General features: G+C 44.4%; 1 protein-coding gene across 8 annotated transcripts; it reads right to left on the bottom strand.

Annotated features, from left to right (window-relative positions):
* Positions 1-34,040: 34,040 nt before the first annotated feature.
* On the bottom strand, positions 34,041-140,613 carry TRIM44 (tripartite motif containing 44). 8 transcript variants are annotated; one of them, XM_048852372.2, is made up of 7 exons: positions 139,832-140,607; positions 127,921-127,998; positions 101,705-101,944; positions 96,654-96,673; positions 78,316-78,386; positions 45,716-45,839; positions 34,041-42,056 (listed from the first exon to the last, which is right to left on the bottom strand). In XM_048852372.2, the coding sequence occupies exons 1-7, from the start codon at positions 140,198-140,200 to the stop codon at positions 41,999-42,001; spliced, it is 960 nt and encodes a 319-aa protein (XP_048708329.2). In that variant the 5' UTR covers positions 140,201-140,607; the 3' UTR covers positions 34,041-41,998. The 8 variants fall into 8 exon arrangements, 5 of the variants coding, with proteins under 5 accessions (XP_048708329.2, XP_048708333.2, XP_074985619.1 ...); XM_075129517.1 differs by lacking the exon at positions 34,041-42,056 and adding an exon at positions 42,072-44,530 and having other exon boundaries at positions 139,832-140,609; XR_007357028.2 differs by lacking the exon at positions 78,316-78,386 and having other exon boundaries at positions 45,716-45,804; positions 139,832-140,606.
* Positions 140,614-144,179: the final 3,566 nt, after the last annotated feature.

Raw genomic sequence — 144,179 nt, 5'->3', positions numbered from 1 at the left:
ATCTTTTCAGCAGAGATAAAAAAAAAATACCCTCTTATCTTTTACTTTGCTCATTGAACCAGAAAACAGGGGAGTAGGATTTGGTCTTATACTGGTTGGATAAATATGGAGCTGCAGAAATTCTTGCAGTGAAGTGTTTTTCCAACCACCCCTTCCAAGATTGCAGTATGGACTTGCACCAATTGACACTGACCCTCTGCTGCTGTTCTCAGAGAATCAGCAACTTCATGGGTGTTCCTGGAACAGAGAACCATGGCTGCAGAAATAAGAAAGCAAGGCCACCAACGAGGATTCCCATGGCAAATACTGCTGCAAGACCCCAACAGGTCATTAGAAAGGTCTGCCAGATTTGAATCCATCCTATGTTGTACATGAGTTTCTGGTACATGGTTACCCATCCGATGTTAAGTGGTCTCCTATGGGAAATTAGTTAATGGTTCCTAGTAGGTCAGGTATCAAATCACAAAATACCACCACCAAAGTAAGCACCCACCTCCAAAATAAGCACCTATGCTGCTGGATGTTGCCAGTTTGACAGTCCTGGAGACTGAAATCTTGTGTTCGTCACTAGGCCAGACTCAGAGAGAAACAGTGCACACTTCCCCACACCCTTCAGGCCTGATCCAAAACCTATTGAAGTCAGTTAAAAAAACCCCTCCTGTCCTGTTCAGTGGGCTTTGGATCAGGCCCATAAGGGCACTGCCAGTGGGTCTGAGCCTTGCTGTTGCCATTGTCTGTGTTCGACTTTAGAGACTGCACACAATGGGTACATCTGGTGCCTCTCACCAGCACCACAGCCACTTAATATATACATCCAGAGAAATAAGAGAGTCTGCCAGGTTGATTTGGGACACACCAATCATCTGGCCTGCTACCTCAGAGAGCACTTTATATCCAACACTGGTGCCGAAACAAAGAGAACAGCTATTCACTGGAACTGCTCAACAAAGAGTTTCTTTTTGGAAAATGTCTGTTTCTTCTCCTTGTCCCACCCGCTTTCCCCCTCTTTTTTAAAAAAATTACATATAAAAAATGCACATGACTTCTTACTTAAGGCTTGGTGTGGGGAGGGGTTAGATTATAACATGGCATTTATTTAGGTTGCAAAATAATGGTATTTTATTACATGCCTCTGTGGCTCCTTATTGCACGAACGACAATTGTGGAACATCAGCATGTTCAAATTATAACACACCAGAGGGCATAATGCAGGGGCTCACTAATAATCCTGAAATAACAAACCAACATTGCCAGTCCAAAGCTCATGAGCATCCCTGCAACAAACAGACCTGAGTGTGTACACAGCTGAGTATTCATTCAAGCTGAGCTAAAAAGATTCCCCCCATCCCCTGCCCCAAAACAGATCCCTGAAAATTTGAAGATTTCCAGCCAACTCCAGCACTCAAGAACAACCCTGTCAAAACTAGCCAATGAGAAATATCAGGCTACGCAATAGTCTTCCTAGGGAAGTTGTGAAACCTCCTATTGCTTGGGGTGGGTTAAAACTAGACTGGGCAACGCATTAGGTAGTGTCCTGTATGAAACAATCTTGCATCTGCAGGGAGATGGACTGGATGATTTGATAAGTCTGTTCCATCTCTGCTGTCTATGATTCAGCATATATGGCCAAACTGTCAACCAACAATAAATCAGTATATGCAGCCCACCACTCATGAACATCTCTGTAATAACCAACACTGTGTAGGTTCCATTCAGGAGAAAGCACTTGGGGGAAGGGTACAAATCCTAATTAACCCCTCAGGAACTGAGGAATTGAATTCCAGATTGAGTGTTAAAAACCTTGACAATGGCTCCTTTGAAGTCAGATGATGTGTGTTATCTTCATGGGACAAAATCCACGCCTGTCCAGAGTGCCAGTACAAGGCCCACGCAATACCCAAGTCTCACTTGAGCCCTATTTTGAGGGTGGTGCCCAACGTATGGCCTGCAGACCGTACATGGCCCACCAGAGCATTTCATAAGGCCTGCAGCCTGCTTCAACACAATATGCTAACGGCCGATTCGTTAGCGTTTTGTCGTCATGTTTACATCATTTTAGTTTACACAACTGTGTAAATAGACAATACTTACACAGAAACAACCTATCTAAATACATACAAAACAAGCTGAACTTAAAATATAAATCAATACAGGTGACTTAAAATCCTATTAAAATCTGTAGAACCTGTTTTCACTCACTCACTGTTGCTTTTTTATAGGCATGAATTCCGGAGTCGTGTGTGTTGCAACTTTCCAACACAGGATGCAGAAGTGGGAGTGAGGCATGACATGTTGATGTTCTTATATCCTTTCAGCAACAGATTCCTACAACTGACGTTGTTTGAATCTTCTCATTTAAACAATGTGGGCAAATGGGCCAATTCAGAGACTGTGCAACCAGGTGCGTGCTGCCCTTCAGCAATATACAGGCTCCTGGAAACCATAATTAAGACTGGAAGAAAAGTAATGGCTCTTCCTCCACAGCCCGAGTACAGGACTCCTGTGCTAGGGAATTGAGCACCGAGTGGAAGGAACAACTTGTGCTGGGAATACAGAAACAGGACAAATTCCTCTTCTTGTTGAGCTGTCTCCTAACAGGAAGTAAGTTGTGGCTGTGAGCAGACACAAGGAATTCCATAATGGCAGGAGGTTGGTCTCAAAGTTTTGAGCATAAAATGGGCTTTCTTCCAAGTCAGAGAGTCAGATTTCTGCAAAAATGCGAATTTTTGGAGAGACTGAATTTTGAACCATATATTGGTTTAAAATGTAACAGCACTGCTCTGCATTTCCATCACATCTTCCATCGAGAGATCTCAGTTAGGGCCTAAATGGGGGTTCACTGGTGCATAGGCTTTGTGCTGACTCTCTGTACACAAGAGAATTCCACTGCGAGGCTACAACTTACCTCTCCACCATCAGGCACCTCAGTTTCCTGGCTGCTCTTTGGTAGTTTGGTGATTTGGCCCTCTGGCCACACAGGACGTCCTCCCTTTCTAGGGTAAGGAAAGTCCAAACATAAATCAAATCAAAATGAGCCCTTGCAACCTCTGTGGGCCAAGCCCTCTGCCTAGGGCCTGTGGAACTGGAAAGTCCTTCCCTCTAGCTTTCAGGGAGTTCATTCACTCATTATATCGGAGTCAATCCATCCTTGGTCTACAGCTTCCCTCCAAGTCCTTCCTCTCAGTCACTGGACTTTCCCGCTGCTTCTAGGTGGCACTGTAGGAAGTCTGGATCGTCCTCCTCCTCTAGTCTTTAACCTGGGACTGGATACTATGGAAAAGCTGTCTTCCCTCCACTACAAACTGCCCTGTATCATCATTCCTAGGGCCACCTCCTACAGCTGCATATCTCTTTCCAGGCCTTTATCAGCCACACCCACACAGGTTTCATTCCCATCTCCCTCTCTGCAGGAAATCCCCCTAGTCTCAGCCCCAACTGGCTGGCCCAGAGACAGAGCTGCCAACAAGCTACTGTTTTCCCCCAGGTCTTCTCCCAGACCTCAGGCAGCTACTGTCCTCCCTAGCATTCTCTTGCTCTCTCTCCACTAAGGAACAGGACTTCCCTTTTATCCTGTTTTTCCCTTCCCAGCAAGCCTTGCTCCTGGTCCATAGTCACATGATCCCTGAACTACAAGTCCCATCATCTGATAGGAGAATCAGAAACCAGTGGGGTCTGCATTGGAACATCTTTAAAAGCCCAGATTACCCTGCAACATTTAACCTGTGTGTGCAGAATATCGTGCATTTAAGGAGAGCAGAATACCAGGCCTCAGAGCCGTTGTGGGGAGCCAAATGGAGCCATTTGCCCTTCATCTGTAGAGTAATCAGGTCACCCTCCACTGAAATGCAATCATCTTGGGAGTGGGAAGTGGCAGCTGTTTAACTGTGCACCGATATTATTGCAGTAGCTTAGGGAAGCAAATAAGGAAAAACCTATCCAACTTTAACTGCATCAGGAATGTGAGGACTGGAATGTTGCAACCTTCCCCACTCCCCAGATCATACATGCTTCAGTCATGACATGCGAGTCCTCCACTCATCCTGCAAAAAGTGGAGTCATATTGAACTACTTTCCAAATGGATCAGGACATCCTCCAGGCTACCAGTCTGAGAACCCCCCCTATCCTTGCCCCTCGTGTAGATTTGCTCTGGTACATCTATGCTTGGTTCAGATGTTTGTAAGTGAAATTGCATTTCATATTTCTGAGAAAAATCAAGGTCTGGAGGAAGGAGGACCTGCATGTACTGTTTTGAGGGCCTACTAAAAGCAAAACATCAAAACCTCTTCAGGAGATGTTAATGCAGTGTCACCATCCTTATTTTGCCCCCGTCTCCTCTCCAAAGCTGAATCAGCCCCTTCAACTCTTCCTCCCCATACCTAGTCTTCCAGCTAGCACAGTCTTCAGTCTTCCAGCTAGCCAGTCTGCTGCTCTCTTGCTCTTCGCCAGGATGGCCCAGATACCGGAAGATAATTTTACACCCAGTAACTAAGACCCAATTCTTACCAGCAGCCATACAACAACAAACCCATGTGTAGAGCCCGGCACTCACAAAGCGACTCTTGCATAAGTTGTCCCTCCCTCAATCAGTTAGTCCCTGGGTCCAGTGGTCCCTCCGCTAGGCTGGGGAAGGGGCCTTTAGCAGTGGGCGGGTTTGCGCCCGTCCACCTCCCGGGTTTTCCGATATGACAAAGCAACTCTACAATCACAAACCAATGTGGAGCTGCACTCACAAAGCAGCCCTACAATAACAAATCAGCTTGTGTAGCCTAATATTCACCAGCAACCCTACAATAACAGACCAGTCCATGGTGGTCTGACTTCACAAAGCAGCCTTACAATAACTAGGGTGACCATATTTCCCTATGCTGAATACAAGACACCTGGTAAAATTACTCATATCCAAGCGAGTTCAATGGCAATCAATCAGACCTATGCAGTACAAACATTCAAATTTATTATCAAGTTGACTGAGCCCCTGTTAAAAGAAATACTGAGTAGTTGGATTCTTTTTATTTACCTTCTTATCTATAAGGCTTTACAGTTCACATGGGGAGGGGTGACACCCCTTCCCCCCCATACACACACACACACTCCCATACACCTGTCTCACACAGGGTGTTGATTGACTGACCCAACCCTTCCTGCCCTGCTGGGTCCCTGGGATGGACCGCCTCTCTTGGTACCATGTCTTCCCGAGGCAACAGGTCTGTGTAATAAGCCATGTCTTCCCAAGGCAACAGGTGTGGGGGCATGCAGGGTCACATGCCCCTCCAGATTTCTGACAGGGTTCACACCAGAATGTGGCCAGCAGCAGCCTTTCCTCACTGTGTGGGAGCGAAGGGCCTGGAGCTGCTTTCAGCCACAGGGAGAAGGATGCAGGGAAGGGTTGTCTTGCCAGTGTCTTTCCAGAGCTCATCTCTTCTCCCCTCCCTCCCCCGTGTGGCTGGAAGCCATTAGTCCCTTCCTGCCCTCACAGTGTTGAAAGGCAGCTAACACCTCCAGGCTGCTGCTGGAAACTGACATAAACCAGCTGTCTCCAGCTATGGTGCGTGCAGGAAGGGGTTAAGCCCTAAGGTTGCATTGTGCATCAAGTCCCAGGGAACCTGACTCCAGGGCCAGAGAGGCCACTCATCAGGAGAGGGAGCCTAGGGGACGGAGAAGCCTTTACATGCTTCCTGGGAGCAGGACCCAGAGTGGCGGGGGTGGGGGGGCAGAGGTGGCAGTGAGGAGGGTGCTAAGCATCTGCTCTGGAGGCTGATGTGGAGCCTGTAGGTTCAGGGTGTGAACAGGCTGGAAATCGCTTCCCCCGCTCCATGCCATTCCAGAGCTTAGCTGAGGGATGGAGAGGCTTCCCTGTGCCAGCTCTGTGCAGGGCTTTGGCACATGCAAGGCTTGGCTCCTCCTGGCCAGCACCCCGAGCCAGAGGGTCTTGGTTTTCCTGGGGCGCTGGCCCAGCCAGAGGCAGTGGGGGAAGGAAGGAGCCGATCAGCCAGGCTATTGGTGAGCTGAGCGCTCCGACCAGGGGATGGTTCTCCACAGAGCCCTGGGAACGGGATGCACCCCGCCGTGGGGGGATATGGAAGAGCAGTTGGGCTGGGGAGGGGTGAAGGGGCAAAGCAGGGAGAGGACAGTGAGACGGGGACCACATAAAGGGCGGATGGGTGGGCAGCAGAGGTGACACGTAACCGGCCGCCGCCTGGCGCCTGCCCACACTCACCAGCCACCGCAGCTTGCAACGTGCAGCCAGTGCCAGTCGAAAAGGGACAGAGGGTGGGGCCCTGCTGGCCGAGAGCCAGCACACAGCGGGGGCTGCACTAATAGACCAGCGGGGGAGTGGCCGGCCCCGCACACTGCATCTTCGCCCTACCACCAGCCTTGCATACACACACCATTGTCGGCCACTGGACCCTCCCCCTTCACCGCTGGTGGACAGGTGGCTGGTGAGCAGGGATCCAGCCATCAGCAAGACCCCTAAGTCCTGATGGGTGGGAATAGAAAATACGGGACAATTTGCCCATTTTTAAGAAAAAGTCTGGACACCTGCAGGTGGGCTTAAATACCGGACTGTCCCTTTAAAAACGGGACAGCTGGTCACCCTAGCAATAACAAACCAAGCTTGAGAAGTATTTTTCCGACCTACACAATCCCTGCCTACACTATGTGTTAGCACTGCACACTTTACTCTCCTAAGCCAGTGGTTCGCAAACTTATTTGATCACCCCCCCACACCTCCCCTTGCATCTGTAGTCATTTACGCGACCCTCTCCCCACTCCCACCACACAAGGACCTCTACGGCCACCCTCACTTCTGCGCTGCTGCTGCCGGAGGTACTGCCTTCGGAGCAGGGCACCCAGCCAGCAGCCACCCCTCTCCAAAAGCTTCTCATCCCCCTCCCCTCCGAATACATTCCACGCACCCATCAGGGGGCGCACGCCCTTTGAGAACCTCGGTCCTAAGGAAGCAGCAACTTATTCTTTTGAATGGTTTCAGAGTAACAGCCGTGTTAGTCCTTGTGCTGGAAATGGCCCACCTTGATTATCATGCACATTGTAGGGAGAGTGTTCACTTTGGATGAGCTATTACCAGCAGGAGAGTGAGTTTGTGTGTGTGTTTTTTGGAGGGGGGTGAGGGGATGAGAGAACCTGGATTTGTGCAGGAAATGGCCCACCTTGATTATCATGCACATTGTGTAGAGAGTTGTCACTTTGGATGGGCTATTACCAGCAGGAGAGTGAGTTTGTGTGTGGGGGGGTGGAGGGTGAGAAAACCTGGATTTGTGCTGGAAATGGCCCAACTTGATGATCACTTTAGATAAGCTATTACCAGCAGGACAGTGGGGTGGGAGGAGGTATTGTTTCATGATTTCTGTGTGTATATAAAGTCTACTGCAGTTTCCACGGTATGCATCCGATGAAGTGAGCTGTAGCTCATGAAAGCTCATGCTCAAATAAATTGGTTAGTCTCTAAGGTGCCACAAGTCCTCCTTTTCTTTATTCTTTTGAATGTGTCTCCTCTATAAACAGGTGCTCCATCCAGGAAGAAATAGATAAGAAGTGCTGTTTCTGCCTGGCTCATCAGAAACAGTTAATTAACTTTATATAAATAGCCTTTTCCTTTCCAATCTCCTGTACAGAGCAGAAGGCAGGCCTGCCATCTGTACTAAGGCATATCACACAAACACACACCTCACTGATTGTGACAGTCTGATCCAGGGCTAAAAGCTCAGTTTAGTGATTAATCAGAGCAGTGATGGACCTTTTCTGCAGTACCAGGTGGTTCTGTGGTAATGTTCTCCCTTGCATCAGAGTCAGTGACAAATTCAAGATGTTTTTTGTATTATCAATATTTATAAGTAGGGTAAGTGAGCTGATCTGTCAGGTGATTACAGCAGTCATACAATTACAACATCCTCCCTTCAAGGGAATGCCTTTCCTTTGTGGGAGGATATGCTGGTAAAATAAGAACTTATCTATCTATGGCACTTATATGGCCCACATCATGATAGCATCTGGACACATCACAACCTTTAATGTGGTTAACCTTACAACACCCCTGTAAGATAAGGTACAAATGGAGAACTGAAGTACAAGGAGATACGTGATTTGCTCAGGGTCATACAGGAAGTACGTGGCAGAATGAGGAATTGAACCTTGATCACCAGAGTGCCAGGCTAGTGGCTAACTACTGGGCCAGCCTTCCTCTGCCTATGGGAAAGTCATAAACAGGCAATAGATATCAGGGCAGCTATAGCAGGTTTTCCTTGATGAAGAATCTCCCCCTCCTAAGACAGGCTGATCACTCATTGTTTGAGGAGCTGAGAGCACTCTACATTTTGTAACATTTCCCAATAGCATCATAATTGACAGAGGTTGCAAATTAACTCCACGAAGATAGGATTGTTACCCTTAGTGTGCTGGCTACATTCCAAATGGAGAATTACATTCCATCTACTCCATATTCTTTCTGCAATTGCAATTACAGAAGCACTTTTTTCCGATTCTCTGCTAAGCTATTGTGTGGTGTTGCTGTATGCTGTTGAAAAGCTGCTGTGTTCTACTCTAGAGGTTGGATGCCTTTTGGGCGTGGATGAAGTTATCTTTGAATATTCCTTACCTACCTCAAAGAGAGAGGCTTGGTCAAGGCTCAGTCTAGCAGACAAAGCCATAACATGATCCAATGGCTAGGTATTGAAGTTTGACAAATTCAGATTGGAAATAAGTTGTCACCGTGAAAAAATGTACAATAATTAACCCTTGGAACAACTCACCAAGGGTTGTGGTGGAGACTCCATCACTAGCAATTTTAAAATCAAGACTGGATGTTTTTCTAAAAGCTCTGCTCTAGGAATTATTTCAGGGAAATTCTATGGCCTGTGTCATACAGGCGGTCAGACTAGTTGATCACAGTGGTTCCTTCTGGCCTTGGAATCTATGAATCTTTATAAAGTGCCATGAGATCATCATCTCTTCAGGGAAGGAATTTAAGTGCAAATATCAGATAGATCTAGAGAAAGCATTAGCCTGGATGGCTGACTGGAAAACTCCAGTATTCTAAGGTGCTATTACTTTCACATCTCTATTATATTTCTTTCCTATTTGTGTTCCTTCTCTGATCGAAGGCCTCCCCCATGCTAAGCAACTGTCTTGGTCACATTCTGCCATTTGTTTCCCATAGATGAAGCCCAATTTTGGGGTGGAAAAAGGCATTTGGGAATAGGATATGAAATCCAGAGCCTAAGGCAAATCAGCATTGGGCTAGACTGTAAGATCTATCTAAATTGTACCTTTGTTCTTAGTCTCATCTCCTTGAATGGTCCCACATTGAAGGGACTTTTCCTCTAGTGGGACTCCCATCAGTGCTGCTTCCTGTTGAACAGCAGGGTAATTGCTGAACTATGTGAGACTCACACACAAAAGTCATGCCTTGCATTCAAATTCTGGCCTCCAGCCATCCTCTTCTCATATCTGTTGTCTACGTACTCTGTGCCTCTCTCAAATCAACAGTAATGGGATTAATTGAGGGCACGTCTATACTATAAACTTACATCAATATAACTACATCGCTCAGGAGTGTGAAAAACTGCTGAGCGATGTAGTTATACCTACTTAACCTCCTGTGTAGACAGCACTATGTTGATGGGAGGACTTCTCCCACCGACATAGCTCCCACCTCTCATTGAGGTGGATCAACTACGCTGATGGGAGAAGCTCTCTCACTGGCATAGTAGTGTCTTCACTGAAGCGCTACAGTGGCCCAGCTGCAGCATTTTAAGTATAAGTGAGACAGGGTATGTTAGACCAGTTTGGGAGGTGACAACACTTTCTAATGGCAGTAAAATCTCAGCAACTGAATACTTAGCAGGCAAAGCCAGGTAGCTGCTCCAATCAGTGCATACACATTAAAAATCCTGTACCTGCAACCTCAGCTTCTTTATTCTTCTCTGTATCTAAGCCAAAATGGGAACTTTGCAAATTCTTAAGACCACAGATTTAACTAACTTACTTTGGCCTAAGTGATATGTTATGGGAGATTAATCTAACAGCTGATCATCTTTCAATGGTAAATGCTTCCTGAGGGATCTTTCTGATCAGCCAAAACCTTGCTCTTCTTATTAATGTGAGTCATCTCAAAGGCCCAGAGATCTGGTTATGTTCCCTTCCCCAGGAGGAATGAGCAGAAATTTATGACCTCACCATTCAGGAGAAGCAGAGGTGCTAAACTAAAATAAACACCTACGGCAAGATTATGGTCTTGGTGATACTGGTGTAAAGACAGAGTGACTGACAATGTCAACAAGGAGTCTGATGGCACCTTAAAGACTAACAGATTTATCTGGGCAGAAGCTTTCATGGGTAAAAAACCACTTCATCAGATGCACAATTCTGACAATGTCAGAATCACTGAGATCAGCATCCAGCCCAAAGATGTCAGAGCAAAGAAGATGATGGATGGGCTTCCTGGTTGGTTAACTAGCTTGCACGGGAGCTCCCTCTACGTGGTTTGAGCAGGTGAACCGCTTTATAAAGGCCCTGCAGAATTCAGCTTTGCCTTTGTTTAAAACTGAATTTGGGTCTTGATTTTCAGAAGGCGCTGAGCATCCACAACTCCATTTGCAATCAACGGGAGCTGTGAACGTTGAACACATCTGGAAATCAGGCCCTGAAGTCCTCTGTTCACTCACAGAACACAGACAATAACAATGCAAGCTTCCACCATATGGCTTCATCCTTATTCCTGAGCAATCACAACTAGGGATGAGAGAGGAGTTCAGCGTGCATGCCTTTTCAGCCAGGTTATTATTATCCTTGACCGCTACTGCCACTGCCAATTATGATGGGAACAAAAGCATGTTGATACTTGAACAGTAGGCATCAGGACTGAGAACTACCCACTCATTCCACATAACCAGCTGTCATCCAATAGTAATGATAGATCACCACTGAGCTGTGTCATCTCTGAGCTAATGATCTAAAGGAGAAAGTTTTCAGCCTCTTCCTGAACCCCCTTAGGCAGCCAGTTCCTGGCCCTGTCTTTTACTTGTTATGGTCGGTAACAGAAAGGCTTTTTGTAATATGCACATCTTTCCCATTCTCTGTGCTTGAAGGTCCCATTTATCACAGTAAAACATTTCTGAGCCTGGAACGGTGGCATTTCTCACATCAGCTATTTATGTACTTTGACTGTAAATGGCTCAAACCAGACATAAGATATTTCATGGCAAGATTTTGTGAAATGGTGTGAAAACCAGCTACTCTGAGTCTGCCTTGTTTACTTATTGCTCCTTTTTCTTTAAGTGCTTGCCAGGTTGCCTTCACTGCAGCTATTTTCTTCTCTTGTTCATTATTTTTAAACTGTAGGTTTGAACCTTTGCACGGAGCTTCCTCCCCAAATGACAGTCAAGAGGGAATTGGCTCTGTCTCAGTCTCAACACGTGTGCTGGTAATAAATGAAGGGTCACTCGACTCCCTCTGATACCTTAAAGCCTGAACCTCAATGTTCCAGCAGAGTATGCCATGGAGCAGCAATCAACAGGTGCCGACTTCATCCCCTTGCCGGACCTGTGGGAACAATAGATGCGAAGTGCTTGGGAATCCTTTTAACAAATTGTAGGGTTTTATTATGTGCTTGGCAGATTGCCTCTGACTCCCTGTCTGAGGAAAAACAGTACTGCTGTGAAAGCAAAAGGAAAGGCTAATAACTTCCATGGGAAGAGAGGGACGTATACCTTCATGTCACTGTGGGAGGTACTCAGATACCATGGTGATGGCTGCCATACACAGACCTAGCTAACTGCAGCTGGTTCAGTAACAGCAGAAGAAAGCTCTATTTTAGTCACTGAATGAAATGCCAGGGATGCTGCTCTCCAGGAAAGCAATCTCGTTTGTATAGAACCCAAGGAATTCAATCACTCTCTAATCAAATCTTTTGCATCTGCCCAAGACACAGTTGTCACTGTATGGCCGAAGTTCTTTTGTTCCCTTTTGCCTGCCCAAACTTTGGAGGTTTTTAAAGGCATGTTGCCAAGTTGAAAATTGAATGTATTGCTCATAACTTATATTATTTACAGTGAAAGAGCAAAGGGCCAGAGCATCCCCTCCACAGGGGGATCCCCCACCTGCACGGAAACACCACCTCCATTGCACTGTACACCCCCCCTCCTCTAGCACCCCACTGATCCCCCTCTGCTGAGGCTTTGTGTAGAAGTTCTGAGTGCAGGTCTGAGAGGTGGCTGGGCAGGGGACCAGACTCACTGTGGCACCATCTCTTCCCCAGCCTCAGCATTTACACATGGAGATCCATTTGAGAGTTAATGCAAGCTAAAACTGGAGTGACTGCCTTTGGATCTCCTCAGTGGCTACTGCTCAGTAACGGCAGGGAGCTCAGCCAGTGGAGACATGTTCCTATGGGAGCCATTCTGCCACGGAGGGAGGGAGAGGATGCCAGCAGAGGAGAGAGGGATTGGAACCACAAGTCAGCCCCTATTAATTATTAGTAGTTTTACAGTAGTGTCTAGGAGCACCAGTTCTGGACCAGGACCCCATTGTGTTAGGCACTGTAAAAACACAGAACAAAAAGACGGTCTTTGCACTAGTGCTTAATTTGTAATGAAAGAGGTACTGGGGCTCAAGCAATTTTTTTTACATTCATAACTGATGCAGCAAGCCCAGAGGTGCTGGGGCTATAAACTGCCAAGCCTAGAGGTGCCAGAGCTCAGCCCTGGCAAACCCTGGCAAAAATTAAGCACTGCCCAGCATCAAAGATCTCCCTCAATGAGTCTGGGAGGAGAGCCCTTCCCCATGCTTTAATCTGTGATTTAGGAGACCTCGCTTCTCCAAACCCTGCTGAGCCCTGCCCCTCAAAAGGAGATGATTTACAAGAAACTTCTCAGTGTAAGCCTGCTTGCCCCACTAGCCCCCTCCAGTGGTTTTCTCCTTTGAGGGAGTGATCTGGCCCCAAACTGCCCCACTAAAACTAAACTTAAAGCTACATTGCTGAGAGTCAGAGGTGCAGGGGAGGAATGATTGTAGGACTTAAATGACCGATCGGAATGGTGCTATATAAATACATAATAACAAATAATAGTTACTAGTAATGGCATTCTATGTGCAAGAACAGCTGATCTCATTGTACAACTTAAAGGTCAGATGATCCTTGACTTCACTGGCTGTTGAAGGCACCTGGCACCTTCCAGAATCGACCCTAAGATTTGAACTTCCTGCTGTTCTTTGTACAAGCTCTCCACAGATAAAATCCCCCTCAACTGAGCACTGAGCTTTAGGGAATTCATTATGTGACTAGGAACATTGTGGTCCTCGAAACTGACAGGCAGCATTCCTGTTGAAAGCTCTCAGTGTCTCAAGAGCAGGTTGATCCGGTGCCCAGCTTGCCGGAAATGCTGCTCCTCTCCATAACGCTCGATAAGGAACTCAGATGCATACCATTTATCAGTAGCACTTTGGCTAAGAGGATTGCTTGCCCCAGCTTGTCAAGATCGCTCACAATTTTACTCTGGGCTCTAATGAAGACACAATGCTGGTGGTCCTCAGAAACGTCCCTGTCAAATACTCTCTGCTATATTCTCACTCTGGGGAGGAAGCCGAGCCAGTTGGGAATGTGTTGACACCAGGGAATTTCCTTATCTCATGACTCTCATGGATCTGGCTGGTACTAGGCACTAGGGTCAAGGCTTAATGTACAAGCATTGTACATCTCTTTCAGCAGAGAAAGCAGTTGCTACAGAACAGCTTGTGAGTACTGAATAGGAACAAGCACATCTTCTATAATTTACTTGACAGCCCTGCTGTGCTGCTTTCCTTTCTCTGCCGAAGTTTTCATTAAATAGATAATATAGATAGAAATAAAGTCAAGTCCTAGTTACTCACAGGAGAAACACTGAGAAGTGTATTTCCCTAGAACATGTTTGGATAGATAGAGTCTAAATGGTACGGAGGAGCCAAGATTCAGTCCAAATCAGGTTTTGAAATGGATGGATGAACAGAGACACACACAAAGTGAGTCAACAGCCTTACTCAGATAGTGTTGATTTTTCCAGTGCTTCACCTTGGTGCTGCCGCTTTGCTACTGAAATGCCTGTGTTTTGGGTGAGATGTAAAACGAAGGGCCAGACTGCTTAAAAATTCCCACAGAACTTTTCACAAGAAGCCTTTGCATGTTGGTTTCCAGGTCAGAAAGTCTCCTCCCTTATGTTCTCCCCATGGTTTCTGCTGGAAAGGGTAGTCTTCACTTCCTGTCCTGAGCTGTCATGTAACGTTGCTGAGCTCTGTTAAAAGGTTGACGAGTTTCACCCCAGCAGCATGCACAGTAATTGCAATTGTATATACAAATGTGGTAATTGCACAGGCAAATAACTAAATAAAATCAGTTGCTTTTATAGTCGAGGTATTACCAGCACATACTTTGTTTAAAAATCAGCCCCACCATTTCTAAAGGGACTGGAGATGTACACAGATGAAAAGCACTACATAAATACAAGATCATTATTACTGGCATAACAGCTTTGTCTGATCCAGTTGTAATTAACCATCTGAAGAGTCATGATGTGCCTCTGTGAATTCTGTCAAGTCATGAAGCTTAAGCGGTGGTCAGACCTGTACACACAAATGTGCATTTGGTATTGAAAACTTATTTTCAGGTTATTAGTGGTGCTGATGTCTACTAAACAAACAGGACAGCTTGGCTTGCATTTTTAACTCCCCAATAGACACTTAATGTCTTAGAAATAGACCCATAGACTTTAAGGTCAGAAGGGACCATCGTGATCATCTAGTCTGACCTCCTGCACATTGCGGGCCACAGAGCCTCACCCATCCACTCATGTAATAGACTCCTAAGCAGTAGCTGAGTTACTGAAGTCCTCAAATCATGATTTAAAGACTTCAAATTACAGAGAATTCACCATTTGCACTAGTTTAAACCTGCATGTGACCCATGTCCCATGCTGGAGAGGAAGGTGAAACCCCACCCCAGGGTCTCTGCCAGTCTGACCCAGAGGAAAAGTCCTTCCCGACCCCAAATACGGCAATCAGTTAGACCCCGAGCACGTGGGCAAGACCCACTAGCTTGACACCTAGTTCTCTCCTCCACAGACTATAGATTTTATGTTACCAACAGGTCAGTCTTCCCTTCCTTTCTCTCCTCTACATCAGATCACTGGACCATTTTCACTAGTATTCCCACTGGTCTTTCATTAGTCTCCCTTTAGGTATACAGAATTTGCCATAACAGACCCCATCAATGGTCCATAGAGCATAAGAGACCTGCTATTGTTACCAACTAGTAGAGGAATCCTTCTTTAGCTCAAGTGATTGAGGTCTGAAGGTTAGGACCTCAAGGGACAATGTTCTAGTTTCAGCTTCCCATAAGTGACTTATACAGTAACTGTGTCTGATGGACTTGTTACAATATCTGGCTACTTCCCATAAGAGTCCTGGACCATTCTGTATAGAAGGGAGAATGTTCCTGCAGAGATCAGCTGATTGCCTGTTGCCCCACCCATACTATGTGAAACATGTTTGTGACTCCCTTTACATTTTTTTTCTTAGCTCTGACAATAGAATAAGCTTTGTGTTGGGAAACAGAGTTATAAACCTGGTGGATACCAAAGCCAAACTAGCAGACTGACAGCACTGGAGAGCTCAGTTTATCTGCTGATGAGGTACCAGTCAAACTGTCTTGCAGATTGCCAGTATGACCCCTCAGTCCTTGGCCTCTCTGCTACAACTGGTAGCATGGGAGCTAGTTAAGAACAGCTGTAGTAGTGGGATTTTTGTTATGTGGATCCCAGGCCATCAGAAGCTAGACTGAGACATCAGCTCACTTCACACTGGTGGCCGTGTGGTGGCCCTTAGTGTAACAGCTTTCCCTCACTCACGACCTGGGATGGATCAGAACCACGATCTAGTAGCATACGATGCTGTTTCTATTCTATGGTCCCATGAACCATCCACTCCCTTGTCTCTTATTCTTTTACCCTGGTTTACTATCTGCTGTGGGATGAGGCATCAGTTCGAGCTTATGAACATGACTTCTGGTGTCCTGGGAACCATCTCCTAGGTAAATAGTGAAAATATCTCAGCCTCCCTTGCCAAAGTAATAACAGCCGTGCACCTCAGCTAGAAATACTGGCAGGTATGGTGTTAACATATCTGCAGAGCAGCAAAGTCAAAGTCCCTCTCTTCCCGCAGAAGCTCAGAGGAATATCCTGTGCAGTCTGACTTGCCTTTATTAAGTTCTCCCTGTTGCTTTGCACTGCACAGCTCATAAGACAGTTGACCATGCAAGACAGACTAGTAATAAATATGTTGGGTTGAGCAACTAGGACACAGAAATTGGAAGGAGAAGGGGAATTGTGTGGCACTAAGACTGCTGATGGGCTTTCACTATGTTGTTTTTCATAGTGACAGCAGGAGCCTGTACACTGTACAGGTAGCACAACGGAGGATATGTAGCATCTAAGATGGCTTGGCTCTGAATTTCCCCTGGAATTTTAAAGTGACTGATGTAAACACACAGACCCACATTGTGTATGTAGATTATATATATAAAATAAACACAGACATGCAGAGTACAGCCTTAATTATCTGAATGTTACAGGAAACATTTCTGACAGGTTTCAGAGTAGCAGCCGTGTTAATCTGTATCCGCAAAAAGAAAAGGAGGACTTGTGGCACCTTAGAGACTAACCAATTTATTTGAGCATTAGCTATCGTGAGCTACAGCTCACTTCGTCGGAGGCATGCCTCTGATGAAGTGAGCTGTAGCTCACGAAAGCTAATGCTCAAATAAATTGGTTAGTCTCTAAGGTGCTACAAGTCCTCCTTTTCTTTTTGCGGAAACATTAAGCACAGATAATTAAAGGAATTTTCAATATCATTAACAGACATCATGGTAACATGCTCCTGTTTAGGATAACAAGAATTTGGGAATAATTGAGGCCATACTGCATATGTATGATATATATATGCCCTCATAAAACTTCTAAATTTGGAGTTAAGGTTGCTAGGTTGCATATTCCTGCCAGTGCAAACCATAAAAAGCAACAGAATAAGCATCTGAGTCATTCAACACCCCATCTCCACTACACATTTTATTGGGCCTTCTCAACCTCAGCTATTTCCCTTTCACTGTGCTTAGCCCACCCAAGTCCACCTTGAACCTGAGCAACCAACATGCAGCCTTAACTCTGGCCAAATTTACTGGTTTACCATATTTAGGTATTTTGAAGATTAACATATGGCTTTTATCAGAGGGGTAGCTGTGTTAGTCTGTATCCACAAAAACAACAAGGAGTCCAGTGGCACGTTAAAGACTAACAGATTTATTTGGGCATAAGGTGCCATTGGACTCCTCGTTGTTCATATGGCTTTTGTAAGTTACATTGTATGTAGCTCTGTTCCTGATTTTGCATGTAAGAAAGTGATAGCATCAGATTCCAAATGCTGGTTGTGGGATCTGTTTTTCCTGCAGCATTTAGGAAATGTTATGTGAATGGATTATCTTTATTGCTAGCTATTGCTCAAATTTAGGTATTAGTCATGATCTAAAGAATCAGGTTTAATGTAAACAGTAGGAAGTAAAAAAACAAAATGGCTATAAACTAGACCGAAATAAAAGTACATCCACACAGCTTGGGTTACAGCTTTGTCTCCCCTGTTTACCAGGGCCCACACACTGACTGGAACTATGTACAGAGCAGAGAACCATCTAGTGGCTGAAAGATATACTGCAAGTAAGTGTATCATCACAGTATTCATTTTTATGTAAAATGACACCTAGCTCTTACCTAGTGCTTGTCATCAGAAGATCGCAAAACACTTCACAAAAGAGGTCAGCATCATTATCACATAGAAATCACAGAACTGAAATAAGCATGTGGTTAGCACATTGGGCTATTATGTTGATGGTGAAGATATGTGGGTTTAACTCTAGAAGCCTGTGAGTGGATTAAAGTCCTTTTGATGCCAGTGGGAGTTGTGGGCACACGCTACCTTAGTTTTGTAAAACCAAGCCTTATTTTTTAAAACCAGCAGTGTTACATACTCCTTTCACACCATCTCTCCATTTCTGGGGCAGTGAACTCTTCACCTGGAGAGGCTATTTGGAGCCAGTCTTTTTCATCTCCATGCGGAGGTGTTGTGTGCGTTTTCCCTGCCATGCTGCAGCTGTTACTGATGTCAGAAAAGATTAAAGTTTGATGAGCTGCAGTACTCCATCCCCACCTTGGTGCCCGAGCACAAGGGCACAGAGCAGCACAGAAGCAGGAGTGGCACAGGATGGCAGAGCAGAGCATGGAAAAAAAAACAGTGGAAGAGGATTGTTCTTTCTTCGAATGCGCTGGAGTTAATATATACAAACTGCAGCTTTTAGTAAATAGACCGGTTTATTAGAGTTTGTAAAGCACACAATAACAAATGAACAAACAAACAAACAAAAAAAGCAAGCAAGCCAGCCACTAAAATGCAGCCACATTGTCCAGTATTTGTTCTTGTGATCTGTGCTCACTAGACCGACTGCTTAGAGGCAGACATCGGAGAATGCAAAGGTCACATGCAGTAATAGCAGAGGCACATATATGGCTCAAGGACACAACCCAATGGGAAGCAGAAATGGCTGTGGATACCAGGCCATGGATCGAAAGGGAGCACGGGGAGAAGCTGGCATATGTGTGAGAGAGGGTGAGATGTGTGTGCAGTGGGGGAAGTTAAGCTACACGGAGGGGGAGAGAAAGAAGTCTTGTTGACATACACAGAAAGACTTGGACTTGGGACATAAAATGTCGGAAAAAATATCTGTTTGAGTTCACAGTGACAACCAATCTAATTTTATATGCCCTGTCCCTGTTCTCATCTGTTCACAGGGCTGCACTTTATCAGTAGCAGTGGAGTGGATCTAATACAATTACATAGTGATCCTGACAGAAATAAAGGGGAGCTCCAGCAGTTCTGAGCTTAACCAGGTTAGCAACTGTAGTGCAAGGTGAGTTCCACAACTTTTTTTTTTTTTTTTTAAACCCCAGGCAGCAAGATAAGGTCTTCTCCAGGTTTCCAATGCTGTCACAAAGCATGAGGGCAAAAAGGCTTGGGCCACAGTGCCTCTTCAATTGCATTTAATCACAATTAATTCCCAAACCCTGGAAACAACAGGAGATGGAATTGTATTTACAACTAGCTTGAGAAAGAGAAAGCTAGACAGAGAGTGTGGTGAGAGAGAGGTTTATGGCCTGATTTTCAGAGGTATTGAGCACCTGCAGCTCCCACTAAAGCCAGGGGAATTTATAGGCACACACTCGCTCTGGAAATCAGCCCACATTAGTTGGGCTGCTGTGCACATGAGGAGGAAGCAGCAGAAACACACTTTTGCGGGATAAAATTTCTTCCCTCTCCTATTTACTGTGCGGCAGTTTCATGTCGTGTCTCCCCCCATATACTATCTCCTCCCTCAAGACCTTGCAGTTCCCAAACAGGGAGGGATGGGCCATCTCACTCTGGATCCTGCAGGGGTCGCGGGTGGCTCATCTTGACCTCCTGTCCCTTGGAGGCTGAGTGTAGCGACTGTGCAGCAATAGCAAGTACAGAAATATTGCTTCCCAGTTCCCACTACTTTAGGTGGAGGAGGCAGAGTAAAATTCACGAGGGACACTCCAAGCCTCCAACCATGGGAATCGCTCTCTACTTCACCTTCATCCAGCAACCCCAATAGGGACATACTTATGAGCCACCCCCACTCAACAGGTGCCACAATGGCTTCTCGACTTGGGGCTATGCTTCGCAATACCATGCCCCTCCTGTTCAGAGCTCTGAAGCTGTGAGACCCACTGGGTGATATCGCTGAAAACACTGAGACGAACACTCCCCTCAGATGCACTGGTGCAGCTCCATTGGCCTTAACAGGGCTGTGCTTGGATTACCCAGGGGACAATTTGGCCCAATATTGTCAACCAATTAAAAATGTTGTTAGAAAAATACAGGAACACAAACCTTGACCTCTCAAAAGAGGTGATGCCATTTGTAGCATTGCCAATGCTTGCAATTTTATTGTGAGTCTCTTGATATGATACTGTTTTTCCTTAAAGCTCCAGCTGCTGGAGGCATATGATGAGGTGAGAATATCAGCTTTCATTTACAAAACAAGTTTCTAACCCTAACAGTTGCGGAGAAAAGCTTCAAATTGTGACTCAAGCATTCCTTTAAGACTCAGGAAGAGTCACATTCTGGGGCTCATGACCTAGCACGTGGCCACTGTGGGGTCTGGGTTCCCAACACTGCAGGGGAAGTGTTAAAAACACAAAAGATAGAAATAAGCAGAAAAAGACCCTCTTTCCATGAAACTTAAGAGAAAATAGTCCTGGCAACTCCTGCTCGCTTACTCCTATGCCTGAATCCCATTTCTTTTGCAAACCCTTAGTAGTAAGTTCTTCATTTGAACTCCTGTCTCAAGTATCACATTGTCAGAGTTAAACTGTAATAGCTATTTTGAAAAGGGTCTAATAATGTAGGGTGCCTCCGTTTTTGAGGGTTCATCTTCAGACACTTTAAAAAGGGCTTGCTTTTCAAAAAGTGCTCAATGTCTGCAACTCTCATTGACTTCAACCGGAGCTCTGGATGTTCAGTCGTTCTGGAAATCAGGCCCAAGGGGTCTCCAGTTGGGCATCCAGAGACCCAGATGAGTAGCCACTTTTGAAAATTTTGGCCTAAGCTCCTTGGAGCAGGGACTTAAGGCTTGGTTCCTCTCACACTCGCACCAGTGTAAATCACGTGTAGCTACATTGCTGTCACTGATGTTACTTACACCTGTTTTAAAATTGTGAGAGGAGAGTCTTAGGTGTTTCCAAAGACATCATGTCTACCTATGGCTAGGATGCTCCCAAGCTGAAAAATCTGATCTGAATCTTAACTATCCCACAATTCAGAGGTGTTGGATTCAGCTCATGAAAAAGATGGGGGAGGGAACCCAATTGTGCAAATCTGGATCCAGATTCCAATTCTGAATCCATCCACCTTCTTGGGTTGTTTGGATCCCAGGTTTCGGTTCCGGCACATTTTGGGTAACTGCACGGTGCTCTGTATGCCTCAGTTTCCACCACTGAAATGATCTGAAATCTTTATTTAGTAACAAAACTTCTCTGAGAGACCTAAACAATTTGCTGGTGTTGGTGACTTGCCGCAAATATTTCGTCCTGATCTGTGTGTTTGGGAAGAAGCAGTCCATGGGAAATATACAGATGCTGGAAAGCTGCTGACCTGAAGTGGCTCTCTGAATGAAGATATCTTCTGGGTAACGTGAAGGCTTGACTTGTAGTATACTTGATATACTTCAGTGCTGACAAGTGTAGAAAACAAAGTCTTGATTTACTTTTTCTCCAGAAGAATGAGAGAGCTGTTACTGTTGGCATCCCCATTATGAAAAGGGATGCAAATTTACAATGAGAACAGCTCTGAACAACAGGCAACTGCTGTCCACAAAAGAGTTGAACATTTTTCTTGTAAGTTGTTTTGTCTGATAAATGCAGTAGTCAGACACCTGCTGGATTCGTTTAGAATCACACCTGGAGCTGAAATAAACTAGCACATTTAATTCTCTGGAAATTCTTTTCTCTGCACACACCAATCAGCCTCTTCAGTTTAGGAGCTTCAGTTTGGTCTCTACAGCCATCCAACACCATCTTCCTAGAATGGCCACAGTAACGCTATAATTCTGGTCAGGAATAACCCTCAATACTTGTCATCTTTTATCCCTGCTCGCTTCCCATCCCCTTTTTAAAGTAGGAGAGAAATTAATGAGGGCACGAAAAAAACTCATGCATTCCATTACCTCACTTTAATGGGCTGGACCCCTCATTAGATGCTGTGGATCACAGCCAGACAGACTGTGACCCTCATTATGTTTCAAAGTTACTCTGCAGCTTAATGAACGCTGGTTGGTGGCTTGCTGGTCACTTAACCCCTCCCTGCCATTTGGATTCACACCTCATTAGCTGCAGAATGTTTATTCCTCAGGGGTTCCTTCTTCTTCCTTGTATGACCCCAGCCTTCTACTCTTTTTTTTTTTTTTTTAATTCTGCTGCTCTGGTGGCCCTGGGAAAATTGAAATGATAGTGACCTGGAATGCTGGCAAAAGCAGTAAATCACTATCGGGGATGGGACGCCCCTGTCTGTGATGACTAAAGACTACACCTCTGGAAGGAAAAGTAGACAGATTGTATCAGAGACAGCATTAACTGGCAGACAGGCACCCTCCTCCTGCCTCCACACCCACAGTGACCTTCCCTCATGCCACAGCACTTCCACAGCTTTGGGGTGGGCTGAAGAATCCCTGTGATTGTTGCCGGAAGAGCAGAGCCTTGCCTAGAGACACAAACAATGTTGACTCGCTTGTTGTCCTGTACAGTCCAGCCTCAAAATTCATTGATTTGTTCCCTTGATTTCAGCTCACTAGAAAGCCTGCTCTAAGTGCAGGGAAGGGCTTCACAGCTGAGTTCTTCAATACTCATCCAGCCAAAGAATGGTCAAGACCAAAACACTCTCACACACCAGCAGGTAATCACTTCCTGTACCCCAAGACCAATCTGCTGGAGTCCCGTTCTTCTTGGCCCTTGTGGCAAGAGTTTTGTGGGTCCAGGGTATCAGTTACATGTTGTGCCTTCTCCCTGGAGCACCTTTTTCTCAGTCATACAAATGAGACGTATGTATATGGGCTTGTGGAGAGGATGCATATGAAGGGAAGGATGGTCTTGTGAGGATGGCTTTGGCTTGTGCCTCAGGAGATCACTCCTCCATTCTGCCAGCATCTTGCCATATAGCCTTGGGCCAGTCACTTAATTGCTCCATGCCTCAGCTTCTGCACTTGTAACTGGAGACAATAATTCTTCCTTTTGTCTCTCTTGTCTATTTAGAATCAAGTACTTTGTAACAGAGGCCATCTGTTATGCATACGTACAGTGCCTAACACAACAGGGCCCCGATCCCAGCTGGGGCCTCTTAGCACTGTGTAATATAAATAATAAATGCATTGTATCCCTTCACACTACAATCAAACATTACCACCAGACCAACTACATACCCAGTCACCTCGACAGGTACAACCAGAACATAGGCTGTCACTTTGAGGGATACCATTAAGAACACTGACATGCCTGTGTGCTTTATGGTTAAAATGGAGGCCTCTCTTCCATCTGGTGGCTGGCAGGGGCAGTCCCCTCCATGGCAGAAACCCTGTCACAGACTCATCTGATCCTGGCAGCACTACCCACGTCTCACTTCAGTGGCAAGTCACTTTAGAACTGTATTAAATTAAAGTTGCCTCAATGAGATGGCAACAAAAGCGGGGAGGCGGGCCCTGCTTTGCCACTCTAACAAACAGAACCATGTCTCATTGTTCAGCATGCGTTCGACTCACTGAGCATGGAACTTCTATCCTCCTCCCTCGCTGCGTCAGGAGTTCAATGTGGGGCCACGACAGAGCACAGATGGTGCCAGCTGCCGAGACAAACAGCAGCTATTGTGAAGCGTACTTGCATATGTTGAATGCTAATGTTGGTTTTTATAATGAGGGGAAAAGGAAACAGGTAGCTTTGTGTTGCTGTCAGGGGCAGCAGACTGGCTTTGTGAGCTGTTCTGGGCATGTGCAAGTTCTAGTTTAAAGGTCAAAACGGTAGCTGGCTTGTCAAATACAGAGGACTGATATTGCGATAAATGAATAGATGAAGTTCCTTTAACTGTGTGATTAACCTAAGCATTAAGAATTTTTAGTGAATCCAGCACCATATGCTGAAACTGTAATAATTCTGAAATCTAACATATTTTCCACCATTGTTAGTCTGCATTTCACTGACACTGGAGAGTGAAACTAGACTGGCCAGTATCATATTCTGGTTGTCCTGGGGGTAAATACCACGGGCTAGTAGCACAAGGGGGACTTAGGTGGTGCAGTGCCTCACTTTTCGGTGTCCTGCTGCCTAGTGGAATTCACAACCCTGAGTTAGGCTCCCAGGCTCCCTGTACAATGATGGGGAGAATTAGGCACCTCAAGAAGGGATTCACAGAAGCTTTCAGGCTGAGTAGGACACCGCTTAAACCAGCCTGTAGGAAATGCCAAGAAGAACTTAGGTGCCTCCGTCTGGGGTGGAGGGAGGCACCTATCTTCATCTGGGATTCACAGCCATGAACCTTCTCCTGGAGTTAGATGCCCAGCCCAGATCAGCGCTCTCTCAAGAAAAGCCAAGGAGGCCATGGTGGTGGCCTGATGTGGAGATGGGTCTTGAACTGTGGTGTCCCACATCTCAGGGGAGAGCCTTAACTCCTGAGCTCTATCTTTCAATCTCTCCTGTTGAAGCTGTTCCAATTTGTATACATACTTAAATATTCACTAGGCCAGAGGGTGAGGATGACTCTATAGTCTAGCGGTTAGGGCACGCACCTAAAGGGGCAGTTAGGCACCTCCAACTCCCCTTGTGAATCTAGCCCCTACTGTAGCATAAGCTATCCCACCTCTCTCCTGTCAGAGCAGGATTGTTCCCCAGTGCAGTCTAGATTTACATAACTTCAGTAGGGGACACTGGCCATTTCCCTTTAAAGGGTGTACTGCAGCTTAATAGGTTTCATTGCTACCAAGTTTCCTTTGATATTCACTCTCTGCATCCGATGAAGTGAGCTGTAGCTCACGAAAGCTTATGCTCAAATAAATTTGTTAGTCACTAAGGTGCCACAAGTACTCCTGTTCTTTTTGCGAATACAGACTAACACGGCTGCTACTCTGAAACCTGTTTTCCTTTGTTCACCTTCAACCTGTTTTTCTTACTCATAACTCTTGTGACACAAGGAAAGAGAACCACTTCAAGGGAGAAAAAAGCTGCACACCAAACCCTGGTTGGGGATATCCCTCAATAGGAAGGAATTCATTATTTATTTTCTTTTTCATTGGATTTACTCCCAAGGGACCTGCTTTCTCTTTTTCTCAGATACACTGTGAGTGGTTTTTCTGTAATAAGCCTGGGGGAAAAAAAGCTCTTATTTATTTATTTCCTTCTGGGAACACCTCAGCTGTTATTGCCTGACAATGCGGTTTTGTAGCAGGGAAAGAATATTCTGAGTGGAAGAGCCTGAGCATCTATTCATGGTATTCACCCCCTTATCCCGCAGAAGTTTTACAAATCGAGAGGAAGCAAAGACAAAAAGTGGCTCCTCTGCAGCATCTTCATGAACATTTATACACATGCCTATTTTTGCCTGCAGTTCCAAGGTCTTACAATGTACAAGATCTAAAAACTACGCCCAAGAGCCATATTACACTGCTGTTCATTTTAAAGCTTCTTTTTGCTCAGCTGAGTGATTAGATTGAGCAACCGTGGTCAGAGCTGGGCCTGAACCACCAAGTTTGGACCTGAATTTCTCTAAAGTTTGAGGATGTTAATATCTAAGGTTTTCCAAACTAGAAAAATGGATCAGCACTGAAGTATACATCAAGAGCCAAAGCGTGTGCAGAATGGGAGGGCCAGGTTCAGGTCCTCCTTTCGTTCAATCTTAAAAGGTAAAGAGTCTTACTACTCAGATTTGCTTCTTTCACACTCCTGGAGGTCTGGACGTTTCAGCAGCAAGAGACAACTTTAAGTGATAAGCTTTCACCACACAGTTCAATGTGGTGATTATTAAATAGCAGAGTGGGATCCATCCTCATAAATCACTGTAACCTAATCTGGAGTCTAGCAGGCCAGATTACTGCTTCTCTTTCAACTTGTTTTTGTTACCATTTTATCCTGTTGCTGGTGCTTGCCATTCAGATGAGGTCAAACGAAGTATTTTCTGGTCTGAGTGCCCCCAGTGCCCATTGGAATTGATGGAAGTTGAAGTTGAGCACCTTGCATGAGGCATTGAGCACCTAGCAGGATCAGACCCTTGCTCAGTTCAGATCTTGCAGGCGTGATGCCTGGGTTGGATACCAGATCTCCTTGGGCACTAAGGAATCCTGGCCTCCAGCCCCTGGAGCGGTTATAAACTGTGCTGTAAACCTCGAGGGCTGCCTCCTCATAAACAAGCTCACTGTCTTTACAGCTCCATTGCTGTTTATGAAGATAGCAAGTCACGGCTGTGCAACCTGCTAGGGGGGGAAAAAAATCACTTGGTCTCAACTTTCCAAAAGCAGAACCAACTATTAAATATTGACTTAACCTGTCCTTTTGGATCAGTGGAAATAAATATTAAACACTCTCTTAGGCTTGCAGGAAAAGTGAGACACAGTGAATGAATTCCACTAGGAGAAGCACAGACTGCAAATCCTGGCTTTCACTTTGAATTACAGATGTGACATAGGCTGCCACTTCATTTTAAAAAGCACCAGGAATTTATAGACTTCCTTTGGACACAATTTGAATGTGCCTTGGAAGCCAGATATTGGAGAGGAAGCCAGGGCAGTGAGTCACTTTCCATCCCTCCTTTCTTCAACTGTTTATGCCATTACTGGGCCCTATTATGATTTAATCCTGCCCGCTGTGAGAGAGGTTATGTTCAATAAAAAGATTGTGAACAAAAATAAATTGTATTCACTGACAGAAACTCCTACCCTAAAACTCATAAGGTGCTACAATGAAAGAGAGAAGTTAAAAAAAAAGTGAGCATGGAATGGAGAGCAAATCAAATAGCTTATCTGCTAGATAAGTGGGGGTCCAGTTAATCATCAAAGGGAGTGTGTCAAAGGGATACAGCCCCCTTACCTAGTTACTCATCAAGGTGAAAGAAGATGGGAGAGAAGGCTTTTCTTTCAACTGCATTTAAACACTGACTTGTGGGCTGAGTCCTGACATACTCATCACAGGCATGGGCATCAATCCATGTTCTGTGAGTTCGTGTAAGTGAAGCTCTTGGAGCAGGAGTGGGCCAGGTCTCACTGTTCCCCTTACCTTCCTTTCCCATGGGACAGCTAGAGCTGCTGAGGGAAAGCATTGTTTGTGGGAAGGGTTGTTTGTCAGGGGTTGGGTTATAGTTCTCTGTAACTGTGTGTCTGGGAACACCAGTGCTAATACACTTACCTGCTATGATTGGGGGTCTCAATGGAGAGGGCTTCTCTCTCTTGCTTCAGTAGCTTTGAAGCTCTTCTATTTACTTCTTGACTGTAAGGGAAATACTTCTTGGGATCATGCTGAGGTTGTCCTCTTATGTAAGAAAGCATCCAGTGGGAGCCTGGAGTTTATTTTTTGGAAATGACTCCGAAACTGAAAGCCTTTGGAAGCAAAGAACTTGATGTCTCAAGGAGCAGAGGGATCTGAAATATGCTGTCACTGTTTCTTTAAGGAAGCTTTGCTTGATGGGACAGCTGGCTTAGCTGTATAAAGCCTGAATTAGCAGCTCAAACTCAGTTAATGGGGGGGGGAGGGTTACACAGCAATGCCAGAATTACACTAAAGTGCTTGTGAGATGTTCTGTTTTTCCTTCTCCAAGAATAAAATTCTTGTTTTCAGTCATCAGGGTTATTGGGACTTATGCTGCACTTAATCTGGCCCTGCCACAGGGAATGGAAGGGAACCATAAAATGATTACAGCAGAAGCTCTTGACAGCTTTGGCTGTGTTGTCTTCAAGAGCTGATGCCCCAACTTGTCGAAGGCCTTGCAAGGCAGATGTTGCACAGTGATGAATTTGTGGCTCTCTAGGATTCCTTCTTCTCTGGCTGCCTAAGGGGCAGAAGCTCGTTTTCTCTTCCATCTTGGCTGCAAACAGAAATGGAGGAATGAACAACCCTCTTATTTTCTCTGTTGTTTCCCTTTTATCTGTGCTTTGTTTGAATTGCTTGCTGCTGGCAAAGCAAGAAGAGCTTGATCAGGTATGAGGAAGGCCACATGCAGGGTACCCAAGAGGTGCAGGAGGCTTGAGCCCCAGCAGCTGGTTTCTGTAACCTGTGGAACCTGTTGACGTGGGCTGTATGTGAGATGAGGAACTCAGGAAGTTTTAGAGAAGAGTTCTATGTTTCAGAACAGTATTTGTAGTTACCCTGGCTATTATAAAATTATACGGTTAATTAATTCTCATGCTTCAAGGCATAAGATGAGCGCAAGCTGGAGTCAGGAAGAATGTCCCTTTGTGGCATAGCATTGTGCCATTGGATCCTTTAGAAGGATTTTATGAGTTCTCTGAAGAAACCTCCAGTACTGGCCTCTATTGGAGACAGAATGTCAGATTAGGTGATGTATTGGCTGATTCAGGATAGAAGTTTCTATAGTGAAATAAGCTTTGCAAGGGGGAATAAATGTTGCTCAGATCCACAAAGTCCCAGTTTTAGGCACCAGTAAGATCCATAAAACCCCTGCTCTACTGCCTCCCAATTCTATAGGTACCTAGACTCACTTGGGGCCTAATTTTTTTTGTAACAGTTCCCTACGTGGCTAAGTTTCTGCCTCTGAGCATGTGCACTGCTGCCCAAAGCAGGGGTCCAGTTGCCTATCTTGTGCTTAGACCCCAGCACCATTGTCAAACTAGGTGAAGACAGGTATTGTCCCACCTATCTGACTTGTGGGGCACAATATGGTAGGTGTGAGCATGCCTACCTCCACACAAAATGGCTGGGGGGAAAGGAAAAAGGTGGTCTCCTTTATAATCATTAGCCCAGTGCTTAGGTGCTAACCAAGGATATGGAAGATGCTGGGTTAGTTCCCCCCTTGGCCTGAGGAAAAGGTGGAGGACGGCTTTGAACATGGGTAGGCCCGAACCACTGGACGATAGCATCAGTCTCACTCTTTCTGTGGCTACATGTATATTTATTTATACAAAGTGGCATGGCTTCAACCCGAGAAACTGAGAGAGCCCCACCCTCAGACTATTTCACAGCCTAGTGGGCAGGAGACTTACCTGAAAGGTGGAAGTGCCTGGATCAAATCCCTTCTCATCAGGCAGAGTGGGGGAATTAAGCTGGGGTCTCCCACATCCTGAGTGAGTATTTTACCCACTGGGCTTACGGTTCTGAGGCTTGCCTACTCAGCTGTTATGTGTGGAATTAGGTTTACGCTGCTGCTGTTATAGCATGAAATGGCTTATGGGCCTGACTCCAGAATAGAGATCGCACCTGTGGAGAGGTGCAGAGGTAAGTGCCTCCCTCCCTGAGAGAGGTGGGGGCTTAGGGCACATCCCTCTCGTTGGTATTTGCTCTTAGGTAGTTTCCTGCCTACCATGCTGGTTTTTGTGGATCTCATTCTCACGCACCTGTTTCTCCCCATGCATTGTGTAGGGAGTCTAGGCACTAACCTAGGGTTTGTGGAGTTTCCTGGATGTTGCAGCTGCTAAGCCCCAATTTGGACTGTTGTGTCTTGCTGCTTGCTTGCTTCAAAGGCAGGGTTCTCAAACTTCCTTGCACCATGATCCCCTTCTGACAACAAAAATTACTACACAACCCCACAGGGGGCACTAAAGCCTGAGCCCGCCCAAACCCCACTGCCCTGGAGGCAGGGGCCAAAGCCAAAGGGCTTCAGCCCCAAGCGTGGGGCCTATAACCTGAGTCCCATCATCCAGGGCTGAAGCCCTCAGGCTATGGCTTTGGCCCCGGGCAGTGAGGGTCAGGCTTTGGCTTTGGCCCCAGCAAGTCTAAAGCTAGCTCTGGTGACCCCATTAAAATGGGGTCTCGACCCACAGTTTGAGAACTGCTGTGTTAAAATAACGGCAGAATGGTGGCTGCATGGTAACAGGGATATGCATCTTGGGTCTCTGCTGTGCAGATTTCTGTGATTATTTACACCTGTGTAAAGTGCATATGAAATGCTACTACATCCAAATGATATACCTTCTATTCAGGTGTAAGGGACTACACAAGGTGCAAGGTGGTTAAGAATCAGGTCCATCGAGCCCCCTCCTTTTTAGGGCAATGCTTTAAATCCATCTTAGGTCAGTGGTGACCATCTGACAGCATTCAGTCTCCTACATAATCCAATGCCTAGTTTTTTATACCAACTCTCATCACCATGGCACATGGAGCATGGACCCATATCCACTTCCTAGGAGAACAGTGTCCACTGGCAATGGTTGGTGCCCTTGTTGCGGCAGAAGACTGCACAGGTCTTGGAGAGTAAACTACACTCAATCCCCCTACATATAGTCCCTGCAGGTCAGTTGAGGGAGGACTGCATGGAGGATTTACATCGCTGTTCCTCCTGCTGTCCTATGGCTATACAGGCGTCTTTGGTCAATTTGGCATTTTTCCACATCTTTCTTACCCAGTCAACTCACCTGCATCTCCTGCCACGCAAAAATATTTCACAACGCTTCAGTCCCCTCCAAATATCACTATACGACCTGCTGCAAGAGTGCAGACAGGGAACAGCCAGAAATCACAGCATAAGAGGGAAGGAACCAAACAGCTGTCTATGGGGGAACTACGTCTCTGATTTTGGCACAAAGGACATGGAGAGGGAATATTTTATAATGTCAATCCTATTGTAATGCTTTCCTATTGCTGGTAAATTGGATACTGAATGAGCACCACTGCGTTCAAATGATTTCTCCAGTCCAGTTCCAAGACTATCTGAGGGCTGGAGAGATGTCAAGTGATCAGCGCCCCTTTAGACTGGTATAATTAAATCAGTCTTCCAGAAGCTGGCTGCTGTAACGGTTTCTAAGCCCACCAGAAACCTCTGAATTTCTTTGCATCAATTTGTTTTGCTTAAAGATTTCATTATCTAGGCCTTTGCAAGAGAAGAGGGTGAATATTGTCAGCTGCGTTTCCCGCCACTCATCCAATCTTCAGATTCAGATGTCTTAAAGAGTTTTGATGTGGCCCTAGGGAAACTGTCTGTTGCTAGTGTTGTCATAAACCAAATCAGCAGATGGGAACATGAATAAAGAGGCTTGAGTGTTGCAGAACTAAAAATGTCCTGTGCTTTATGGGGAAAGCCTAAGAATACTGGGCCAAATTCTCACCTCATTTACACTAGTGTAAATTCTATCAACTTCAGTGGGGTTACTCTGGCTTTACATTGGTATAAATGAGATCAGGAACGAGCTCTTTGCTGTATAAATGAGTTTATAAATCTGATCTATAACTTGCTTATTACTTTTCATCCCAGTAAAATCGAATTTTAAGAAGTTCAGCCTGCAAAGCATCAGGCTGAGACCGTTACACTCTCTGCAGACAGAAATAGAACTACTATGGATGCATACGACGATACTTAGACTGCAATAAACAAGGCAAGCGGGGCTGGCTGCCACAGGAGCAGTAGCATTTTCGTCATATTGAAAGCTTGCTAATGACTCAATCAACTTCAAGTAGCATTTCATCCCTTTTTCTTATTCCAGTAACTAAGACTGACCACTTCATTGCTTCACTGTCACCATTTACCTCTGCTGCCTTCCAAAAGTCTCAACCTAGTCTCCTCAGGCTGCAGACTTACTTTTTCCTCTTTAGTTGGACTGGTCTAGGCAAACAAAGAAACATCTGCAACTTTAAACCATTAAGAAATAATGCTCATGGAGAACAGAACTTGGATCAAGACACACAGCCCAGAAAGTGCAAAAAAAGCAATATTTCCAGTTCATTAAGAATTATGTATATTACAAAGCTCATCCTAAGCTAAAACGGAGTCTGCATGATTTCCCTTGTAATAATGCTGGTGTCAATAATAGCTGATGGGATTTAATTTGTCCTTTACATTAAAATAATGTATGCATTCTCCTGAAAACAAAAATCAAACCAATGTGATACAGTCTGGTTTTCCAGTTTGGAAACGCAAATCCTTCCCCCTTTTAACAAGCTTTGTAACTGAAATATAATACTACAGATATTGTTGTTTTTAAAGAGGGTTGTTTTAAATATTTAAAGTCTAACAAGGTCTAAAGTCTAACAGCCCAACCTAAGACACAGAAGGGATGTAGAGCCAGATTTCCAAAGGTATTTAAGCCCTGGTCTAAACTAGGAGTTGAGGTTGAATTTAGCAGCATTAAATCGATTTAACCCTGCACCCCTCCACATGATGAAGCCCTTTTTTTCGACTTAAAGGGCTCTTAAAATCAATTTCCTTATTCCACCCCCGACAAGGGGATTAGCGCTGAAATTGGCCTTGCTGGGTCGAATTTGGGGTACTGTGGATGCAATTAGACGGTATTGGCCTCCAGGAGCTATCCCAGAGTGCTCCGTTGTGACCGCTCTAGACAGCACTCTCAGCTCAGATGCACTGGCTAGGTAGACAGGAAAAGGTCCGCAAACTTTTGAATTTCAATTTCCTGTTTGGCCAGAGTGGCAAGCTGCAGGTAACAATGCAGAGCTCATCAGCAGAGGTGACCATGATGGAGTCCCAGAATTGCAAAAGAGCTCCAGCATGGACCGAATGAGAGGTACGGGATCTGATCGCTGTATGGGGAGAGGAATCCGTGCTATCAGAACTATGTTCCAGTTTTCGAAATGCCAAAACCTTTGTCAAAATCTCCCAGGGCATGAAGGACAGAGGCCATAACAGGGATCCGAAGCAGTGTCGCGTGAAACTTAAGGAGCTGAGGCAAGCCTACCAGAAAACCAGAGAGGCAAACGGCCGCTCCGGGTCAGAGCCCCAAACATGCCGCTTCTATGATGAGCTGCATGCCATTTTAGGGGGTTCAGCCACCACTACCCCAGCCATGTTGTTTGACTCCTTCAATGGAGATGGAGGCAACACGGAAGCAGGTTTTGGGGACGAGGAAGATGATGATGATGAGGTTGTAGATAGCTCACAGCAAGCAAGCGGAGAAACCAGTTTTCCCGACAGCCAGGAACTGTTTCTCACCCTGGACTTGGAGCCAGTACCCCCCGAACCCACCCAAGGCTGCCTCCCAGACCGGCCAGGTGAAGAAGGGACCTCTCGTGAGCGTACCTTTTAAAATACTATACATGGTTTAAAAGCAAGCATGTGAAAGGATTAATTTGCCCTGGCATTCACGGCTCTACTGGATGTACTCCCAAAGCCTTTGCAAAAGGTTTCTGGGGAGGGCAACCTTATTCCATCCACCATGGCAGGACACTTTACCACTCCAGTCCAGTAGCACGTACTTGGGAATCATTGTAGAACAAAGCATTGCAGTGTATGTTTGCTGGCATTCAAACATCATCCTTTCTTTATCTCTCTGTGTTATCCTCAGGAGAGTGATATCATTCATGGTCACCTGGTTGAAATAGGGTGTTTTTCTTAAGGGGACACTCAGAGGTGCCCGTTCCTGCTGGGCTGTTTGCCTGTGGCTGAACAGAAATGGTCCCCGCCATTAGCCACGGGGGGTGGAGAGGGGGAAGGCACGGAGGGTGGAGGGGCTATCCACATGGTGGGGGGAGGCAAAATGCGATCTTGGAACGAAAGCACATGTGCTATGTATGTAATGTTAACAGCGAGGTTTATCATGAAAGAGTGTACCCATTGTTCCATAAAATGTGTCTTTTTAAATACCACTGTCCCTTTTTTTTTTCTCCACCAGCTGCATGTGTTTCAAGGATCACAGGATCTTCTCCTTCCCAGAGGCTAGCAAAGATTAGAAGGTGGAAAAAACGCACTCGCGATGAAATGTTCTCTGAGCTCATTTTGTCCTCCCACACTGAGAGCACAGATGAATGTGTGGAGGCAGACAATGTCAGAGTGCAGGAAAGCACAAAATGACCGGGAGGAGAGGTGGTGGGCTGAAGAGAGGGCTGAAGCTGAAAGGTGGCGGCAGCGTGATGAGAGGAGGCAGGATTCAATGCTGAGGCTGCTGGAGGATCAAACTAATATGCTCCAGTGTATGGTTGAGCTGCAGGAAAGGCAGCTGGAGCACAGACCGCCGCTACAGCCCCTGTGTAACCAACTGTCCTCCTCCCCAAGTTCCAAAGCCTCCTCACCCCGACGCCCAAGAACGCGGTGGGGGGGCCTCCGTCCACCCTGCCACTCCACCCCAGAGGATTGCCCAAGCAACAGAAGGCTCGCATTCAATAAATTTTAAAGTTTTAAACTTTTGAAGTGCTGTGCGGCCTTGTCCTTCCCTCCTCCACCACCCCTCCTGGGCTACCTTGGTAGTTATCCCCCTATTTGTGCGATGAATTAATAAAGAATGCATGAATGTGAAGCAACAATGACTTTATTGCCTCTGCAAGCAGTGATCGAAGGGAGGAGGGGAGGGTGGTTAGCTTACAGGAAAGTAGAGTGAACCAAGGGGCGGAGGGTTTCATCAAGGAGAAACAAACAGAACTTTCACACCCTAGCCTGGTCAGTCATGAAACTGGTTTTCAAAGCTTCTCTGATGCGTACCACGCCCTCCTGTGCTCTTCTAACCGCCCTGGTGTCTGGCTGTGCGTAACCAGCAGCCAGGCGATTTGCCTCAACCTCCCACCCCGCCATAAACGTCTCCCCCTTACTCTCACAGATATTGTGGAGCACACAGCAAGCAGTAATAACAGTGGGAATATTGGTTTCGCTGAGGTCTGACCGAGTCAGTAAACTGCGCCAGCACACTTTTAAACATCCAAATGCACATTCTACCACCATTCTGCTCTTGCTCAGCCTGTAGTTGAACAGCTCCTGACTACTGTCCAGGCTGCCTGTGTACGGCTTCATGAGCCATGGCATTAAGGGGTAGGCTGGGTTCCCAAGAATAACTATAGGCATTTCAACATCCCCAATGGTTATTTTCTGGTCTGGGAAGAAAGTTCCTTCCTGCAGTTTTTGAAACAGACCAGAGTTCCTGAAGATGCGAGCGTCATGTACCTTTCCCGGCCATCCCACGTTGATGTTGGTGAAACGTCCCTTGTGATCCACCAGTGCTTGCAGCACTATTGAAAAGTACCCCTTGCGGTTTATGTACTCGCTGGCTTGGTGCTCCGGTGCCAAGACAGGGATATGGGTTCCGTCTATGGCCCCACCACAGTTAGGGAATCCCATTGCAGCAAAGCCATCCACTATGACCTGCACATTTCCCAGGGTCACTACCCTTGATATCAGCAGATCTTTGATTGCGTTGGCTACTTGCATCACAGCAGCCCCCACAGTAGATTTGCCCGTTCCAAACTGATTCCCGACTGACCGGTAGCTGTTTGGCGTTGCAAGCTTCCACAGGGCTATTGCCACTTGCTTCTCAACTGTGAGGGCTGCTCTCATCTTGGTATTCATGCACTTCAGGGCAGGGGAAAGCAAGTCACAAAGTTCCATGAAAGTGCCCTTACGCATGTGAAAGTTTCGCAGCCACTGGGAATCGTCCCAGACCTGCAATACTGTGCGGTCCCACCAGTCTGTGCCTATTTCTCAGGCCCAGAATCAGCGTTCCACCACATGAGCCTGCCCCATTAGCACCATGATGCCCACGTTACCAGGGCCCGTGCTTTGAGAGAAGTCTGTGTTCATGTCCTCATCACTCTCGTCACTGTGCTGATGTTGCCTACTCGCCTGGTATCGCTTTGCCAGATTCTGGTGCTGCATATACTGCTGGATAATGCGTGTGGTGTTTAATGTGCTCCTAATTGCCAAAGTGATCTGAGCAGGCTCCATGCTTGCCGTGGTATGGCGTCTGCACAGAAAAAAAGCATGGAACGATTGTCTGCCATTGCCCTGACGGAGGGAGGGGCGACTGACGACATGGCTTACAGGATTGGCTTACAGGGAATTAAAATCAACAAAGGGGTGGCTTTGCGAGAAACTGAATGGCCCCCTCAAGGACAGAACTCAAAATCTCAAGGATAGAATTCAAAACTGGGTTTAGCAGGCCGTTGATTTCACAGAGGGAGGGAGGGAGGAGAAAATGAATACAAAACAAATCTGGTCTATTTCTTCTTTTGAGCCACTCCATCTATCTTTATACATCTTGCTGGCAGCAGACTGTGCAGTACGACCGCTAGCCGTCATCATCTCCTGGGTGCTCGGCAGAAGACGGTGCAGTATGACTACTGGCCATCATCTTCTGCTGGCTGCTGATTAAGACAGTGCACTGCCGGTAGGACTCAATCGCCATGAGCCGAAACAAGGGAAATGACCTGGCTGAGTCACTCCCATGTTTGCCTAGGTGCCCGGTTAAAAGAGCACCCAGGACTACGTCAATGATGACTACCAGTCATACTGCACTGTCTGCTGTCAATAAACTGCTGCTGTGTAGCAATGCAGTACCACGTCTGCCAGCACCCAGGAGACATACAGTGACGGTTAGCTGAGCGGGATCCATGCTTGCTGTGGTATGGCGTCTGCACAGGTAACTCAAGAAAAAAGGCGCAAAACGATTATCTGCCCTTGCTTTCACGGAGGGAGGGAGGGAAGGAACGGGGGCCTGACGATATGTAACCAGAACCACCCGCGACAATGTTTTAGCCCCATCAGGCACTGGGATTTCTACCCAGAATTCAAATGGGCGGCGGAGACTGCAGGAACTGTTCGATAGCTACCCACAGTACAACGCTCCGGAAGTTGATGGTTGCCTCGGTACTGTGGATACACTCCGCCGACTACATGCACTTAGAGCATTTGTGTGGGGACACACACAATCAACTATATAAGAACGCTTTCTAGAAAACAGACTTCTATAAATTTGACCTAATTTTGTAGTGTAGACATACCCTAAGACACAGATCCTGAAGGGTATTTAGGTTCCTAATGCCTACTGAAACCAACAGGAGTTAGGTGCCCAAGTGCCTAAAGATGCAGATAGGTCCCTTTCGACCCTGTGTGTGGATGTAATTCTCTTTTCCCCCCCCAATGAACACTGTATATGTGAGTTGCATAGGGGCCAGATTTTTAAAGGCATTTAGGTACATAAAGGCGCACTTCGGTGCCTAGTGGGAATTTCAAAAGCACCTAGGTACTTAATTCCCATTGAGGCACCTATCTGCCCTCACCAAAGTTCAAAGTCCTGAAGTCCTCACCCACAAATGTAGTCTTGCTTCAGGCAAGTCCCCTTTGATAATGTTTGCCTGAAAAAGGACTGAGAAAAGCAAGGCCGGACTTCACGATTTGAGCCCAGTCCTGCAAATGGATCAAGTAGTGTGGATCCCTGCTTGTGCATGTAAATCAACTGGCATCAAAAGGGGTCAGCATGGGAACTGAGGTCCACCTGTACAGAACTGATTGTAGGACAGGGACCATAGTTATGACTCTTTGCATTCAGCAGATTATTTTCTCAATAACTAAAGAGAGAACATTTTAGTTATACTTTGTTGCCAAATATACATATGGTTCCAGTCCAATTAACCTGGGACTATATTAAAATAACAGCCACTGGGCATAATTTAGGATTTTAAAACAATAATATTATGAAAAAATTAGCTTCACTCTGTGGAGCCTGTGGCATGTATGATTTTCGTCTAAAGAGACTGAAGAAAGGAAAAGACTTAGGTAGCAAAAAGCAAACCAAATATTTACATACAGTAGTTATCCCTCTTGAAAGGACTTGAACAGAATTTAGTTAATCCTCACCACACCCTTGTATCATTAACCCCATTTTACAGATTTGGAAACTGAGGCACAGAGTGTTACATGCTGTGCCTAAGGCCAAAGTTGGAATTAGAACTCAAATTCCTGACTTCCAGGTGCATACTCAAAGCATGCCTCCTCCTCAAAAGTAAATGCATGGAAACCGATTTGACTGATCAAAGATCTGGAAAGGGAAAAAAAAATAGCCATGCCATTTTTCATGGAGAAACTGCAAACTGTATTAATTTTCAATAAGCCCAGAGGCAGTCATATGTAATAGCTTTCCCTTGTGGCTTGTGTGATGAACATTTGGCAACTGAACAAGAGCAGTTATTAATCAGTGGTAGTTTCTACATAAAGCACTTAAATACATGATTAGCTTCAATGGGACTTAAGCCTGTGCTTAACCTCAAGTACATGCTGAAGAGCTTTGCAGAATCAGGGCCTAAATAAAGATAGATTGTGGAATCTGGACTGTAGTAGAGAAGGCTCTACCCAGGGAATCCTCTTCTCTTTTAGCTAACCATCAGAGTGGCACAGCGAGACATGAAGAGAGGTCCTAATGTTTGTGATTTCTGCTGATTCAGAAGCATGTTTTCTTCCCACTCCATTCCTGCAGTGCCACATTGCATCAGAATTTCTGGGCCTCCCAGTGCAAAAGGCTCTCAACTAATGAGCCAATCTCTCAACTACAAGTAATTTGTGACACTTGCAATTAGGCCCAGATTGAGCGCCCTGCTTCTCATGTTCACCCAGAGGTAAGTAATGATGACACCACATTGAGCGCTCTTTAGTTATGACAGGGCTTGATTTGTGGCTTTTATGGAGATTAATTGGCATTCCCATCATCCTCCTTCATGGGACCCAAAGCTAAATGAGGAAGACAAATTTGCCCAAGAGCTGTGCAACACAGGAGTTGAAATCTCCATTATAATACAATGTTTCTGTTGCAGGAACTGCAGCAAAGGGAATTTTATATAAGTAGCCTTACTGATAGGAGTGTCTTTCAGCTTTATGCATTTCAGCAAAAATAGGAGCCAGGCTTTCCTTGGTTGGAGAAAAATACCTGCAACTATATTTAAGGCTTCAATGGTACAAGAGTATGGAGAAGACTTATGTCTATGTAAAAATATACAGCACCATCTGGAGGGTCAAGAGTGCTTCATAGTAACAGCAGCTGAGTTTCCAGTATGTCCATGAGTTTCATATTTTTAATCCTTTGGCCTAGATGCTGTGTGTTTTTTCTAAACACTACATCAAACATTAACTACTACCCATTCAGGGCAGGATACAGCAAGATTCCTATTAACGCGAACAGCAGGAAAGAGAATCACACAAGAAGGATCTTGTTGGGTAGTAGTTAGAAAATGAGACGGAATCAGGAGCTTTGGGTTTTATTCCCTGCTTTGTCACTGAGGGACCTTGGCCAAGTCACTTAGCTGTTTAATGCTTCAGTTTCCTGACCTGTCAAATACGGATAAGAATCATTTATCTCACAGGGAGGTTATGAGGATTAATTAATGTCCACAAAGTACTTTGATTTGTCCATCTTTGCAACCCAGTGGCAAAGGCATTCGTTTAAAACACAGGGAGTTTAGGGAGCAAAGCAGTGGGAATTAAATGTCATTTCAGCTATTTCCTCCCAGTGTAGTTGTATCAATGCCCTGATACTTACAGGATATCTCTTCTGCTGCTGCTATTACCCACTTGGGTGCACCATCATTTTAATGAGCCATGCTAAATAGGAACTTTTGCTTCTGTTTGGATAGCAACCAGTCACCCTTATTCAGCTCCTGATTCATTACAGAAGCTGTTACCTGCTCCCCTGATAAAGGCTTACTTGGTATTTCTGTGAGTACTGCAGCACGTGTCAAATCAAAACATAATTCAATCCAATCTGAATAATACATCTGCCCTTACACAGTATGGTTTAAGAATAATATGGGAACAATGTAATTCTTATGCTGAAGGACTAACATGGCACTGTGTAGTTTATGGAAAGCTGCTGGAGCAATCATGGGAAATATCACAGGATTTAAATTGATCAAATGTATAAAACAGAAATCACGGGTCATTCTGTACAAGCCATTGCTCTGTATTTAATGCTCTCCCTGCTTCAAGTTTTTACCAGGTGTCCTAGACAGCATGAGACTGCAAAAGAGACCAGAAACCTTTCCAAAAATATACTGCAGTACCTCTTTCTGTCTGGATTATTGAGTTTCGTATAACAGGTTTCTGAATGATGGTCTTTATTTTTATGCAAATTGTGATTTTTTTTTTTTAATTTTAGGAAGTAAAAATGTTTCACTCAGTGACTAAAATATCGGTTTCCCTTGAAATCTATCTAAATGGTGTAGCCTGCAAAACCCTGTGCTGCTGAGGAGAAAAAAACAACCTCCCACCGGGAGCTGTTTAAAAAAAAAAATTAAATAAAAACAATCCTGTGCAACTTCTGAGATTTGTGACAATCCTGTTTAGTGGGTGGAGCCTGTTGTTTAGAGATTCAGGGCCACATTTGCTTCCCTTATTCACATGCCTGGTTCCACTGATGTTGCTATTTGTGTACCTATGAGTAACCCAAGGTGTTTCCCAAACCTTGATATTCAATTTCAAGCTATTCTAGAAACTGATACATTATACGGCACCTTAGGAAGTCACTAAATTCCATCTATACCATTGAACTCACGGAGCCCAATTCACCACTACTGTAAGCAGGATTACTCCACTGGCTTCAGTGGAATTGGATGGGCTTACATCAGAGTGAACTTGGCCCAGTTCTTCAATAATAATTAATGAAATTAATGGAAAAAATGGAAAAAAATAGAAAAATGAAAGCAGAAGTTTTTTTGGTTTGTTTGTTTTTAAGTCAAAACTAAACAAACTGAGTGGCATAAACTAAATGTATGATAGCGCAAGAGGTACCTGGAGAATATATGTGCACGTTTGAGACGGCCAGGGTAACATGTGCATGCACACTCTGACATCCCACATCCCTGACAGTAAATTCATTAGACCACTTGTACCCCAGCAATATGGCTGTAATATATACAAAGATCTGAAGCATGGCCAGGAAATAAGATTTTCCCCAAATCTTCTCTACAGTAGCAAGGTAATCAACTAATCAATTTAACACTGGCCAAGAGTCATCTGGAGTGAGGAATGGGAGAACATGGAGGAGGAGGAGGAGGAAGTCAAGGGACCGCTCACTGCTTAAAAGTACCTCGATGAATCAGGGACGTGAATGAGGCATGGTTAGTAGGTATTCTTATCTTTCACAGGAGTGAGCTCACAGCTCCTCAGAAGGATCTCTTCACTCTTCTCACGAGCCTCCCCATACTGGATGACAGTTTCATTGTTCCCAAAGGATGTAGCTCCCTTATAACTTTTAGCTCAATGGTTAGAGCACTCACCTGGGATGTGGGGGAGACAGGTTCAATTTCTTCCTTGGCCTGTGGGGGTGAAAAGATTTGAACATGGACAACCACTTCTCGGGAGAGTGCTCTAACCACTGAGCTATGGAATAGTCTAATGGGGAGGGAAGGGGCTCTTGTAATCTCTCCTGTTGAACCTGTTCCACTTTGTATAAGTTAAAAGTTCACTGGAGCAGGGGGACTAGATTCTGGGTCTCCCATCTCCCTGCTGGATACCGTATCCACCAGGCGACTGTTCCCCCCAAACCCCTGGCCTAATGCTTAAGTATTTAGGCACCTAAGTCCCTTTGTAGATCTGGGCCAATGACCTGTAGTATGTGATGGCAGGATGAGCCTCTAAGCTGCATAGACCTCTATCTATGTCTCCTGAAGCCCTTTCATTAAGCAGGGCTGGAATTCATTGACATTACAGACAGATGGAGCAAAGAGGGTAGAAAGGGTGGAAGGGAATGACAATATATCAAGTGCTCAGGGGCTGTGATTTGCTACAAGTGGGAAACCTGAAGATGAGCGCTTTATGGGAGTTCCCTGTGGCAGCCCTTGGTCCTGGAAAATGAAAGCCAATGCCATGCTCCAGGTGGAGAGACTGAGATAGAGAGATGAAGAGACTTGCTGGAAGCCCAACGGGAAGCCAGTGTCAGAGCTGGGATCCCTGACTCTCTAGCCTGTGCTCAGACAGCCTCACTCATGAGGCATAAATATCATTCATGATACACATTCTCCCCCCCTACAAAGGCTCTGAAATCTTAGGACTGTGCTCAGTTATTATACAGGGTTTCATGCAGCATTTTTCAGAACACACTAAATTAAACTGTTAACATACCACTCCAATCCTTCTTCTTGAAAGACCATTTCCACCTCATATCATTTATTAATCTTAGCTGCACTGAATTATTAAACTGAAGTCCTCAATAACCCCCATCAGTAAAAACTCCAGTGTGGCTTTTAGACTCATATTTCTACTTTCTACTGTACTGCATTCTTCATTTTAATTACTGGTTCCCCAGTGTCATATCTTTGCAGGATATTTGTCCTCCTAAGAAAAGGCGGCTCGGGAAATATGTCGCTAGGCGTGACAGTAAGTGTGTTCCCAAAGGACAGGTGCGTGGAAGGATCATATTTTTATCTAGGAGAACCAAAGACACAGCAAAGTAAAGGGAGGAAACGGTTGCTGCTGCTTCTGCTGCAGTTGTGTGACTTAAGACCCTCTTCTTGCATGCTCAGCATCACATGGAGTCTGTGTGGAGAGGATCCTTCTGTGAAGCAAAAGCAGATTTTCCTGTTAGTAAGGGAACAGCAGGGAAATGGCAGGTGATCTACAGGTGGAAAATGTATGGCTCATGATGATGAATAGGTCTCCCCAGCTCGAATGTAAGAGCCTACATGAATTAAACACAATCAAACCCTGAACATTTTCTCCTTCTGTCATTTAGAGCAGTGGTGCTCAACCTTTCCAGATGACTATACACCTTTCAGGTGTCTGATTTGGCCAACTTCTCACCATTGGCATGTCTCAACGGGATTCTGGACGACCAGGTCATGGAGGAGAGAATATCACGTATTCAATCCTTGGGCACTCTATGGAGATTGCCAACAAGGGGGGCAGTTAGGTTATAGTGGGGCCAAGTTTGTGACGTGGACACCTGTCCATAGGAGAACTTGGATTGAGATTCTCCAACTCACTGCACATAGACCAATGAACAGTCATTAGCTGGTAACAAATTTTAGTATCTAGGACTTAGGCTACATTGCAAGTGAAGAGCTTACAAAGTCTCTATATCCCATGACCTGTCCACTTACCATAAGTCACATTTAGAACACATTCTCCTATCTCTTCCTCCCTCAGAGATCATCAGCCCACACAATCATCAGCTCTTTGAATCCACCTCCATCGGTTTGGATCAAGAGTCACACTTTCTGTCTAGTTTCTTTCTTACTTGTGCTCTTTCTATTTCATTACTAGTAAAATCGCTGGGACCACTAATGACAAATACAGATGCAGTGAAGATTCTAGGGGCCAGATTACATTTTCTGTACGTGATAAGTAAAGTATTACACGACTGCTCTTCTACCCCGCCTAAACTTTTTAATAAGAGGAGACAAATACCAGCTCAGCTGCATGCAACTGACACTGGACAGAGTTTAAAACGTTAACTCATAATGTATATGGCTGTACCAGTGGTTCCACCAAAAATAGATTTCCGGGACCTTTAACTTCAAAAGGATGCTCTTGAAACAACTGACATCCCAAAGGGCTTGTTCATCTAGTTTAAGATAATCTAGTGCTAGCTGGAAATGCAAGAGTGACAGCTTCGGAGACGGAGTTGATCTATCCATCCATCCATCCACAAAGCAGATACGGCACAGGCGGGGGGAGGGAAGGGGGGTGGCTTTTCCACACCTTGAGCGACTTAAGTTATACCGGAGTAAGCGCTACTGTGTACAAGCTCTATTAATGTGCCTCAGTCCTGACTGAGCCACCTCAAGGGATGAGAAGGAAGTTCAGTGTCTTGCTTATTCAACACATAGCTTCTCTGTTACGATTGTAGACAAACCTACCAATGGAGACAGTTTTTTATTATGTGGACACCTGCTCTCTAGGAGCTGGGCTGAGGCTGAAACATTTTTTCCATTAGCCACATAGTAGTCACTGGATGATAACCACTATTAGTCTTTATTGATCTGGGCTGAATTTGAACCAGGGACCTTGAAGTAAATCCCATTATCAACCCCCTGAGCCATCAGTCCCTTTATGGAGGGCACTAGGTAGTCTGACTAGTTTACTTTGCTCATTCCCCTGTTTGACATTAACATCTGAAGACAGGGACTGTGGCTCTCTATAGAGCCACATAATCCTATTTCCCCCTTCCCCTGACTGTCTATCATAGTATTCCCAGCCCATCACAAGCCAAAAGAGCTTGGGACCTGATCGCTGATCTTCCCCACGGGGGGATGGGCAGAAAATTGGAGATTTTGTCCCGCTCAGACTTTGAGCTCATTGCGTGCAGTAACACCGTGAAAAACTAAATGAAACTAAATGACTCCACTGCTCTCAATCTTTTTTACTGGTTTAAAGGAAGATGCATCCAGTCCACTAAGAAGCAAGGGGCCTACAAGATACATAGATTTTAACACTGGATTTCCCCTTGAGTCCCTTGGGTAATAATGTTTCTGGGGAGCAATTTGTGCAGCCTTAAATTTTCTTCTCAACTTGAAACGGTGCAATAAGAATCCAAATGTTACATACATATGAACAAGAATGATACCTGCAATGACACCTGCTACGGTGAGTTACAAGGGCAATCAATCCTCATGCTTCAGAGCACAAATTAGTGGTCAGGAAAAAATTGCCCTTCCCCACAACCCTTGGAATGTTACCGCAGAATGAGGTAAATTTCCTTTTTATTAGTAATAGGTGGTATCCCTCATTAGCTTTGATAACATTTATTCATATGCTATGAGTAATTATGATTATTTTCCATTATTAATAGCCACTGTTGAACAAGGGGAGCGGAGAAGTTATGTCATTTTCTGAAGCATCTGGAACTACCTGCTGTCGGGAGAGGGGACTAGGTGGATATTTGGTCTGATCTAGTGAGTCATTTCTTTTCTTTCCTTTCCTTAGTTCACATGCCATCACTCTTGTAGTCCACATCTTTCAAACTACACTGATGGGAGCAGAGTTCCTCTGGAGCTCCCACAAGTGGCGCTCTGCTCTTCAGATGGGTTCCTGTTGAACAAAACATGAGATTCCTTTTGCATCTGAGCAGGTGGAGTGTGTTGCAGCAGCCCAGACCCTACCTGAGCACAAGGACGGTATTTTCATTTCACTTAAATTAATTGTTAGTGGTTTTGCCCCTGCACAGAAAGGAGCTTAGTGAGAAAGTCAAAACAAATCTCAGCCAAATGGGAGGGTGGGGAAACTAGCCCCATAAATTAAGGCAAGCAAGTGTATTCTAGGAACAAGAAAGATCTCATGAAGACAGGGCAAGCCATGTCATGCATAGAAAGCAAATCGTCAGTGTCGGTCCCCCTTCGTGCCATTCCAAGCAAACCTCTATGTGAAGTATTTGTGAGCAAGCTGGAAACAGTGAGACCCTGGAAAAATAATTACGAAATAAACTCTACTCTTTGGTGGTATCTGTCCCAAAGGGAACAAAGTGTCTTTTGTGAAAGACTCCCACCAGAAGCCTTGCAGAGTTTGAACTGCATCTCTGGACTCCACTGGTATGAAACCTAAAGCAAGATCTTATTGTTCCCCTTTGCTTTTACTACTGAACATGGGGCTGAAAATCCAAATAGATTAAAGAAAATATGACTAATCAACCACATCTGGGCTGCCCTTTTCCCAGCACATGAATCAACTTTACTATGACTTAAGAAAAATCTATTAGCATTACCAAGAGATGGAATATAAAATGGGGGCAAGGTGAGTAAACATGGTGAACAGATGATCCCCAGACTAGCATCGGACCAATGACATGTTTGCCATATTGGGCTCGAGACTTTTTTCACCCAGCACATACTGGCTAAAGCTGAGATTTTCAAAGGGCTCCTAGGGAAATTAGGCCACCCAAATCCCATTGAAATTCAATGGGATTTGAGTGCCTAGATAACATAGCACCTTAGACGGAGATTTTCAAAGACCTTACCTTCTTCTGAAGAAGGCAACATGGGACAGTCACACTGCTTAATGTATCCCTAGAAGGTGCTCAGATACATGGTGAGGGGTGCAATGTAAAAACCAAAATAAATTAGCTTGTCCTTCTATTCATAGCAGGCGGACCTTATCCCTGCTCAGTCAGTTCCCTGACATCACTTGGGTGTGGGAGGTCACTGGAGGAGCATGCTCCTTCCTACCTTTACCTGTGTTGTAAATTTAAGAGGTAGCAGTTGATGAGGAAATGAAAAATACCTGTAATGTCTCCACTGCAGCCAAACCCGTCTTGTCTCAGCAGGGCCCGTTAGCCGACGATGGGTCCTTGTCATCATATCGCCCGTTTCCTTGGGAAGAAGAGGCAGGAGGGAAAGGATCAGCTCTGTAATCAAACAAAACAGAGATGGGAAAAGAGCTGAGAGCCCACGCAAACAATACACCAATGAATGATTCCCCCTGTGTGACAGATGACCTGCAAAGAAGCCTTCCTCTGGACACAGGGCTGCACCTTGTAACAGGTGTACAAGCTATACACCTGCAAGCTGCATCCACAGGGCTTGATTCTCCTCACACTTACCCCAGTGTAAAATCAGGAGTAACATCACTGAAATCAAAGAAAAGGCTGGTGTAACATCGGTGCAATATTAGATTCAAGGCTCATTGTCTTGCATACTCTTGGGAATACAGGTTAGCCAGGTGGTAGCACTAGGTTACCAAATGCCACAGAACCACCATTTAAAAAAATCATAGGAGAAAATTATATAGAGCATGGAATGACAAATCAGGGCTCAATTTCTGTTCAATTAAAAACAAAAAGGGAGAGGGGGTGCATCCCTATTTTGCTTGCAACAATGCAGCTGGGTTTCTTGAAAAGCTTGGCTGTAGTGCAAAGTCACATAGTCCTGAGGGCCAGGCAGGTGTTTTGATTTATATAGTCTGGCACCCTCTTTTATTAGAAAGTGGGTGGAATTTATAAGATACACTTTCAACCATTCTTCTTAAATACACACTTCCCGAACCACCTCTCCCTGTTAAGTAACTGTTTCCCTCCCAACTCTCACCCCCCTTCTCAGGGCAGGGATATTGAAAAGCAACTCTCTCCAAAGCAGTTTCCCTCCATGAGAATCTTTAATAAAAATGCAGCAGATTGTAAATCATTGAGATAGAGGGCCTGGGCAACAGGAAATTGAGAGAGAGAAAAATACAAAAATCTAAACGTGCTGCCAAGACAGCAATCTCTGAAGGAAAATGGTGCTAACATTATTTCCCCCAGTAGTTGAAAGTCACTCGGCAAACTTGAGTTAAGTTCACACCTCATTGAGTGGGCAATGAAATTCTCTAACAGCGCCCCTTACCCCACAAAATCAGCTTAAATATTAGAAGGCCCGCAATTAAAGTCAGAGAGCTGGCAGCTGCCCTCCAATGATTAATGGGTTCACACGTCTCCTGATGCTCTGGCTCGGCTGTGCACCATGCAATATTGGAGAATTTCACAACCTCACCACCCCCTTTGCTTTCACAGATGCTCAGCCTGGCTTTCCAGTCACTTCTCACTAATGCTGGTAAAATGAAAGCTCAGTTTGTCTGTCTAGGGTCTCTATGCACTGATAACAATCTCTCTCACAGGTAAATGTCCTTAGGAATTGTACTTTGAGTGGTGCACCATAAATGTCTATTACTCTTCTAAACTAATATAAAAACCAAACACAGTAATGAGCAGATTAGACGGAGCTGCCTGCTGACACAAATAGGCAGGAAGAATAGTATCGGCACAGTGGGGATGAGGGAAATCTTATTTCACTATGAAATCAGCAACACACGACCCAGAAACTAGCATGCACACACCAACCAAGAATTCTGGCTAAATCTATCTATTAATCTCTGTGTACGGCTGCACTAATCTGTCTTCTGCATAAGACATCTGCTCTTGTGGCAATGTGTTGAACTCTGCATCCAGCTGTGAGCAGCCTTCAAGACACATGTATATCTCCCCACTTAGGAAACTCAGGGCTGGTCTATACTAGAAACTTGCAACGGCATAGCTATGTCTCTCAGGCATGTGAAAAAGCTACACCCGAGAGATAATAGCTACACTGACATAATCCACAGCATAAACAGCATTAGGTTGCTGGAAGAATTCTTCCATTGACCTAGCTACCACCTCTTGGGAAGGTGGATTACCTATGCCAAAGAGAGAAGTCCTCTTGTTGGCACAGGTCATGTCTACACTGAAGTGCTACAGTAGCACAGCTTTCAGAATAGCAGCCGTGTTAGTCTGTATTCGCAAAAAAAAAAAGGAGGACTTGTGGCACCTTAGAGACTAACAAACTAGCACAGCTGTAATTTTTAATTGTAGACATGCCCTCAGGAAAAGGAAAATAGGAACTAGTAGAGGCACGGCAGGCAACAGCAGGGGACATATCTCCAGCTAATCAGGGAGGACAGCACTCGCTTACACCCTTCCCCTTCCATTACATGAGTACTGGCTGCAAAGGGAGGCAATGAGGAATCTTAAAACCAATTCCTAATCCATGCTGAAGAATTCATTTGTTTCTTTTGGTCCTTCTTTTTGTGCTACTGAAAGGTGCTAGACAGACAGCCCTGAAGACTGAAGCTTTATTTATTCACAGAGCAGGTGGAAGCATAGGAAACAGCAGTGTAAACTTCCCCCCACAATGGGCCCGGCCAGCACGCCTCAACCCTGAGCAGCAGGGAACGTTGCTAGGGAATGAGTAGAGTGAATGTCAGTGTCCATGGTCTACCTGGTCCTTGGTCTCTGCTGATATGGCCAGCAAAGATCAACTAGTGCCATATGTAGTAATGGCTTGTGATGTGGTTACTTGTCCGTTGGGACTTGGACTGAGACTGCAGAAAATCATTTCACACAGGTTCAGCAAATAAGCCGTCAGATGATCACAACTTTCAGTCATTACCAACCCAGACGAGAAACTGAAATTCTTCAGAGCACACCCCAGAGCACAACACACTAATCAGGGGTTCTGCAAAAAACATTTCCCCAGGGAGAGCAGTTCACCCATTCTGCCTCTGGGGTATCCTTGCTGTCAAGTTGTCCTCAGCACACACAAAAGCTCATCTGATTGGCTCATGTGCCAAAGTCTTGAAAGAGCATTCTTCTTTGTGAGGGGACAAAAGAATGGAGTCCTATTGGCTCATCTTGATTTGCTGAAATCTGTGCTAATAATTAGATATTGACTGCAAGTGAACGTGTATCTGTAAAAGAAGAGAAGCCTGGAAGATAATGATAATACCATTGCAATTCTGTTGGGCCTTTCATCAGAGGATCTCAACAGACATTAACAAAACCTCACAACAGCCCTATGAGAAAGGCAAGTATCACCATGCTCATTTCAGATAGGAGAAATGAAGCAATGTGAGATTAACAGATTTACCAAAGGTCACAGAACAGGTCAGGGGCAGAGTTTGGAATGGAATCCAGCAAGCTAGACTCCCAATCCCTTGTTCTGGCCATTAGTCCACACTCTCTCATTAAGCTAAAAATTAGCAATTGCTTAAAACCAAGAGACTTCTCAGACCACTCTAAGTGAGCATATGCTATACTGCACTAGCATTGTGTGTAAGCAATTGAAGGTCATGCAGGAATCTACACAGTGCATATAAAACCTCTACTGTGTAAGTGTGTGTACACAGCTGTGTGCAAATTGGTTTATCTGTTTCCGTGCAACAGGTCATTGCCTCCAACAAAGTGCTCGTTGTACCCTATCATGTTTATGAACTGTACACGTTTGTGTATATATATAGGATGGCAATTGCTTGTCCACACATCAGCAGTCTGTACTGCTGCAGAAGCAGGTGTATATAGTGCAGAATAAATCCCTGATTAGAAAACTCACTTTCAGAGTCACACTGTATTTTAAGCAAGTGTTACACGGGTGAGGCCCTTCCCTGATTCTGAGATGATGCTCTTGTTTAGGTTACATTTTTTTGTTTGTTTTAATACTGAGCTTAATATTGTTGGTCATATTTTTAAATGGTTGGCGTAGTTCTCCTGAGCAGCCTGGCCAGAAATGCAGGTGCTTTACTCATAAAAATACTGCATGCTTCACTGTGCAAACAAGCAGCACCAAGGTAACCAACTAAAGAGGGGTGACAGGCTGTCTTCAGTAAATACTTGAGGCTTATCCTGAGAAGTTATGCTAAGCAGTAGCAGAATGGCTCTCTAAAACAGTGGGAATCTCAGGAAGTCATTTCCATTTTGTGAGGCACCCTGAAAGTGTCCCCAGTGTATTCATCTTCCACACAGACTATTTTGCAGCCTATCCATCATTTAAAGGAGATGGGGCGGCGGGATGGTGGGGGAGAACAATCTCCCAGTTTATGCAAGACATCAATAGAGTGATGGCCTCCAGAGAGGCACAGCTGCAGACAACTGCTGGGACAAATGGAGAGGTGGGGAAAAGAACAGTCTGCAACCAAAGGGTGGGACAGTTTCTGAAAAGAGTTGGATGGGCCGGGGAAGGGAAAAAAGGGGCAACCTCAGCAATTAATGGAACTTTTCTTTCAAGGGTTTGCAGGTTGGAAGGAGGAGGGTCCTGGAGTACACGATGCCCTCAGTTAAAGGTGGTTGGGGAAAATCCCCGCACTTTCTTAGTGTCCTGTGAAGTCTGAACGGATGGCCCAACCCCCAAAAGGAGGTGATGGAAGACAGCTCATAACCAGTGATCTCATAAAACTGGCCCCATTAAAGTGTCATATTCAATCATGTGCCCCCCCCCAAAATCTACCTGACCTGTTCTATCTGCCTCTGATTAGACCTGGCTGACATTTAGTTAATCTCTTTAATTCCATCAGATCTGTCCCTCTCCTGGGGTGGGTGTTCTTGCAGCTGGAGAGAATAGGAGTAACCTCTTCTCCCTAGCTGGCAGGGCGCTCAGTCCCCAGAGGAAGGGAATGCGCCTCATACTACACCACAGTGATCCCTTCTAGCCAATTTGGAGACAAGCTTCAAACATGGATAATAGAAATGGGGGAGATCTACTTGCTGAAACTAATTCAACCCATTGCCTGTGGAGGATTGCTCTATATTTTTCTTTTCTACTTTTAGGAAGGAGCCAGATCATCCCTATTTTAGGATGGTGTTTGGCATGATATTAAGCTGGGAGGGGAAGTTAGTAAATAGAAGGGGGCAGTATGAACATTTGGAGAGCAGAGGACCTTTTCTTGGGGAGGGGGAAAACAAACCAACAGGCTGGCCAGCCCTATAGAAAAAACAAGTTATCCCACGAAGGTTCAGTCGGCCCAGGTTTCGGTTTGTGTTTTAAATAATCAGGAACACTTTCAGTGCAATCCTGCTGGAGGCAGCAAAAACACAGATGTTTCAGAAGTAGACAGAGAATGTTTCATACAATGGATCCACACTCCAGGGCTCTCAAAAACATTTTACACCATTATACACAACCGGGAGAGCACTCGGAATGATAACACGTGCCAGTCATGAGTATATCACCGGGAAGAACATCTTAGGGGACAAGCCAAGAAAGATCAGGCTCCTCAGCTTGCAGAATGGTCTCCCCCTTTGCCAGAGAGTTTCACACTTGTTTGGCAAAATTAAAATTCCAGGATCAGCGAAGACAACATCATCAGGCACTTAATCTCTTCTGTACTCTTTGTTAATAGAATGGTCACTAAATGTCAGTGGAAAAAAAAAATTCCACATCACTAGTTTCTTCTCACTGGGAAGGCAAGTGTTGTATTAAGTCTCAGGCATTATATATTTTCGTTATGCAAATATATATAATATCTACACACATTTCCTGGAAGCAAATGGTCACCTAGAATGAAAGTCAAAAGCAGAAATGGGAATTTTCAGTGCTTTCCCCACCTATTTGTATTTATTAGTGTACACTTCTGGGCCCCAAACAGAGATCAGGGCCCCACTGTGCTAGAGAATGCCACTGCCCTGAAGAGCTTACAATTTAAACAGACAAAGAGAAGAAGTGAGCGTGGGGAAGGGGAAACAGAGGGAAAGTAAATTGCCTGAGATCACTGGCAGATCTGGGAACAGAATCCAGGTCGTCTAACTCCCAATCCACTGCTCTAGCCACTGGAATACACTGCCTCTCCTAATTCTTTGCCTTTTTATTTCTAGATATTTTGAACTACAAATTCTCATAAGCGATCTCACAGGCCGGAGAGTTTTCCCCATTGGAGGGAAAGACTCTGAGTGGCTGGCAGTAAGGTGCCAGGTTTTGTTTTCTTAAAATTCATTTGCCCCTAACAGGCAGAGTTACACAGCCCAGACAGGAGATAGGATAAGTTTCTACTCAAACTCACTGGTTATCTGGCCAAACCTGCATTTTATTTTATGTTTTCCCTTTCGATGCAGAAAGATGCCAGCTCAATATAAAAGCACACATATACACAACACTGCAGCAAGAGACTAAGATAAAACAGAAAAATTACACTCCAGTCTCTTGGAGTATTAGTTATAACATCACTATTTATTATTAAGGTGCTGGTGGAGTAGGACACACACGTGTAACTATTCTCACCAGACTGTCTGCTCAAATAAGACCTTGAAGTGTCAGACGAGAAAAGTCTGTTCTTGGCTGATAAATAGATCTCATCTCTTTTCTCCCTGCTCTTCCCCTCCAGCCCTTTAAAGCATAGGACCAAACACAAACTCCTTTCACACTTTTGATTCATTCCTGAGAATGCAGATTAGAAGAAGCAGGAAGCAAGGGAGACCTTGGAATACTTTTCACTGCCTGAGGTTTTCCCTTGGAGATCAAGAGAGCAGACATGCAAGATCCTCTGACACAGATGGATGGCTGAGATCTATCTTTCTAAAAGCTGCAGTAACACAACCCTATATGAAGAAAAGGAGTACTTGTGGCACCTTAGAGACTAACCAATTTATTTGAGCATAAGCTTTCGTGAGCTACAGCTCACTTATAAAAAGCCTCACCAATTTGCATAGGTGACTACAGACCCAAACCCTTGGATCTGAGAACAATGAAAAAGCATTCAGTTTTCTTACAAGAAGACTTTTAATAGAAATAGAAGTAAATAGAAGTAAAGAAATCACCTCTGTAAAATCAGGATGGTAGATACCTTACAGGGTAATTAGATTCAAAACATAGAGAACCCCTCTGGGCAAAACCTTAAGTTACAAAAAAGATACACAGACAGAAATAGTTATTCTATTCAGCACAATTCTTTTCTCAGCCATTTAAAGAAATCATAATCTAACACGTACCTAGCTAGATTACTTACAAAAAGTTCTAAGACTCCATTCCTGGTCTATCCCCGGCAAAGCAGCATAAAGTGAGCTGTAGCTCACAAAAGCTTATGCTCAAATAAATTGGTTAGTCTCTAAGGTGCCACAAGTACTCCTTTTCTTTTTGCAAATACAGACTAACACGGCTGTTACTCTACAACCCTACATGACATGCAAGTGCCATTTCACCATCCCCCACAGTAAGACATCCTCCACAACAACAGCGCAGCACGCTGTTGGGCTGAGACCTCTCAGTGAATTCAGGGATCATGAAAAGTGCTGAGATCAACCACCTTCGGGAGTGAAGTCCTCGATTCATTCACTGAACAGGTACAGCAGCAGTGCAAGCTACCCCCCAGCAGTGCCTGTGCTCTCCCACTAGCATGTCCTCGGTCTTATTTTAAGCGGGAACCCCTCTACGGCCCACAGGACAAGTCAGTCTGCATTCTGTCTTTTGCCTCTCTGCTAAGACTGAGAGTGTGCGGGCTAGTTGTGATGCAGATGAGCTTCCTACTAAGAACAAAAGAAAGACCACTGACTCATTTCACATAGATCACCAGAAAGATGGTCAACACTGATCCTACATCTCCCTTTGATAAAGGGGGATACAGGCTGCAAGATAAACTCCTTATTTTGACTTGCCACTGCTTTTTGCAACCAACCCTCTTGTTCCCCACCATGTTGGTCCCTTTAGTTGATAAAGTCCAATGCAGCTTGAATCCTGGAGAGATCTTCTCTTTCCCTTGCTTGGTCTATACTAGACTAATGTTTTTTTAAATATCCCACTGCTGCAGTGGTGCGAGCTCTAGTGTAGACAAGGCCTTGAGAGTTGCCAACATTGTCTAGACCTGCTTGGAGCAAGACTGGACATTTAAAAGTAGCAGCAGCTGGTCTACACTAGTACTCTTACTGTTGACACCACCTATGTAGCTGCACCAGAGGGAAATTTTAGGTCTAAAAAGCCAGTGTAGACAGCATCTCTGCATGATAACACTATATTTGAGATCAGATGGGACCCCTGCGCTAACAGTTCATAAATCTGTACATCCAGGGAACAGGTATTCTCAGTAGGATCTAAACACTGGCTTGTGCTTCTGCTCCTGGTCCAAAGCAGCCAAAGTCTACTGACAATCTCCTCTCTTAGGATACTGGGAAAAATAAATGGTTTTTGTTTGTTTTATAATTAAGGAGATTTTATAAATTAATGAAGCAGAAAATGGTTTCCCAGTTCCAAGAGCATGTTACCTATCTGCAGACATCACTATGTTTTTAAAGGAAGCAAGTTATTGTTAACGATATTTCACAGCACCAAAACAGCTACATAAAAAGTAAATTATGCATGAACTCTAATAGATTTATGTGGGAGATTTCAGCCTCATGCATGTCTTGGAATTTTCTGATGGAATTTACAGGCCTCCTTCCAATGGATGCTGTGCTCAGAATGTACCCAAGTGGCGTTTTTAACATAACAAGGCATTGCTGGGTTACCTAGTACCTTTAATAGTTCTTAATAACCAAGACCTAAATCTTTAAGCTTGTGTTACCTAAAACTACTGTCCTACTCTTTCCAGTGCCAAAGGCTGAAGAGAAAGAGAAGAGAAAGACTGCAAGACCTCTATGCCCTGGTCTACACTAGGAGTTGAGGTCAAATTTAGCAGCGTTAAATCGATTTAACCCTGCAACCGTCCACACGACGAAGCCCCCTTTTTTTTTTTTTTTTTTTTTTTTTTGACTTAAAGGGCTCTTAAAATTGATTTCCCTACTCCACCCCCGACAAGGGGATTAGTGCTGAAATCAGCCTTGTTGGGTCGAATTTGAGGTACTGTGGATGCAATTAGACGGTATTGGCCTCCGGGAGCTATCCCAGAGTGCTCCATTGTGACTGATCTGGACAGCGCTCTCAACGCAGATGCACTGGCCAGGTAGACAGGAAAAGGCCCGCGAACTTTTGAATTTCAATTTCCGGTTTGGCCAGCGTGGCAAGCTGCAGGTGAGTGCAGAGCTCATCAGCAGAGGCGACCATGATGGAGTCCCAGAATTGCAAAAGAGCTCCAGCATGGACCGAACAGGAGGCACGGGATCTGATTGCTGTATGGGGAGAGAAATCCTTGCTATCAGAACTCCGTTCCAGTTTTCGAAATGCCAAAACCTTTGTCAAAATCTCCCAGGGCATGAAGGACAGAGGCCATAACAGGGACCCGAAGCAGTGCCGTGTGAAACTTAAGAAGCTGAGGCAAGCCTACCAGAAAACCAGAGAGGCAAACGGCCACTCCGGGTCAGAGCCCCAAACATGCCGCTTCTATGATGAGCTGCATGCCATTTTAGGGGATTCAGCCACCACTACCCCAGCCATATTGTTTGACTCCTTCAATGGAGATGGAGGCAACACAGAAGCAGGTTTTGGGGATGAGGAAGATGATGATGATGAGGTTGTAGATAGCTCACAGCAAGCAAGCAGAGAAACAGGTTTTCCCGACATCCAGGAACTGTTTCTCACCCTGGACTTGGAGCCAGTACCCCCCGAACCCATCCAAGGCTGCCTCCCGGACCCACCAGGCAGAGAAGGGACCTCTGGTGAGTGTACCTTCTAAAATAGTATACATGGTTTAGAAGCAAGCATGTTTAATGATTAATTTGCCCTGGCATTTGCGGCTCTCCTGGATGTATTCCCAAAGCCTTTGCAAAAGGTTTCTGGGGAGGGCAGCCTTATTCTGTCCACCATGGTAGGACACTTTACCACTCCAGGCCAGTAGCACGTACTCGGGAATCATTGTAGAACAAAGCACTACAGTGTATATTTGCTGGCATTCAAACAACATCCGTTCTTTATCTCTCTGTGTCATCCTCAGGAGAGTGATATCATTTATGGTCACCTGGTTGAAATAGGGTGCTTTTCTTAAGGGGACATTCAGAGGTACCCGTTCCTGCTGGGCTGTTTGCCTGTGGCTGAACAGAAATGTTCCCCGCTGTTAGCCATGGGGAGGAGGGAGGAGTGAGGGGCTAGCCATGTGGTGGGGGGAGGCAAAATGCAACCTTGGAACGAAAACACATGTGCTATGTATGTAATGTTAACAGCAAGGTTTACCATGAAAGAGTGTACCCATTGTTCTATAAAATGTGTCTTTTTAAATATCACTGTCCCTTTTTTTTCCTCCACCAGCTGCATGTGTTTCAAGGATCACAGGATCTTCTCCTTCCCAGAGGCTAGTGAAGATTCGAAGGCAAAAAAACGCACTCGTGATTAAATGTTCTCTGAGCTCATGCTGTCCTCCCACACAGACAAATGTGTGAACGCAGACAATGTCAGAGTGCAGGAAAGCACAAAATGACCGGGAGGAGAGGTGGCAGGCTGAAGAGAGTAGGTGGCGGGCTGAAGAGGGGCTGAAGCTGAAAGGTGGAGGCAGCGTGATGAGAGGAGGCAGGATACAATGCTGAGGCTGCTGGAGGATCAAACTAATATGCTCCAGTGTATGGTTGAGCTGCAGGAAAGGCAGCTGGAGCACAGACCGCTGCTACAGCCCCTGTGTAACCAACCGCCCTCCTCCCCAAGTTCCATAGCCTCCTCACCCAGACGCCCAAGAACGTGGTGGGGGGGCCTCTGGCCACCCAGCCACTCCACCCCAGAGGATTGCCCAAGTAACAGAAGGCTGGCATTCAATAAGTTTTAAAGTTGTAAACTTTTGAAGTGCTGTGTGGCCTTGTCCTTCCCTCCTCCACCACCCCTCCTGGTGCTTCTCTCCTCCACCACCCCTCCCGGGCTATCTTGGCAGTTATCCCCCTATTTGTGTGATGAATTAATAAAGAATGCATGAATGTGAAGCAACAATGACTTTATTGCCTCTGCAAGCAGTGATCGAAGGGAAGAGGGGAGGGTGGTTAGCTTTCAGGGAAGTAGAGTGAGCCAAGGGGCGGTGATGTTGGTGAAATGTCCCTTGTGATCCACCAGTGCTTGCAGCACTATTGAAAAGTACCCCTTGCGGTTTATGTACTCGCTGGCTTGGTGCTCCGGTGTCAAGATAGGGATATGGGTTCCGTCTATGGCCCACCACAGTTAAAGAATCCCATTGCAGCAAAGCCACCCACTATGACCTGCACATTTCCCAGGATCATTACCCTTGATATCAGCAGATCTTTGATTGCGTGGGCTACTTGCATCAGAGCAGCCCCCACAGTAGATTTGCCCACTCCAAATTGATTCCCGACTGACCGGTACTATCTGGCATTGCAAGCTTCCACAGGGCTATTGCCACTCGCTTCTCAACTCTGAGGGCTGCTCTCATCTTGATATTCATGCACTTCAGGGCAGGGGAAAGCAAGTCACAAAGTTCCATGAAAGTGCCCTTACGCATGCGAAAGTTTCGCAGCCACTGGGAATCGTCCCAGACCTGCAACACTATGCGGTCTCACCAGTCTGTGCTTGTTTCCCGAGCCCAGAATCGGCGTTCCACCACATGAGCCTGCCCCATTAGCACCATGATGCCCACGTTGCCAGGGCCTGTGCTTTGAGAGAAGTCTGTGTCCATGTCCTCATCACTCTCGTCACCGCGCTGATGTCGCCTACTCGCCCGGTTTCACTTTGCCAGGTTCTGGTGCTGCATATACTGCTGGATAATGCGCGTGGTGTTTAATGTGCTCCTAATTGCCGAAGTGATCTGAGCGGGCTCCATGCTTGCCGTGGTATGGCATCTGCACAGAAAAAAGGCGCGGAACGATTGTCTGCCGTTGCTCTGATGGAGGGAGGGGCGACTGACAACATGGCTTACAGGGTTGGCTTACAGGGAATTAAAATCAACAAAGGGGGTGGCTTTACATCAAGGAGAAACAAAAACAACAACTGTCACACAGAATGGCCCCCTCAAGGATTGAACTCAAAACCTGGGTTTAGGAGGCCAATGCTCAACCCACTGAGCTATCCCTCCCTCTGGTATTTCAGGTAGGACTTCACGGAGGGGGGAGCAAATGAATACAAAACAAATTTGGTCTATTTCTTGTTTTGATCCACTCCATCTATCTTTTACATCTTTGGCTGGCAGCAGATGGTGCAGAAGGACTGCAAGCCATCCACATGTCCTGGCTGCTCAGCAGAAGACGGTGCAACAGGACTGCTAGCCATCCTCATCTCCTGCCTGTCCGGCAGAAGATGGTGCAATAGGACTGCTAGCCATCCACATCTCCTGCCTGCTCACCATAAGATGGTATAATAGGACTGCCTGCAGGACTAAAGAGACTGACCTGGTCGAGTCACTCCTAATTTAGTCCCTGCACCCATGGAGCACCTCGGACATGATGAGGATGGTTTTCAGGCCTATTGTACCGTCTGCTGCCACAAGGCAATGGGTTGCTGCTGCTGTGTAGCAATGCAGTACCGCGTCTGCCAGCACCCAGGAGACATACAGTGACAGTGAGCTGAGTGGGCTCCATGCTTGCTGTCGTATGGCATCTGCACAGGTAACTCAGGAAAAAAGGCGTGAAACGATTGTCTGCCATTGCTTTCACAGGGGGAGGGAGGGAGGGCCTGATGACATGTACCCAGAACCATCCGCGACAATGCTTTTTGCCCCATCAGGCATTGGGATCTCAACCCAGAATTCCAATGGGCAGCGGAGACTGCGGGAACTGTGGGATAGCTACCCACAGTGCAACACTGCGGAAGTCGACGCTAGCCTCGGTACTGTGGAAGCACTCCGCCGAGTTAATGCGCTTAGAGCATTTTGTGTGGGGACACACAATCGTTTTTATATAGTCGATTTCTGAAAAAACAACTACTATAAATTCAACCTAATTTCGTAGTGTAGACATACCCTATGGACACTCATGCTTTCTTTCCTCTTTCTCCTCAGACACAATGATCCAAGCCTCAGAAATTAATTTTGCCTTCACTGGTATGATATTTCTTGTGTTGATGATGTCAGTCATCTATCTATTAAGAACATTAAAAGAAAATAATGCAGTAGACTGGTTATTAAGCAATCTTAGGCATGATAGCTCTGAGAACTAGATCGGGGACACGGTAAGAATGCTGTTCTATTATGTAGTATAGATAGGACTCCGCTTTTAAACCTTCTATTTGAACTCCGCAAACGCCATGGTCATCTCAGTGTGGGGACAGTTAACATTCTGATAGCAATACAGAGCATTGCTGTTGTAATGGGGTCTCCTCACACTGCTAAAGGTGTAGTGCAGACATTGCTAGAGCAACAAAATGGTCTCGGATGAAATCCCAGCTTTACTGAAGTCAACAGGAGTTTTGCCATTTACTTCAGTAGAGCCAAGATTTCACCCCAACTATTATGCCAAGGGAAACTATTTCTTGGGTTGAGGATGGGACAGCATAGAATAAAGCTGTGGCTGAACAAGTCTGCTAACCACTGTCCAGTTATTGCCATTCACTGCTCTGGGCTTGCAGAGAAAAAAGAGCTTTTTAAAATTTCATCTGCTTTCCTCACTGTACTCCCAGATTTTCCTTTGTTTTTATCATTGAAAGAAACAATATAGAGCTGGCTTTTCTGGTTAGAGGGGTACTAGAATCCTTTTCCTGCCAATAGGCATCAAGTACAGTTTTCAAAAGCATCCAAATACCAATGTAACAAATGGCTCCTTCCCCCTCTCCTACTTGTATATTTCAACATATTCCCTTAGGGATCTGGGAATCTTCACATCACAGCGTAGATTACAGATCTTAAGGAAAATAATGTGTCATCCACACCAAGTACACTCTTTCAATACTTACACAACTCTCTTACAAGAAATGTTGGCATTTCACAACCAGGGAAAGCATGCATTCATCACTCAGGACTATGTACTTGTCAGGCTACAACGCAGTGGCATTTTTAGCTACCAATGTGTGAAGAAAAGCATCTGCAAAGTTTAATTGTAAAATGTGCATTTTCCCCGCCTCTCAAGCGTCAAACTCAAAACTGTCAAATGGATTTGTAAGGAAGCTTTTCCCAAACCAAACTGACTTCTAAACTGAGCTGAAGCATGACAAGTTTTACCTCAAACTGAAGATGGGGAGGAGTGTCCAAGAGACTGAAAATAGGGATCAAGGATGGAAAGGCCACCACCACCTAAACTTCATTGTTGTTATCTAGGAGAACCAAACATTTAAGCTAGATTAATGTTCACAGTTCCACTAGCTGCACCCTCTCTCCACATATATCTCCAGCACCGATGCCTGCCTCTCAGGACAGTGTATCATTTCACTGTACTGTAGATGTCAAACTAGTTTGAATTCAACCTTGCTCCCTAACAAAATTGACCTGCAAGAGCCAGCTGACAGGCAGTTATTTCATTGCCTCATGAAAGATGGCCCTATTCTGTGCCATTCATGTCCAATTTCTCACAAAAAGTAAAATGTGCTTCTCTAAATTCTGTGTTCAACATTTTGAAATGCTGTATCAGGGAGAACAAAGCCTGGAGGAAGAAAGAATGATTATCGGAAAGAATGCTGATATCTCTATACATGTCCAGCAATTTAAGGGAAGGATACAAGACTTAGCCAATTAGCCAGATACTGGAATTTATGTGGTTTTTGGGAACCTGGTGATTCCCAGCATATAAATGCGACTGAACTGTGTTTCTGAACCTTGCTTCAACATATAGATTTCCACAGTGGTAGAGGTTAGAGTGTAAGACCTTAGCCTCACAGTGTTAGCCAGAGCCAGGTCAAACACCATTCTTCCCAGAAAGGGGCAAAAGTTGAAGGAATAATTCATAATGGATAATCACAAAGTCCTCATTTTCTGCTCTTAAAACTAAAGGGGTTTTTCTTGAATTTGTTGTTGAATCCTGTTTGCCAAATAATTTGCGAAAATATTATCCGTTCCTCAGGAAAGTTCCCATGCCATATAATAAGAAGAGAGGAGTAGACAGGATGACTCCCATCTCCCAATTAACACAGGGGATCGTGAGCCTTTGACTCACCCTCAGTTATCTCCTTCCCCCATAAAATCCAAACTCTGGATAGCTGTGAAACCTCATGATGTGAGCCACGTTAAAAAGACAATATACCACAGAAAGAGGGGTGAGGGAGTGAAGACAAGATTAGCAATTATTACACAAAGCTAGGTGAACTCCTCAAAGATTGCCATCCATCCTAAGCTAGAGAAGCACCTGACTGTCCCTGCACAAATGTCTCCTCAGGACCTCCAACAGATCCACTTATTCAGAAGGGCTGAGATCTTCCACTTGTCAGATGTTCTTTTGTTCATGGCTTATCAAAAGATACTTCCAATATGAAGGTTGTAAGAAATCCAATACAGTTACCATCTCAGGTTAGAATATACTTGCACATTCATTTCACTGGGGAAATAGGGCAAATGCTTTGCTTACTCTAAACCTCACCCCACCTCAGGATCCCAGAGTGCAGTATAAAAAGTGGATCAAATTGCTCTCTCAGATACACCAATAAAATGAGCTCCTGACCTATACTGGTATAACTGAGTACAATTAGGGACTGCTTCATCCAGTCCTGATCTGCAGTCACCTCTGGAAAGAAATATAGCAGCTATTAAACTAGAGACAAAGGTAGATTCCCCCTCTTATCTTTAGGCCTTCTAACCTATTTCAGTTTTCACACTACTGAACCACTTTCAGGAGGTTGATTTGTCTTGCAGACCCCAGCTTTTACCTCACTTAAAAACCACTTGCTTACAAAATCTGACATAATGCAAAAGTGGCACAGCACATTATTACTGAAAAATCACAGAAGAAGTAAAGCTGAACATACGTCAGTCTGACCTGCACTAATTACTCAGTTCTCTCCACCTCGCCAAGTACGCACTCAGTGGCTATTTTCCCAGTACTGCACATGCTCACATAAACCCAAGGAGTGCCTCAAAGGTATGTAGCATATTTTGGCTATGTCTTGCTCATTAAATCATTAAGTGTGTGTGAGACTGCATGTATGCCCATGACATCGGGGCTAGGATAAAGAACAACCTCCAGCCCTCTTCCTAATCTCCCAGTAAGTAAAAGAGAATTCACACTGGCACTGCAGCCCCAAGACCCCCATTTCAAGGCATATCTGCAGCACAGGCGGACCTTTGCTGGAATCAGCTCCCCCTACAGAAAGCCCTGGTCCAGAGGGTGTTCTCTGGCAGGCCCATGCTTTGGCAATTTTGCACCCTGCAAGGGGCCATAGGGGTCATTGCTACAGTGCCACGAGTTAGGACAGCTCTCACAGCTGCACTACTCCGCGCTATACCAGCCCCTTCACCCTAGAATAGAAGAGGTGCTAGCTGCTTCTTCTCTGCCCTTACACAGGGATGAATCGGGCTCATTATCTTGCACTTCTACAAAAGCAAAGGGTTCTTTTTGCAGGTCACAATGAGAGGCAAACCACAAGGTCACTTCTGGCAACAAGCAAGGGTGACAAATTGAACTCACACTAGGGAATCTCTTTCTAGTTTCAGGCAGCCATTAAAACACACTTAAGAAAATCATGAAGGTGGGCTGGGGGAAGGATCTAGACACAAATGAAAGACAGTCCTCCACTCTCCCTTTTAATAAAAGAGAGCCTTCTTCCTTCACTCTTCACTAATGAGAGCAATGCTACTTTCAAGAGAGAAAAAAAGACAGGTCATTGAGCCATCTGGAAGGATTTCAGAACTTGAGTACTTTACATCTGGGACCATAAATAAAAATGGATTTTCCATTTCTGGATCATGCAATCAAACTACATGAACAGCTACCGTTGCATGCAAAAACGGAACAATGAATCGGATTTAATAGCCAAACTATTTACTTCACATTTTTAATAATGATTGGTCAAGACTGAATTGTGGGTGCAAACATTAGGAGTTAGGTGACTAAATACCAGTGTGTGCCTGCAAGTCATGGAGGAAAAACAACTTTCTACCCCATCAGTGAACTGAAAATGCAATAAAAATAGGGCCACAATCAATTGCGGGCACACAACTGACCCAGAGTAGCTCAGGCCCACTTCCTGTAACTCAAGTGTCAATACATGGAATTTCTAGTGCAGTTGTCAGCATGGCATACTATAGCAGAGAGCCATTTAGCACAGTTAGTAGGATTCAGCTATACCACTCGAGAGAAAAATACCCACTCCAGAGACAGAGACAGCAACAGTCAAGTTTCTCACCTGGTTGCTTAGAAACATGAGCCTGCTGTTATACTGGCTAAACCCTAATGTTTACTCAAGCAAAAAATTCCTATTGACTTCAATGGGATTTTTTCCCCAACTACGTACTAAGTAAGGACTTCAGGAATTGCTCTTCAGTTATTCTGCACTTAGATCTCAGCTCTAATTCCCCAAAGCCTTTTGTAATTAATACTGTTCTGTTATCTAAGGCCACGTCTACAGTACAGAGCTTACAGCGGCAGAGAGCTGCTCTGCTGTAAGATCTCAGATGTAGCCGCTCTATGCTGATGGGAGAGCGCTCTCTCATCGACGTAATTAAGCCACCCCCAACGATCGGCGGGAGCTATGTTGGCGGCTACATCAGCGTTTCTGTCGGCGTAGCTTATGTTGCTCAAGGGGTGTTTCTTTCACACCCCGGAGAGATGTAAGTTATACCGAAAAAAGTGCTAGTGTAGACCTAGCCTAAGGCTGCAATTTTTAAAACCGCCTGGGGATTCGAACATTCATTTCCCACTATTTCCATAGGAATTAGGTATCCAAATCCCTTAGACCTAAACATCTTTTCCCACATCCTCTTAACCACAAAATAGCTAGCCTTTCTTAATATACCTAGCTACTGAATGAGGCTCTGGATCACTGGTACTTTTAATTGGAGAAGTGGGGATCCTCCATAGATTGCTTCCTTCCCACCTCTGTTCCAAAGCAGAGACACTGTAAAGATTCAAAACCTTACTTCTGCACAAGTGGGAACAAACTTTTGCTCTTGAAACCCGAAAACAGCCCCAGCCCTAGTCTTGTGTAACAAGCACACTAACTGACCAGAGAAGATGTCCATTAAGACAATGTGCCAGTTAATAGAATATTTTAAATTAAAAAGGCAAGGGAGGTTAGGTGGTGGAGATGGAAAATACAGCTTGAAATTAAAAGGGACTAACAGATATAAAAATAAAAATATGAGGACTTTAAGATTATGCAAAGCTCAGATCACATCTCTAGCCACATCTCTGCGTGTTTTGGAGTGGGGGAACACTTCTTTAAAAGTCACGTGACATCTTTAATAGGCTATTCACATCTTTATCATTTGTTTCTAGTCTTGGTGGTTGTCTCTTTCGAGTGATTTCACAGAGCTGCCAGATCTCACTCCAACTTGCTGACGCATCTATCAAACCTAGGCCTGTCTCTGGGAATGAAGCAGTATGCCCCCAGTTCTCTAGCAGTCAGATCTCTTTATGCTGGCTCAGCTGATTTGAACAAAGCCAGAGCGGCAAGGGAAGCAGAGAAATTACACAGTAGGTAGAACAGGACTGTGCTCTGAATGCAGGGTTTTGGTTCTTGTTTTCTGCACTCCCATAAAAAGCATTACTGATTATGGTTGGCCATACCACATATCATATACTGCTTCAATCGATCATTGGACAGCCCCTGGATCAAACAGCTTTGACTCTATGAAGATTTGGACAACAGGGTGGCATGTAAACAGTTCCTGACAGAATTACCATTACTCTATATTTAGTAACACTGCCTATCTCAGGCATTTCTAATCACTGTAGTGTAGCAGTTCTCCAGCATTCACACAGTGCAGACTACATCTTACTAGAGAAATTAAGTCAGGAACACATCCCCTGCATTTTATGAACTCCTGGGCTGCTTCTCATTGACAACTATAATTGCTGAAGATTCTACAGCGATTTCTTATATTAAAACATTCTAGGGAAACATTTAATGTATATTTAACCTCTTTTAATGCAGTTTAGCACCTGGAAACAAGGAGGGGCCAGAACCATGTAACCAGCCAGCTTTCCGCAGGCCTGCAAAGCACAGGTGAAGAACATCTTCCATTGCATCTAGGCATCACTGGTAATGCCAATAATAACCACTGCAGGCTCATGTGCCCATGTTCCCTTTTACTATTAGGATTGAGTGAAACTCAGAGGTTTCCATTCGTGACAACCTTCTTTCCCATTCCAAAAAGGAAAAGGAGTACTTGTGGCACTTTAGAGACTAAGGTGCCACAAGTACTCCTTTTCTTTTTGCGAATACAGACTAACATGGCTGTTACTCTGTTTCCCATTCCAATTTACTTTGGGTTTGCATCCCCCTGAGTGTTGCTTTGAGTTGAATCTTCAGATAGTTCCAAAAATTCAGGGCAAAACTCCTTATATGTTGTCTGGTTTGGGGCTGAAATCAACTTCTTTAATAAAATCAACAAGTTTCACACTGCCACTATAAATTGGCACAGATTCTCCTGAAACTCAGCCTACACTGGTTTGACGGGCTGCTGATCACCTGTGAACCCACCACTGAACCAGGTCTGAATTTCAGAACAGGCAGGAAATCAAAAGTCTCATGCCACGACATGAATGGAGTTGGAGGTGTGTGGCACTTTGCAGAATCAGGCCCCTGATTTCAAATCAGTGGGGTATGAGGACCTAGCACCTTGCGGGATCATGTCCGAGAATCCTACCACTTTACAGAACAGATATTGGTTGGGGGTTTTGAGTTTCATGTGGAAAAAAGACTAACCCTTTCCCCTCATTTCTAATAAACTACAGATAAATGTGCCTGGAAATCATGGTCCTCACACTTAGCTACAGCTGGAGCTGTGTGGAAGTCAGCAGAGATTAATTTGGTCAGAAGCATTAAAGCAACACACACATACTTCTGATGAAGTGGGCCTAGCTACTGAATGCTTCCACTCATTGCTACAGCCATGAAACAGCAGGTGTTAGTTGTTAAAAGTCTCCAGCTGAAAAACAACCAAGAACAATGGCTCTAAGAGGAGCCCTTTCCCTTCATTTAAGATTTAACCAATGCTCTGCCTACTGTTCACAATTCAGAGTTCTCTCTCGTATGTTCACACAAACACACAAGTCAGATTTTCCCTTGTGTATAAGAGGGTCCAAAGATTACACTACATTAAAGTGAGTAGAACTCATGGGACATGGGCCTTTATTAGATTAAATGCTCTGGATTATGCATTGCAAGACGTGAGAGTGTTCCAAGGATAGCTGAGAGGACCCAATTCAGTATTTTCTACTCTTGGGTTTTGGGCCCAACCCTCCGCTCTACAGCCTTCCTGGCCCTCTATCTCCCAAGCATCTCCAAAAATTGAACCAACTGCTTCTAGATTTAAATGTTCTGTTCTATCTCCTGATTTAATGCTTAGGACACTAGTTAGAGCCCAACAGTGGGATCAGGTGAAGTACCAGACATTTTGTTTGTGCTTGTATCCCATATATATTTAACTTATGACGTTGGGGACAATAACTTCTTAACGGATGCAACCGCAAGAAATACATCGCTCCAGAATGCAATACAAGCGTATCATGCCTGGAAGTCATGCCCAATTGGTGGGGATGTGGGGAAGCTGTATCTAGGATTCCTGTTTTCAGGTCTGCATATGGAGCTATACAATGAGAGACTAGAGGAGAGAGAGAGAAGGGCTAGATGGACTGAGCACAGGGCTGAGGGCCAGGAGCTTCCAAATTCTAATCCCAGCTATTACTGACTCAGTCTATCACTCAGTCTCTCTGTGCTTCGGTTTCTCTACCTTTAAAATGGGGATAATATCAAACTCTCAGTTGGAGGTATAGGTAATCCAGAGGTCCAATCCTGTGCAGAACATTTCCTGGCTGGTTTCTAGTGCTGTCGACTCCTGCTGAAATCACTGGGACTTCCCAGCTGATGCTTAACACTCAGAAGATTGGGCTTAAAAGGGTCAAGAAATATTTAGTGCTTCTACACATGCACCCAGCCCTACAAGCTTTTGTTCTTTAATGGGACTCATCCAGTGCAGCTCAGCTCCCACATTAAGAATGTTACAAAGAGCCCAAATGCCTCATCTCAGCATTCTGTGTCCTTTGTTCTTGGGCCTACATGAGTGCTTAGCTTCGCTGGTCCCCTGTTCTGCTCTCCTCTGTTTCCCTTCCTCCACACACTACATTTCATACCAGCATTTATAGGTCTATACTTTTTGAACTCCAAAACATCTGCCACCAAATTATTTCTCTCTCTTGGTTCATTGAGCAGAGATTCTGCATCACTGAACTAGAGAGTTTATCCACTGACAACAGGCTTGTCATCTCAGTGCCAGCCTCTCTCAGCTAAAGCCTGCACATGTGAGGGGAAAGACACACAGCATTCAGCAAAGGAGCCAGGAATGCTTCTTATGATAAATTAAGAGGATTTCCCTCCTCTTCACCTGAACTGAAAAACTTAAGACAGATATTTGATATAGTACATGGCCCATTAAACTGAGCCAACTGCTAAATCACAGCGGAACACCTATAGCACGAACACTGATGTGCAAGTTGCATATGCAACAAATTGGATAGGGTATACGCTGTCACAAGGAATAATCAATCAATCAATCAAGAATGTCTGGTCACTCATTTTGAGCCAGGTGGAAGCTTTCTGACTAAGCGGTATACAAACCTGACATCCAAACACACTTAACCCTTGCTCTCTTGGTAGAGTAATGGACATGCAGGTAATGCTTTTAAGTGTCCATTTACCAACATAAATTACAGCTAAACAATCCAAAGTGCCGGTGACATCCACATAAATGCAAAATAAATTAATTATGATGAGCGCTATTACAATGAACAGCAAATGCATTCAAAATGGCAGGACATTTAAAAAGCAATGTGTTGCTGGATTTCATATCAATAAAAGTGATAGAGGACATGGGTGTAACACATAAATTAAAGGGAGACTTGCATAATGGCGAACTGCCATTTCAAAGGCTCTAAGGAGATACAAGTGCACATGCTCTTAACACTTTCCTGTAAAAGGATTGCTGCTGTTCCCTAATATTGGTCTTTTTCCATCTCTATCTGAGCTGATTTGGTCTTCTAGAGAGCGTCTTCTCTGGCCACTGCAGGTTATTGACTACAGTACATTTACTAGTACATAGTATATTTACTACAGTACATTTACTAGTGCTTTAGCCCAGCGCTTCTCAACCAGTGGTACACATACCCCTGGGGATAATCAGAGCTCTTCCAAGAGATACATGAACTCATCTAGATGTTTGCCTAGTTTTACAACAGGCTACAGAAAAAGCACTAGCGAAGTCAGTACAAACTAAAATTTCATTCAGTCAATGACTTGTTTATACTGCTCTACATACTATACACTGAAATGGAAGTATAATATTTATATTCCAATTGATTTATTTTATATTTATATGGTTACAAATAAGAAAGTAAGCTTTTTTTTTCAGTAATAGTGTGCTGTGACTTTTGTAAAAAAAGTAGTTTGTAAGTGAGGTGAAACTTGGGGGTACACAAGACAAATCAGACTCCTGAAAGGGGTATAATAGACTGGAAAGGTCGAGTGCCACTGCTTTAGCCAACTTAGTTTCAGGTTCCTGAAGAGGACCTTTTACAACTTCCCTTAGGGAACTACTCCACAGTCTGTCAAAACTGCTGGGTAGAAAAAAAAAAAATCCTGATATTCAGCCTAAATTTACCTTCTTAATTTGTTCAAAAACCAGGACAAAAATTGGGTCTTCTACAAACCATTTACATCTCAATTCCAGTGTTGCACTAGATTAGTAAACAGAAAGTCAAGATATTTATCGGAGGTAGGCGAGCGGCACCAGAGTGAGGCCTTGGCTGAAATGTAGCTCAGAGAGCATGCAAACCTAACCCTAAACTTCCCTCGATGGGCATCTCTTCAGTTGAGCACTGATGTACATCAGCAAGGCACAGAGGGTGTGAAACTTGCACTACTGCACCTTTGATTTTCACCAGCACTAAAGTTACTTTAAAATCAAAATAAAAACCTGAAAGTGAGCAATTGCTAGGGCTTACCCCCCTCCCCCCCCCCGGCAGAAATGTGAGAGATGTATGGCTTTGAGAATCTGTGTGTTTATTTCACACACCATTTGGGTGTCCCAGAGGCAGACCCCACTATCTTAGGCTATTCACCAAGAAATGGCAAAATGAAAAGCCCAAAACATTCAGTTTTTGTCTGTAATGAAGAAAGAAATGAGCACTGTCCAGAATCACCATCTTTGGTTCTGTGTCAGCTGCCTGCCCCCCAGCTCCCTCCCATGCTGTGGGCAGAAACAAGTTTGTCAGCCATCCAGCCCACAGAGTGGAATGCAGACAAATATTTTAATCACAATTTCTTCAGCAACATGCAATTTTGTCCAAATCATTCTGCCAGAAAATGTTTTGTTCAAGTTTATGCACTTCCCTCCCTCCCTTGAATCAAAGATACAAGAAAACACAAAGACACCCCCACTCCTACACAACAAATGGCTATGCACTCCCAGTCTAAGCAGGGAAATACAGCCCACTGACAGAACATTCAACCACCGAAGTAAATGGATGCAATGCCACTGGAATCAGTGGGGTTTCAGTGCTTACAAACTCTAGCATTGATTTTAGTCCATTGATTTTTTACCACAAGGAACATGCAGTCACCCTTTCTGTGAATCTCCTCAAGTTTGCAAGAGAGCAAGATCCACAATAATCCACAGTTTAGGAGGCTTGCTGGACCTCATTTGTGTGGCTTTAGGTAGAAAACTTCTGGTTTTAACACTGACAAAAATCTCACTTGTGTTATCTACTTACATTTTAAGATCTGGCTCTGCATAGAAAAAGAGCTAGAAAGACTTTTTTGTTTTTTAAATGAAAGCTTAGCTTATAACACTGGCAATTTTATTTGAAAATTTAACTAAATAATTTGGTCCTAGGCACTAGGGGAAATTTTCAAGAGCTTCTAAGGACTTGTCTACACCAACATTTAGTTGTGGCAAGCTGGGGGTGTGAATCTACCTTGCATTAGGCTGCCAGGGACTAACTTTCCATGTGGACCATACTGACACAGACCAACAGTTAACACGCTTTGATCTAGTCTGCTTTGAAATGGAACTACGTCAACATAAACTAACAAACTGTTAATGTGCACCAACAGGGTCCACAGGGATGGCTAGTCCACGGGAGGCTACTGAGAGGTAGAGTCATATCCCAGTTTGCCACAAACTAAATATTTATGTATAGGGTGACCAGATGTCCTGATTTTATAGGGACAGTCCTGATATTTGGGACTTTTTTTTTAATATGGGCTCCTATTACCCCCTACTCAGCCTGATTTTTCACACTTGGTCACCCTATTTATATATAAAAGCTCTAAGTGATTAAGGCCCAACTTTTTAATGGTATTTAGGCACTGCTCCACTCAGAGTTGCAACACCCAGCTAACTTAAGTTCCTCAGAGCTGAAGTCACTTTTGAAAATGAACTTAGGCTCTTAAGTCACTTAGGTGTGCCTGAAATTTTTACTTTCAATCTCAGTGAAGAGCCATTGCGTAAGATCCCTCTCTTTCCAAAGGTTTGCTATTGCTGCAGAGAACTAACGCGTATAAGAAGACATATTGAACAGCTCGTCTTTCAGGGTCACAAGCATGTTCTGCCCGATTCACTTCAAAACATTTTTGTAGAAAAATTTCACTACTGATTTTGAAACCAATACATCTGTGGATTTTAGAGAGGGAACCAAAAATCTTACCGTGGAAACTCAGTTGTAACCTTCAGAGGGACCACTGTTGCTTAATATTGCCAACAATTGCTATTGTAGAATTTATCCAAACCAAGGTGTTGACGTTTTTTGGAAGCCAGCAGGCAAGCAAGGATCAGCTCAGAACAACTCAACCTATCTCATACTTTTAATACCTCCTCATGCCCAGCTCCCTGCTAGTATCCCAATGGATTAGGAGAATCTGAAACTAATTGACCTTCAGCTCAGCCTGGACACAGAGGGGTAACCTCAGTCTCACTAAGAAATGCCATAGGATTCCAACTCAGCCTATATTGCAGAATTCTAGCTTTGGAACTCTCAACGTCCGTGCATCAGCTTTTGGAGGCCGAGACAGAATTCTAAGAAGCTGCTGCATCTTTGAGAGATACATTTCTCTTTTCCTTCAAAAGCATTCTCTTTCCTAGCACCATCCTCATTACTCAGGGAAAATGGAGTGAATTAACAGCAGCCAACAGAATAGGAGCACAAAGTGCCTGGGCTGTACCACAGGCAAACTGGAGGGCTGGATATACCAGTAAAGCCTTTTATGCTTTTGGGCCAAGTAGGCATCCTATAGCAAGCATCCTTCAGTCCTGAGAGATCATGAGTACATGCCCCTGAGAGGTAAAGAATTTACTCAATTGGTTTTATGGCTGCCGCAGCTGCGCCTGAAGAGACCCACTTGAGAGAGATAATCTCTGCTGCATTCCTGAGCAGGTTGGGCCAAACTGCTAAAGAAAATATATTCAAAAGCAAAGACCGACACACCAAAATAAATCAGGGCTGGGAGTTTTGCTATGGACTTCAGTTGGATGCAAAGTTAGGTTGGCAAAGAGTGCTTTAAAAAATCCCACCCTCAAAATGAAGGTCCCTCTTACGGTCTTATGGCACATTCATCACCATTATAAACAAGTACCTATTTACCCTACATTTCCCCTTATGGTCCATCTAATTTTAAAGAGAAAGCAAAGAAATGAAACATTCTTGGCCAAGCTACAGCCATCCAAATGGCTGCCTCATTTCATACCCTTACGATGCCATTTGTCACGACAGTGATCCCCTTATTTCGTCACATATGAATAGACAGTAAAACCCCATTATTACTTTTGTTTAGCAATGACCACAAGTGACCGGCAACATACAAGACTCAAAAAGACAGACAGCCACCTCCTAAAAAGGACCAAAATGGAGAGGGCAAGAGACACTGTGAAAGCCGAAAGAGGGCGTACCTTTAAGGAGGAGACGGGAGCTGAGGTGCTCGGGCCCAATCAATCCATGGCCTAACTACAGGCAGGGGGAAATTAGTGCCAGCTCTGTTGGTGGACTTCTGTAAAGTATTCACCTTTCCCTTAGGAATTAGGCCCAGTCCACCAAGCTACCTCAGATGCTACCACACAGCTATCATCTGGTAACAACTTTTTATCACTATCAGTCTAGTTGGATCTGATCAGGCTGGATTGGAACAGCTGACTGAGAAGAACAGCTGCTTAATTAAGTCTTCAGATCAAGACTAGGAGGCTTTCTGGAAGAGGTGCTTTAATCAAACCAGTTACTGGGCTCAGTACAGGAGTAACTGAAATGCTATAGCCTGTATTACACAGGAGGGCAGACTAGATGATCCAGTGGTCCCTTCTGACCTTTAATCTATGTATTGCCCATTGTCAAACCCATGCATTTCCCCCAATTAATTTTTTTCTTACTGCAATCCCACATGGCCACTACACACTTTTTACTTTAAGGCAATTTTGCCCTACACACACAAGCAGAGTTAGCTGGTAATAATATTGAAATCATGTTACAGCATATAAAGTGCTCCACCATTTATTGAAAAGCTGGAGTAATGTTTACATCATTCAAACTAAAAAGAATTGTTCAATTTTTTTTGGTTACTTACTAAAGTGGAACTTTATCTCTGCAAACACAGAGTCCCACTTGGCTTATCTATTTGGAAAATGCTATTGTGTTGTTACCTACTGTTTGGCACTGAAGAGAAAGTAGAGATTTTTTAAAAAGTTATACATATAAATAATGTAGAGAGAGCAGAAACTGAGCAGGTATGAAATCTGAGATTTGGGCTAGTGAGTACTGAAAAATGACCCTGGCTACACATGCCCTTTTGAATTCAGCTAGGATTTCCTAGCCATCAGTCTTCCATTCTCAGTTGTGTTAGCAAAGAAATGACTCATGGACACATCATCATTGGAATTTCCAACTCTGAATCCTGGCAAAAAGAAAAAAAGTGAGCATAATGCATTTGGGGACAAAAATGGATTCTCTATAATCTTCCCTTCACAATGGTTTAAATTTCCTGTTTCTAGCTCTGCAGAGACATGATATTACATATAAAATATCACAGCTTTTCAAGTTTGTTCAGTACAGAAGAACTCTCATACCCAGAGCTGAATCTTACTGACCTTGGGCCTTGAATAAGGGGATGTTTGGGGAAAAAGAGGATCTCTCAGGCAAGCAACCTCAATATTGATGCAATATTGATGTTAAGAGATACCTACAACTCTGTTTGTATCCATGATGCCTGAAGAATATAACACAAGCCTATGGTTTTGGTTATTTATTTTATTATTTAAAGAAATTCCAAGAGGTTTCTGCTTTCTGTCACCAGGGCCAAGCCAAATATCAGGCAAGATAACACCTCTGGCCACAAAACCATGTTTGTTATACTCAAGTGTGTTAACACAAGCTCTAAAAATGCAGCTTTCATAACTTTTATTGTGTTTTATGTTTCTATTTTCTTTTATGCTAGGTTTTGAAAATGGACATAAGCATTGTTTGTTGTGCTTTGTGTAGCATGTTTAAGGGACGTCTTTAGTTGCAAACTGTAAATATTCTACAAATGGCAAGTCGTAAACGAAAGGACCATTTTGGTCAAAAAGGCAAACCAATGACATGATTGTGTTCTCAGAGAAGAGACTAGTCTGGTATAGCTATGCATTTCAAGAAAACAAACAATCTTTGTAAGATATTTATTTTTAGAAAGCATTCTGATTTCAAAAGAATATAAGAATGCTCTGTTTTAGAACAAAGAGGAATGTACAGATGTGCTGTCAGAGTAAAGACTAAGTCATAAAAGGAGGCTGTCTTTCTCCCCTCCTTCTTTCATAGAGAAAAAAAACTCCCCAGTTATAAAACTCCTAATGAAAGTAATTTCTTTTATAGGTACTCTAAACCTTCAAATGGTAAGAAAAACATTGATGGTTGGAAAATGTTTTACAGAAGATATTAGTAGCTTCCAGTTTATGTTTCCTCTCAATGGTGCAAACCTGGTTATTTAAATGTTTGCGAGGACAAGCCTCTTTTGAGATGTATATCTGCAAATATTTTATCTAAATGCAAAAGTTTCTAATGTAAAAACTTCCTTATATCGGTGAAATAAATACAGTAAAAGCTTTGTTATATGGCATATTAGGGAGAGGTATTTCCAGTAGGGATAAGGAGGTTTTAGTTCCGTTATACAAGGCACTGGTGAGACCTCATCTGGTTTATTGTGTGAAGTTCTGGTCTCCCATGTTTAAGAAGGATGAATTCAAACTGGAACAGGTACAGAGAAGGGCTACTAGGATGATCCGAGGAATGGAAAACTTGTCTTGTGAAAGGAGATTCAAGGAGCTTGGCTTGTTTAGCCTAACTAAAAGAAGGTTGAGGGGAGATATGATTGCTCTCTATAAATATATCAGAGGGATAAATACTGGAGAGGGAGAGGAATTATTTAAGCTCAATACCAATGTGGACACAAGAACAAATGGATATAAACTGGCCATCAGGAAGTTCAGACTTTAAATTAGACGAAGGTTTCTAACCATCAAGTGAAGTTTTGGAATAGCCTTCCAAGGGAAGCAGTGGGGGCAAAAGATCTATCTAGCTTTAAGATTAAACTCGATAAGTTTATGGAGGAGATGGTATGATGGGATAACATGATTTTGGTAATTAAGTGATCTTTAAATATTCACGGTAAATAGCCCTAATGGCCTGTGATGGGATGTTAGATGGGGTGGGATCTGAGTTACCCAGGAAAGAATTTTCTGTAGTATCTGGCTGGTGAATCTTGCCCATATGCTCAGGGTTTAGCTGATCGCCATATTTGGGGTCAGGAAGGAATTTTCCTCCAGGGCAGATTGGAAAGGCCCTGGAGGTTTTTCGCCTTCCTCTGTAGCACGAGGCACGGGTCACCTGCTGGAGGATTCTCTGCTCCTTGAAGTCTTTAAACCATAATTTGAGGACTTCAATAGCTCAGACATAGGTGAGGTTTTTCGCAGGAGTGGGTGGGTGAGATTCTGCGGCCTGCGTTGTGCAGGAGGTCAGACTAGGTGATCATAATGGTCCCTTCTGACCTTAGTATCTACGAATCTATGAAATGGGGGGTGCCAGTTAGTCAAAAATTCCAGTTAACTAAGAGTTATACTTATTAATGGAGGGAAGGAGTTTGGGTGCGGGAGGGGGCTCATGGCTGGGGCACAGGACAGGGTGCAGGACATGGGCTTTGGGGTGGGAGGGGGCTGGAGTTTAGGCGGGGTAGGGGGCTCAGGGCTGGGGGTTGGGATGCGGGGTGCCGGATCTGAGTGGCACGCACCTCAGGCAGCTCCCTACAAGTGGTGACATGTCCCTGCTGCTCCTAGGTGGAGGTACAGCTAGGCAGCTCTGTGCGCTGCCTCCGCCCACAGGCAGCGCCCCCACAGCTGCCATTGGCCTCGGTTCCCGGCCAATGGGAGCTGCGGAGCCAGGGCTTGGGGCGGGGAACGGGCAGCGCACAGAGCCCCGGTGGCCATTCCTCTGCCTAGGAGCAGCAGGGACATGTCACTGCTTCCGGGGAGCCACAATGAGCCAGACAACCCTATTGAAAATTTGTATTGGGAGATATCAGAAATGCTGGTTTCTATAGCTTTACGGTTGGTAAAGTGCCAGATAACACAGCTTTTACTGTAGTGGGATTTAATTCAAATAAGATTCTTAATATGCATTCATTTATCTGTCTTAAAACTGTTCCTTGAACTGCTTCTTTTGAGGAACTGATTTCAATATATACTTTATTTGGTTTCATAGGACTTAGTTAATACTCCCTTTAGCCATTTATAAACTGTTTAGGTAATCCATCAAACTGAACAAGACTCACCTGCCCTTAATCAAAATTCCTTTGTCCATCTACAAACTGTTTTGGTTATGACACATTAAGAAAGGGCTCACTACCAACTTTTGTCTTAACTTAACAACAGAAGAGTGCCCACCAGCAGTGAGCCCACTCTTAGAGGCATAATCTGTCCACAGAGAGACATATAGAAGAGACTGCAACTGAAGTAACCATTGTTTATTATTTGAGTTCTGCTTGTTCCAGTTTGTATAATAAATAAATACATACATACAGTACTTGCTTTGTCCATTATGCCAGCAAGCGAGAGAGACTGACTCTATAGCCTGGGCGATGGGGCACCTAAGTTCAAGTCCTTGCTCCAGTGAATTTTTAATTATTTATAAACATTAATAATGTATAATGCGACGTGGCAAAGTCAGATGGCTATAGAAAAGTAGTGGGAGATAGATATATTAGCTCCAGGCTAAACAAATCCCTGGTACCAGGATAAGTGAAATGGAAGCTGCTCCAGGTCAATTAAGACACCTGGGGCCAATTAAGAACTTTTCAGAAGGCAGGGAGAATGCTAGGTTGATTGGGACACCTGAAGCCAATCAGGGGCTGGCTGAAACTAGTTCAAAGCCTCCCAGTTAGTCAGGTGGGTGTGCATGTCAAGAGCTGTGGGAGGAAGTTGTGCTGTTGGAGAGGCTGAGTAGTACACACCATATCAGGCACAAGGAAGGAGGCCCTGAGGTAAGAGTGAAGTGGAGCTTGAGGAAGTGAGGGCTACTGTGGGGGAAGTAGCCCAGGGAATTGTACATGTCATGTTTCTAAAAGGTCAGCTACCATAGCTGATACTATTAGGGTCCCTGGGCTGGAGCCCAGAGTAGAGGGTGGGCCCGGGCTCCCTCCCCCACCTTTGCCCCCTGATTAATCACTGAGACTGGGAGACAACAGAGACTGTGCAAGGAAGGATAACTTCTCCTCACCTCCCTCACTGTCTTATGATGAAAATGGCTCAGAGAGAGAAGGGTTATGTGGAAGGTCACAGTGAGTCTGAGGCTAGTGAAATCTGCCAGGAAACATGGGACCCACAGAGGCAAGGACAGAGCTTTGTCACAATAATTATATATAATATTTATAAAAATATACAGCTTCAATAGGAGAGATTGAGAGAAAGCCACCCAAGAAAGAACAGCAGCCTATAGCCCAGTGGTTAGGGCACTTACCTGGAAAGGGGGAGACCCAAGTACAAAGACCTTCTCCATATCAGGCAGGAGGATTGAACCCCAGCCTCTCACCTCCTGGGTGAGCACCTTAATCCACTGGGTTGGAAGTTATAAGGAGGGCACCACTTCTCCTGTTTTGTGAATCTATCCCTGGAAATGCCTGGAAACAAGATGTTTTGTTCAACCTGAAACAAGCTTTTTCAGTTTGCCAAAAATTCCCCAAAATTCCTGATTTGGTTCAACCCAAACCAATTATCCCTCCATTTTTCAGAACTGCCAGCAAACTGGAAAAAAAGAAATCAGTTATTCACCCAACTCTACTCACGAAACCCATTAACGCTAGGTACGAATTATTTCATAAGCAAATTGCTTCCAAACATAGCTTAGAATGGCTCCTCATTATCACAGCTTCAAATGACCCTCCATCCTACATAAATCTAATGCTCTGTATTTTCACTTCTATTGTTGCAAATTATTCAAAGCACAAATATTATATCATGAAACTGAGACAATAAGCAATGTTATTTATGCTAAAGCAGCTAATCTCACATTGATGGAAATTGATGCCGCTTTTTAAGCTAAGGATTTTATCATGCCTCCTACTACCATGGTATCTGAGCACCTTCTGTGTAAAAATCAATAGCATTAGCATAGTCCCTCGTGGATTTCACAAAGTCCGTGGAACAATCTTCCATTCTCAAGTAAAAACTGCTTGAAGTAGTTTTTAAATAAATATATATATTTTTTTAAGTTAGTGGAGGTTTTGGAGTAGAAGAGGTGTCCATGTTGTGAATGTGTTTCTTGCAGTGAAAAGGCTTTTTCCAAAGAGAAAGGTTTTGCAATGTTTTCTAAAAATGAGCAGTCTCTGGATTTCCCTAATCTCCTCTAGAAATCTGTCCCATAGTTGGATCACATTGACTGAAAATGGTTTGATCCCAGTTCTAACGCGTTTTGTCCTGGGCTTTGCAATCTGCATTGTCCGAGTGGAGCACAGCTATCATAGTGGGTCATAAATCAAAATGTGGTCTTTCATGTGGGAGTGGAAAAAATATTTCTAACTGAAAAATCACATATATACTGTTGCTATGAGTAAGGCCTGAAGTAAGTAGGAAGAGGGAAAAAATATGCCCCCAACCCCAGTTGTTTGTTTATGCACGTGACATCATATAGCCAACCAGGCTGTGGGTAGTCAGCGAGAGTTCAGCCTACCAGTTAGAGCTGGGTTCATGGTGGGCAGAGTCCAGGAAATGGGCAGAGAGTCAGTACTGGTGAGAGAGAGAGAGAGAGAGAGAGAGAGAGAAGCCGAATGCCAGAACTGGAGGGACAACCAGAGTTGTAAGCCGGAGGCAAAGCTGGGGATCAAAGCCAGAAATCTCAAGCAGGAGGGGAGCAAAGGCCTGGAGTAGGGACTGGAACAAGGGCAAGCACAGCTGAAGGCTTGGTACACGATGGGTAGCTCCTGATCTGCTGTTGTGGGTCAGGCTTATAAGCAGGGCTGCTCAACCAGCACCAATCAGGGGCTGTGGCCACTCTGTCAGTTCCAAAGCAGTGAAACTGGGCTCACTGGGTGCCTAGTAGCAAAGTTACTTGGAGCAGACCAGCAGCTGATCCTAGTTGGTCTGCTCCCTGATGCAGCACTTTACATACAGCAACTTACCCTGTTTGGCTGATGGTCGATTGCCAGTTTTGGTTGGAGATATTCCTGGAGGTTTCATCACATGACATAATCTTTTAATTAAAATATTAATATTTAATTCACGGAGACTCCTATAGGGTTGGCAACCCTATCAATTGCACTTCCTGTTTGGTGTGCTATCAGGAAGATATCCCTTATACCAGGGGTTCTCACACTGGGGGTCGTGACCCCTCAGAGGGTCATGAGGTTATTACGTGGGAGGTTGCAATCAGTCAGCCTCCATCCTGAAGACTCGCTTCTCCTCCAACATTTATAATCAAGTTAAATATAAAAAGTGTTTTTAATTTACAAGAGGGGAGGAGGTCACACTCAGAAGCTTGCTGTGTGAAGGGAGTCACCAGTGCAAAAGTTTGAGAACCACTGCTTTACACACTGGTCTAGATGGAAAACGTTCCCATGCACTCTGTGCTCCAAGCCCTGCAAGACAGTATTTACCAGTAACACAGTCGTAGAGCTGAAACCAAAACAGATGGTAGACAGATATGTACACAGAGTGGAAAGGGAAAGATGGAACCTAAGCATGTTTGGTTGTATTGTCCCCTGGCTCACCCCAAAAACCCTCACAAACATCAGCAGGAAGCAATGAAAGAGTCCTACACTTTTTTTTTTTTTTTTAAAAACAACAACTGTCTACACATTGCGTAAAGCTCTACCGGAAGGCTGAATTTTCAAAAATTAGTTAATTTAAAAATAATTCAAACTGCTTGAGTCCCTTTGAACTTCACTGTGTTTCTTTCCTATGTACCTGCTACTGCATTTGGAACTCAGCAGGATGAACATGATGATAATACTTGGTCACTCTAGGTGCACGTAGAACTTCAAATGTTCTACAAACAATTGCCTTTGGGGAGGCAAATATTTACCTTTTATACATGGGTAAAATGAGACAGGTGTTAAGGGGATTTGTTTATGGTCACATGGCATGTAATTGGCAGATTTAGGAAAAAGAAAAGGAGTACTTGTGGCACCTTAGAGACTAACCAATTTATTTGAGCATGAGCTTTCATGAGCTACAGCTCACTTCATCGGATGCATACCGTGGAAACTGCAGCAGACTTTATTTATACACAGAGAATATGAAAAAATACCTCCTCCCACCCCACTGTCCTGCTGGTAATAGCTTATCTAAAGTGATCATCAGGTGGGTCATTTCCAGCACAAATCCAGGTTTTCTCACCCTCCACCCCCACACACAAATTCACTCTCCTGCTGGTGATAGCCCATCCAAAGTGACAACTCTTTACACAATGTGCATGATAATCAAGTTGGGCCATTTCCTGCACAAATCCAGGTTCTCTCACATCCCCCCCACCCCCATACACACACAAACTCACTCTCCTGCTGGTAATAGCCCATCCAAACTGACCACTCTCCAAGTTTAAATCCAAGTTAAACCAGAACATCTGGGGGGGGGGGGGGGGTAGGAAAAAACAAGAGGAAACAGGCTACCTTGCATAATGACTTAGCCACTCCCAGTCTCTATTTAAGCCTAAATTAATAGTATCCAATTTGCAAATGAATTCCAATTCAGCAGTTTCTCGCTGGAGTCTGGATTTGAAGTTTTTTTGTTTTAAGATAGCGACCTTCATGTCTGTGATTGCGTGACCAGAGAGATTGAAGTGTTCTCCGACTGGTTTATGAATGTTATAATTCTTGACATCTGATTTAGGAAGACAATCCGGGAGACCTAGCTGCCAGTCCTCTGCTCTAGCCACTACTCACCACACCCCCTCCCAACTCCAAAACTTCCACTGTGAGGATGCACAGCATCTGTGCATAGAAGGGTGGGCACTGGTTACTAGGAAAGGAACGATTGTTGAGTCTCCAGCTCTCTAAATGAAAGCTTCTCCTTTCATAGAATCATAGAATATAAGGGTTGGAAGGGACCCCAGAAGGTCATCTAGTCCAACCCCCTGCTCGAAGCAGGACCAATTCCCAGTTAAATCATCCCAGCCAGGGCTCTGTCAAGCCTGACCTTAAAAACCTCTAAGGAAGGAGATTCTACCACCTCCCTAGGTAACGCATTCCAGTGTTTCACCACCCTCTTAGTGAAAAAGTTTTTCCTAATATCCAATCTAAACCTCCCCCACTGCAGCTTGAGACCATTACTCCTCGTTCTGTCATCTGATACCATTGAGAACAGTCTAGAGCCATCCTCTTTGGAACCCCCTTTCAGGTAGTTGAAAGCAGCTATCAAATCCCCCCTCATTCTTTATACCAGTGTAGATAGAAGATATATTCAGCTTTTTGTTCTAGAGAGAGAAATTATCATCTTAACAGCCTGCTGCATTATGACCCCTGCACTAATCTTATTAAAAGAGAGGTTACTGGGCTCTTTGTTGGCAAACAGCACATTAATGAGAGCTCCTTGAAATAACCCCATTGCTAATATGCAGGGGAAATTACATTTTCCAGCGTAATTATTGTGTCAGTCAGACACCCCAACTCCAATACTAATTGCTTGTCTATAGATTCCAACAGCAGCTTGGTATATAGCAAACTCTGGGAAGAAAACAAGAGGAAGTTCATGTTATTAACAGAAAACCATGGTGATTTTAGGAGAACAGATCCTAAGTGGGGTAGCTACAAACATCCCAGCAGCTTGGCCAGAAGTAGGTCACTGCACTACTGAATATCATTCTACTGACCCCAGCGTCCCCTCCCCTCACAACCGCTTCTATCACAAACCATCTACTCTACAGCCCTTAGGGCACAGAAAGGGAGTGTCAAAGTATATCCCAAGTAACATCCTAAAAGCCAAACTACTTCTCCCTGTGATTCTGTCAGATCTCAGACTAAAGAGAGTCAGCCTTAGTCACATCCCCAAGGAGAAACAGGAGCTGTAGATAATGGCATTGATCATTCAGAAAGTGTGCTTCATGTCTTTCTGAGTCAGCAATAGAACGGTGCTCTGCATAGCTGTGTTGTGCTGTGTTACTGCCTTTCAGATTAGATATAAAGCCAAAGCCCTAACAACTTCTTTCAGAAGCTGTCTTCTGAAGAACTGTTTAATGTTGCCAAGATGACTGGCTGCAGTGTTCCACCACAGAAATGGCTGCATTTCATAGGTATCCATGCATATATTTCATCTAATTGTAATTTTGCTCTCCATCACACAGTGTAAGCCTTATGTTCTCTTTGCCAATATCTACCTACCACTTGTTTTGGTTTCAGCTCTTCGGTTATATTATTGGTACATACTGGTGTACATGTGAGTGGAATTTGGTTAGCAGCCTATTTTGGAATCTGCTTTGTAAATTTAAATCCCCTTTCTGACGATCTCCTTACTGCTTCCATAATGGGTCTGTTCCTCTAATCCCTCCCCAAGTAAAAGCTCCCCAGGACGTGCTCTTCCCTGCTAGGAATGGCAGTGTCCCATTTCGCAACACTTCCCAGCCTGTGACAACTTAAATGGCTACAGCAGGGCACACAACACTGACAGCATCTGTGCCTTGCCTTTTCATCTGTGCTGTTCCTATAATTACTGAGAGCTTCCCCTCCTGCTACAATTATTCCCCCCCAGCTAATTATCAGCTCTGGAATTAAGTGGCTTTCCTCCCTCTGCCCTTGTTGCCATGACAACAAGTGGCCCGCATCTGCCACTGGGTGAACAGTGGCCCGTTTGGAAAGAAAAAGTCTCATTGGCTGCGGTTGTGATTTCTTCCCATAAGTCGGATGTAAATATTGGGAGTCCCATCTAGGAAGGGATAAGAGGGACGTTGGGTGGGAATGCATCTAGGGAGCGCCAGCCGTAGGCAGTCTGCTGCTCTAGGCATCCCAGCATGTGGGCTGTAAAGAACAGACACGGACACCAACACAGAGCAGCTGAAGATTTGGCTGCCCCTTTCACTGCAATAGGTGACTTCCTATTCTGCATGTATTACATGGAAAACTGAGTACAAGGAGCAAACTACCATATACAAAGATTATATGCAGAGGTGTTGTAGCTGTGTTGGTCCCAGGACATTAGAGACCTGGTGGGTGAGGAAATATCTTTTTATTGGACCAACTGCTGCTGTGAGAGAGGCAAGCTTTCGAGCTGAAGAAGAGCTCTGTGTAAGCTTGTCTCTTTCACCAATAGAAGTTTGTAGAATAATAAAAAAAAAATATTACCTCACCCACCTTGTTTCTCTAATATACAAAGGTGGTGTGGCCCCAGTGGACAGGGTGTCAGGAGACCTAGATTCTATACCCAGCTTTGCCACAGACTCGGTGCGATGTTTAATAAATGACTTCAGATCAAATTTTTCAATAGTGCGCTCTAATTCTGGGTGTCTCCAATATTTCTGGATGCCCAATTTGGGACATCTTGAGCCTGATTTTCTAGGTGCTGAGTTCCAACTGAAGTCTAACTTCAGCGCCTTCAGAAACTCCAACCCAACCTGGTTCAGGCTGCAAAACCAAAAATCATGCCCACCTCTAAAACATTTGTCCGTAAATTTTCATGTGTCCATTTCTCCCATCTCTAATATAGGTTAAATGCTTACCCTTCAGAGATCCTTGAATAAAAAGCACTGTACAAAAGTATTAGCCCCTGACAGCCCCTAAAAGGCCTGCAGGTAGGGTTTATATTGGGAAAGTACAAGAGAGCATACATTCAGTTTGCACACTGCTGTAAAACAGTAACAACTTTTGGTCACTACTGATTTGGTGTGCATGGGAGAAGTGGAAGGTTCTAGATGTCATTACCAGTCCTCGGAGTTAGCCAATCTCTCAGATTTTTTTTGTTAAATCACCATAGAATCATCAAAATGTAGAGCTTGAAGGGACCTTGAGAAGTCAACAAGTCCAGGCCTCTGTGCTGAGGCAGGACCAAGTAAACCCACACCATCCCTGACAGGCATTTGTCCGACTTGTTTTTTAAAAAGCCTCCTATGATGGGGATTCCACAACCTCCACTGGAAGCTGATTCCAGAGCTCAGTTATCCTTATAGTTAGAATGTTTTTCCTAATATCTAACCTAAATCTTCCTTGCCACAGATTAAGCCCAACACTTTTCTCCTACAATCAGTAGACATGGAGAACAATTGAACACAGTCCTCTGCATAAACAGTCTTTAACATATCTGAAGATTGTTATCAGGACCCATCCCCCCGCCCTCTTCTTTTCTCAAGACTAAACATGCCCAGCTTTTTTTAAACCTTTCCTCAAAGGTCAGGTTTTCTAAACCTTTTATCATTTTTGTTGCTCTCCTCTGGACTGTCTCCAATACATCCACTTCTTTCCTAAAGTGAGGTGCCCAGAACTGGGCACAGTAGTCCAACTGAGACCTCACCAGTGCCAATCAGAGTGGGACAATTATCTCCTGTATTTTACATATGACATTCCTGCTAATAAACCCGAGAATGATATTAGCCTTTTTCATAACTGCATCACACTGTGGATTTATTCAATTTGTGATCCACTATACTCTCCAGATCCTTTACAGCAGTACTACCACCTAGTCAGTTATTTCCCATTTTGTATTTGTGCATTTGGTTTTTTCTTCCTAAGTGAAGTGCTTTCCACTTGTCTTTATTGAATTGCATCTTGCTGATTTCAGACCATTTCTCAAGGTAGTTCTGAATTCTAATCTTATTCTCCAAAGTGTTGCAACCCCTCCCAATTTGGTGTCATCTGCAAATTGTATAAGCATAGTCTCCATTTCATTATCCAAGTCATTAATGAAAATATTGAATACTGGGCCCAGGATTGACCCCTGCAGGACCCCATTAGATACAACCTCCCAATTTGATAGTAAACCGCTAGTAATTACTCTGAGTATGGTCTTTCAATCAGTTATGTACCAACCTTATAGTAATTTAATCTAATTTGTTTATGGGAATGTTATGTGGAACTGTGCCAAAAGCCTTACTAAAGATAAAGATATAATCACATCTAGTGCTTCCCCACTATCCACTTGGACGCTAACCCTGTCAAAGAAGGAAAGTAGGTTGGTTTGACATGATTTGTTCTTGACAAATCCATGCTGGATATTCCTTATAACCCTGTTATCCTCCAGGTGCTAACAAATTAGTTCCAGTTTCTTTCCAAGTATCAAAGTTAGGGTGATTGGTCTATAATTCCCCGAGTCCTCTTCATCCCCCCCTTTTAAAGATACGTACTATGTTTGTCCTACTCCAGTCTTCTAGGACCCCACCCATCCTCTAGGAGTTCTCAAAGATAAGCAATTTTGGAACCATTAGCAATTAATCTAGCTCCTTAAGAACCCTAGAATGAATTTCATTCAACCCCGCTGACATGAATACATCTAACTTCTCTGAATATTCTTAAACCTGTTCTTTCCCTATTTTGGCTTTCATTCCTTCCCCCTTACTGCTAATACTAATTGTGTTGAGAGTATGGTCACCATTACCCTTTTTAGTGAAGACTGAAGTAAAATGGGCAACAAACACCTCAGCTTTCTTGATGTCATCAATTATTAGTTCTCCTTCCCTGCTAACTAGAGGACCTGCACCTTTCCTCATTTTTCTCTTTAATGCATTTAAAGAACATCCTCTTATTGCCTTTTATGTCCCTTGCTAAGTGTAACTCAGTTTGTGCCTTATCCATTCCGGTTTTGGTCCTACATGTTTGTGCTATTCTTTTGTACTCCTTCATAGCAATTTGTCTATATAGCCATTTTTTGAGGGATTCCTTTTTGATTTTCAGGTCATTAAAGAGCTCCGAATAGAGCTATACTGGCCTCCTACTATTCTTCCAATCTTTCCTTTATATTGGGATAGTTTGCAGTGTGCCTTTAATATTGTCTCCTTGAGAAATTGCCAGCTCTCCTGAACTCCTCCTTCCTTTAGATTTTCTTCCCATGAGATCTTATCTACCTGTTCTTTGAGTTTGTTCAAGTCGGATTTTTTTGAAGTCTTTTAATATGTTTAAAAGTAGTTGAGATAGCATTACTTTTATTTTTTTTTAAACGGTGCTAGCCAATCCCCATTTACACAGAGGGAACTCGCCAGATCTATAAAATCCCTTTAGAATAATTCATTTACAAATATTTTATGCTTGCATAGCACCTCACATTAATCAGAATGAATGAGGAAACGTTCTACAAAAAGAGGAAGTAAACAGCAAGATGATGAATTATTTTGCATTGTACAGAGGGGGATAACAAGGGGCAGTGGGATAAAGCTAAGGAATAGAAATTTAGGTTCTAACAAGGAAAAACTTCTTGACAGCAAGATCTATACAGCAGAAAACTGAAATAATCTGCCAAGGGGAGTGAAATGTCACAAGCCCCAACCCTGGAGACATTTTAAAGTGCAATAGACAAAACCGGAAAAATATATTGCACAGAATAATCTTGAATCTAATAGACACCTTGTCCTCTCGCCTCATAACAGAGCTGCTATGGTTCTGTTATGCCAAAAGGTGCTAGTAGTTGATTGTTAAGGTCACCCGATGAATAAGCACCCAAGATGAAATCTCTCCAGAGAAAGGAGTTAAAAACGCCACACAGAACTCATCCCGAGTTGTTGAGGATATAATGTGCTTTAAAGCACCCTTCTCTGTGCCCTTTCACCTTTCTGGCTTCCTTTGTATTGAAACGGAGATACACTAAAGGAGGGAAGACGCCCAGGCTCCCCTTTTTGCAGGCCATGTAGTCTCTGAACAACCTGAGAATAGGGGGATGCCAGGTAAAAAGTGCAGGGGCTGAAGGAGAAAAGGGGCACAGAGTTGATAAAGCAAATAGGGTGGAGTCCAAGAAGGGTCTTCAGTGCTACAATGCTGAGCATCAAAGCACCGAACTTTTAGCCACCTAGAAAAATTACAGGAACACCACTGTGATCAGCAAAGCAGAGTTAGGCACCTAGGCTCCTTATACAATGAATTGGGAGCGATGGCACCTGAGATTATGCAATTCACAAAAGCCAGCACACTAGACAGAGAGCGGCCTAAACACACCAATCGGAGATGCGTGCACACCCCTCTCTTATCTCTTGCAATCCATGAATGGGAACCTACCTCCTGGAGTTAGGTGGTTTAGGCATTTAGGCCCCTTCTCATGGGAATGAGTTAAGCACTTGTTAAGTAACCCCACATCAGACTATGCCATAACTCTGTAGTTAGAGAACTCTCCTAAAAGGTGGGAGACCCCTGTTCATATCCCCTCTCCCACTTTGGCAGAGAGGGAGAACTGAATCTGGATCTCCCACTGCCCAGGCAAGTGTTCTGTCCACTGGGCTATTCGGTGGGCAGTGAGGTCACCGCTCCCTCCATTTCAAATGGGACCCAATTTGGTAGGTGGCCTGTGACCACACCTACCTGATCAGGACCTGCACACAACATAGTTGGCCAAATGCTCATTTTCCCCCTGTTCGTGAACCACACAGTGGCTTAGGTGGGAGATAGGCATTTATAGGCCTAGAGTGTGACAGTAGTACACATGCCCCAGAGTCTAAAACTTAGGTGCCCAGTTTACAGCAGAATGTTAGGTGCCGAGTGTGTTTAGGCACTTACGGAGTCTGGAAGCAGCCAAGCCGGAGTTCCATGGAGAGCAGTGGTGCTGTGCATAGGTTCTTAGGCAGTTAATGCTAACGTTTAGGTACATAAGTTGCTTCATAGATCACACCCTTAGCCTTGCATGAGGACCTGAAGACAGAGGTCCAAGAAAACTACTTCTTAGGACAGGGCACTGGTGCCTTACCTGAGGATTCTGCAAGAGAGCATTTTGCCTGGATGAAGTCTATTGCCACCCTGTTCAAAGAAACAGGTCTTGTGCACGTTTTGTAAACATTAATGTTACATTAAGAAAATACCCAACTCCTCATCAATTACAAGGCCCAGAACTCTGCTACTGTTCAGCAAAAGAGCAATAATTCTATAACACAAATGCTAGGGATATGGGGCCTACCAGTTTTTCTAGCTGACAAAACATCATGCCCGTTTTCTCCCACGTATGTGTTTGTTAAATAGATACTTTTACAGATGCTGGTCAAGTTGTATTCAACTGGGCACACCTGGAAACCAGGAGAGCTTTCAGCTGCACTTTGTTATTTACGCAGAATAGCTGTCCTACTGAATGTGCCTGGCCAGCTCATTAAGTTCCGTCATACTGTCCTGTTTATTGTGCCAGAGCTGAGAACATAAGTCATAAGAAATAAAATTATTTACATCTCCATTGGGTAACATGTCTGTGACCATCCAGCCTCCAGGAAGCAGTAGTGTAAAAAAAAGAAACTGAACTGGGAACACAAAAACAAATACTTCATTTGCTGAGAGACTGAGGTAATAGCCTATTTTTTGTGGCCCACCGGAAATTATGTTTACCCATGCAGAAGATTAGGCCAATGACCCATCACAAGCATTTGGAACAGGTCTACACTGCAATTAAAAATCTGCTTCAGGCCTCTGCCAGCTGACTTGGGCTCACAGGGCTCAGGCTAAGGGGCTGTTTAATTGCAGTGTACAGGTTTGGGCTCCAAGACTCCATGAGATGGGAGGGTCCCAGAGCCCGAGCCTGAACCTCTACAGTGCAACTGATCAGCCCCTTAGCCCAAGCCCAAGCCATCTGGGACAGGCCAGCCATGGGTATCTAACTGCAGTGTAGACATACCCTTAGACACAATTTATGCCATCCCTTCACTGGATTCTGAGTGCCCCCCGCCCCATCTGTCTCTTGGGATGACAGATAAGTCATTGTAGCTTTGAAAAAGGATAATCTTTCTTCTCCGCTACTATTCTAAGTAGTAGTAATAAGATCTGCTACCTGTCAGCATCACCTCTCAGCCTCTCATTAATGTTACATTAATTGTGCTGAGTTGCATATGTACTCCATGGGATGAATTACCAATTGCTGCCAGGACTTTAAAAGAGACTTTCACAAGTCAAGTAAGACTAGGTAGTAGAGAAAAGCATACTACTTCTAAGGAAATAGCAACTTACATCAGTAATTTCCTTTTTGTATTAAAAACGGTCCTATATAAAGACAATGCAGCTGTAACCCTGCTCTTATCGAGAGATGGTCCCAGATTCCCTGGGCTGCAGACCTGTGCTCTACACAACACTGGAAAGAGGGAGCAGAGTCCCCAGTATATGCATTTAAGTTTTTTAAAAAAGAAAGTCCGTCAAGTAGCTGAACAGGAAAGAAATCTAAGGTATTTAAAAAACATCCCTTATTACATCATAAAGAGTAACCATATGCACCAAAAACCAATCAGATCACATTCAGTAAGTGGGAGAAATTAATAAGTCAAAGTAAGGTCTGCACTTCCAGAAATGCAGAGGATGAAGTCACTGACAATACCCCAGCAAGAATACCACAGTGTAAATGCCTGCATAGATTAGACTTATAAAGGTTTCATCAGGATTTCTCATTCTTGCCCCATACAGAGTTCACCAGCATGGTAGGTAAGAGTAAGGTGAATGGAGCAACGTCAAAAAAGTGAAAACTCTATGCTCCTGAAAGAACATCTTGGCATTGTCAGGGTAGTTTAAAGAGCCAGTTCTGTCTGTGGCAAAAACAAAGTTAACAATTGTCAGACTTCTGACTAAATTCCTCTCTTTGTGCATCACTAAAGAGGTCACACATTCTCCATGAAGATGGGATAGGGTTTTAGTTTATAACTGGTATGCACACTATTAGAGGAGGAAATACCTGCTCATCTATGGTTAGAACCTCAAAGCAGTTATTACAATTAAAATATATTTAACCTATAGGCCAAACCTAAGAGTCCCCAGTCAGACTAACCAGTTGCTGGATGATAGGAGAATATTGCATTCTGATTCTTCAGTAAAATGCTACCTGTCACAAGGTGACTGACCCTTTTAAAGAAGTGGGGGCTCAGTCTCATCTGTGAATGATCAGCTACTTCCCAGCTGAGACTGATCAAGTGATTATACAAGCCAACAAGTGTCTCAGTTGAGCAAGCAAGCTGTGGGGAGCAGATGGCTCTCTGTGGCTGGCCTGAAGCAGTGGGAAAGAGGCTTCTGGGCCCCTAGAGCCTGCTTTGGTATGGGGACTAGCTTTATTTGGTGTTACTTTGTGAGTCTTATGGTTGAGGAATAAAACTGTACCCTGAAGGAAGGCCCTGAACAGATTTTGGGTGCTGCCTTAGTCTTTCCTGGGCTGGAGGAGACAAGCCGGTGCCTACGTTACCTTTGCTGAGAAAGCAAGCTCACCGATTCCTGATGTCTTCTTATCATAGGACCAACAGCTGTTAAGGCCAACAGTATATAAAGAATTCACCACAGAACCTACTCTTAAAGGAACCATAGAGTGGCCACCTCTGGGGCTGGCTTCAGAGACTTTAGAGGAATCTTATTCTAGAGCACACAGCCATTCTTCTTAATAATTACTGGGGTGCTCCCTGCATAAGTGACCCCCTTCAGACACACCAGTCTAAACATCCGTAAATGGGCACACAGTTACCACATCACCCACACCTCTTTCCCCCCAGTTCCCCAACCTGAGCCATCATGAATTATGCTCACAGCATTAAACATACAATAAGTGATAGAGAGGGATCATTTAAGATATTCTGGTGTGGACAGCATTCTCTTGGAAGCATGCTGAAACTTACAAAATAAAAAGCATTGTAATTAGCAAGCTGTTATGCTCTGAAAATCAATTACTGCTTGGGTTTTGTTAGAGACAGAGCTCACATAAAGTAGCCCCACTTTTCATCCTACTGAGGGAAAGAAAGGAGGGAGAAGAAAGATCCCGCTCACCCTACACAGCTGAAGTGTGACAGGTGAGTCTATACACATCAGTCCTACAAGAGTATTTGAAGGTCTCTTAGAATGATAAATGGCTCCTCTCTCACATGCTCTCTGCTTCCCTAGTATCACAGCCATATGCCTGGGCTTAAGAGAAAGCCCACCGAAATTAAGGTAATGCAACAATGAATGAATTGCAACCAGAGCAATGAATTCATAACAGCAGAGAAATAAAAGGGCTGCATTAGCATTCCTGCTCAGAGTGCAATGAACTGATGATGCACAGCTCACTTTATGGAGCACACTTTGTGTGTCAGAGCAACTCACAGCAGAAAAGACAAAACAAATGCTTTCTAACAAAACACCTACTGTCCAAGTCACAAATATAGACACTGTCTTTTTTGCCAGCCCACTCCCACAAAAATGTTAATCTTATTTAAATACTGTGGGCCTGCTTTTCCTCTCAATTATACCCTCTCAGTTCCATTTAACTCACTGGAGTTGTACTGGGGCAGACCGTTATGAAGAGAATCTGGCCCTATATTGTTAGTATACAGAAGGCTCTCTGAAGAGAGAGAGGCCGTAATTTTAAAGCATAACCTGGGCTAGCCCTGCATACAGCGCTCCGAACAGATGTACTGAGGGGGCATATTCTAGCAACTGTGAACCTTATGGCTATTACTACCTTAGTTTTCTAACACCAAGTGTCAGTTTTGTATCACAGTTACATTCCAAAAGCAAGGCTAGCTTATGTAGGGGGCAGGAAAAGTTGCAAGGGTATTATATGGAGCCTGGAAGCCTTGGTAGTGTCATTTGACATACAAAGTTTAAGGCAAATAATTTTATCTGGTGGGCAAATAAAATACCATTTGCTTTTTCATCATCATGCTAAGGGTGGGTGATTAGATTTTGCGTTTAGGCTGGAAATTTTTTGACGACTGTTTCACACAGTGCAATACTTCACCTCCAGATCAGGCAGAAGGAGGATAAGAAACTCACCTGGACAGGAACAGCCCAGAATAGCAGGCAGAAGATGGAAAGCTGCTGTCCGTTTTACAAGTCTGCCCTCGGCAAAAACCCTCTTTAAAATGACTAAGCACTGGTTAAACCTCCATCTCCATGCACATCAATACGCCCCCGCCCAAACGAGTTCTAATCAGAGAGAGACAAAATAAGGGCAGATGGAAAGACAATGGACAACTACTCCCTAGTGGCAAAGCGGGTTATTAACTCAAAATTGTTCTGTGTAAGGTGAGCAGATTGTTCCTGTTTATAATTTACTCTTCTTCTGGGATCCTGTTAATATCTCTTTACTGTCACTGAGATAGCTTTAGTAAAGCTAGGGCTCCGATGGCTGTAGGGTTGGATGGGTGCCCGAAGTAACTCTCAAACTCTTCCTTTATTCATCACATTGAAGGATATTTGTAAATGATGCAGGAATAAGAACCTATGATCATAAAAGTGCATGAGAAAATTACTGTCCAATATGTCCACTATGGTAGGGTGCAAGCTTCATTTTGTGCATGTTTGCTTTACAATCACTCTTCATTTTCATCAGGGATTTCAATCACTGTTGTTTAGAATAATGACGGGTTATATTTGGAATCCTAGGAAATGAGCAGTATAGAAAGCCCTGTAGCTCAGCTATTGCAAAGTAAGCACAGCATCCAGAATGTTTGATACTAGTATTGCATATATGGAAGGTGAAGTGGCTGAAGAAAGCATGGATGTGATATGAGATACCAGGGCCGGCTCCAGGCACCAGCTTTCCAAGCAGGTGCTTGGGGCGTCATTCAGAATGGGGCAGCAGTTCGTGTCCCGCAGCGGCAATTCGGCGGCAGCTCCACCGCTTTTCCTGGAGTGGTGGCAATTTAGTGGCAGCGGCAATTCGGCGGCAACTGCTTGGGGCGGCAAAATTGGTAGAGCCGCCCCTGTGAGATACTAAGCCATTTGTTACAATGCACAGAGGCTTGGAGGTAAGTGGGAAAGGTGAAGTCACTAGGAACCAACCATTTAGGCCAGAGAAATGGCATGTTAAATTTCTACTGGGGCTTTCATCATGAAGCGTTTTACACGCTATAGAAACAGAGCATGAGCAAAATGCAAACCCCGTGCAGCAGGAAGGCAACAGTAGAGAGGCAGAGAAAGGAAATTTTGGCAAGGACACAATGCAAATTCCTCCTCTTACAAAGAGGGCCATGAAATTTTTAGTATCCACAAAGAACATTGATTTTTAAAAGGACTTTATCCAACATACATGCACTTGTACATAGGCTAGATTAAGGCAGTCTAGCCCCTAGGAATACCCTTATATGGAGGCCTTGACAGTCCTGTCACCCTTTAACTGGGGTGGTAGTGGAAAGGGCCACCCACACAAAAGCTGAGGTCTCCACCACCACTACTCTTCGGACTAGTAGAGGCCTCTCCTAATCTCTGGGCCACCAGATAAGAATGGCCATACTGGGTCACACCAATGGTCCATCTAGCCCAGTATCCTGTCTTCTGACAGTAGCCGGTGCTAGACGCTCCAGAGGGAATGAACAGAACAGGGCAATTATCGAGTGATCCATCTCCTGTCGTCCAGTCCCAACGTCTGGCAGTCAGAGGCTTAGGGACACCCAGAGCATGGATTTGCATCCCTGATTATCTTGACTAACAGCCACCGATGGACCTATCCTTCATGAATTTATCTAGTTCTTTTTTGAACCCAGTTATTCTTGTGTCCTTCAAAACATCCCTTGGCAATGAGTTCCACAAGTTGATTGTGCGTTGTGTGAAGAAGTACTTCCTTTTGTTTGTTTTAAACCTGCTGCCTATTAATTTCATTGGGTGACTGTTGGTTCTTGTGTTACATGAGGGGGTAAACAACACTTCCTTATTCACTTTCTCCACACCTTTCATGACTTTATAGATTTCTATCATATTCTGCCCCCACCACCTTATCTCTCTTCTAAGATGAGCAGTCCCAGTCTATTTAATCTCTCCTCAAATGGAAGCTGTTCCATACCTCTAATAATTTCTGTTGCCCTTCTCTATACATTTTCTAAGATAGGACGACCGAACTGTACACAATATTCAAGGTGTGGGTGTAGCATGGATGTATATAGTAGCATTATGATATTTTCTTTATTATCTATCCTTTTCCTAATGGTTTCTTTTAGCATATCTGAAGCTGCTGCAGAGTCCAGCAACCTTGAAGCAGATTTTAGGTACGATGTGCCATTGAGTAGGTGAGAACTTCTGTACAGGCTGAGGCAGCTGGCCATGAAACCTGTCTTCCCATGGGCTGGGGTCCATCCCAAAAGGAGAGAGAACTCAACCCCTGCCCACCTCAGCAGAGGGCCATGAATGGTAGGGTGGCTTGCAGAGTTTTTCGCTGGGGTGTGATATCAGCAAAGTCCTGCCAGAGCAGCAGGGACCAGCTCCGTTTCAGTGGTCTCGGTGGCCTTTGATGCTGCTTCTCTCTCTGTTGGAGTGGACAGACTCATGGCCAGCTGCCTCCGTCTATGCACAAGGTCTCATTTACTCCATGGCACATTTGACCTAAAATCTACTTCAGGGTCCCTCGACTCTACAGCAGCTTCAGATATGTTGAAAGAATTGAGATTTTTATTAACCAGACGATAGTCAGCACAGTAACCCCTGTGTTATTCTGATATTAAAGTCAATTCGACACTTCTTCCACATTTTCAGCGTACCACAGTGCATCCACAGTTTTTTGGGTTATTAACACAGTTGAGAGAGAATGTGAACACTGCATGGAATGGTCAATAACAACAGGCACAATATTACTTGTCCTGGGCTCCAGGCAATCCAAGCTGGTGCAAGAATTGGAATAGCAATTCATAGTGTTATTTTTAACTATACTCCCCCATTTACAGAAGTGTTGTTGCCTCTCCTGATCTCTCTCTTACATTAAGCTGTATTCCAAAATTGTTATCAGCACCTTTGTCAAAAAGATGCAGTTGACTTTCAGTGATTGTGAAGAGCATATCATAAATGAATGAATAAGAACAGCAAAATAGGCACCGAAGTGTTAGTTACAATAGACCCAGCCAGACAGAAGCTCAACATAAACAAACTAATCAGTTCCAATGAGTACACCAGGGCATCTTCATGGAGGCAGCAATGCATCACTGGGTTCTAACGACTTAACACCATTTGTTACCTACCGGCTGCAATTTTGAAAGGACACTAAACCATCTGCAGCCAGATCAAAAGTCCCACACTAAACAGAACATGAAGAACTGCTTTACCTCTGTCATCCCATTACCTTAAATGGTTCATTCTTACCATACTCCCCAATTCAGCCCATCCATCGATTCCATTGTTCATTTAGGATCCTACATATGTAGGATGCTACAAGTCTTTTGAAGACTATTAGAATACATGTAACACTTTCCTGAGCGTCAAGGAACTCCCAGTCTCTATTCAAGCCTAAATTAATTGTATCCAGTTTGCAAATTAATTCCAATTCAGCAGTCTCTCATTGGAGTCTGTTTTTGAAGGCTTTTTGTTGTAATATTGAGACTTTTAGGTCTGTAATCGAGTGACCAGAGAGATTGACGTGTTCTCTGACTGGTTTTTGAATGTTATAATTCTTGACATAATTATAATATGTAATCTGATTTCTGACATCTGATTTGTGTCCATTTATTCTTTTACGTAGAGACTGTCCAGTTTGACCAATGTACATGGCAGAGGCGTATTGCTGGCACATGATGGCATATATCACAGACTCCAACGAGAGACTGCTGATTTGAAATTAATTTGCAAACTGGATACAATTAACTTAGGCTTGAATAGAGACTGGAAGTGGATGGGTCATTATACAAAGTAAAACTATTTCCCCATGTTTATTTCCCCCACCTCAACCCCACACTGTTCCTCAGACATTCTTGTTAACTGCTGGAAATGGCCCACCATGATTATCACTACAAAAGGTTTTCTCTCCCCCCACACCCCGCTCTCCTCCTGGTTTTAGCTAACTTAAGTGATCACTCTCCTTACAGCGTGTATGGTAACACCCATTGTTTCATGTTCTGTGTGTATATAAATCTCCTCACTGTATTTTCCACTGAAGGCATCCGATGCAGTGAGCTGTAGCTCACGAAAGCTTATGCTCAAATAAATTGGTTAGTCTCTAAGCTGCCAATAGTACTCCTTTTCTTTTTAGAGTTATGATAGTAAGCATTAAAGAAATAACTACATTTCGGAAAGGTTATAAACCCGCATGCTTTGGGACATAAAACTACTTCTAACTAATGGGGGGTGGGAAGAAACTTTCCTTGTTAGGGCAATGAGTTGGTTATTCCATAATTGCTTTCTGGAGAGTTTCTTGTACCTTTCTCCGGCCACTGTTGAAGACATGATAATGAACCAGCCCCTATATTTAACAATTCACTTTCCCCCTTCTTTCTAATTCTTGGATTTAACATTTCAGCATGCATGCATTTTCTCATTTTAAAAAGGATAACATTTAATTTAGGATTGAATAAGAGTTACATAATGTAACAGTAACCACAGGGGTCAGCATGCACTGATTCTCATTTTACTTGTTCACTTTCGTAGCATAAGATTATAAAGGAGATTGGGTCCCTTCAGTTTACATTAGGGGTCTCAAACTCCCGTCCCATGGGCCAGCTGCGGCCGAGAACCTCCACAATGTGGCCTGGGGGCTCCAGCAATTTTGGGGCTGGGTCTCTCCCTTGGCCCTGCCTGCTGCTCCCGGGCGCTCCCCTACAGGCAATTTACAATGGCCCGGGGCCCTGCCCACCACCGGCAGCACAGGGGAGCTGAGTGGTGTCTGCCTGCTTGCTCCACATGTCTGCTGGCCCCTCCCTGCGACACCGGGGCGGGGTGGGGCTGTGTCTCTGCACGCTGCCCCCGCCCTAAGCACCCCTGTGGCCAATGGGAAGCTGCGGGGGTTGTGCCTGGGGGCAGCTGCGCGCGGAAGCCCCCTGGCCTGCCCTGCCTTGGAGCCCCAGGTAAGCACTGCACCCCGACCCCCTCCCAGAGCATGCGACCCCACCTCCTGCCCCAGCCCAGAGCCTGCACCCAGCACCCAAACTCCATCCCAGAGCCTGCACCCCAACCCCCTTCACCCAAACTCCCTCCCAGAGCCTGGTGGTGCACAGATTCATATTCTTTAAAACTGCTTTATAGGTAGGTAGCTTTACATTGCATTGGATTGGGTAAGGCTGGGAACAACAGCTTCTTTTACAGTCACTGAGCTTGAATAAATTTTTGCCCTGCCTAGATTGCTAGAGAAACAAAAGTTATATTATATTAAAACTGGTTCCAAAACAAAAAACTAGGCCAAATCCAGGTATACCTGAAGCTAACGGGAGCTGGCGGTGTTAAGGATCCCTGAATATCAAGCCATGTATTTAGAGGGCTTAACTAGTGTTAGGTTCCTGAAGTCAGGCAGCTAAGTTTGAATATTCTGACGGAAGTGTCTTGCTTAAGACTGTGGAAGGAGTCGGAGGCACAACTAGGACTATACCTCTAGTGTTCCTGGATTTCAGTCCCACGATCAGTCCATTGGACTATGCTGCTTCTCACAATCTTTAATCTAAAGACATACGGCTTTTCAAATGGAATTTCAGACATTATAGACGAGCAGAGAAATGAAGTACTCTTACCTGCATTCCTCATCGTTGCTCTGCAGGAAAAACAAAAACAGAAGCAGTGTTGGGTTTATCACTTTTCAAACATTTTAGTAATCTATTTACTATTGCATAGGCACATTCAGGGCTGGCTGTCTTTAAAGGCAGGAAAGTGTTTATACTCCAACAGCTGAGGTCATCATGATCACATTTAAAAATCACAGGCTTGGCTTGACCAGCGATCAAGAGGGACAGGTCATTGTTTATTATAAGGCCTACGTAGCCCAATATCCCCCAGCAGTATGCAATCACATCAATTTCCAATACAGTTGAAATATTTTCACATCCTTTAGGCCCCATTTTCCTCCCACCTGCACCAAAGGAGAATCTGGCTTAATGCAATCCCTTTGTGGTAACACCATCCTGTTACCTGCTACACAGACAGGTTGATCAGATATCCAGCATGTGTGGAAGCAGATGGTGTGTAAATGCACAAGGGCCTAATATTACCTGGCATCCGATAGTCTACATTTCTATATACACAGGGGAGTTTAAATAGTAACTACATATAAAGCAAAACATTCTGGGCTTGATTTTCAGTTCACATACACTGGTAAAGAAGAAATAGCTCCACTGAAGTCAATGAAAGTACACAGATGTAAAACTGGTGAGAGACAGAATCAGTCACTCTTCATTAAAGCTATTCATTCAGTACAAGAGCAGTAAAACTATTTAAACGAGCATTGCAATCACATCCGTCAAAAATTCTATGCAAATTGCAGTATTTCCACAATGGGGATATACAAACAACACTCCCATTCCACTGCCTTCCTCGGGAGAAAAGCAAAAGAAAAGAGCTATGTTAAGCAAGCAAGAAATCAGCTGATTTCTGATTGCTTGGACAGTCTGATAGGAAATATTATATGAACCAGCAGAGTCATGCAATTTCATGATTTTCATAACTAGGCAACTCAACGTATCTACAGCATACCTCAATACATCTTTAAATGCTTAAATCATTTGCCTTATAGAACAGCTGACACCTGATGGACAAAAACTTGACATTACCTTAGATAATTATGAAGGAGAAAATTATCTGTAAGCAAAGCTAAGGACACACGCACAAGTGGCAATTGTGTGGATTGTCATGTCCCCCAAGTCAAGTCACTATTCTGCATCCCATCAGAAACGTTTCCACATCAACCATCCACTGCAGCAAAGAATCATGGCCAAATTTGGTTGCTCACCCCAGTATCTTTCACCTGTGTATCTGAGGTCAGTAACCAACCGCCCACTTGCTGAAGCAGACTTTGGTTTGTTCTTGCTGCACCCAAGATTGACATGTACCAATCAGCCTTCCAATCACAGAGAGAAAAGTTCAAGGGCCACAGTCAGGCTAAAAGCACAGTCAGACTTTTAAAAAGCATGTTCTTTTTCCTAGGTTACTAATCTAACCTTAGATTAAGAGAATTCCCACAAGTTTGATTTACTTTTCAATGCTATTTCTCTAGTTCCTTTCATTTCTCTCAGCTTGGACCTTCACTTCTCTTTTATAGTTAAATCTGGAGAGCAGAATTAGATCTACTTCAGTGTAAATCACAATCAGGTTTCTAAACAATTTCACTTTTAGGTTTTCAGGTACCAACACTAGGCTGCAAGCGTTTGGGTTGCAAGCTCCATGGACTAGGCTTATTCATTTAGAGAAAACACCCCATCCTCCCCCACGCCAACTTTCCACTGGAGTTTTGAAAATTCTACAAAACCGTATTTATTTACAAAGAATAATGAGGAGTGGACTGTTCACTTTGAATTCTACAACTAAGTACGGAGACTCCAGACACAAATTAATTCACAACCCTACCAGAAGTCATGCTGTTCCACCAGTGAATCCAAATTTCAATTTCTGGCACACAGTGGGACAACTCAACCTCAGGTGTAACTGCACTGAAGTTAAAGGATTCTTAACATGGATTGATTTGCTCCATTGTTTCTGAAGTAGGGGGCTAAATTCTGCCCTTGGTGAGGCTGTGCAAGGCTGCTGACTCCAGCAGGGTTGCATGATTGTAACCAAGAACAGAATTTGGCTTTTTAGGCTTGATTCAATCACTGTCTTGCACTTGATGTAGTCATATACAATAATACAAGGGAATGCAAAGCGGGTATAAGATTACCAAAGCAGATCAGTAGCACTCTTACATCCACTTCACAATCACTGTGCTTCGGGCAAAGGTGGCTTCAAGCTTTCTTTGAGTTCCCTGTGTTCTGGGCTTGGCAGAGCTCTGTCTGGCCCTCAGAAAAACTACAATAGCCTCAGGGTTACTCTACCCTTTCTAATCTAGGTTTCAGAGTAACAGCCGTGTTAGTCTGTATTCGCAAAAAGAAAAGGAGTACTTATGGTACCTTAGACTAACCAATTTATTTGAGCATAAGCTTTCATGAGCTACAGCTCACTTCATCGGATGCATACTGTGGAAACTGCAGAAGACATTATATACACAGAGACCATGAAATAATACCTCCTCCCAACCCACTCTCCTGCTGATAATAGCTTATCTAAAGTGATCACTCTCCTTACAATGTGTATGATAATCAAGTTGGGCCATTTCCAGCACAAATCCAGGTTCTCTTACCCTCATGGTCTCTGTGTATATAATGTCTTCTGCAGTTTCCACAGTATGCATCCGATGATGAAGTGAGCTGTAGCTCACGAAAGCTTATGCTCAAATAAATTGGTTAGTCTCTAAGGTGCCACAAGTACTCCTTTTCTTTTTTCCTTTCTAATCTACACTCTGTTTCCCCTGGCTCCCAGAAAGGAGAGAATAGCCAGAGAAGAACGTGCTGCAGACACATTTCCCAGTTCAATTTCCCAGCTGGGTCTGCCTGCTGTTGCAGGCTGGGAGCTCCCCCTAAACCCCAGCAGTATTTAGGAGTCTTGTTATATTGTAAGAGCAGCATAAAGGGGCCTTTGGGTAACAGAATTGGACCCTTTACAGTTGGAATGTACAAGATTCAAGCCAGTGGTGACTCAAATTCAAGACAGTGATCTTGAACCAGGGACTGGTAGCAAAGCAATTATTATTTATAGTGCAGTAATGCTCCAGTTATGTACCAGGACCCCATTGTGCTAGGTGGAGGTTCTTCAAAGCTTGGTTAAGAGGAAGCACCAGGACACCTTAACAGTTAGACTCATACAAAATTCTGATTTTAAGACCTTCACTTTAAGTGCACAACCTCTAGGTACCAGTGTCAAAATGGCTAGTGTCACGATTTAGCAACACTCTTCTCTCACTGCTGGAGAAACAATCTCTTCATGGTACCACTGCTTTAGGCACTTCAGTGGCAATTCACTGAATAATGTGAAAGCAATTGAAAAAATAGCAATTGAACACAGAATCTAGTGCAGAGATTGGCAACCTTTGGCACACGGTCCATCAGGGAAATCTGCTGGCGGGCCGGGCCGGTTTGTTTACCTGCAGCGTCTGCAGGTTTGGCCGATCGCAGCTCCCACTGGCCAATGGTTGCTGATCCCGGCTCTAGTGGTACCAACAGTGAAAGACTGTTGATTCAACTCCACTATCAGTGTCTTCAGTTCCTTTTACATTACAGGTGCAATTGCATCAAAAGATATTGAGCAGAATTAATTTGTTCCTAGAACTTCTTATGGCTCAAGTTTTAGTTCTTGACCTGCTGGGATTCTTTCCAACTTGAGTTTCTTAATTCATCCCTGCTGTAACTCCAGGAAAGTGGCTACAGTTTCACCAGGGCTGAATTTCAACCACTGTCTGTGAAGATGGTTAAAAGAGATCTTATGTGAAATAAAACCATACATCTTTCCCTCATAGAAAGGATTAAACTGCAAACCTGTATTCCCATATGTGGGCCTTATACAGGTGTTCAATATTAGATAATAAACTCTTTGGGGCAGGGACTCTCTCTTACTAAGCGTACAGTGCCTAGCACAAAGAGGTTCTGATCTTGGTTGGGGCCTTTGGTCGGTACTGTAACAAAAACAAACACAATTCCACATTGATGTACACAACTACCACATGTGAAGAATTGGCTTCCCTTAGCAGGCATATATAAAGTTACCATATCATTATATGGTCTAAACAGTTACAGGAATTTCATTTACCATGTAATGAACACTCCGAAAAGCTAGTGTTTTATGAAGCTTTTACAGTGCTGAAGATAGAGGAAGCATAAATTGATGGGTAAAGTGATAGACAAGGGAGAGGCAAATTGGTTTGGGGAAAAACAAAAGCAAACAAACAAAAAACCCACTGCAGGCTTTTAGAACTGAAGCTGTGCACATTTGAAGTGTTTGACTAGGCTTCCCCTTCCCCTTTCCCTACCACAACCATAATCCCCCCTGCCCTGCCCCCGTCCCCATCTTTGCACTTCGGGATTCAAAGGAGGACTAGAAACAGAAATGCCAGTTACATGAGATTTTTTTTAGTTCAGGTGTGCACCCTCAAGGAGTTTGGCTATAGATGAATTTTGCTTATCTAATCCCAAACTCAGAACTCAGGTAGGGAGAGAAGAGTGCTGTTCAGCCCCTGACCCTTGAGATCTACATATAGTTTAAGAACCAAGGATGGAATACCACTGACCTAGGTGTTTCATTTTCTCAGGAACGCACATGCACTATTATATCTACAATAGTCCTGCTATGCCAAAAATGGGTATCCCAAGTGGAGCGGTGAGGGTGAGGGCAGGCTGGCTGGCTATTGTAACCCTGAAGCTCACCACTTGTTAGCCATGTTACAAGAATGTTAAAGCATTCTCTGGATGTTTTATGAAGCAATAGCACAATTCAAAAATTACAACTGCAGTACACTAGAAATCCACTATTAAGTGGTTACAGGCATTTGGCTTTGTGCCCCTTTAACCACTTAAAGAATGTGAGTATCCAATATGACCGCACAACTCATCCTGCACTATTACTTGCATCTTGGCTTATCACCTCAGACATTTAGTGGCATTTGAGGGCATCTTTAATGTTGACATATGGGAGACTGCTTTCCTGCATCCATCACAACGTTGTGTTGCCTCCTGCCATAATCATTTAATCTGCTCTTAGTTTTTACCTCAGGCTTGAGCAGGGCTAACTCATTGAAGGTGTTCAGCTGCCTTCTGATCTCTGCCATCTCAGTCATCAGCTTTGCCATGTGGACGTTAATTTCCGCCAGCACCTCTGTCACATGAGCAGTGGCCACCGCTTCCTGGAGGTCCACTAGGTGGAGAGCTTTCCGTTCCTCCTCACAGACCAGCCGCCGTACAGTGTCAAACTCCTGCTGAACACACAGTTTCATCTCACTCCGAGTCACCTGCAGGTCACACATACGGGAGAGAACATTGCTTGTCAGAGAACAGCTTTATAGTGCAAGTGTCTGAGCTATCACCCCTTCGGTGATTGTTTGGAAGCAGGCAAAGCATTGAACTGATCCCTGCTCCCCAGGCATCTGAGAACCTCTTCTCCATTGCTGCACCTGTTTGCCCCCAAAACAAAAGCCTATTACAAAATATTTCCAGAAGAGGCCCATTCCTTCAAACTAGAAGTCATCGTTTTCCTCCTTCAAGTGAATCTCTGATCTCCATCCGTAAATGGAGTTCATTCCCCACACAGAAAGGATGACAGCGAGGCTGTTTTTGTTGCCACTCCAGCAGCAACATAACTCTCCCTCGCATTTCTGTAGAGCCTTCAAAACCCCTAAGTCCCAGGCTGCTCCCAAGTCTACATTTCATGCCACTAGGCTGGAAGTGTAGAGGTCTGGCTCTATATTTAAACAGGAGATTCTGTGCAGCAGAGTCCTAGATTAATCCCTGTAGGCTAAATGACTGATGGATTCAGAGGTGTGGTGAACCAAAGCTAAACGTACTTAATAAACCTGACAAGATCAATTACCGGATAGCAAGTGGGACATTATCTCATTTACCAAAGATTAGGATACAGCAGTTAAAGTAAAGTAAAATTATTTTAACTTGGAAGGTCTCAAAATTGGCATAAAAAAAAAGAGACTCGAGGTAAACAAAGGTTTTCTACTGCAGCAAGGTGAAGGACCCAACAGTTAACGACAAAACTATCTGACCATGTCAGTACACTTCACAGCACTTTGCCTGAGGTCTTGTCTACACTACCGACGGGCAGCAATTGATCCAGCGGGGGTCGATTTATTGTATCTAGTATAGACACAATAAATCATCAATATTGTGTCTAGTATAGAAACAATAAATCGACCGCTGATCGCTCTAGCATCGACTCCTGTACTCCATCTCAACGAGAAGCATAAGGGGAATCAACAGGAGGGCACCTTGTGAAGACACTGCGGTAGAGTAGATCTAAGTATGTCGACTTCAGCTACGTTATTCACATAGCTGAAGTTGCTTAACTTAGATTGATTCCCCCTTCTCTACCCATAGTGTTGACCAGCCCTTAGGCTTGGTCTGTTCTACAGACTTATGTTGGTATAACTATGTTGCTCAGGGGTGTGGAAAGTCCATATTCCTGAGTGATGCGGTTACATTGACCTAACCCCTAGTCTAGACAGTGCTAGGTCGATGGGAGAGCTTTTCCCGCTGACAAGGTACTGCCTCTTGGGGAGAAGCTCTCCTGTCGGCATAGGTAGTCTCTTCACTAAGGCTATGTCTACACTACCACTCATGTCGGCAAAACTTACGTCACTTAGGGATATGAATATTCTACCTCCCTGAGCGACATAAGTTATGCCGGCATAAGCAGTAGCGTGCACAGCGCTACGTTGGTGGGAAAGCTTCTCCTGCCAACATAGCTACCACCGCTCACTGGGGGTGGATTAATGTCTACAGGAGAACTCTCTCTCATCAGCACAGAGCAGCTGCAAGAGAGATCTTACAACAATGCAGCTGCATCAGTACAGCTGTGCCAAAGTAAGCTCTCTAGTGTAGACACAGCCTAAGCGCTACAGTGGTGCAGCTGCGCCCCTTCAGTGTTGGATGTGCAGATAAGCCCTTAGTTGCGCAAGTGGTACGGGATGAACACTGCACATAGTTTTCCCTGTAGTTCCTCTAGGATATGGATATCCAAGAAGGGCCACACCAACTAAGTAAAGAAATTGGAACTAGATCATTCATTGCCACAGCATCCTTCTCTTTATGAACTTCAAGTAATTGTCTCGCTCTACTATTTTCAGCCTGGTAAAGAAAGTCCTGCAAATATACAATCCTGGCATTATATTTACTTGTCGTCCTTTGCCATGATGATTATTGATGAATAGACTAATGATTTTACTTAAAAAAAATTAGTAAGTCATTTGCTCACCCTGGAAGGACAGAATTTTGCAAGACTAGTGTTTATATAGATAGTTAGCTTTGAAGAAAGGTCCCTGACTGACAGCCCTGGAGGTTGAAGTCTTCTTTTTATCCACAGAACAGATACAGCCCTGGCAGCAGCAGTCCAAGCCTCCCCCTACATTGACTCAAAAGGCCCTAGCCACACCCTTGAGCAAAAGTATATTTCAGAACATGATCTGACCACTATGTAAACTGGGAGTAACTCCACTTACACCAATGAAGTTTGAACGGTGTAAGTGAGTTTAGAATCAGGTTGTGTGTCTGTAAAGGCCCTTGGCACATAACTGGCACCATGTAAATAAATAATAAATATTTTTTAAAAAGACACATCAAGATGACTGCATGAGTCGCAAAACTGAGAACAGGAACACGTTCGTTATGCTGACAACCCATTTTCACACTCCTCATGTAAAGGTTCTGTTAATCCTGACGAATATTCAGTTTCCTCTGAACAGGGGCCTGTAATTAAATGCATAAATTCACACTTCCTAAATAGGAAGGCTTGCCAGAGCCTTCAGACTATGGCAGTTTTTCCATATGCTTTTTGCTTTAATGGAAAATTTTTCCATTTTCCAATTTATTAAAAAAGAATAAGAGCAATAATGAAGATTGTCCATTTCAGCCTTTAGGTGCATGTACGAACACTAAGGTCATCTACATCTGTCACCAAATCAATGCCAAAAGGACTCCCTATTCTCCCACCTCAAAGGGAAACCCTCAAAACACTTTTTCCGCAGACCAAAAAGCTTTTCCTGAGATGACAGTAATAAAATAATAAAGATAGAACAAATTCATTTGTATTGGGAGGTTGGGACCTCACTGTACTAACCATGGTACAAACTCTTAGTAAAACAGACAATCCCTGCCCCCAAGATCTTATAGTCTAAATAGACAAGACAAAGGAAGCATTCTCCTCATTTTAGAGAGGGGAAACTGAGGCACACAGTGATTAAAAGCTCATTTCCCATTTAGGCACCAAAATAGATGGATTTGAGAGAGCTCAGGATTTTGGGTGCTAAGTTGATCTGAAAGTTTAACCACAAATGTAGGGGAGCTTCTGGATGTTGAGCAGTTTTGAAGATCTGGCCCCAGCTGTGGGTGCTGAGAACTTCAAAAATCTGGACTTAAGTGACTTTACCCAAAGTTGCACTGAAAGTCTTTTGCAGAAAAAGGAATGGAACCGAGATTTCTGGAACCTCAGTCCAATGCCTTAACCACAAGACCATCCTTCCTCGCATACACCTTGCAACATACCCTGTGGGAAAATAGTCTCAGATTCAAGTGCAGTAAGAGGAGCAGTGAGCTCCAGAGTGAATGGCCCTCCTCTGGGACCAGCCTTCCCTCAGACCTCAGACTTACAAACCAGAAGGCTCTGAGCTCAACTGTGCCAGCTGATCTTAAATGCCAAGTTGGAGCCTGAATAGGCTGCTTCTGCACTGGCAAAACTGGACCCATTAGTTCAGCATCCATATTGCAACACTGTTGTTCGCAATAGTGGATAGCCTACAGTTAGATGATGCTGTAGCAGGAGCAGCATTTCTACACTCCAGCCCTCACCACTGTGCCCACCAGCAGAGAATTAGGCATCCACTTCTTTCCTAGCACAGGCAAACTGAGTGGGAGATGATCTCCAAGATCCAGGTTTAAAACTACAAAAGGTTTTCTTTTCCAACACCTTGATTTACCCATGGAAACCAACTGAAAGCACAGACACATTACAACATGCTCCATGTGAAATCCTGGTCATTATGCAGGCAGCCACTCTCTCACTAGCTGAAGTCTGAGTTACCTTCTCAGGTTGCCCCACAAGGAGTGCATTGTGGTAATGCAACCAGAGTCCTTATTTGTCTCACACAGACTTGAATTCAATAAAGAAATTCATAGCCAAAGGGGGCATGACCTTCCCTCAGAGGAACATTCAGTAGCTCCTCAGGACAGAGATGGTCTTTGTCTGTGCCTTGTGCATCAGCGAGAATACAGTCAGACCTTAACAAAAACTCTGATCTTACGTTCTCCTTTCCTAAATATACTGGGGCCAAGCAGAATGTGTAAGATCAGATCACCACTGTTCAGACTGACAGATCTAGTCTAGGAGTTGTACTATGATGTGTTCTGGAAAGGAAGATGTCACTCCACAGCAGAGTCCCTCCAAGACTCTAGGGAAATGAGGTGCAAACGAAAGACAGTTTAAGTCGGCACCTAGGACATATGGGCAGTTTGGAAGTGCAAAAGAACAGATGAACCTTTCAATTGCAGTATTACCTCAGGTTAAGATGAAACAGGGGAGTGAGGGGAAGAGAAAATACAACCTTTTCAAATCCAATAGTTTTCTGAAAAATAATTAGACTAAATAACATCACTTTGTTTATACAGCATCTTTCATCTCAAAGCACTTTCCAAATGTAGATGAATCTAAAAACTTGTAATGGATTAGAGTAATCCTTTACCAAAATGCAGTCACTTCTGGAGTCAAACTCAGCAGCTCCTGTTTACCGCTACAGAACAAGAGCACTGTGTGCAAGTGAAACTGAAGACAGAATTTAGTTAGGGAGAATTAAATTCCTATTGTTAGAATTTGGCCAGCATACCAAGTTTAACACCCCCTTGGCGATACAAGCAGGACTGTTAATGAACACAAGCAAGCGGGACCTCAGCTTGACGTATCTTCTGAAAAGACAGAAACACAGCACACCATGATGCGGTACTCACGCAGCGACAACTCCAAGGGAAGAGTTGCCCTCTGAATTACCAACAACATTCCTTGCAGCACTGCAGCCTGGTTGCAGCCATCCCATCCAAGTACTGACCCAATCTTATCCTACTTAGTTTGCAGTCTGATGGGATCACAGTAAATGGGGGTTTCAGAGTAACAGCCGTGTTAGTCTGTATTCGCAAAAAGAAAAGGAGTCCTTGTGACACCTTAGAGACTAACCAATTTATTTGAGCATAAGCTTTCGCGAGCTACAGCTCACTTCATCGGATGCATACTGTGGAAAATGTAGAAGATCTTTTTATACACACAAAGCAGGAAAAAATACCTCCCCCCACCCCACTCTGCTGCTCCCCCCACCAGCAGGAGAGTGGGGTGGGGGGAGGTATTTTTTCCTGCTTTGTGTGTATAAAAAGATCTTCTACATTTTCCACAGTATGCATCCGATGAAGTGAGCTGTAGCTCACGAAAGCTTATGCTCAAATAAATTGGTTAGTCTCTAAGGTGCCACAAGGACTCCTTTTCTTTTTAGTAAATGGGGGGTTAGGTGCAGGGCATCTTTGAAATCTACACTCCTTCACAACCCCCTCCCCCCAAAAATGTACTTCCAACGTCTGAGTGACTGCAGCAGCACAGCCCTTGAGTGCAGGACGAGGACAACCTATAAATCTAGGCCTGGGTGAAGTTTTTTGGCTGAAACTTTTTTTGGCTGAAAAACACGGATTTGGTGACGCACATGTTTTGCAAAGCTGACACACTTCACTGCACACTATTCAAACCCTGCTCCAAAAGGCAGAATTATTAATTTCTTCATGGGCAACACCCCTGTGAGATGAGGCAGTATTATCTCACAGAAGGGGAAACAGGCACAGAGCACTTAGGTCAGGATAATCTACTAATTAGGGATGCCCAATCTGAGACAACTAGGACCTGGTTTTTTCAGAGTACATTGCCTCATATAGCATTTCATATATTCAAAGCACAGCTCCCACTGACTTCACTTGCAGCTGAGTGCTCAAGACTCCTGCAAATTATACACCAGGGTCTCAAGTCAGGCACCCAGAAACTGAGGCACACACAATTAGTGGCCACTTGTAAAAAATCTGGTTTAAGTGACTTGTCCAATATCACATAAGAATTCTGTGGCAGAGGCAGGGATTGTGAAACTGGCAAACCAGATGCCAGCTCATCCCAAGGTCCCCATGCCTCAGTTGAATACTGACAAATACATGGCTGAAATCAGTCTGGCTCATCTCTGTGTTAACATTGTTAAAACAGGATTTAGAATGATAAGAACGTGTTTAGACTTTATTGAACGCTCATGAGTTGCTGCATGCATTAATCTCACTGATAAGATCTGTATCCCATATGGTAAGGTAATATTTGAATATTGGCATTTTAAGCCTTTGTAACTATGTAAATCATCAGAAAGGAGAGAGACATTAACTAGAGTGAAATGCTGGTCTCCAACAGAAAGTGTTATGACCTGCCTGACAAGGAATGCCCCTGGACACCAGATGGACTGAAGTGGAACATTAAAGAGGACAAAAGACTTTTCTTTTGTTTTCTCTTTTCCTGGCTCTGCCCCCATGAAGAGAATTCTTGCAAGTTAATTCCTCCCATCAGCTGAGTTTGCTGCTCAAAACAGAAGGAAGAAAAAATAAAAGCCTCTAATAAGGAGGAACTGCATCTCATTGCTACTTGGACAATGGGGAAAAAGGTTCCTAGGAAAAAGTAAGGAATCACCAGCTGCTTAGGCTGGGTTAGCCCTTTAAGACAACAGAGCATGTTCATTGTAGAAGTTTCTTTCACCTTTTGAAAATTTAAGAGTGTAACTCATTTGTATATATGTTTACCTGCTGTAACCTTGTAAATAACATTTCCTTTTCCTATTGATAAATCCATATAGTTTATTACAGGATTGGCTACAAGTGTTTTGTGTGAGATCTACAGTGCAACTGACCTGGGAGAAGTGACTGGTCCTTTGGGACTGGAAGTAACCTGAATACTGCTGTGATTCATGGTGTAAGTGACCATCTATCACAAAAGTAGACTTGCTTAGGTGACAAGATAGATTGGAGCAATCAAGAGGACTGCCTATGACACCATGTTTAAGCTGTTATAGTGCTTAAGGCATTCATAACTGATAACTGGTTGGTGAAATCTAAGTATAGAACTCACCGCCAATCTGGGATTTGTGCCCTGGTTCTTAACAGTCTGCCCCAAAGTTTCATGACTGGAACAGAATCCAGTTCTCTAGGACATCATTCAACTGCCTTAACCAAGAGACTCTCCTTTTTATTCCTGCAATCCCCTGCCTCATTCACCATACATCTACCAACTTCTGCAACAAACAAAGCAGGGGGTTCTACAGACAACAGCCTCATTTACTACACAATCCTCATCACTCCCATCATGTGCACTGAATGAAGCTGGGCCTCTGGAAAATATAGTTTGTGATCATGTAATTAAAAACTATATCCTAATGCCTATACACACAAGGGGGCTGAACTACGGTTGCACTAAGCAACCTTAATTCTGGCATTTCCTAAATATCAAATGCTTGACTTTGCAAGCTTAATGCTCTTTTAATCTAGTTTTGTGTGTTTAATTTCCTCAGTGTTTTTTTCTAAAAAAAATGAAAAAACAGAAATTCCATAACGTGGCATCATACTGACAGCCATGTGGGTCATTAGAAGAGTTGGAACCTTTAGATCCACTGCACAGACCACTTCCACATGAGCAAACGGAGTAAATTATAGCAATAGTAGGTTGTCATCCTCTAGAAGGACCACTACGGATTAGAGAAGGATGAGGTTTCACATATATATGCTGACTGCAGGAGGAATGGGGAGACTCAGGAATCTTGGGTTTCTTTCCAGGATCAGGCGAGGTGTGCACTATAGCATACACAAACCCCTCGGAGCATCCTCCCCCAAGCTTGAACCTCTTCGGCCCCATCCTCTACAGCCTGTTCCTGTCCCAGTCCTGTCACTTCCCCACTCCAGTCTTATTTTCCTTGCCTACCCTGTCCCAGTCTATACTCCTAAGGCTTCCCATCCCCGTCACAGTCTTCTAGCACAGCCAGTTCTAGTCTCCCCATCCTAGCTACTTCTTTGATCTGCCTCTACCCTCCTGTCCTCACCCACCCTCCGATCATTCTCTCCCTGGATTCCCAGCCCCTTCCATTGGCTCCCAATCCTAGTTTTCCTTCCTCTGCTCCTCAGAGAATCTCCTTCTCCCTCCTCCTACCACATCCCCAGCTCCTTGTATGATCTATTGCCCTAGCTAGTCCCAATTCTACCCCCACAGCCCAGCTCCACCACATCTGTCACCACTCCCCTTCTAAGTCCATTCTTCCCACACTGGTTCCCAGTCCCAGTCTCCCACACCCATTTCCCTTGCTTGCTCACACCCACTGCCTCTCCTCCCCTGTCCCAGTCAGGAAGTCCCACTCCCTACCCTCCGCAGTTCCCAGTCTCGGTTTCCCAAGCATAACTCCCAGTCATTCTCTCCAATCCAGTCCCACCAGCCTCCTTGTCCCAATCTACTCTTCCCCTCCTGGCCCCAGTCCAGCTCTTGTCCCCTCTGTACTCAAATCAGGCAGTTTCTTCCTCCACACTATATGGGCATGGGGGGGGGGGGGAGGAGAGAAAGGAGTTACAGAGGGAAGAGGTGAAGCTAATTGAGAGCACAGGAAAAACAGGTTCTCTGCTCTCAGGTCCAGTCCCTAGTCTTATTCCAACCTGGAGCAACAAGCAAAAGGCACATCCTGACACAGAGGATACCACCCTGTCAAATTTCAAGTCTCTGCACCAAAGTAACAGTATGCTAGAGCTTCTCAAGAAAAGGTTACCAACATTTTTCTAAAAAACATTGCAAAACATCTTTTCCCCCTTAACCTCATTCTCAAAAATGGCTGAACTGTTTTGGCTAAAAAGTTTCAAACAAACCCAGTCTCAGATGGACACTCGGCATGGAAAATTTCAGTGTGACCAGTTAAAGTTGGGTTTCAGAGTAGCAGCCGTGTTAGTCTGTTTCCGCAAAAAGAACAGGAGTACTTGGGGCATCTTAGAGACTAACAAATTTATTTGAGCATAAGCTTTCGTGAGCCCAAACAAATTCGTTAGACTCTAAGGTGCCACAAGTACTTCTGTTCTTTTTGCAGCTAAAGTTGGCTATAGTTATAACCAACTGAAAACGGTCTTATAATAGAAAGTCCCAGGCAACCTTTATAGTAAGCAGTGCTACCAGCCCCACCTATATCAGTTAAAAACGAGAAGGAAAAAAGAATAGAATTAACAACACACAAAACACAATAGCTTTGTAGGTATCATTCTGTGAGCCTCGGACAGGTAGTCCCAGATCTGCTGGCAGGGCTGTTATCAGCAAGTAGCAAGACAGGATACATTTCCCCCTTTAATTGACACTATTAGATAATGATGGAAACCTGTGCTGGAAGTACGCCTTGAAAACACTCACAGGGCATTCTCCAGCAAAAACTTGCAAGGGTCAAGGGCAGAAAGCAGCACAAATAGAAAGCTGAAATGGCTCACTTGCTTCTGAAGCATTCATCCTATTAGCCAGACTACCTGCCGGGTATAAAGAAAGCCATTCTGTGCTCCACCTTATGAGGAAAGGGCTGAAATGAAAGTAGAATTGAAACTACAGATCTAATAATAAAAATCAAGGCAAGAGTACTTCTACCTCAGCTGCTCATTTGAACGGTCGCTGTTCTTGGGGAAAAGAAAAAGAAAAAAAAAGCACTTCTCTGAGAATCTGCCCTGTCCCAGCCAGCACAGAGAGCAGTCACAGTAGCACGAGCACCCTAGCGGTTTGAACTTCATAAGCATGAAATGAAAATGTCTTCATTTGTTCTTGATAGTTTTATCCTGCTGCCTTCCAGGGCTCTGATTTGCCATAGAAATGATGGGTTTTGTTGACATTTTGAGTTTAATTAGAGGGCTGGATCTGCATGTCAAAAAACACTCCCTGAACAGCGTTTTTTCAAAAAAACGAAACAAAAACACCTGACTAACAAGCGCCATGTCTCAAATAAATCTGCAACCCCCACATAATTTCTAAACCAGGTTCTCTCTATATATTAGGGCAGAACCAAAATGGAAACTGGCAGCACAGGGCCCACCCAGGTTTTACTGCTCCCCCAGACTACATGGCAGGGGTTCCCACTGGACATCTGCTGGTCAGCTAGCTCTTGTTAAAGCATCATCTGTCAGTACATTGGAGATGGGAATGAGAAAGGCAGCAAGGGGGGGTAACTTTGCCTAGTGAGGAGGTTTGTAATTTGATTGTAAATAGAACATTCCTTTTTTTGGTTTCTCCAATGTATCCACTACATTAAAAAGAAGTGGCCATAACCTGACAGATCCTCGTCTACACTGGACACACAATGGCTCAGCTGAACCACTGTAATGTTCAACAGTCCCAGGTAGTCACGCTAATCATCATGCTTTGTGTAAAACAAGTTCAGTGTGTTCCCACACAGCACTCACATCACTGTATTACCAGTCAGTTGAGAGTACGTACCCTACAGTTCCCAGCACAGCTCTCTGACATAGGGGTTTGTCAGAGCAGCAATCCATGCTTGGAGTTTTGAATTTTCAAAATATAAACTCTGTAAGTTGCCAATCCATTGTATAAAACAGTGGGTATTTTGTAAAATTAATGCAGATCAGCAGTGCATAAAAGGTGTAGGGGGAGCTGACAGCAACTCCTATATTTAGCTTGCCTAACACTTCCCAAAATAAAAGGTTCTTGCAACTTGTGAGAGACACTCCAACACCTCCATGTTTGCAGCAGGCCTTTGAAACGCAGCTACAGGAAAGCTCTCTGGCTCGAGAAGTGCCTTTTCTTTGTCCTTTGAAAGGACAGTGGGTTTTCTAGATATATTAACTGCTAACAATTGTCATTTCCCTTCTCTTGCTTGTATTCCTCAGGAATACGGGGAGAGAATGCTCAAGTAATAACTGAACACACACATTCTAATGAGCCATGCCCACCCTGCCACCAAAGCAGTAGTACACTGCACAGTGAGAATGCCTGAGAGCTGCTGGAATGGGCAAGAGGGCAAAGAGAGCCTGGATGGCTCCTGACCCCCTGCCTCCATCCATCAAACCCAGCACATGGCCCCATACCTCTCCCTAGAGGTACCACCTGGGGCAGGAATCAGGAAGAAAGAGAGCTGTGTCACGCTCATCACAAGTACTCCCTAGAGTAGACCCAGAAACCCATTTCCCAACCCCCAAGACAGTACCTCAGCTGGCAGCAGGAGAGAGGAGTTGTGTCCTGTGAGTCCAACATTACTTGGCCAAAACAAATTACATTGAGAAGTGGGGGGAAGGGAGAAAAAGAGGCCTTACACTTAATTTGATGGCGTCTCTTTGTAATATGGTAACTTATGAACACTGCCTCCCATCAAACTACAAAATTTCAGGGAATGCTCTAAGCATCAAGAACCCTGTTTATTTGGTGAAAATCAGAAGGGAAAAATGGGGGGGCACACAGAACCCTTGGCATCTGGTCAGAAAACTCAACTGGTTGCAGAGCTGCAACTATATATCAAACCAGTTATAAATATTGACACAATGAATGATTTATCAGACGACAGAAAGAAAAGAAATAATCGGGGAGGGGATGCACAGAGCCCCAGCATTGGAGTAGCAAACAAGAAGCTTGGGGGGGGGGGGGGAGAACAGGTGGGGGGGGAAGGAGAAATACAATGAGCTCAGAAGTAATGAAGTGTGCAACCCTCTAATGTATGTACTGTAATACATTATGTATTTAAACAAGAAATGCTCTAAGACTGCATACATTGCACTTTATAAACACATAAAAAGTTACAGAACCTGCAATATAATAAATCAGGATTGCAGAAGACCTTAAACAGAGCAGTTGCAAGAGCAATCACAAGACTGCCGGAGGACTAGTACAATAGCCATACTTCCTTTGTACGCCAGCACTGCAGTAGGGATGAGCCTCGCGAAACTGAGGTACGGAGCCTAAGGGTATGTCTATACGGCATGCTTTTTTTGGCAGTGTAGAGAATATGTACATGCATAGCCCCCCAGCACAGAATAGTTGTGTAGACCATGACACCTGGGCCATACAGCTTAGTTGAACAGGCCCAAAGGGTATGGGTATGTATGTATGTGAGTTTTGCAAGGTCCTAAGGTGGCCAGGTGTCCTGTTTTCGACCAGAAAGACTGGTCGAAAGGGGGACTTGTTGCTGTCCAGTCAGATCTGTCAGATCTACTGACTGGACACCCAAAGTCCATTTACAGCAGGCGGGGGGAGACACCTAGTCATTACCCATGCCAGCCCCACTCAGCTGGAGCCGCCTCCTATCTGCATCGGGCAGCTGCAGCTCCCAGACCGGGCTCTGCAGGGGGAAGAGCAGCGAGCGATGGGGGTAGAGTGAAAGAGGAGCAAATGGGGGGTGGGAACTCAGAGGAAGGGGCGGGGCAAGGGAGGAGTGTGAAGTTTTTAATATATTACAAAATCGGCAACCCTATATGTAAGCCCCTTTGTTTTCAGTTTAAACCTATTTTTATTGAAAAATTCCCAGGTTTTTACAAAAAATATTATCCAGTTTTTTCTGATTTTCACCCTACTTTTGTATCATTTAAATATATAAAAAAACAACTTGTTTTATTAGGACAATACAATACGTTGCATGAGATATATGTATTACGATAATACATTAAGTTGGGTGTATATGCAAAGCGGTCTGTTGAAGTAAGGCTATATATTAGTCTAGAAGATACATGCAATAAAGAAACAGGCATGTATGCAAGCTCTGAAGTGCGTACGCATCTGAACATATTGATGAATCTCACAACCACCACATACACATTTCAAGCTGTTAGCAGTTAATGGTTTAAAGATTTGACACATTAAATGGGAAGAAAATGAAAACCTGTATCAGAATACATTTCAGAACACAAGGAAGTATTCAAGTCTTAAAAAAACAAACAGGAGAAAAGTATGAAGTGAGTGTATGCGCTGCAAATGGTGTGGCCCAATTATTAAATGTAAATATTTATAGGTTAATAGTTCTAAGTCTACAACAGTCAACTGTTTATTCAAATGAAAAAAGTTTTATTTGGGGATTAGAGATGTATTGTTTTCTCAAACTCAGAGGTGGCATTGTGTTTTGAGTTCCGTTTTAGTTCTGCAGCCAACCACTTAAATGCTTTGAATTCCGTTCATCAATCTACTGAATACTTATTTCTCCTGTCTTTCCAGCCACCAAAATAAACCCCAATATTTACCCAGAAAAATTAACAGGTTTTTGCACCGATTTTCACCTGTTGTGGTGGTGGTGGTAATAAACACTGATAAATACCTGGGAAAAATTAAATAATAAAAACTGAAAATGAAGGGCCCTATCTACACAACTCTCTAGTAGCTAGGGTTCCCAACTTTGGTTGGACAAATTCCTGGAGATTTTATCACAGTACATAATCTTTAATTACAGATTAATCTTTAATTCCTGGAGACTCCAGGACAATCCTGGAGGGCGGGCAAACCTACTAGTAACCCAAACCATGCCTTCCCATCTACACTGCTTTTTAGCCGTGTAGTGTCCCTGCTGCCTCCTCATTGCCCGAGTCTTTCCTGCAGCTGGAAAAGGCTCCAGCAGCTCCCCCCGCTGAAGCCTTTCTCCACTGCCTCACCTCTGCCAGAACCCTTCACTGACACGTGTAGCTACACACACACAAAGTGTGGACACAGCCTGCGTTTCACTATGGCATATACATGTACATTACATGCCGCCACCAGAGGTCTGTAGCATAGGTGTAGCCTACGCCTTGCCCAAAGTCAAACCAAGTCTGTTGTAGAACAGGGAGTTGGATCCATGTCTCCATACACACAGAGCTTTATTCTTCACTGTCTTTCACCTCGAGTAGTCATTTACACCATTATTTCATCTGCTAGTTTAGGCGACAGCTCCTACTGGACAGACATTCAGTTTCTGAACCAGACACTCCAAAAAAGCAAAACGCAGTCAACCTACCCTCCAATTAAAACTGGAATCTCCACTCATGACTAGAAACCAATTCAAGCAATTTCGGGAACAGTCTTTCACAGACATCCTACTTCATCTGTTTACAGTGCAGTTTAGTCCCCATTAAAAATGATGGCTCTGACAATAGCTTAGCAGCTCATTAGTACACTGTGCATTTGCCTTTTGATGGCTAGTCATCAGGCGTGTGAGGTCAGTTTGCCAGTGTAAATGTACAGCAACTGCCCTGATTTAACAAAACCTAAGAAAGAGCTGATTAGTAATGGACATTCAGCCAACATTTTATTGTTTCTAGAATATAGCCATTTGTTTAGAATGTTATGAGGCAATAAGTTTCCATGAGGAAAAAATACAGCAACGCATTAGAAGAATCACGTTGCTTCAGTGGATTTGTCCTCCCTTTCTGTGTGTGCGTATAAAGGGTCTCTAAATAATACTTTAACCATCTTAGGAATAGGCAGCACAAAGCACTACAGACATAGCCCCAATCCACTCCAAGAATCATGGCTGTCTAATGTTATTGGATTTCTGCAATTCTCCTACCCACTCCTCTCAAAACCTAGAGAAACAATTCCGCTCTAGGAGTAATCACATAGGAAGTGGGTGGTTGAAAGTGACACAAAAGGTTTGTGGAGGCTCTTTGTTCAGGCAGGCACTATATTTAAAACTGATGTAGAACATATTTCATTCGGTTTACAGAGACAAAAGGGGATTCATTCCCCACCCAAACGAGTCCACTTATTTCAAAGTGAAAGACAGTTGAAACGTCAGCCCCTTGGTTTCCCCACCCAAGCGCTTTCTAGTTCTGGTGCAAGACTGCAAATGTAACTTCTTGATCGGAAGCATCATTCACACCCTTCTCCCCCACCCACCCTCGCGCCCCAGCTAACACAAGTGGTACAGCATTCGTGGTAGCACAATAGTGGGAAATTTTTAAGGCAGGGGAAAAAAAAATGTCTAGTATAGACCAAGCCAAAGACAGTTATGACACAACCTTAGTACAGCCCCTATTAGTTCACCTAGTAAAGGAGCAATCTACATACTTAATGGTCAGGCTGGAGTCTCACCTGTGGCAACATGCAGGATGCACATACAGCAAGGGCATCTGTGGGGAGATTGCTACCTTATGGACTCTCGTTATTACATTTTCCTTTCCTAGTAAAAATCAGGATTAAACATTCGTTGCAAGAGACATCTCAGTAAAATCGCTGCAGCAGTTTGATGAGGGCTCAGAGAAAAACAGAGCAGGCCTCATTGTTTGCATCTCTGCCAAAAGCTGGGCTTGCTATGTGCACTTCACAGTAGAACCAATCAGACGGTGGAGATTGCTTGGTTGTCCATTGCTCTCCACTTTTCCCGGCACTGGGACAATTCATTTGGACAGTACACATTCTAAGGTTTTTTTTGCAGCACTGAGGGTGAACTTACAAATGGTGGAAGAATGCTTTCCTATAACAGAACTAGTAGCCAGGGACCCCACAGTTACATGCAAGTCTGCCATTCACCCAGCAACTGCCACCTCTGACTGCTGAATGTATGACGACACTACCTCATTTCTCTAGTTGTTTGAAGAGGGGGATGGACTAGCTACCAAATGCCAGTTACAAGTGATCAATCCACTTGCAGCCTTACAGTTTGCCACACCCTATGCTTGGAGTCCAAAGTTACCCCAACAATAAATTTACATTTATGTTGCAACTTCCATCAAATTAAGGTTCCAATTCTGTTTCCATAGAAGTCGGTGACTAGAAGACTAGAGTTCTGAGACATGCTGAGACACCTTGGGCAAGTTGCTTTGTTCTCTGTGCCTCAGTTTCCCCCATCCATATAATGGGATAGTAGTTCTTCTCTACCACAGAGAGGTGTTATGAGGATAAATATATACATTACAGATTGTGAGGTGCTCAAATGGTAAGGTACTTATACAACTCCCACTATCAAAGACTGATAAGAGGACCATGCTTTGGGAACACGCTATCCAATAGCGGCACTGGGGGAAGGGGGGGGTAGTAATTTTGATAAGCAAAAAGTGATTTATACCATCTGGAATTTAGCCAGAACACCACGATTATCACCACCTCTTCCCTTACCAAATTCATGACCACTGGTGGTCAAAGCTTGTTTTATATCTCACTTGAGGGAAAACACCCACCAGTGCCACACTGGGGCATGAGTTCTGCACTGACCAAGGAGGAGACACTCCACTCAGTGAATTATTAACCTTGCTTCCTGGGAGGTCTCCCATTCAGAGACTGAACTGGCATGAGCCAGTTTAGCCTGCAGAATCTGACAGGGTCACACCAATGCCAATACCATCAATAAACTTAAAAAAAAAAAAACCCCAGCTTTTCCTGTTCATGGTAACAGGGTTGTCAATATTATTAGTGCCCTTTCCTCTGTGGGGATTTCAATTACGGATCAACGAAATCTGCATTACTCCAGTGGAAAATTAGCAATTGTATGAACTAACTACAGGACCCTTCCCTATGATGCCATTATCCCCTACCCCTTTTTCCTTTTGCATTGTATACATTTGCCCGGCATATAACAAGTGAGCCAGTGAATGATCCCAGAGATTAAATGAGATTCTGAATGCATCCGATGAAGTGAGCTGTAGCTCACGAAAGCTTATGCTCAAATAAATTGGTTAGTCTCTAAGGTGCCACTAGTACTCCTTTTCTTTTTGCGGATACAGACTAACATGGCTGCTACTCTGAAAACTGTCAGATCGTTATCTACAAGTCAGATCTTCTTAATTCGTAAAAGTGTAGGGTTAAGCCTCTTTTTTAATGCAAGCAAGGCATCTCAGCCCAAACCGAACAGGCGGATGAACTAGGCAAAGGGAAGACGACTGTCAAATGCAACACTCAGCTGCTTTGTCACTATTATTACAATAAAGTTTTATAAGTAGGTAGCAAGCGTCTTAAATCAAACGTCACATATCATCTGGCACTAGAAACATGAAATGTAGTTTCCTATAGGGAAAAAGAGTCTGACAGCTCTGCTCTGCTCGTCAAAAATGGAATTTGCCTCATAATCAGGTGTTCAGGCAAATGAATCACCATTTGGCAGAGACCGTTTCTGAAAACTACTTGCTAAAACTTTAGATGAAGAGGCAATATTTTAGTTGTATTGAACTGTTTAAAGCCCACGCTTCTCTGTCAGTAACAATAAAACAGAAGAGGTGACCAAGAACTCTTCACGGCTTTAAAAAATAAAGTTGACATTTAAAAAAGGCCATTTAACCTTCTCCCCTTCCTGCTTCTCCTTCCCTACCAAACAAAAGGTACATCCTGCAACTATTTCCCTTTTAGACAAGTCGGGGACTGTTGCTGCCTTTTTGTGCTGGCTCCAGAAAGGTTGTTAACCAGGCTGGCCAATGAGCTGCTGAGCATGTGTCGGGTCACAAAGCCATGAAGCTGTTGCTTGTATTTATGGCCAGCATTTTAGAAGAACTTTACAATTTTAGTCTGGGCCTTTTATTCATTCTTTGTTTGGATTTCTTTTATTATATAATCATACAATGGCCTCATCCAATTCTCTAGGCACCTTTGACAAACCCGTTAAATACACAAACAGAAAAGTTAACCTGCCTACATTGCTGTTATACAGCCAACATACATCGCTTCACAGACAAGAAGACAAGGGCCTGAAGGCTAACAAACAAGTTCCGAAGGCTCCACACCAAATCATTCTTCTCCAAGGAAACTGCCTGCTGGATGCAAGGGTTGTAGATCTCTCCAGACAACTAGACAGACTTATGTGTAGCACTGGGGAAGAACGGGTGGTTATGATACATGTAGGTACCGATGATATTGGGAAAGGTAGGAGAGGAGTGCTGGAGTCCAAATTTAGGCGGCTATGTAAGAGATTAAAACCCAAGACCTCCATGGTAACATTCTCTGAAATGCTTCCAGTTCCACATATAGGGCCAGTTAGACAGGCAGAACTGCAGAATCTCAAAGCATAGATGAGACAATGGTGTAGAAAGGAGAGTTTTAGATTTATTAGGAACTGGGGAACCTTTTGGGAAAGGAGGAGCCTAGACAGGAAGGATGGGCTCCACCTAAACCACAAAACAGAACCAGAATGCTGGCATGTAAAATTTAAAAGGTCGTAGAGGTGTTTTTAAACTAAGGGCTGGGGGAAAGCTGACAGGTATGGAGTAGCACACAGTTCACACAGATGCATCCTATAGTTGAGGATCTATTATCAGGGATTTTCTATATCCTAGCAAAGAGGAGAGGATAGAAGTTGATAGAGTACAGGGAGGAACTGAAGAGAAACGGTCAAATGAAAGAGTCCCATTCAATGACATCATTTGGAGGGCAGACAACTAAAAAGTGCTTGTATACAAATGGTAAAAATTTAAATACTAAAATGGGTTAACTTGAGTGCCTGGTATTAAATGAGGATATTGATATAATAGGCATCACAGAAACTTTGTGGAACAATGATAATCAATGGGATATGGTAATACCAGAGTACAAAATATATAGGAATGACAGAGTAGGTCGTGCTGGTGGTGGAATGGCACTATATATGTGAAAGAAAGCACAGAGCCAAATATAGCAAAACTCTTAAATGAATCAAACTATACACAGAATCTCTATGGACAGAAATTCCATACTTGAATAACAAGAGTATAGCAATAGGAATATACTACTGACAACTGGACTAGGACTGTGATGGTGAAAGTGAAATGCTAAGGGAAATTAGAGAGGCTTTAAACATAGAAAACTCAATAATAATGGCTGATTTCAACTACCCTCATATTGACTGGGTACATGTCACCTCAGGGCAGGATGCAGATTTAACGTTTCTAGAACCATTAATGACTGTTTCTTGGAACAGCTGGTCCTGGAACCCACAAGGGGAGAGACAATTCTTGATTTAGTACTAAGTGGAACATAGTATCTAAGCCAAGAGGTGTATATAGCTGAACTGCTCAGCAATAGCGACCATAATATACTTAAATTTAACATCCTTGTAAGGGGGAAAATGGCAAAGAAGCCCACCCTAGTAACATTTCACTTCAAAAAGTAGTACACAAAAATGAGGAAATTAGTTACAAAGAAATTAAAAGAAACAGTCACAGGCGTTAAAGGTCTGCAAGCTGCATGGAAACTTTTAAAAAACACTATTATAGAGCCTCAAATTAAATATATATTTATATATAGTAAGGTAACTAGAAAAATGCAGAAGCAAAAAAGCATCCTTTAAAAATTAGGAGTCAAATCCTATGGAGGAAAATAGAAAAAGAGTATAAACTCTGGCAAGTCAAATGTAAAAGTATTATTAGGAAGGCCAAAAAAGAATTTGAAGAGCAACTAGCAAAAACCTAGTAGCAAAAACAATTTTAAGTACATCAAAAGCAGACAGCCGGTCAGTGGGGCCATGGATTCTCAAGCTGATAAAGGATCACTCAAGGAAGACAAGGCCATAGTGGAGAAGATAAATAAATTCTTTGCATTTGATTTTCACTGTAGAGGATGTTAGGGAGATTCCCACACCTAGGCCAGTCTTTTTAGGTGACATATCTGAAGAACTGTCCCAGATTGAGGTGCCAATCAAGGAGATTTTGGAACAAACAGATATATTAAACTGTAATATGCCACCAAGACTAGATGGTATTCAAGAGTTCTGAAGCAACTCAAATATACAATTGCATAACTACTAACTATGGTATGTAACCTATCACTTAAATCAGCCTCTGTACCAGATGTTCGGAGGATAGCTTATGTGATGCCAATTTTTATAAAAGGCTCCAGAGGCAATCCTGGCAATTAGAGGCCAGTAAGCCTAACATCTGTACCAGGCAAATTGGTTGAAACTATAGCAAAGAATAGAATTATCAGACAAATAGATGAACACAATCTGTTTGGGACGAGTCAACATGGCTTTTGTAAAGGGAAATCATGCCACATCAATTCTTTGGGGTGAGGGGGTGTTAAACATGCGGACAAGGGTGATCCACTGGATATAGTGAAGCTGGACTTTCATAACATCCTTGACAAGGTCTTTAAGGCTCTTAAGTGGAGTTGCATCCAATGAAGTGAGCTGTAGCTCACGAAAGCTTATGCTCAAATAAATTTGTTAGTGTCTAAGGTGCCGCACACAAGTACTCCTTTTCTTTAAGTGGAGTAGGCAGTTATGCGATAAGAGGGAAGATCCTCTCCTGGATCAATAACTGTTTAAAAGGCAGGAAACAAAGAGTAGGAACAAATTGTCAGTTTTCAGAAAGGAGAGAGGTAAATAACGGGGTCCCCCAAGAATCTATACTGGGACAAGTGCTGTTCAACATAGTCAAAAATGATCTGGAAAAAAGGGTAAACAGTAAGGTGGCATAGTTTGCAAAGGATACAAAAATTAGTCAAGATATTTAAGCTCAAAGCAGACTGTGAAGAGTTACAAAGGGATCTCACAAAACTGCGTGACTGGGCAACACAACGGCAGATGAAATTCAATGTTGATAAATGCAAAGTAATGCACATTAGAAAACAATCCCAACTACACATATAAAATGATGGCATCTAAATTAGCAGTTACCATCAAGAGAGAGATCTTGGAGTCATTGTGGAGAGTTCTCTGAAAACATCCACTCGATGTGCAGCAGCGGTCAAAAAAGCGAACAATGTTAGTAACCATTAGGAAATGGGTAGATAAGAAGACAGTAATGCCACTATATAAATCTATGGTACACTCAAACCTTGAATACTGTGTGCAGTTCTGGTCGCTCCATCTCAAAAAAGGTATATTAGACCTGGAAAAGGCACAGAGATGGGCAACAAAATGATGAAGGGCATGGGACAGCTTCCATATGAGGAGAGATTAAAAACATGGGTTTCAGAGGAACAGCCGTGTTAGTCTGTATTCGCAAAAAGAAAAGGAGTACTTGTGGCACCTTAGAGACTAACCAATTTATTTGAGCATGAGCTTTCGTGAGCTACAGCTCACTTCATCAGATGTTTACCGTGGAAACTGCAGCAGACTTTATATACACACAGAGAATATGAAACAATACCTCCTCCCACCCTACTGTCCTGCTGGTAATAGCTTATCTAAAGTGATCAACAGGTGGGCCATTTCCAGCACAAATCCAGGTTTTCTCACCCTCCACCCCCCACACAAATTCACTCTCCTGCTGGTGCTAGCCCATCCAAAGTGACAACTCTTTGCATAATCAAGTCGGGCTATTTCCTGCATAGATCAAGGTTTTCTCACATCCCCCCCACCCCCATACACACACAAACTCACTCTCCTGCTGGTAATAGCTCATCTAAACTGACCACTCTCCAAGTTTAAATCCAAGTTAAACCAGAACATCTGGGGGGGGGGGGGGGGGTTAGGAAAAAACAAGAAGAAACAGGCTACCTTGCATAATGACTTAGCCACTCCCAGTCTCTATTTAAGCCTAAATTAATAGTATCCAATTTGCAAATGAATTCCAATTCAGCAGTTTCTCGCTGGAGTCTGGATTTGAAGTTTTTTTGTTTTAAGATAGCGACCTTCATGTCTGTGATTGCGTGACCAGAGAGATTGAAGTGTTCTCCGACTGGTTTATGAATGTTATAATTCTTGACATCTGATTTGTGTCCATTTATTCTTTTACGTAGAGACTGTCCAGTTTGACCAATGTACATGGCAGAGGGGCATTGCTGGCACATGATGGCATATATCACATTGGTGGATGTGCAGGTGAACGAGCCTCTGATAGTGTGGCTGATGTTATTAGGCCCTGTGATGGTGTCCCCTGAATAGATGTGTGGGCACAATTGGCAACGGGCTTTGTTGCAAGGATAAGTTCCTGGGTTAGTGGTTCTGTTGTGTGGTATGTGGTTGTTGGTGAGTATTTGCTTCAGGTTGCGGGGCTGTCTGTTCAGCTTAGAAAAGAGATGACGAAGGGGGCGTGGAAGGGAATGACAGAGGTATATACAATCAGGACTGGGGTGGAGAAAGTGTTATTTACCTCTTCACATAACACAAGAGCCAAACAGAACAAAGTCAGCCAATGACATTTATAGGCAGCATGTTTAAAACAAAACATAAGGAAGTACTAATTCACATAATGCACAGTCAACTTTATTGCTTGGGGATGTTGTGAAGGCCAAAACTATAGCTGGGTTCAAAAAAGAATTAGATAAGTTCATGGAGGATGGGTCCATCAATAGCTATTAGACAAAATAGTCAGGGTGTCCCTAGGCATCTGGCTGCCTAAGGACACCCTGGATGACAGGGGATGGATCGTTTGATGGTTGCCCTGTTCTGTTCATTCCCTTTGAGCATCTGGTATTGGCTGCTGTCAGAGGATGGGATACTGGGCTAGATGGACCATTTGTTTGACCCAATATGGCCATTCTTATGTTCTAAGGCAGGGGTCAGCAACCTATGGCATGCATGCCAAAGATGACACACAAGCCAATTTTTAATGGCATGCTGCTGCCTGCTGGGTCCCAGCCACTGGCCCCGCTCAGGCCGCTGCCGAACCCAGGCCAGGACCCCAGCACGCAGCAGCGAGCCATTAGAAATCCTGCCTGCCCCAGCCCGGTCTTCTCCGCCCCCGCAGGGGCAGGGTGAAGAAGCTTGGTCCTGCCAGCTGCTGCTGCAGGGTAGGCAAGCTCCCCCCTCCCCTGCCTCTTCCCTGAGCATGCTGAGTTCCTGCCCCTCCTCCGCTCCCTCCCTGCTGCCCATCAGCTGATGGCCCTTGCGAGGGAGGGGGAGGAGTGGAGCCGTAGCACTCGGGCTGCTCCAGGGAGGAGGCGGAGAAGAGCGGGGGGAAGGGGCCGTGGAGTGGAATCAGGGCATATCCCCTCCAGCCCCCTGCCGTGAGCCGCTCTCGGCAAGGGGCTGGGAGCAACCCCAGGACCCTAGCCCACACCCCCAGCCCTCTGCCCTGACCCCTGCACCTCCCACATTCCCCACTCTGACCCTGAGCTCCAAACGGGAGCTCCTACCCCTCTCCCTACATTCTCATCTGCACCCCTCGCACCAAATGGGAGCTGCCCAGGTAAGCACTCCACATCCAAACCTCCCGCCACAACACAGAGCCCCCTCCCTCATTCTAGCTCCTGGCCAGACCCTACACCCCAACCTCCAGCCTGCTCCTCCACCCCCAGCCCTGTGCTCAGTGCAGAGAGAGGAAGAGAATGGGCTAGAACCAGGGAGAAGGTAGGTACCCACTCTGTGTGGGCAGGGCCAGGACCCCAGACTGGCAGCGGGCTCAGCTATACAGTCTGGGGTCCCGGCTGCCAGCTCCTCTCAGCCCGCTGCTGGTCTGGGGTTCTGGCTGCCAGCCCCTTGCCAGCCAGGGTCCTGGCCGCAGGCCCCGCCCAGCCTGCTGCCGGCTTAAGTGAACGGAATCCCAGGCTGGCAGCGGGCTGAGCAGGCCGGCGGCATAAGATCAGTATTTTAAATTTAATTTTAAATGAAGCTTCTTAAACATTTTGAAAACCTTGTTTACTTTACATATGACAATAGTTTAGTTATATAATATATAGACTTATAAAGACAGATCTTCTAAAAAACATTAAAATGAATTACTGGCACGCAAAACCTTAAATTAAGGTGAATAAATGAAGACTCGGCACACCACTTCTGAAAGGTTGCCGACCCCTGTTCTAAGGTTTATCCCCTCAGAATAAGAGTCAGCGTCTCTGAAAGCCAACTGTAAAAGATGAAGTACATAGGGAAATGGAAAGGTGGCATAAAGATGGAGGCCATTCTTAAGGAGATATTCAAATAAGTGATCCTTAGAACTTTAGGTAAGCGTCCAAAATGGATCTCCAAACTTTTTAAGGTTCATCACTAGCCTAACCAGTCTCTTTCACCACTCCAGCCTCCTCTTCCTCCCACCCCCAAGACATCGAACCAATGCACAAAATAAATGGGTGTTTGCAAATGCCAATTTATAATCCCCAAAAGAAAGCAGCCATACGCAGAAATTCCTAACATTATATGTTGTACCTATTTCATCCATGCACCTTAGGACCTTGAAGGAGTCACTGGCCCTTCTCAACTTTATAATTAAAGAAATAAAAGGCTATTTAAGAGAGGGGAGGAGGTTGCTGGAATCCATCCAAGTCCTAGCAGGGAAGGGAAGAGCTTCTAGATTTATATTAGATGAAATCATAAATCTTCATTCACCTTTTGCAGAGCTCTAAAGCTAAAAATAACTACAGTGCCTGCGGGACTTCAACATTTGGATTAATCAAGTCTTGTAGTGCTACAGGGAAAAAACGCTACAGGAACAAAATGCTGGATGATTTCTGGGCCAGAGCATTCAGGCAACGACGCAGTATCCAGAGAATGAACAGCCGTTTGTTTCTGGTTCAAGCAGATGTTCCAGGAGAATTACAGCAGGGGGAAAAAAAAAAAAAAATCATCTCAGGTCACAAAATAGTCTATTATAGAAGGAAAAATAGATGTTGGCCACAATGGACGGGGGCAGTCAGCCACCCCAGCTACTGTACCAAAGCCCAGTTAACGTGAGATTTGGGTGTTAGTAGAAAATTTGTTACATTACAGTCCATGATCTTGTTCGGTATACTCAGTATCCATTTGATCACAACTTTCCTCCAGCTCATTTTGGAATTCCAGTACTGAACACCCCTTAGTGTGGAGCAAGCAGAATACAATTACCATACACTATGCAAACCCTGGAAGTACTTACAAATAAGTAAATACATGATTTAGCAACTGCAGGGAAATATGGAAACAATCAGGAAACTTCAAGAGAATATAAGTGCACAGGATAAGAGATAAGGAAGATCTACCCAGTCACCTACAGTAGAACCTCAGAGTTACAAACATCTTGGGAATGGAGGTTGTTTGTAACTCTGAAATGTTCGTAATGCTGAACAAAATGTTATGGTTCTTTCAGAAGTTTACAACTGAACATTGACTTAATACAGCTTTGAAATCTTACTATGCAGAACAAAAATGCTGCTCTCCCTTTATTATTTTTAGTAGTTTACATTTAACTCAGTACTGTGCTTTATTCCCCGCTGCCTCCCCTTTTTTTTTGGGTCTCTGCTTCTGTCTGATTGTGTACTTCTGGTTCCAAATGAGGTGTGTGATTGACTGGCAAGTTCGTAACTCTGGTATTGGTAACTGACTGGTTCTATTATACTCTATATATTACGGCTCCTTTGTTATGCTACTATTTTGTCCCATTGTGTTTTCAGTACATCAAGCAATGGGACTTGCTGCAACTTCCCTTAGGAGACTCCTCCTAGATCTTGCCGCTTGGAAGTTTTTCCTGATAGCTGGTCTAAGGGTATGTCTACACAGCTGACGTTAAAGCGCTGCTGTGGCATCCGTGGCTGTGTAGTCGTGGCTCCAGCACTGTAATAAAACCACCTCCAAGAGGAGAATAGCTCCCAGCACTTGTATAAACCACTTTAGCCTCAATTTTGCTGATGTAGTATGCCTTATACTTTCCACAATGTTGAGAAGTAGAAGCCCTCTTTCCTCTCTCCTGCTGAGTTGTTTGTCAATGATAATTCCCGTTTGTGGCTTCCCCTTCTGACCACCGCTCCCAGGCCCTCAAATGAAGCTTTGCAGATGCCACTTCCATTGCAGTGTTTTGGCTAGCAAGTGGGAGTCCATGTTAATAACACTGTATACCAGTAGGTAGTTCTTAGTCCACTCCCCGACTCTGCACTGGAATACATACACTTGAAAGGTTATACCTTCCCTTCTCTTTCCAGGAGGTCTGTTTTCGCAGGAAGATTGTCACCTTTACATCTTCTGACAAGATTCCTTGTCACGTGGAGCCTTAGCACATTCTCTTGGTTATCATCTCCACTTGGATGACAGAAGGAAGACTGTTGTCCTCGTTTCCCCAATAGATCATGTTTCTCTGGTGCCACCTTAGCAACAGTACAACTTGTTGTGGACCTTTCACAGTTCGTTTAGCTACAATGATTTTAGAGTGGGTGTAGGCCTTTAAGGTAAGTGCTACTGCAAAGGAAATTAACAACACACTTGTCTGCAGTTGAGGGAAAACAATTAATGATTGTATGTTCAAAGTCATAAAATAGAAGGGGAAAACATATGACATATCAGAAGTCTGCTTTCTGTGTTTTGATTGACATGCTTAATTAGATCTCAATGTACGATTCAGATAGTCATTAACAATATACTGCACTTAGCTCAAGGAGAATGAAAGGCGAAAGAGAGCGCGCGCATTCAAACAAACATTCATTTCAGTAACTTACTTTAGGGTCTGCACACTTGAACTTTAACCTTTCCACCATCTCCAGCATGGCCACCTTCAGGTCAACGGGTTCTCTATTCTACAAGGAAGGGAGGACAGAGGTCACTAAACAGTACTCGTTTTAACTCTACCAAGCACAACAAGGATTTTCACAGGACAATGGGAGGCAGCAATTTTTCAGCTAATTCTATCAGCCATGTTGCAGTGAGCCCATGAATACATTTCCCTTCTCTTCTAGGACTATTTTTGTTCAGGCAAAAGGCACAAGGGGAAGAAAAAAAAAAAGCCGCCAAGTGAGCTGGGAAAACTATTGGAATGAAAATTAAATGCAATTGCACAGGCTGACTCATTCATTGCTTCGTCTCGTGGCTCAGCTGCACCCATGTTCACTGAATTAGGGTCCAATCCTAGAAGATGCTCATTGCCTCTCAATTAGTATTAAAGCCAATGGCTCAGTAACTTGCAGGAGGCACTCAGCACTTTACAGGATAAGGCTCTTACTAAGGATCTGCAAGAATGGGTGGCCTGGGTCCATGTAACATTTATATTCTATTATGAGCACTGGCTGCCTGATAATTTAATCTTGCACTTTTTGTATATCCATTTATAAATCGGAGCAGAGAGAGAGATTAAAAAAGGAAAGAACTAATTAAGGAAGCAATCAAGAGTTCATACTTCAGGAGAGAGAAGTGAAGTGATAGGCACTTATGGAATCCCTGGAATATTCATTTCCTTTGCTTCAACTGTTCCTCTCAAATAAGTGTAATTTTACTTTTTGCAGAGAATGATCGCAGTGACAAATACAAGAGTTAAACAGCAATCTTAAGGCAGTTTTCTCCAAGACATGGGTCAGACCTATCTACAGCAGCTATCAGAATACTGACACCTCATGGAAAACATTCTATTATACCAGCACAGAAGGGATAAAAGAAAGCAAGTAAGCCTCATTGTCCATCTCTGCAGAGGCTACCCACAACTCCAGTGCAAGAAATGCTTGTAGTTGCACAGCAAGCCAGGACTTTTTGTTGCCAGCTGCCATTTTGAATTTTTCCTCATCTCCTCAGCGACCACCCTGTGTGGTCACCAGCACCACTGGTCAGAGAGGCCCTGGCACGAAATACAAATACATGACTGGGCTCAAAAGCCAAGAGAAAAAGAGAGACAGACAGACACACCACAACCTAGAGCCTCTGATACCTCCAGCTGACAGACACCACTGCTAGTCCGAAATACAGTGCCAACAATTCTTACTGCCTGCTTGCGGGGGCAGAAGCAGCACCCCCAAAAGCACACAGGAAAAACAGCACAGGCAGTAACCAAGAGCCCCACAAGCAAGAGCCAACAAACCAACTGAGTCCAACCATGATTGGGGGTGCGGTCCAACCCCCCCCAAGGAAGAGCCATATTGTAGTTGGGCCACACTGGATTTGTCTACACTGCAGCTGGAAGAGAGCCTTCCGGCCTGGGTAGATGGACTCAGAGGTGATGCGTGGGGGGGGGGGAGGGGCGACATGTGCCCCCCCACAAATTTATGCCAGCATTTGCCAGCCAGGCCTCCTCCTTGGGCAGCAGCTCCTGGAGCTGGCAAGCTGCAACCACAGGGAGAGGCACCAGCAAACAGCTGGGGGCTACAGGGAGGGGCTGTTGCTTTAGCTTCACGGGGAGAAGTAGCAGCAAACACCTGAAAGCTGCAGGGAGGGGCCACTGAGGGAAGAGGGGGACGCATGACTCAAGCTGTTGGAGGGGACCTTTAAATTGTGCCTCCTACCCCTCCACACCCATTAGCAGGTATCAGCCATCTCTGGATGGACTTATGCTAACAGGGCTTGAGCTAGAGCGCAAAAATAGCAGTGAGACGTTGCAGCTCGGGTGCCATAACCGACTCCCTGGATCGGAGCTCATGCAGCTAGCCCAAGTTTCCACCAGAGCCATAGTGTCCACACTGATACTTTCAATGCACTACTTTGAGCCCTGCCAGCATAAATCTGTCTTCCTGGGTTGGGAGGCTCACTCCCAGCTGCAGTGTAGACAAACCCAATGTGGCCATGTCCTGTGGGGTGCTGTTCCCACTGCTCCTTCTGTACAATGGAAAGACATATTCAAACATCACTGAGCCAAACCCAGAATAGCTGAAAATGGGACTGGGGTGGAGGGGAGGGTTGGTCTATTTCGTTTTGCACTCTGCCTCAAAATGGACAAGGCTTGGTTTGTGGGCAGTGTTTGGGAGGATAGCACTCCTTCCTCCCCCCAGTTCAATCCCTAGCCTAGGAACAGTGCAGTTTTATGCAAGGGCTAGCCACAATCCCAATCCTCCAGTTCTCAAACCCCATCTGTTGCTCCTGAGGTTTGATAATGCTCTAAAATGGGAAAAGATGAGGCAAGGGCTGGAGTGATTTAGCTGAAGGCTGGGCCTCTGCAAAGGGCAATGGCTTCTTTCAAAAGGTATGGCAACAGCGATGCAACTTTTGCTTCCTGAAAGTATCCTGGGTGAACCAGCCAGGATTTCTTCAGTAATTGCTGCTGAGGAGCCGCTCTGAACTGCTCCCATTCTATCCGTCATGGTCTGTCCCTTAGCCCAAAATGCACCCCTCCATTTCAGGATGATTCTGCTTATAGTGAATGTTTCCGATGTCTTCCTTTAAAAAAAAAGGAAGTATTACTTGGGACAGCTGCATCAAAACAGAAATACTGTGTTCACAATGTCATCTGCTTCTATTGCTCATTCCTCATTGAAGCCTACCTAATTAAGGTGTTCATATAGCCCCAGTCAGTTTCCAGGCATAGTATCCTCTGTTCCTTGAGCAATCAATTATGACATCACACGTTCAGATTAGTGTTAGGATACAGATATTCAGGCCTATCTGTAAAGGCCTAGACTCTAAGAATTTAGGTGTATTCTTATCACTTAGCTAGGTATAAAAGAAAGAATCAAAATCACTGTCTGCCAGTGTAAGGTCCTTCTCTTACTGTGACAGTCTGAGGCCCTGTACTTAGGCTAAGGCCTTTGGCTAAGCACCAGAGGCAGCCATAAGCTGGGAAGCGACCGGTCACATCCTCATATTCCAAACTAGTCACATTGAAAGAAGGTGCTATTGGGCTGTTAGGAATACAATCCTGTCCTGATAATGCCTATTGCCTCCAGAGAAAGGGAAGTGCCTAGAAGATGTAAAAGGAAACTTAGTTTGATGGGTTTCAGAGTAGCAGCCATGTTAGTCTGTATTCGCTAAAAGAAAAGGAGTACTTGTGGCACCTTAGAGACTAACAAATTTATTTGAGCATAAGCTTTCGTGAGCTACAGCTCACTTCGTCGGAAAGCATCCTGTCTGGCAAGAACTCACTTATCAATAGCTGGGATGTGAAATCCTCACTTCTGTATTGTTTTGTCACTAGAGTTCCCACTTTGCTATTGTTTGTCTGTATAATCTCTGACTGGTTCTATGATTGTTCCTGTCTGCTATATAATTAATTTTGCTGGGTGTAAACTAATTAAGGTGGTGGGATATGATTGGTTACATAATCATGTTACAATATGTTAGGATTGGTTAGTTAAATTTCAGGAAAATGATTGGTTAAGGTATAGCTAAGCGGATCTCAAGTTTTACTATACAATCTGCAGTCAATCAGGAAGTGAGTGTGTGCATGGGTGGGAAATGGGAACAGGGAATGGTGGTGGGGAAATTGGAATCATGTTTAGCTAAAGGGGGAAATGGGAAAAGGGACACAGGTAAGCCTCTGTGGTGTCAGAGCTGGGAAGAGGGACACTAAGGAAGGAAACTGGAATCATGCTCGCTGGAAGTTCACCCCAATAAACATCGAATTGTTTGCACCTTTGGACTTCGGGTATTGTTGCTCTCTGTTCATGCGAGAAGGACCAGGGAAGGAAGTGGGTGAAGGAATAAGCCCCTTAACAATTAGGATTTCAAAGGGGGCAGAAGCAGCAGGAACAGACAAAAATCAAAAGCAACAAAGATCTTATTTGTATACAGGTGCTCCAAGTAATCAACCAAATAAACTATTAAAATATGGTATAAGCAGGATTGTTTCCAAATAGAAGTTTTTCCAATGAGGTACCAATGGCAAGTGTCCTGAAGGACTAGTCTGACACGAGACAGAAGGCAGAGTGATTTAAACAATGCAAGCAGCATCCCTGTCAAGGTTCCTTCCCCACTCTGAACTCTAGGGTACAGATGTGGGGACCTGCATGAAAAACCTCCTAAGCTTATCTTTACCAGCTTAGGTCAAAACTTCCCCAAGGTACAAAATATTCCACCCTTTGTCCTTGGGATTGGCCGCTACCACCACCAAACTAATACTGGTTACTGGGGAAGAGCTGTTTGGACGCGTATTTTCCCACAAAATACTTCCCAAAACCTTGCACCCCACTTCCTGGACAAGGTTTGGTAAAAAGCCTCACCAATTTCCTAGGTGACTACAGACCCAGACCCTTGGATCTTAAGAACAATGAACAATCCTCCCAACACTTGCACCCCCCCCCCTTTCCTGGGAAATGTTGGATAAAAAGCCTCACCAATTTGCATAGGTGACCACAGACCTAAACCCTTGGATCTGAGAACAATGAAAAATCATTCAGTTTTCTTACAAGAAGACTTAATAAAAATAGTAGTAAATAGAAATAAAGAAATCCCCCCTGAAAAATCAGGATGGTAGATACCTTACAGGGTAATTAGATTCAAAAACAGAGAACCCCTCTAGGAAAAACCTTAAGTTACAAAAAAGATACACAGACAGAAATAGTTATTCTATTCAGCACAGTTCTTTTCTCAGCCATTTAAAGAAATCATAATCTAACACATACCTAGCTAGACTACTTACTAAAAGTTCTAAGACTCCATTCCTGGTCTATCCCCGGCAGAAAAACAGCATATAGACAGACACACAGACCCTTTGTTTCTCTCCCTCCTCCCAGCTTTTGAAAGTATCTTGTCTCCTCATTGGTCATTTTGGTCAGGTGCCAGCGAGGTTACCTTTAGCTTCTTAACCCTTTACAGGTGAGAGGAGCTTTCCCCTGGCCAGGAGGGATTTCAAAGGGGTTTACCCTTCCCTTTATATTTATGACAATCCCAATGATCCTTATCACACACCCAGAGACAGAAAACAAGAGCATTTTTCCTCTCAAAAGACATTAAATGTCAAAGCAGAGAGATTTGAGCATGTTCCATCTGATGTAAACTTCTGTGCTCTAGATCCTCCACAGTAGCTCCTATGATCCTAGTTCAGAGACTAGGATCAGCTTGGGGCATTTCCTGAGTCTTTCGTTTCACTTGCCATGTGGCTCTTCCATAGCATTAAAACATCATCCAAAATATTTTGGATAAATAAGCTATCCGAGTATGACTTTTGAAAGTCATACAGGGCTGGTTATTCTCACCTGTTCACAAGGTATCAATGCCATTATTTGGAGCATGCTCTTTTGGAAAGGAGAGTTGAGTCTGAACACACATTCTAAAACTAGGACAATCCAAGCCACTGCTAAAAATGTTTCTTACCCATTAAAGATTCTCTCTCCACTGTGGATACAGGAGTACAGCCAGCAATTTGAAGTTTGCAAAAACCTAACCAACTTTATCCCTCCACCCACCTGACTGAAGCAGATCGATTACATACTTAGTACTGCAGGCCTACCATTTCACAAATAAGGGTACAGAGAAATCTCAATGCTCACTGATTTCACTGAGTCCAGAGCACTCAGTATCCTGCAGGACAGAACTTCTATAGCAGGTGAAGTTAGATATAGACACCCTGCTAGGAACTCAGTAAGAAGCAGGATGAACAACAAGAAATTGCTAGTTCATTTCAAGAAACAGTGCTCTAAGGAAATTAAAATTGCACCTAGTATCTTTATCTGTAATAGAGATGGGAGCAACATGGTTAGATGTGGGTAAATATGAACCAGGAGTGTATGCAGTTAATTTAGTCTGTGAACTTTGGGATAAAAAAAATTTAAAACAGGAAAACATGTGCCAGGGGTGCGATTCTATGCTGCCCAAGAAGAGACGGGGTCAGGGCTCAGGTGGCTAAAAGCCTAAGTTATGGCAACCTCCAGGGGCTGTGCTCTGGGTCAGTGTTGCAACCACCACTCAGTGAAAGTCACCATCTGGACCTTGAAAAGTCTCCAGATGGAGCAAAAAACTCTCTAAACTCCCAAGAGCCTGTATTTTATCAGACTGTGGCTATCCGGGTGATCGTTTTCTATTGGCTGCTGTCATCGCATGGTACAAAGAAGCCCCACCTCCACACTACTTTCTGGATTTGATGCCTGACTCCACTGCTAGTGAAGTCATGGACTTCAGCGGGGGCAGCCCCTCCATCTTTTCCTAAACAGGAGCAGTCTTGTAACCAACACTAGCCTCTCACAGTTTGTATGGCAACTTCCAACTTATCTGTATGTATATATATATCTTCTTACTCTGTGTTCCATTCTATGCATCCAATGAAGTGAGCTGTAGCCTACGAAACCTTATGCTCTAATAAATTTGTTAGTCTCTAAGGTGCCACAAGTACTCCTGTTCGTTTTGCAGATACAGACTAACACGGCTGCTACTCTGAAACATGACTGAAATGTCTTGCTACTTGGTAAAGCTTTATAGATTTGTTTGCAGGGACACATTTTAATGAAATATTTCCTCTCTCCTTGTTTCTTTTTGTAATTTTTGGAAAAAGGTGATCAACATATGAATTACATCAGTGTGCCCCTGAATGATTCAGTATGGGTTTTATTCAACTTGTGGCGGAGTCAGTTGTAAATGTCACACTTTTGAATGCTACTGTAGCATGCAATTTGAAATAAAAATCCACAAGTATAAAAGCTAAAAAGAAAAAGGCTGCTTCTCTGATAGATGTGGTAAACATTAGGACAGCTATAGACGCACTCATTGGAGTTTTAAAATAATTAAAACCAAATTTTAAATAAAGTGAATACAGGCATCAAGACTACCAATTGCCTTTCTTCCACATGGCTGCGGAGATAGAACTGTCCTTTTCAACAAAAGGACCCGACTGTTCTCATGCAAAGGTTTCCCCTTTCAGATATACTGTAACAAGATTTAAGTGTTCTGGGTGAAGTGCCGGAGGGTGGACAGAGCTCTGGGGAAGCATTATGGGTAACACAAGGCCGACAGACAGACAAGAGATTCTGTGTAGGAGATGGTAAGGCTGCTAAACAGGTGGTGCTGCTTCTTCTTCTTCTTCTTCAATGCTTAGCTGAACAATCTGCCATACCACTCGTTCACCATTTGGTCCATTCCTGTGTGGCCGCAAGGGCTTAACCAACTGAAAGTTCGATGTTGGAACAGACTTGATGCACCCATGTAATTGGGGGGGGGGAGGGGGGAGGGGGAAGAGGTCTGCCTCTGGGTTGCCTCCACTCCTCAGTTAGCGGAATTATATCCTGGATGTTACAAGCCACCCAGAAAATGGAGTTTGCTGGAATGCCTTGTGGCATTCTGGCGATATGTCTAAAAAGCGTAAAATGCTGGTTATGGACAATGGACCCAGTAGTCTGTAGACTGGAGCAACAGTAAACATCTGCATTACAAAGAAAGTCATTCCACTTTATGCCCAATATACGATGTTGGCATTTTGTGTGGAAAGCCTCCAGCTTTGTCCAGTCTGAGCAACATAATGTCCATGTTTCGCAGCTGCACAGCAGAGGATTCAGGATCTATTTGAGTTGTATTTGGTTGTTGTGTTGAGATGATGTTGATTCCACATTCATCGTAAATGACCCTTTGTAAAGGGCTGTGGGTGATCAACGTCTATGGGGGGATTGATGTGTGCTGGGTGTCTGGGGGATGCCAGGGGCTGGTGGGTGCTGCGTGTCTACAGGAATGCAAGGTGCTGCATGGTAAGTGCCTGCAAGAGGTGGGGGAGGCAGGTAGCTCAGTGCTGAGAGTCTCTTCCCTGCTGAGCCCAGTGGGACCATTTGCAGCCAGAGGCTCCATCCTCCACACAGCTGGGTCCTGAGTGACAACAGGTCAGACTGCAGCAGCTGCTTGCCGCTGCCTACAGGTATGCAAGGAGCAACTGGTGTCACTGCATTTCCCCTCGCTCCCCTCCTGCCAAATTCTGACACCCCTGACGTGCGCATGGACAGGTGCCTCCAACTCCAAGCAAGGCCTGACCGGAACTGAAGCTCACTCCCTGAGCATGGGCAAAAGCAAGTGTCACCAGAGTATCCACAAATTTATTTATAAGTCACTGTTCAGAGACTTGGTACAGGAAAGCCTGAAAAAAATCTTTTGAAGACCTAAAAAGATGCTAGATTAGCAACAAATTTGCTAAACTGGCAACACTGCCCCAAACTGTCTACTTGCTGCAACACACCCTGTCACCCCTGCCCCCAATGCCAGGGCTTGTGAAGGCTAACTCTCAAGGACTCCTTATGGCTGTCTCCACAATACCTGCCCCAGACCTGTCCCTTCCAGATCCGGGGCTTTTAGAGCCGCTTACACCATTTCAGCCTTTTTACCCTGAACAAAGGAGCTGGAATGGAGGGGGCAGGGGGAAGGATCCTACCCCTTGTTTTTAAAGGGATGCTAAGGACCCACAGCTCCAGTTCAAGTCACTGGAAGCTATGGGTGTTCAGCACATCTGAAGTAAGTCCCTCAATGAAATGGGCATTCATTAATCCTGTTGCATTACTTGCCTTGTTCTAATCAGCAACTACTCGAGCGCCAAAAGAAAATCCAATACCAATTTCAAAAAAACATAAGGTTCTCTCCAGGGGTCAGACCATATACTTCTCTTTCAAACCAAAAATTCATTAACAGAACCACCACCCTTCACCTCCTCCAACCCTGGCAATGCTTGGATTCAGATTCCAATTTAGCAGGTCAGGCCCATCTTTAATTTTCTGGGACTTGGAACCCTTAGCCAAAGAAGGACTTTGACAAACAAGAACAAGATTTCAGTCTGTTATCCAGCCCCTTCACCTCTGCGAATGGGTGGATTGTGGATGGATTGCAGCTAGTGGAGTCTTTGTTACAGAAGCTTTCACTTCTTCTAAGGGAAGCACAATAACAATCTGAGACACTGAAACACGGATGGGCTTGGAAGCATTCCTGCAGAATTTGTAGATCTCTCCCCCACCCACCTCTTCAAGAAAACATTGTGCATGTGAATTTAGTGCTTAGAACAGGAGCTGTCTTGACAGCCCTGGAGACTGAAGTCCCAACTTGAGACAGAAAACAGGCAATGCAAGGAAAGCAGCCAGACAGGCTTTCCCCATGGGCTGCAACCCAGATCAAAGGGACCAACTCTCAGAGTTGGAGAGGAGCCTGCTCTCAGTGGCCCTTCTGCTGAGACTGCCAACAACAGCGCTACGGGCACTAGCAATATTTATTATTTAGACCGTGAGACTGGAATGAGCCAACAAATGTATTTCACACAGGCCACCCAGCAGCCATCAGATGGTAGAAACTCTCAGCTAATCAACAGCAGCAACTAATGAGTTGGATACAACTTAGAGGCTTTTAATATCTTACTACCAATCCCCCTGAATCATCCAGTCCATGCTTTATGGAACTATGGGAGAAGGCTTCAGAAATGTGCAGCTGAAAGGCAACAGCAGGGTAGGCCGAAGGTATGTCTACACTGCAGCAGGGAGCAAGCCTCTCAGCCTGGGTAGATGGATTTGAGCTAGCAGAGCTTGTTAGCACACTTAAAATAGCAGTGTGGGCTTAGCAGCATGGGCTGGAGCTCGGGATCTCCAGCCCACTCGACCCTCTAAGCTCGCAGCTGCAGTGTAGATGTACCCAGAGGAGCTACCAGTCCTTTAGCTAGTCATTTTGCCTGTTAATGGAGCAAATAAATCTGCAGTGAACAAAGAGGAAGCAGCATGTCTGTGTATTTTCCCCCCTTTCTATTTTGATACTTAGAAAATTAACACCATGTCTTTAAAAACTCCCACACTTCCTAAGAGACAGAGCAGCACTTTTCAGGGGATTGCAGAAAAACAATCATGAAGGCTGGAAGGGAGGCCTAAAATTAAACTACCAGCTGTGTCTTGATTTGCCAGGGCACACTGCAACAGCAGGCTACTGAAATATGCAAGAATTTCCCACTTCAGAGAATAAGAGGCTTATACATGTCAATAGCCTCTCTAAACATCAGACTGGAGCAGACAGATAGAATACAGGAGGGGAGGACAAACAGTTGTCCCAAGGAAACCCAGCAATATTACATTTACCGAGAGCTGCTTGCCTATGGATTTTATTCCATAGTTCCCATGTTTTGTCCCACCATTGGAGATGCTCTTTACAACTGATTGGTGGCTGGTTACCTTTCTCTATGTCCTCACATGCCAATGCCCCAGCACTGTTGCTGCCATCTCACCACGTCTCTTTCCCTACTCTCTAAACCATGTATGTTTTCTTCCCCCTCTCTTCTTTCTTGATTCTTGTCTCATGTGTCCTCTCCCCTTATGACTGCCCATCTTACTCACCCATAAACAGAAGGGTGGGAAGAGATGGAGAAAGAAGCAGTCTATTGATAACTCCCTGGGGCCAACTCACATATGTCCCTGTAGCTGCCCCAAGTAACACAGAAGCAGAGAAAAGAACCTTGGTCTGACTGGTTGCTTTTTGAGTCTGCAGTGACAGACCCTGGGATTTCGTTTCTAACTCACTTCATTTCAGTATAGAAAATGCCCTCATCAGAGGAAGGGCAGGTCAGATGTGATGCCAGTATGTGGAAAAAGGTCCCAGAAATTATTGCTTTGCCAAGGATATTAAAGACACCACAAACCATCCCTTTGGGGCAGGCATGGAAATGCTGAAAGACAAAACCTCCCTAGGATCTCTAAGAAGGAACACACTGCATACAGCCTGTGGGCCAACAGAAGGCAAGTTTTACAGATAAAACTTTGCAGCATGGATCAGGCCTTAGAGTGCATTAACAACCATGCTTCCAATATGCAGCCTACTGATGGGTCCAAATGAAAGCTTCACAACTCGACACTGCAAAAGTTGGCTGTGACTTATATGTGGATTGTCAGCAGCAATACACAATAGAGAATTTGGTTATGTCCGTTTCCTGGGTGCACTGTAAAGACAAAAAGATAGAGGCCTTACTCTCTTGAGGTTCTGATGGGATTGAAAAGCAACTTCACTGGCATCAGTGGCGTTACTCCAGTGTCAACTTGTGCAAGAGGAAAATCAAGCCCATGATAGCCTACGAACTCCTGGGTATCATCAGGGGAATTAACCTCTATACCGACAAAAAGGCGAAGGGGAGGTTGCTTGTGCCTCCCTTGTTCAGGAGTATCAGGGGCCAGTTCAGCTTCCGATGCAGAATACTGCAGTCCTGAGCATTAACCTAATTTTACATCCCCTAATACCATAGTCCCAAAGGAGCTTGTGGCAATGGGGAACTGCTGGAGTGCAGGACCATCTCAGGCAACCAACACCCAATATATGAGTGTGGACTGTCTCTTGCACTGGTATGGGGCAGACATGAGATTACACCATCCTAAAGAGGTACCTTGGGCCTGCTCTAAAGCCCCTTTGCCCCTTCTTTCGCCATCTCTTTCCAGCCTTCTGTTTATGGGTCAGTGTGATGGGGAGCCATGAGGGGTGAGGACACATGGGGCAACAGTGAGTCTGGCTTAACACCACCACGCACATTCTGGCAGGCTATACTGGACCCTGAAACTGACACACTGCGTAACAGCCCAGCAAAGAGAGCGACTGCCCCTCTTCGCGCCTCAGTTTCCCCAGGGTGTGCAATGGGGCTCCACTCACAACATCGGTGCAATGCTGCCACTTCAGTGGAGCTCCTCCTCCGACACCCCCAGAGCAGAGGAGAAGGTCCCAGGGCGGTGAGAAACCGGGGGAAGGCAGGAGGAGCCCTGCCCCTGTTGGAGAGGCTCGAGGCAGGGACGGAGGGGCGCTTACCCTCATGGCCTGGTAGGCTTCATCCAGGGTGATGAGCTGGTGCTGCCGGTGGTTGCCGGTGACGGCGCACAGCACGCAGATGATCTTCTCGTGCTCCTTGCAGTACAGGCTCAGCTCCTGCCCGTGCTCCTCGCACTTCTTCCGCTCCAGCTTGGGCGCCTCTTCCTCCAGCTCCTCGCCGCCCGAGGCGGGGCCCCGCAGGCGGTGGGCCGCGAACTTCTGGCCGTGCTCCTCGGCGTGGGGCTGGCAGAAGGAGAAGCCGCACTCCTCGCACACCCCCACCGCGCTCTTGGCTTCATCGGGCTCGCAGACATCGCACGTGCCGTCGGGGGGAAGCTCCTCGGCGCGCTCCCCCGCCTCAGAGGCCATGGCGAGCCTCTCCCGGGGTGGCCTGGCTGGGGCTGCAGCCCCCTGCCCGGCCTGGTCGCTTTCCTGCCGCAGCTCTCAGCTCGGGGGGATAACTGCTGCCTCTCTGCTGGGAAGCGGCTTCCCCGCTTCCAGCACAAGCCTCCAGCTGCTCTCTGCCCTGCGACACTTGAACGGCCCAGTTGCTCTGCTTCCTCTTCTCCAGCCACAATCCCTCTCCTGTTTCTGGCTGAGCTCCCGGCCTGATCCCCCTCCGTCTCCCACCTTCTGAGCAACTGGGATTTAACACGCCAGAATAACCTCACTCCCCTGAGTTTTCACGAGCAGGGTGCTGGGATCTCAGTTGCTCCCTTAAACCAAGCAGCAGGGCCCAATGCACATTAGCAGCTACTTTCACTTTTAAAGTTCAGGCCATCCTGGTTTTTACTTCCTGAGTCATTTAAAGTGGCAGTGGCCTTTTTTTTTCTTCTTCTTCTTTCCCCTCTCCTCCCTTTAAGACCGCAGGAAGCATCAGCTCTCTCAGAACATGCTGATTTGAAGGGGAAATCCCTCACCTGCTGGGATTAAATTTTAAGGTAGTTTTTTTTTTAAAGTATCTCCCTCTTGGTATGATGAAAAATGTGTGTGTGTGTGTCAGTGAGACAAGGTGGGTGAGGTAATATCTTTTATTGGACTAGCTTCTGTTGGTGAGAGAGAGACAAAGCTTTCAGGCTTACACAGAGCTCTGCTTCAGGTGTGGGACCAACACGGTGGCAACAACACTCCGTTTCAGTGACTCATTTAAAAATCTCACTCTGTTGTATGTTTCCTAGGGCAAGGTGCTTAGAGACTAAGTTCAGCATCAGTTAGGGTTGCCATCTGTCTAATTACACAAAACCAAACACCCTAGCCCCACCCCTTCCCTGAGGCCCTCCCCCCCCACTACATTCCCCCTCCCTCCGTCGCTTTCACTAGGAGGGGGGTGCAGACTCTGGGGTGGGGCTGAGGACGCAGGGTTCAGGGTGTGGGAGGAGACTCTGCGTTGGGGTGCAGGAGGGGTGAGGTCTCCATCTGGGGATGTGGGCTCTGGGATGGGGCCAGGGATGAGGGGTTTGGGGTGCAGAAGGGGGCTCTGCGTTTTGGGGGGGGCTCAGGGCTGGGGCAGGGGTTGGAGCACGGGCTTATCCCTGGCGGCTCCCAGTCAATGACGCAGTGCAGGGGCTAAGGTAGGCTTTCTGCCTGTGCTAACTCTGTGCTGTGCCATGGTTCCCGGCCAATGGGAGTGCAAAGACAGTGGTCAGGGCGGAGGTAACGTACGGAGCCTGGTGGGTCCCCCTTGTCTAGGAGCCAGAATTGCTGGCTGCTTCTGGGGCGCAGTGCAGAGCCAGGACAGGTAGGGACTAGCCTGCCTTAGACCCACAGGACATTTAACGGCCTGGTCATCGGTGCTGGGTGGAGCCGCCAGGGTCCCTTTTTGACTGTGTGTTCTGGTCAAAACCAGACACCTAGTCACCCTAGCATCAGTGGGGAATAACTGCTGTGAAGCCAGTGGAGTTTTGCTTGCTTAAGCAAGAAAAGAATCAGGCCCCTTGTCTGTAGTGGCCTCGAGGATTAGAAACCTAATAGCAATACCAATAGGAACGTATGAGTTACACCGTTTTAGGAAGCCACTATTCTCACAGCAGGCCTGAGACCTTCCAACTCCCTTCTAGCTACATGATGCTACCAAATATTCTGCTTTGCTGCCAGCATTGAGATCTGGTAACAGAATCTGGAGCAAGACCTCCATCTAGGCAGGCCATTCATCTGGCTTTAAACCAGAAACCCCTCTTTTTCCGTGGTTGCGTCCCCTTTCCAGTATGGAGACAAAACTGGACGCAGTTTTGTCTGGTATCATGGATGGGGGCTGCCATTTTGAAGAACTCTATGCTTCGCCTCTGCTGGTGTGACCTCACACACACCCTGCATGCGAGGTCACTCCAGTGAGGGCAGGGCAGTGCACTCTTCAAAATAGTGACTTCTGTGCGGTGTGGCCTTGTACAGCTCCTCTCCTCCCCCAAATCCTGAGTTTGGCTTAAAAAAAAAATCACAATTTTTTAAAAAGGTTATTTTTATTTTCCTTTGGTTTCTGAGTCTGCAGGTTGCACTGCGGGGTCACATTTTCAAGTGTTTCTCGGCAACCCTGAGGGCTTAAAAAACGCTACTTTTTTTTGTCTAATCACATGGATCTAGAAGCTAGGCTTTAAGAAAAGCTCCAGATATTGTGAGACTTGCAATAAGATTGTGAAGATTGGTCATTTGCAATAAAACTGTGAGGGATGGCAACATTAAGATTGTCCCAGTGTCTTCAACAGTTTTTGCAAATCCAGTTTTTCTTCTGCTTCAAATGATTGGAATACGTAGCTGAACTTTGCAGCCAGTGCACCTTGGGCTAGATTCTGATCTCAGTTACACTGGAGGAAAATACACTGAGCTACCTCCAATTTACCCTGGTATTACTGAGATCAGAATACAGCCTCATATGTTCAGCACACAGTGAACTAAGGTATTAATGAGAATCCATTAACACCTATCTGGGGCTGTCACAAGGGGAAGTGTTTTCTATTAAGTGCAAACTGGGACCCCTTACTCTGCATCTTCCCTTGGAACAATATTTTCACAAACATTACAGAAGCTTTGTCAGCCCATGTGGCAGTTACTTTCCTTTGCTAAGTGGATGCTGGTTTTCCCTCCATGCATGGAACCTTTTCATGTGATCAGTGAGCTATTTCTTTATTTCCATATCACTCTAACTTTGGGTATACTGATTAGTAAGTAATGAGAAATTTGCTTTTCCTGGAGAAGTAATGAAAGGAGTAAACTCAAGAAGGGGCAGGGGAGCTTTTAGCTAGTTAGCATTATACACAGTCTAATGCAGATAATCCTGCACACAATATATACAATATTCATATGCAGCTAGACTGACTGATTTCATTTTACCAGGTGTGCCCACAAGATCACCTAATCTGATCTTCTGCTGTTGCTATATTAGCCAATATCTTGTCCTATTAGAGCTTACTGCAGCGAAATGTGATGTCCCCTTGCAGAATAAATCCATTTCAGAATATTGTGAATGAAAGAATCCCAGCTGTTGCTAATATTCCGTGCTCATGAAAGAATGTAAACTGCTAGTCTCATTAGAAAAACTGTGATTTAACCTCTACACTGCCTATATTGCCTGACCATAATCCACAAATGCTGTTTGATGAATTGTGTTAATTGTAGGTTTCAGAGTAACAGCCGTGTTAGTCTGTATTTGCAAAAAGAAAAGGAGTACTTGTGGCACCTTAGAGACTAACCAATTTATTTGAGCATAAGCTTTCATGAGCTACAGCTCACTTCATCGGATGCATACTGTGGAAACTGCAGAAGACATTATATACACAGAGACCATGAAACAATACCTCCTCCCACCCCACTCTCCTGCTGGTAATAGCTTATCTAAAGTGATCACTCTCCTTACAATGTGTATGATAATCAAGTTGGGCCATTTCCAGCACAAATCCAGGTTTTCTCACCCTCTGCCCCCCCCCCCCCCCCACACACACACACAAACTTACTCTCCTGCTGGTAATAGCCCATCCAAAGTGACCACTCTCTTTACAATGTGTATGATAATCAAGGTGGGCCATTTCCAGCACAAATCCAGGTTTTCTCACCCCCCCCTCCAAAAACCACACACACACACAAACTCACTCTCCTGCTGGTAATAGCTTATCCAAAAAGAAAAGGAGTACTTGTGGCAATTTAGAGACTAACCAATTTATTTGAGCATGAGCTTTCGTGAGCTACAGCTCACTTCATCGGATACAATGTGTATGATAATCAAGGTGGGCCATTTCCAGCACAAATCCAAGTTATTACCAGCAGGAGAGTGAGTTTGTGGGGGGTGGGGGGGAGGGTGAGAAAACCTGGATTTGTGCTGGAAATGGCCCAACTTGATTATCATACACATTGTAAGGAG

Source organism: Caretta caretta, chromosome 6 (genome assembly GCF_965140235.1).
Source record: "Caretta caretta isolate rCarCar2 chromosome 6, rCarCar1.hap1, whole genome shotgun sequence".
NCBI lineage: Eukaryota > Metazoa > Chordata > Testudines > Cheloniidae > Caretta > Caretta caretta.
Note: the sequence above shows the minus strand (reverse complement) of the source record. Positions and strands in the feature narration are given on the sequence as shown.

Coding starts and splice junctions, on each gene's coding strand:
- TRIM44 (XM_075129517.1), bottom strand. CDS start 140,200: ATGGCCTCTGAGGCGGGGGAGCGCGCCGAGGAGCTTCCCCCCGACGGC. Junction 96,674..101,704: donor TAGCCCTGCTCAAGCCTGAG/GTAAAAACTAAG, acceptor TTTTTCCTGCAG/AGCAACGATGAGGAATGCAG. Junction 44,531..45,715: donor CTGCAGTGGAGACATTACAG/GTATTTTTCATT, acceptor TTTGTTCAACAG/GAACCCATCTGAAGAGCAGA.